The sequence below is a fragment of the Oncorhynchus nerka genome, linkage group LG19 (assembly GCF_034236695.1).
Source record: "Oncorhynchus nerka isolate Pitt River linkage group LG19, Oner_Uvic_2.0, whole genome shotgun sequence".
NCBI classification, from domain to species: domain Eukaryota; kingdom Metazoa; phylum Chordata; class Actinopteri; order Salmoniformes; family Salmonidae; genus Oncorhynchus; species Oncorhynchus nerka.
Window position 1 is genome coordinate 11,847,969 of NC_088414.1, and position 144,179 is coordinate 11,992,147.

The following is a 144,179-nucleotide window of genomic DNA, read 5'->3' on the forward strand; positions in this document are numbered from 1 at the left end:
AAACTACAGGCCGTAAGTACCCTAATACACACTCCCACTGTATATCAGTCAAACTACAGGCCGTAAGTACCCTAATACACACTCCCACTGTATATCAGTCAAACTACAGGCCGTAAGTACCCTAATACACACTCCCACTGTATATCAGTCAAACTACAGGCCGTAAGTACCCTAATACACACTCCCACTGTATATCAGTCAAACTACAGGCCGTAAGTACCCTAATACACACTCCCACTGTATATCAGTCAAACTACAGGCCGTAAGTACCCTAATACACACTCCCACTGTATATCAGTCAAACTACAGGCCGTAAGTACCCTAATACACACTCCCACTGTATATCAGTCAAACTACAGACCGTAAGTAACCTAATACACACTCCCACTGTAAATCAGTCAAACTACCGGCCGGCCGTAAGTACCCTAGCCGTAAGTACCCTAATACACACTCCCACTGTATATCAGTCAAACTGGAGGCCGTAAGTACCCTAGTATACACTCCCACTGTATATCAGTCAAACTACAGGCCGTAAGTACCCTAATATACACTCCCACTGTATATCAGTCAAACTACAGACCGTAAGTCAAACTACAGGCCTTAAGTACTATAACACTGTAAAACACACACATACAAAATCCCACACTTCTACTCTGTCTATCTGAGGATGTTTTTCTCCACCTCTCTCCTTCCCCCTCCATCCAGGATGCTCTGTTGAATCTGATTGGCCGAGCCAGGCCAGTGTTCATGCAGTGTGTGTTTGCTAAGACAGATAGCGGTAGCGGATGTTTTGACGTCCCTGCTCTCAGGGTCCAGCTGCACTCTGCACACATCCTCCCCACCCTGCAGCTCTACCACACAGGTTAGTGTTGGCCTAGAATTAGCCCCTGTGCACAGGTTAGTGTTAGCCTAGAATTAGCCCCTGTGCACATCTTAGTGTTAGCCTAGAATTAGCCCCTGTGCACCGGTTAGTGTTGGCCTAGAATTAGCCCCTGTGCACAGGTTATTGTTGGCCTAGAATTAGCCCCTGTACACAGATTAGTGTTAGCCTAGAATTAGCCCCTGTGCACCGGTTAGTGTTGGCCTAGAATTAGCCCCTGTGCACCGGTTAGTGTTGGCCTAGAATTAGCCCCTGTGCACAGATTATTGTTAGCCTAGAATTAGCCCCTGTGCACAGGTTAGTGTTAGCCTAGAATTAGCCCCTGTGCACAGGTTAGTGTTAGCCTAGAATTAGCCCCTGCGCACAGGTTAGTGTTAGCCTAGAATTAGCCCCTGTGCACAGGTTAGTAGTGTTGGCCATTCTGCATAGGTTATCAAGTTGATAAAGGGAATTTTGGCTCTGAAGGCTCTCTATTTCTCTCCCTCTCTCTTTTATCTCCCAGGTTATTCGGAACATGTGACTCTGAGTGACTTCAGGTGTCGTTTCCAGGCTCTGTCTCCTCTGGTCATGAAACGGTATGGTTCAGTCTTCATCACCCCGGATGAGAGGAAGGAAAGTGGAGGAGCTGCTGGTAGATCTGGATCTGGACAGGAAGAGTATCAGGGAGGGAGGGACAGAGGGAGGGAGCTTCTGTTCTGATAGTACTGAGCTCCTTAGAGTCAGTCTCTGACACAGTGTTTCTGAAGATTAGCTAGTTACACTACATTTTTCCACTCTCTCTGTCTTTCACTTCCTCCCTCTCTGTCTCTCCCTCCCTTTCTTTGTCTCCCTCCTTCTCTTTGTCTCTCCCTCCCTCTCTTTGCCTCCCTCCCTGTCTCCCTCCCTCTCTTTGTCTCTTCCCTCCCTCTCACTTCCCCCCTCTCGCTACCTACTCTCCTTGTCTTTCCCCATTCTTTCTCTCTCTCTCTCCCTCCCCAGGTGTTCATGAAACGAGGTGTGTTAAAGTACTTGGGAGCAGCAGAGAGACAAGCTGGTCAGTGATTGGCTGGTTCAGCTACATGCTGCCTGTATGGGACACCTGGCTAGACAACAATGCCGTCTGACCTATGACCTCTAACCCCTGACTGCTAACCCAGGTGAAACATGTTGTAATGTGTTAGGTTAGGTAGGCGCTGGTGTAACACACACACATTCAGTGACTCTGGCATGACGGTATCACCCGATAATGTGTCTTCCTATAGTTGTGGTTAGGTACAGTAGGTAGGATGCCGGTGTCTCTGTCTGTCCCCATACAGGTGCAGCAGATGGCTGTGAGGTGTTTCCAGAGTAACATCCGTACTCTGAGATGTGTGGATCTGGTGGAAACTGCTGTGTAGAGTACGCCCCCTACTGGATGTTAACATGGACGATCAGAGACTCAGAGCCAAGGAGGTAGGAATCGATTCACAGACTACTCAGTGATTCAGAGCTAAAGAGGTATTAGTTAATTCAGAGACTACTCAGTGATTCGGGGGCTAAATAGGTATTAATTGATTCATGACTTAGAACCAAGGGAACTACTTGATCCAGAGTCCAAAGCCTTTTGAATCGACCCAAAGACAGAGTTACAAGAGCTTTGCTTTAACATTGCAGATTTGGCGATAGGAGATGTGGTAAAATACTTTGATTCCCCAGGATGAGATCATGGCTCTGAGACGACGTCTGAGAGGGAGAGGAACGAGCTGAGACAGACCACTGACATCCCGGAGACCAAGGTGGGAAAGTGTAAAGTTATAGGGGTGGTGTAAAGTTAGAGGGGTGGTGTAAAGTTAGAGGGGTGGTGTAAAGTTAGAGGGATGGTGTAAAGTTAGAGGGGTGGTGTAAAGTTAGAGGGGTGGTGTAAAGTTAGAGGGATGGTGTAAAGTTAGAGGGATGGTGTAAAGTTAGAGGGATGGTGTAAAGTTAGAGGGGTGGTGTAAAGTTAGAGGGATGGTGTAAAGTTAGAGGGATGGTGTAAAGTTAGAGGGGTGGTGTAAAGTTAGAGGGGTGGTGTAAAGTTAGAGGGGTGGTGTAAAGTTAGAGGGATGGTGTAAAGTTAGAGGGATAGTGTAAAGTTAGAGGGATAGTGCATTGTGTAAAGTTTAGGGGAGAGTGCATTGTGTAAAGTTAGAGGGATAGCGCATTGTGTAAAGTTAGAGGGATAGCGCATTGTGTAAAGTTAGAGGGACAGCACATTGTGTAAAGTTAGAGGGACAGCACATTGTGTAAAGTTAGAGGCACAGTACATTGTGTCAATTTTAGGGGGACAGTACATTGTGTAAAGTTAGAGGGACAGTACATTGTGTAAAGTTAGAGGGACAGTACATTGTGTAAAGTTAGAGGGACAGTACATTGTGTAAAGTTAGAGGGACAGTACATTGTGTCAAGTTAGAGGGACAGTACATTGTGTCAAGTTAGAGGGACAGTACATTGTGTCAAGTTAGAGGGACAGTACATTGTGTCAAGTTTAGGGGGACAGTACATTGTGTAAAGTTAGGGGGACAGTACATTGTGTAAAGTTAGAGGGACAGTACATTGTGTAAAGTTTAGGGGGACAGTACATTGTGTAAAGTTAGAGGGACAGTACATTGTGTCAAGTTTAGGGGGACAGTACATTGTGTAAAGTTAGAGGGACAGTACATTGTGTCAAGTTTAGGGGGACAGTACATTGTGTAAAGTTAGAGGGACAGTACATTGTGTAAAGTTAGAGGGACAGTACATTGTGTAAAGTTTAGGGGGACAGTACATTGTGTAAAGTTAGAGGGACAGTACATTGTGTAAAGTTTAGGGGGACAGTACATTGTGTCAAGTTTAGGGGGACAGTACATTGTGTTAAGTTTAGGGGGACCGTAACGTGTCAAGTTTGAGGACGGTGGGTAAAGTTCTGGTTGCAAGTAGACGCGAGTGTGCGTCCCGTAGGTGACGGCGGTGTCGTCGGAACTAAGTGGCGAGCGTTTCAGCGGTGACGCTGTCAGTCAGGCGATGGACACGGAGAGAGGAGAGAGACTACGACTCAGCAGGGAGAACAAGGAAATGCAGCTAGGATTACAACACATGTATCTATCTCTGTATAACTCAAAACGGCCACAGCACAATTACAATTGTGTCACATAATGCAGTATGTAACCTCGGGTTAACCCAGAAGTAAAATCTCACGTCATTTCCACGACAGATTATACACTGTGAGGTTATCTCACTCCCTCTCAGGCTCATCTGGACCAGTGTAAGGTCACCAGGGGGGCGCTGGAGAAACAGATGGAGGAGGAGAAACAGAGAGTTCAGAGCAGAGAGTTCCGGACGGGGACAAGCTGGGTTAACTACTATAGGTTAACTGCCTTTCATTCTCATTGAACAATAGGTCCAACTCGCACACACCGAACGGAAGATTTGACTGCACTGGATGTTAGCTGCTGATCTGGGTTATACTTCATGATGCATCGGTGAGTGTGCAGAATAAATGCCAGAATGCGAGTTTTGACACAGAAAAGGCAACGCAAGGTTATTATAGTTATGTGATTTTATATTTGTTTTCATTTGAAATTCAGTTTTGTTTCAGATTTGATTTCAAATCAAATTTTGTTAGTCACATGCGCCGAATACAACAGGTGTAGTAGACCTTACAGTGAAATGCTGAATACAACAGGTGTAGTAGACCTTACAGTGAAATGCTGAATACAACAGGTGTAGTAGACCTTACAGTGAAATGCTGAATACAACAGGTGTAGTAGACCTTACAGTGAAATGCTGACTTACGAGCCACTAACCAACAATGCAGTTTAAAAAAAATATGGATAAGAATAAGAGATAAAAGCTAATTAAAGAGCAGCAGTAAAATAACACTAGCGAGACTATATACAGGGGGTCACTGACACAGAATCAATCTGCGGGGGCACCGGTTATTTGAGGTTGTGTGTAGAGAGTTATTAAAGTGACTATGCATTGATGACAACAGAGAGTAGCAGTGGTGTAAAGAGGGGGAGGGGGGTGGGGTGGCAATGTAAATAGTCTGGGTAGCCATTTGACTAGATGTTCAGGAGTCTTATGGCTTGGGGGTAGAAGCTGTTTAGAAGCCTCTTGGACCTAGACTTGGTGCTCCGGTACTGCTTTCTGTGTGGTAGCGGAGAGAACAGTCTAGGACTGATACACACTCCCACTGTATATCAGTCAAACTACAGGCCGTAAGTACCCTAATACACACTCCCACTGTATATCAGTCAAACTACAGGCCGTAAGTACCCTAATACACACTCCCACTGTATATCAGTCAAACTACAGGCCGTAAGTACCCTAATACACACTCCCACTGTATATCAGTCAAACTACAGGCCGTAAGTACCCTAATACACACTCCCACTGTATATCAGTCAAACTACAGGCCGTAAGTACCCTAATACACACTCCCACTGTATATCAGTCAAACTACAGGCCGTAAGTACCCTAATACACACTCCCACTGTATATCAGTCAAACTACAGGCCGTAAGTACCCTAATACACACTCCCACTGTATATCAGTCAAACTACAGGCCGTAAGTACCCTAATACACACTCCCACTGTATATCAGTCAAACTACAGGCCGTAAGTACCCTAATACACACTCCCACTGTATATCAGTCAAACTACAGGCCGTAAGTACCCTAATACACACTCCCACTGTATATCAGTCAAACTACAGGCCGTAAGTACCCTAATACACACTCCCACTGTAAATCAGTCAAACTACAGGCCGTAAGTACCCTAATACACACTCCCACTGTATATCAGTCAAACTACAGGCCGTAAGTACCCTAATACACACTCCCACTGTATATCAGTCAAACTACAGGCCGTAAGTACCCTAATACACACTCCCACTGTATATCAGTCAAACTACAGGCCGTAAGTACCCTAATACACACTCCCACTGTATATCAGTCAAACTACAGGCCGTAAGTACCCTAATACACACTCCCACTGTATATCAGTCAAACTACAGGCCGTAAGTACCCTAATACACACTCCCACTGTATATCAGTCAAACTACAGGCCGTAAGTACCCTAATACACACTCCCACTGTATATCAGTCAAACTACAGGCCGTAAGTACCCTAATACACACTCCCACTGTATATCAGTCAAACTACAGGCCGTAAGTACCCTAATACACACTCCCACTGTATATCAGTCAAACTACAGGCCGTAAGTACCTAATACACACTCCCACTGTATATCAGTCAAACTACAGGCCGTAAGTACCCTAATACACACTCCCACTGTATATCAGTCAAACTACAGGCCGTAAGTACCCTAATACACACTCCCACTGTATATCAGTCAAACTACAGACCGTAAGTACCCTAATACACACTCCCACTGTAAATCAGTCAAACTACAGGCCGTAAGTACCCTAATACACACTCCCACTGTATATCAGTCAAACTACAGGCCGTAAGTACCCTAATACACACTCCCACTGTATATCAGTCAAACTACAGGCCGTAAGTACCTAATACACACTCCCACTGTATATCAGTCAAACTACAGGCCGTAAGTACCCTAATACACACTCCCACTGTATATCAGTCAAACTACAGGCCGTAAGTACCCTAATACACACTCCCACTGTATATCAGTCAAACTACAGGCCGTAAGTACCCTAATACACACTCCCACTGTATATCAGTCAAACTACAGGCCGTAAGTACCCTAATACACACTCCCACTGTATATCAGTCAAACTACAGGCCGTAAGTACCCTAATACACACTCCCACTGTATATCAGTCAAACTACAGGCCGTAAGTACCCTAATACACACTCCCACTGTATATCAGTCAAACTACAGGCCGTAAGTACCCTAATACACACTCCCACTGTATATCAGTCAAACTACAGGCCGTAAGTACCCTAATACACACTCCCACTGTATATCAGTCAAACTACAGGCCGTAAGTACCCTAATACACACTCCCACTGTATATCAGTCAAACTACAGGCCGTAAGTACCCTAATACACACTCCCACTGTATATCAGTCAAACTACAGGCCGTAAGTACCTAATACACACTCCCACTGTATATCAGTCAAACTACAGGCCGTAAGTACCTAATACACACTCCCACTGTATATCAGTCAAACTACAGGCCGTAAGTACCTAATACACACTCCCACTGTATATCAGTCAAACTACAGACCGTAAGTAACCTAATACACACTCCCACTGTAAATCAGTCAAACTACCGGCCGGCCGTAAGTACCCTAGCCGTAAGTACCTAATACACACTCCCACTGTATATCAGTCAAACTGGAGGCCGTAAGTACCCTAGTATACACTCCCACTGTATATCAGTCAAACTACAGGCCGTAAGTACCCTAATATACACTCCCACTGTATATCAGTCAAACTACAGACCGTAAGTCAAACTACAGGCCTTAAGTACTATAACACTGTAAAACACACACATACAAAATCCCACACTTCTACTCTGTCTATCTGAGGATGTTTTTCTCCACCTCTCTCCTTCCCCCTCCATCCAGGATGCTCTGTTGAATCTGATTGGCCGAGCCAGGCCAGTGTTCATGCAGTGTGTGTTTGCTAAGACAGATAGCGGTAGCGGATGTTTTGACGTCCCTGCTCTCAGGGTCCAGCTGCACTCTGCACACATCCTCCCCACCCTGCAGCTCTACCACACAGGTTAGTGTTGGCCTAGAATTAGCCCCTGTGCACAGGTTAGTGTTAGCCTAGAATTAGCCCCTGTGCACATCTTAGTGTTAGCCTAGAATTAGCCCCTGTGCACCGGTTAGTGTTGGCCTAGAATTAGCCCCTGTGCACAGGTTATTGTTGGCCTAGAATTAGCCCCTGTACACAGATTAGTGTTAGCCTAGAATTAGCCCCTGTGCACCGGTTAGTGTTGGCCTAGAATTAGCCCCTGTGCACCGGTTAGTGTTGGCCTAGAATTAGCCCCTGTGCACAGATTATTGTTAGCCTAGAATTAGCCCCTGTGCACAGGTTAGTGTTAGCCTAGAATTAGCCCCTGTGCACAGGTTAGTGTTAGCCTAGAATTAGCCCCTGCGCACAGGTTAGTGTTAGCCTAGAATTAGCCCCTGTGCACAGGTTAGTAGTGTTGGCCATTCTGCATAGGTTATCAAGTTGATAAAGGGAATTTTGGCTCTGAAGGCTCTCTATTTCTCTCCCTCTCTCTCTTTATCTCCCAGGTTATTCGGAACATGTGACTCTGAGTGACTTCAGGTGTCGTTTCCAGGCTCTGTCTCCTCTGGTCATGAAACGGTATGGTTCAGTCTTCATCACCCCGGATGAGAGGAAGGAAAGTGGAGGAGCTGCTGGTAGATCTGGATCTGGACAGGAAGAGTATCAGGGAGGGAGGGACAGAGGGAGGGAGCTTCTGTTCTGATAGTACTGAGCTCCTTAGAGTCAGTCTCTGACACAGTGTTTCTGAAGATTAGCTAGTTACACTACATTTTTCCACTCTCTCTGTCTTTCACTTCCTCCCTCTCTGTCTCTCCCTCCCTTTCTTTGTCTCCCTCCTTCTCTTTGTCTCTCCCTCCCTCTCTTTGCCTCCCTCCCTGTCTCCCTCCCTCTCTTTGTCTCTTCCCTCCCTCTCACTTCCCCCCTCTCGCTACCTACTCTCCTTGTCTTTCCCCATTCTTTCTCTCTCTCCTCTCCCCTCCCCAGGTGTTCATGAAACGAGGTGTGTTAAAGTACTTGGGAGCAGCAGAGAGACAAGCTGGTCAGTGATTGGCTGGTTCAGCTACATGCTGCCTGTATGGGACACCTGGCTAGACAACAATGCCGTCTGACCTATGACCTCTAACCCCTGACTGCTAACCCAGGTGAAACATGTTGTAATGTGTTAGGTTAGGTAGGCGCTGGTGTAACACACACACATTCAGTGACTCTGGCATGACGGTATCACCCGATAATGTGTCTTCCTATAGTTGTGGTTAGGTACAGTAGGTAGGATGCCGGTGTCTCTGTCTGTCCCCATACAGGTGCAGCAGATGGCTGTGAGGTGTTTCCAGAGTAACATCCGTACTCTGAGATGTGTGGATCTGGTGGAAACTGCTGTGTAGAGTACGCCCCCTACTGGATGTTAACATGGACGATCAGAGACTCAGAGCCAAGGAGGTAGGAATCGATTCACAGACTACTCAGTGATTCAGAGCTAAAGAGGTATTAGTTAATTCAGAGACTACTCAGTGATTCGGGGGCTAAATAGGTATTAATTGATTCATGACTTAGAACCAAGGGAACTACTTGATCCAGAGTCCAAAGCCTTTTGAATCGACCCAAAGACAGAGTTACAAGAGCTTTGCTTTAACATTGCAGATTTGGCGATAGGAGATGTGGTAAAATACTTTGATTCCCCAGGATGAGATCATGGCTCTGAGACGACGTCTGAGAGGGAGAGGAACGAGCTGAGACAGACCACTGACATCCCGGAGACCAAGGTGGGAAAGTGTAAAGTTATAGGGGTGGTGTAAAGTTAGAGGGGTGGTGTAAAGTTAGAGGGGTGGTGTAAAGTTAGAGGGGTGGTGTAAAGTTAGAGGGATGGTGTAAAGTTAGAGGGGTGGTGTAAAGTTAGAGGGGTGGTGTAAAGTTAGAGGGATGGTGTAAAGTTAGAGGGATGGTGTAAAGTTAGAGGGGTGGTGTAAAGTTAGAGGGATGGTGTAAAGTTAGAGGGATGGTGTAAAGTTAGAGGGGTGGTGTAAAGTTAGAGGGGTGGTGTAAAGTTAGAGGGGTGGTGTAAAGTTAGAGGGGTGGTGTAAAGTTAGAGGGATGGTGTAAAGTTAGAGGGATAGTGTAAAGTTAGAGGGATAGTGCATTGTGTAAAGTTTAGGGGGAGAGTGCATTGTGTAAAGTTAGAGGGATAGCGCATTGTGTAAAGTTAGAGGGATAGCGCATTGTGTAAAGTTAGAGGGACAGCACATTGTGTAAAGTTAGAGGGACAGCACATTGTGTAAAGTTAGAGGGACAGTACATTGTGTAAAGTTAGAGGCACAGTACATTGTGTCAATTTTAGGGGGACAGTACATTGTGTAAAGTTAGAGGGACAGTACATTGTGTAAAGTTAGAGGGACAGTACATTGTGTAAAGTTAGAGGGACAGTACATTGTGTAAAGTTAGAGGGACAGTACATTGTGTCAAGTTAGAGGGACAGTACATTGTGTCAAGTTAGAGGGACAGTACATTGTGTCAAGTTAGAGGGACAGTACATTGTGTCAAGTTTAGGGGGACAGTACATTGTGTAAAGTTAGGGGGACAGTACATTGTGTAAAGTTAGAGGGACAGTACATTGTGTAAAGTTTAGGGGGACAGTACATTGTGTAAAGTTAGAGGGACAGTACATTGTGTCAAGTTTAGGGGACAGTACATTGTGTAAAGTTAGAGGGACAGTACATTGTGTCAAGTTTAGGGGACAGTACATTGTGTAAAGTTAGAGGGACAGTACATTGTGTAAAGTTAGAGGGACAGTACATTGTGTAAAGTTTAGGGGACAGTACATTGTGTAAAGTTAGAGGGACAGTACATTGTGTAAAGTTTAGGGGGACAGTACATTGTGTCAAGTTTAGGGGGACAGTACATTGTGTTAAGTTTAGGGGACCGTAACGTGTCAAGTTTGAGGACGGTGGGTAAAGTTCTGGTTGCAAGTAGACGCGAGTGTGCGTCCCGTAGGTGACGGCGGTGTCGTCGGAACTAAGTGGCGAGCGTTTCAGCGGTGACGCTGTCAGTCAGGCGATGGACACGGAGAGAGGAGAGAGACTACGACTCAGCAGGGAGAACAAGGAAATGCAGCTAGGATTACAACACATGTATCTATCTCTGTATAACTCAAAACGGCCACAGCACAATTACAATTGTGTCACATAATGCAGTATGTAACCTCGGGTTAACCCAGAAGTAAAATCTCACGTCATTTCCACGACAGATTATACACTGTGAGGTTATCTCACTCCCTCTCAGGCTCATCTGGACCAGTGTAAGGTCACCAGGGGGGCGCTGGAGAAACAGATGGAGGAGGAGAAACAGAGAGTTCAGAGCAGAGAGTTCCGGACGGGGACAAGCTGGGTTAACTACTATAGGTTAACTGCCTTTCATTCTCATTGAACAATAGGTCCAACTCGCACACACCGAACGGAAGATTTGACTGCACTGGATGTTAGCTGCTGATCTGGGTTATACTTCATGATGCATCGGTGAGTGTGCAGAATAAATGCCAGAATGCGAGTTTTGACACAGAAAAGGCAACGCAAGATTATTATAGTTATGTGATTTTATATTTGTTTTCATTTGAAATTCAGTTTTGTTTCAGATTTGATTTCAAATCAAATTTTGTTAGTCACATGCGCCGAATACAACAGGTGTAGTAGACCTTACAGTGAAATGCTGAATACAACAGGTGTAGTAGACCTTACAGTGAAATGCTGAATACAACAGGTGTAGTAGACCTTACAGTGAAATGCTGAATACAACAGGTGTAGTAGACCTTACAGTGAAATGCTGACTTACGAGCCACTAACCAACAATGCAGTTTAAAAAAAATATGGATAAGAATAAGAGATAAAAGCTAATTAAAGAGCAGCAGTAAAATAACACTAGCGAGACTATATACAGGGGGTCACTGACACAGAATCAATCTGCGGGGGCACCGGTTATTTGAGGTTGTGTGTAGAGAGTTATTAAAGTGACTATGCATAGATGACAACAGAGAGTAGCAGTGGTGTAAAGAGGGGGAGGGGGGTGGGGTGGCAATGTAAATAGTCTGGGTAGCCATTTGACTAGATGTTCAGGAGTCTTATGGCTTGGGGGTAGAAGCTGTTTAGAAGCCTCTTGGACCTAGACTTGGTGCTCCGGTACTGCTTTCTGTGTGGTAGCGGAGAGAACAGTCTAGGACTTGAGTGGTTGGAGTCCTTGGCAATTTTTAAGGCCTTCCTCTGACACCGCCTGGTATAGAGATCCTGGATGGCAGGAAGCTTGGCCCCAGTGACATAGTGGGCCGTACGCACTACCCTCTGTAGTGCCTTGCGGTCGGAGGCCGAGCAGTTGCCATACCAGGCAGTGATGCAACCAATCAGGATGCTCTCGAAGGTGCAGCTGTAGAAGGATCCATGCCAAATTGTTTCAGTCTCCTGAGGGGGAATAGGTTTTGTCGTGCCCTCTTCATGGACCGTGTTAGTTTGTTGGTGATGTTGACAACAAGGAACTTGAAGCTCACAACCTGCTTTACTACAGCCCCATCGATGAGAATGGGGGTGTGCTCAGTCCTCCTTTTCCTGTAGTCCACTATCAGGGAGGGAGAGGTTGTTGTCCTGGCCCCACATGACCAAGTCTCTGACCTCCTCACTATAGGCTGTCTCGTCATTGTCGGTGATCAGGCCTACCAATGTTGTGTTATCGGCAAACTTAATGATGGTGTTGGAGTCGTGCCTGGCCGTGCAGTCATGAGTGAACAGGGAGTACAGGAGGGGATTGAGCACGCACCCCTGACGGGCACCCGTGTTGAGGATCAGCATGGCGGATGTGTTGTTACCTACCCTTACCACCTGGGGGCGGCCCGTCAGGAAGTCCAGGATCCAGTTGCAGAGGGAGGTGTTTTGTCCCAGGATCCTTACCTTAGTGATGAGGTTTGAGGGGACTATGGTGCTGAACGCTGAGCTGTAGTCAATGAATAGCATTCTCACTTAGGTGTTCCTTTTGTCCAGGTGGGAAATGGCAGTGTGGAGTGCAATAGAGATTGCATCATCTGTGGATCTGTTGATGCGGTATGCAAATTGGAGTGGGTCTAGGGTTTCTGGGATGATGGTTTTGATGTGAGCTATGACCAGCCTTTCAAAGCACTTCATGGGTCGGTAGTCATTTAGGCAGGTTACCTTTGTGTTCTTAGTACTCATTTTTATTTAGTTTCAGTTTGATAAAAACATTTATATTTAGTTTTTATATTATTTAGTTCCAGTTTTAGTGTTAGGGATTAGAAAGAAGCCTATGCGTGGGAGGTTAGAAGCCATTTGTGTGTTGGCTTATAGTTTGTGTTTTCTTGTCACTTCATGCCACTGGGGGGCAGCAATAAGGTGATGGTCACAGGTTTGGTTATGTTTCAATTATAAATCAATCTTAGGCCGCATTCCAAAGTTTAGACGTTGCTGACGCCTGACAGGTATTTTAAATATCAGCTAACCACACATGTTATTGCAATCTGTCGGTCCATGATACTGTCGATGGCAAGCAACCATTGACTGATGCATGCAACGTCTGAGCAGGGGAACGCAACCGTTGTCAGATTATTGCCCCCACCCCAGAATAAAACATCTCACTAGCCAATTTTTCTGTTTGGGGCGGGGCCACTCTGGTCTGCTTATTGCCCCCTTCTTCCCTATTGTTAGCTAGTGATAGCAAATATGATCTATTATATTGACAAGATGTTCAATTAACCCCTCTAGCAATGAAATACATGTCCTCAAAGATGGAAGGCAGGCGGGAGGAGACAAGATCAGGTGGGACCATTCTAGCCAACTTATCGGGGTACATTTGTAACAACTTAAACATTACTCTGTTTGGTCAACTAAGCCTCACGTAATTTGACCCTTTCTCATAGACCTTCATGCAAAAAGGTCTGCTTATCTCGCGGGGACAGATTTTGGGCAGAGGTAATCCTCTTGCTCCGCCTTGTCCTCCTTGGTATTAGCTTGTAATAGTGATGCACATGCTAGGCATTTTTGAAACATTGCCATCTACTGGCAGTATTTACCTGCCAGAGTTAGAAGCTCGAAAACCCCATTGCAAAAAAAGTTTGAAAACACTAATAGATTTTTGCCCAAAGTATTCTTTATTTTATTTTATAAAACTTAACATAATTTATGATGGTTTTTATTTTATTTTATAAAACATAAATTATATTATGATGGTTTTTATTTTATAAAACTTAACATTAATTTATGATGGTTTTTATTTTATTTTATAAAACTTAACATTAATTTATGATGGTTTTTATTTTATTTGATAAAACTTCATTTATGATGGTTTTTATTTTATTTTGCAGACGAAGATACTAGTTTCAGTATAGTTTTAGTTTTTCGAAAGTTTTTCTTATTTTAATTTAATTTTTAGTTTAATATAACAACCTTGGTTTGTAGCAGAGTCACATGGGAGGAGGGTCTGTATGGAGGTAAAGTAGATTCAAGGTTTGCCGGTTAAGGGGATTGGATTGGCCTTTTAGGATGGTCGCGGGAACAGGTGTGGGGCATCTGGAGGGAGGGGTTGTGATTGGGATTCTTCAGGACTCTTCTCTACACACATCCCTTTAAGCCGAGGGTCTGGGTGTAAACACAAGGTTCAAGGTCTCAGGCAAGGTTACTAATCACATGGCGTGAAGTTGGGCCAAACCACCTCCACTTCTTTTGCCCTTTAGGCACAGCCTTATTAACTTCTGTATGTGTGTGTATTAGAGCCAGGCGGAGGTGGTACGTGTGCAACAGCAGAAGGAGAAGCTGTGTGACCAGATCCGTGACCTCAGCGTGCCCTTTCACCTGGCCTCTGATTCGCTGACGGACCTGAAGAAGCAGCTCCGCCTCCTGGAGACCCAGACCAATGAGAGAGGAGAGAAGCTCACCAAGCTCACTGCCAAGATACAACAACAGCTGCAGCAGGTATGCATGCGTGCGCACGCACACACACACACACTCACAAACATATAGCACACTCTCACCCAGACAAACTAATTTGCAAGATGTCTGACCTCAACTGTCTGCTCTCTCTCTCCCTCTTTCTCCACCTCTCCACCTCTAGGTGCACCTGCATTTTGAGATGGAGAGAAGGAAACAGATCCATCACAAAGAGCTGGAGGATGAAGAAGAGGAGTTAGAGGATGTACACAAGTCCTCTGAGAGACGGGTAGGTCACCGCTACTGACCACAGACTGGGACCACTGCGTAAGGTCAAAACAGTTACTGAGTGTCAGCTGCTTGAGAAGGTTTGAATCCTGAGCAACCTGCCTACACGTGGTTTGAATTACAATAGACCAACATAGCTGCTGTAGTAGGTCAAAGCCGTGTGCTGGAAAACCTTGGTAGAGCGAAGGAGGCTTGTACGGTTCCTTTCTTTTCCTGCTTCCGATCAATGCCCTACTCCTCCCTTAAAACGTTGTTTTTGTGTTTAATATATAAAGTGCACGGTTCCTTTTTGTTTGACTATTGAACATGGTTAGACTATGTCCTCTAAAACACCTGGTTCCTTTTTGTTTGACTCTTGAACATGGTTAGACTATGTCCTCTAAAACACCTGGTTCCTTTTTGTTTGACTCTTGAACATGGTGAGACTATGTCCTCTAAAACACCTGGTTCCTTTTTGTTTGACTCTTGAACATGGTGAGACTATGTCCTCTAAAACACCTGGTTCCTTTTTGTTTGACTCTTGAACATGGTTAGACTATGTCCTCTAAAACACCTGGTTCCTTTTTGTTTGACTCTTGAACATGGTTAGACTATGTCCTCTAAAACACCTGGTTCCTTTTTGTTTGACTCTTGAACATGGTTAGACTATGTCCTCTAAAACACCTGGTTCCTTTTTGTTTGACTCTTGAACATGGTTAGACTATGTCCTCTAAAACACCTGGTTCCTTTTTGTTTGACTCTTGAACATGGTTAGACTATGTCCTCTAAAACACCTGGTTCCTTTTTGTTTGACTCTTGAACATGGTTAGACTATGTCCTCTAAAACACCTGGTTCCTTTTTGTTTGACTCTTGAACATGGTTAGACTATGTCCTCTAAAACACCTGGTTCCTTTTTGTTTGACTCTTGAACATGGTTAGACTATGTCCTCTAAAACACCTGGTTCCTTTTTGTTTGACTCTTGAACATGGTTAGACTATGTCCTCTAAAACACCTGGTTCCTTTTTGTTTGACTCTTGAACATGGTGAGACTATGTCCTCTAAAACACCTGGTTCCTTTTTGTTTGACTCTTGAACATGGTGATACTATGTCCTCTAAAACACCTGGTTCCTTTTTGTTTGACTCTTGAACATGGTTAGACTATGTCCTCTAAAACACCTGGTTCATTTTTGTTTGACTCTTGAACATGGTTAAACTATGTCCTCTAAAACACCTGGTTCGTTTTTGTTTGACTCTTGAACATGGTTAGACTATGTCCTCTAAAACACCTGGTTCGTTTTTGTTTGACTCTTGAACATGGTGATACTATGTCCTCTAAAACACCTGGTTCATTTTTGTTTGACTCTTGAACATGGTGAGACTATGTCCTCTAAAACACCTGGTTCCTTTTTGTTTGACTCTTGAACATGGTTAGACTATGTCCTCTAAAACACCTGGTTCCTTTTTGTTTGACTCTTGAACATGGTGAGACTATGTCCTCTAAAACACCTGGTTCCTTTGCTCATTTGTGGTAGTTGTAATCTGGTTCTTTCCATTGCCTTGTAGCTGCGTCAGCTGGAGATGCAGTTGGAACAGGAGTCCACGAGAAACACGACCGGGAGGGACTGATATCTACACTCTGTGACCAGGTATACACACCATTTATATAGCTATGCAGGCACACACACACACAGTAATAGTTCTCAGTATAGACAGGGGCCTCATCAAACACCACGGGGTACACAGCACCGATTGCTGCGTTGACAGACCTGCTATCACTGATAAAGTAACTGCGCACTCCTGAATTTACATATTGATAGACTGTTGGTCAGACTGCTGATACACACACACACACATATACACCCTTATACGCAAACTCAATCTCATTGGCGCTGTTGAATCATGCTGGTCTTTCTATTAATGTGCCTCTGGGTCGCGTGTGTGTGTGTTAGCGCGCGTGTGTGTGTGTGTGTGTGTTAGCGTGTGTCTGTGTGCTTTCCAGTCCAGGCGTTGGGGAAGTATAGATTTTTCTAGTGTAACGCTCTCTAGGTGATGAATTCAGCATGTCACTTCTACCAACAGGCAATACAAAGACACCCAATATAGCAGGCAGCCCCGAGCCGCCTCACCTCACTCTGTCACTACAGGAAGATGTAGAGTCTGTTTATGCCTCCCCGTGTACAATGCATCAGCCCCGCTAACTCCCTCACAGCAACAAATTGAATTACAAACGTCACCAACCGACGTTAACTCATTGCCCCAGAGTTCCTCCACTCCTTGATATTGACGAGAGAGAGCGAGCGAGAGAGGGTGTGAGGGAGTATGAGAGAGGGGAGAATTAGAGGGAGCATACTTATGTTCACACAAGACAGGAGAATTTCACCAGATAGGAAAGACTGATCCTAGAACCCCAGCACATAGTCTATTGCAGCGAAGATACTGGAGGCTGAGACAGGGGATATAGTGGAAAAAAGCCTGGCACGACGTGACACACCCCTCCTAGGGACGACATGGGAGAGCACTAGTAAGCCAGTGACTCCCCATAACAGGGTCAGAGGCAGAGAATATCAGTGGAGAGAGGGGAGCCAGGCAGAGACAGCAAGGGCAGTTCGTCACTCCAGTGCCATGCCGTTAACCTTCGCAACCCTGGGCCAGATTACACTCAATCATAGGACCTACTGAAAGAGATGAGTCTTCAGGAGACTGAGTCTGCGTCTCTCACATGGATAGGTAGACCATTCCATAAAACGTTGCCATGCCGTTAACCTTCGCAACCCTGGGCCAGATTACACTCAATCATAGGACCTACTGAAAGAGATGAGTCTTCAGGAGACTGAGTCTGCGTCTCTCGCATGGGTAGGTAGACCATTCCATAAAAACGTTGCGCTATAGGAGAAAGCCCTGCCTCAAGCTGTTTGCTTAGAAATTCTCGGGATAATAAGGAAGCCTGTGTCTTGTGAGCGTATGTGTAGGTGTGTACGGCCGGCAGGACCAAATCAGAGATATGGGTAGGAGCAAGTCCATGTAATGCTTTATAGGTTAGCAGGAAAACCTTGAAAATCAGCCCTTGCCTTAACATTAAGCCTGTGTAGCAATGGAGTAATATGATTTTTTAAATTCTACCAGCCGTATTTGGCGATAACTGAAGTTTATTTAGTACTTTATCCGGGTAGCCGGAGAGTAGAGCACTGCAGTAGTGTAATCTAGAAGATAAAAAAGCATGGATTAGCTTTTCTGCGTCATTTTTGGACAAAAAGCTTCAGATTTTTTGCAATGCTACGAAGATGGAAAAAAGCTGCTGTTGAAATATTCTTGATACTGTATGTTCGTCAAAAGAGAGACCAGGGTCCAGAGTAACGCCGAGGTCCTTCCGTTTTATTTGAGACGACTGTACAACCACCAAGATGAATTGTCAGATCAAACAGCAGATCTCTTTGTTTCTTGGGACCTAGAACTAGCGTCTCTGTTTTGTCCGAGTTTAAAAGTAAAACATTTGCCGCCATCCACTTCCACATGTCTGAAACACAGGCTTCCAGTGTAGGCAATTGTGGAGCATCACCATGTTTCTTCAAAATGTACAGCTGTGTGTCGTCCGCATAGCAGTGAAAGTTGACATTGTGTTTCTGAATGACATCACCAAGAGGTAGAATATATGGTGAAATCAATAGTGGTTATTGAGGAACACCGAAACATACAATTGATTTCTCAGAGGACAAACCATCCACAGACACGAACAGATATCGTTCCTGAAAGATAAGATCTAAACCAGGCCAGAACTAGTCCGTGTTGACTAATTAGGGTTTCCAATCTCTCCAAAAGAATGTGGTGATCGATGGCGTCAAAAGTGGCGCTAAGGTCTAGGAGCACGAGGACAGATGCAGATGCTTGGTCTAATGCCATGTAAAGGTGGTAAATGACCTTTTTAGAGTGCGGTCTCGGTGCTATGATGGATCTAAAACCATATACATTATTTGTCTTCAGGAAGGCAGCTTTTTCAAAAAATGCTAAGAGGAATGGGAGAGACGATATAGGCCGATTAGTTGTAAAAATGTTCCAGGTCGAGGTTTGGCTTTTTCAGGAGAGGCTTTATTGCTGACACTTTTAGTGAGTTTGGTTCACATCCGGAGGATAGGAAGCCATTTATTATGTTCAACATAGGAGGGCCAAGCACAGGAAGTAGCGCTTTCAGTAGTTCAGTTGGAATAGGGTCCAGTAGACCGCTTGAAGGTTTAGAGGCTATCACTAATTTTGTGAATGTGTAAAGAGATACAGGATTTTTAAAACTTGAGTCTCCATTGATCCTAAGTCCTGGCAGTTCTGTGCAGACTCAGGACAACTGAATTATGGAGAAATACATAGATTCAAAAAGGAGTCTGTAATTTGCATTCTAATGATCATGATATTTTTGTTGAAGAAAGTTCACGAATTCATCACTGCTGAAGTGAAGGCAATCCTCTTTTGAGGAGTGTTGCTTTTCAGTTAGATTTGCGACAGTATCAAAAATACATGTTGGATTGTTTTTATTCTCAATTAGGATTGAAAAGTAGGCTGATCGAGCAGCAGTGAGCGCTCTTCGATACTGCACGGTACTGTCATTCCAAGCTAGTTGGAAAACTTCCAGTTTGGTGGAGCGCCATTTCCGTTCCAATTTTGTAGAAGCTTGCTTCAGGGCTCTGATATGTTCTGTTTACCATAGAGCTTTTTTTTGTTTTTAGAGGTGTGACTGCATCTAGGGTATTACGCAAGGTTACATTAGATCCTTGTTTAGGTGGTTAACTGATGTTTGTTCTCCGACATCCTTGGGTAGGTGGAGGGAGTCTGGAAGGGAATCTAGGAATCTTCGGGTTGTCCAATAATTTATAGCACGGCTTTTGACAATCCTTGGTTGCGTTCTGAGCAGATTATTTGCTAACGTAATAAGATGTTGGTCCGATAGTCCAGGATTATGAGGAAAAACATTGAGATCCACAATATTTATTCCACGGGACAAAACCAGATCCAGGGTATGACTGTGGCAATGCGTAGGTCCGAAGACATGTTGGACCAAACCCACTGAGTCGATGATGGCTCCGAACGCCTTTTGGAGTGGGTTTGTGGACCTTTCCTTGTGAATATTGAAGTCACCAAAAGTGTTAGCATTATCTGCCATCACTACAAGGTCAGATAGGGATTCAATGAGGAATGCTGTGTACGGCCCAGGAGGCCTGTAAACAGTAGCTATAAAAAGTGATTGAGCAGGCTGCATAGATTTCATGACTAGAAGCTCAAAAGATGAAAACTCAGTCATTTTTGTAATTTTTTATTTCATTTGCCTTTGTAAATGTTAGCAACACCTCCACATTTGCAGGATGTGTGGGGGATATGGTCACTAGTGTAACCAGGAGGAGAGGCCTCATTTAACACAGTAAATTCAACAGGCTTGAGCCATGTTTCAGTCAAGCCAATCACATCAAGGTTATGATCAGTGATTAGTTCATTGACTATGACTGCCATGGACGTGAGGGATCTAACATTAAGTAGCCCTTATTTTGAGATATCACAATCTCTTTTAATAATGGCAGGAATTAGAGGATGTCTTTATTCCAGTGAGATTGCTAAAGCGAACACCGCCAATGTTTAGTTTTGCCCGGACAAGATCGAGGAAACAGACACGGTCTTAATCGGGGCAGCTGAGCTGACTACACCGACTGTGCTAGTGGCAGACTCCACTAAGCTGGCAGGCTGACTAACAGCCTGCTGCCTTGCCTGCTCCCTGTCTCATCCTTCTGCCAGGTGGGCCACAGGGACTTTGACGTGGAGAGGAGACTGAGGAGAGATCTGAAGAGAACCCATGCTCTGCTGGTGGACGCTCAGCTACTACCGTCTACCATAGACAACCCTGGACACAACCAGGCCCCCGGCAGCAAGGAACACATAGAGCGCCTGCACTGCCAGGTACACACAGACACACTATGATGTTATGAAGGGGGATTCTAGGTGTGTTTAGATTCACAATAATAAAATATAGAGGCTTCCCGAGTGGAGTGGCACAGCGGTCTAAGGCACCGCAGTGCTTGAGGCCCGGGTTCGATCCCGGGCTGTGTCACAGCCGGCCGTGACCGTGGGACCCATGAGGCGACGCACAATTGGCCCAGCGTCGTCCGGGTTAGGGGAGGGTTTGGACGGCCGGGATGTCCTTTTCCCATCTCGCTCTAGCGACTCCTGTGGCAGGCATGTCCCATCGCGCTCTAGCGACTCCTGTGGCAGGCATGTCCCATCGCGCTCTAGCGACTCCTGTGGCAGGCATGTCCCATCGCGCTCTAGTGACTCCTGTGGCAGGCATGTCCCATCGCGCTCTAGCGACTCCTGTGGCAGGCATGTCCCATCGCGCTCTAGCGACTCCTGTGGCAGGCATGTCGCATCGCGCTCTGGCGACTCCTGTGGCAGGCATGTCCCATCGCGCTCTAGCGACTCCTGTGGCAGGCATGTCCCATCGCGCTCTAGCGACTCCTGTGGCAGGCATGTCCCATCGCGCTCTAGCGACTCCTGTGGCAGGCATGTCCCATCGCGCTCTAGCGACTCCTGTGGCAGGTATGTCTCCTCCGACATGTTTGTGTGGCTGGCTTCCGGGTTAAGCGAACAGTGTGGCTTGACAGGGTCGTGTTTGAGGACGCATGGCTCTCGACCCTTCGCCTCTCCCGAGTCCGTACGGGAGTTGCAGCGATGGGACAAGACTGTAACTACCAATTTGGATATCATGAAAAACGGGGAGAAAAAAGGGGGGTAAAATTTAAACATACCTTCCACTCCCTCTCTCTGTCAGTTGGGGAGAGCTGGAGTATTTTCAGAAGACTCTGTCCATGGAACTGGAGAATGCTCAGAACTAGAGAACATCTGCAAACACAAGCATCTGGTGAGAGATATAGAGGCCTTGTACTAGACTCTTACTACTACTGGTACTAGAACATTATAATTATCAGTCGTGTCCGGGAACTGTGAACATCAAAATGTTTGCAATCCTTCTGAAACCAACAGTAACAGGATCCTGTATATGTGTGAGGACAACAATCTTTTGGAGAGAGCAGTTTTAAAGTGTGTGTGTCTACGTGTAGGTGGATGAGCCGGTAGTCCAGCTCCAACATGAGAAGTCAGATCTGTTGAAGAGACTAGAGGAGAACCAGGAGGACCTTGATGAACTCCTGAAGAAACACAAAGCCCTCATCGCTCAGGTGGGTTCCCTCTCTGCCTCATAGTGGCTCAAAACCATGTATAAAGACTTCGACATGTACTAAAAATGAAAGATGACCAAAAACCTGATCTTTCTCTCTCTCAGTCCTCCGGTGGTATCTCTCAGGTCAGAGAGTTGCAGGCTGAACTGGAGGAGGTCAATAAACAGAGACACACAGTACAGGAAGAGGTAAGGACTGAGAGCTGAGTAATGTGGGGAGATGGTGACCTTCACATGCTGTTATTGTGGATAGGAGACTGGCTGAAAAACCCACTCTGCCATTCCTCTTGTCCTTCAGCCTCTCCTCTCCTCCTCCTCTCTGTTCCTCGCCTCCTCCTCAGCTTGCAACGAGTGTGGCCAGGGTGCAGCTCCTGGAGTCGTCCACCGTGGGCGTAGTGTCGTCAGTAAGCAGGAGGCCAAGGTGTGTGACCTGGAGAACAAGCTGAAGTTCCAGAGAGGACAGGTCAAGAGGTTTGAGGTGAGACGACGACACAAAATGGACAGTAAAACCCTAGATAGCATGTCTTTACTCACACACTTCTTCTTCCTCTGTCTCTCGCTCTCTGTCACTCTAATATCTCTCTCTTTCTCTCAATTCAATTTCATGGTGCAATATTGGCATGGTGTACATATTTCCAAAGCAGAAATTCTGGAAAGAATGAAAATAATAATCTCTCAGAAAAATCTCTCTGTAGGTGCTGCATCTGAGGGACAGTGTTGTGTGCCTTGGAGAGGAGCTGGAACAGAGTGCTGAGACGGGGGCCAGGGAGAGAGAGAACAGGCAACGCCTCCACGAAATGGAAGACCTGGCTCAGAGAGAACAGGACAGTAGCCGCAGACGCATAGAGCAGGTAAGACACACACACTATACACTGATTGTACAAAACATTAAGAACACCTTCCTAATATTGAGTTGCACCCCCGCCTTTTGCCCTCAGAACAGCCTCAATTAATCCGGGCATGGACTCTACAAGGTGTGGAAAGCGTTCCACAGGGATGCTAGCCCATGTTGACTCCAATGCTTCCCACAGTTGTGTCAAGTTGGCTGGATGTCCTTTGAGTGGTGGACCATTCTTGATATACACGGGAAACTGTTGAGCTTGAAAAACCCAGCAGCGTTGCAGTTCTTGACACAACCGGTGTGCCTGGCACCTACTACCATACCCCGTTCAAAGGCACTTAAATCTTTTGTCTTGCCCATTCATCCTTTGAATGGCACACATACACAATCCATGTCTCAAGGCTTAAAAAATCATTCTTCCAGAAAATGATGTCATGGATTTAGAAGCTTCTGATAGGCTAATAGACATCATTTTAGTCAATGGAGGTGTACCTGTGGATGTATTTCAAGGCCTACCTTCAAACTCAGTGCCTCTTTGCTTGACATCATGGGAAAATCCAAATAAATCATCCAAGACCTCAAAGACAATTGTAGACCTCCACAAGTCTGGTTCTTCCTTGGGAGCAATTTCCAAACATCTGAAGGTACCACGTTCATCTGTACAAACAATAGTACGCAAGTATAAACACCATGGGACCACGCAGCCGTCATACCACTCAGGAAGGCGACGCGTTCTGTCTCCTAGAGATGAACATACTTTGGTGCGAAAAGTGCAAATCAATACCAGAACAACCGCAAAGGACCTTGTGAAGATGCTGGAGGAAACAAGTACAAAAGTATCTATATCCACAGTAACACGAGTCCAATATCGACATGAAAGTCCGCTCAGCAAGGAAGAAGCCACTGCTCTGAAACTGCCATAAAAGCCAGACTACAGTTTGCAACTGCACATGGGGACAAAGATCGTACTTTTTGGAGAAATGTCCTCTGGTCTGATGGAACTGTTTGGCCTTAATGACCATCGTTATGTTTGGAGGAAAAGGCGGGAGGCTTGCAAGCCGAAGAACACCATCCCAACCGTGAAGCACAGGGGTGGCAGCATCATGTTGTGGAGGTGCTTCGCTGCAGGAGGGATTGGTGCACTTCACAAAATAGATGTCATCTTGAGGAAGGGAAATGATGTGAATATATTGAAGCAACATCTCAAGACATCAGTCAGAAAGTTAAAGCTTGTTCGCAAATGGGTCTTCCAAATGGACAATGACCCCAAGCGTACTTCCAAAGTTGTGGCAAAATGGCTTAAGGACAACAAAGTCAAGATATTGGAGTGGCCATCACAAAGCCCTGAGCTCAACCCTATAGAAAATTTGTGGGCAGAACTGAAAAAGCTTGTGCGAGCAAGGTGGCCTACAAACCTGACTCAGTTACACCAGCTCTATCAGGAGGAATGGGCCAAAATTCACCCAACTTATTGTGGGAAGCTTGTGGAAGGCTACCCGAAACGTTTGGCCCAAGTTAAACAATTTAAAGGCAATGCTACCAAATACTAATTGAGTGTATGTAAACCTCTGACCCACTGGGAATGTGAAAGAAATAAAAGCTGAAATCACTCTACTATTATTCTGACATTTCACATTCTTAAAATAAAGCGGTGATCCTAACTGACCTAAAGACAGGGAATTTTTACTAGGACTAAATGTCAGGAATTGTGAAAAACTGAGTTTAAATGGATTTGGCTAAGGTGTATGTAAACTTCCGACTTCACCTGTACATACTACACACACTTTACACACCACAAAGAGAGAACAGGATAGTAGCAGCAAACATATATGGCGCGCACAAGAGCAGGGTGTTAGTTGTAGTGATTGTGTCGTCTGTGTGTGTAGGCTGCATGTATGTGTGTGTGTATATGTGCCTGTTATGTATTCTGAGAGCGTCCGTAACACTGATGCCTTTTCACGACCTAATGACCAACCACACAGACACACAAAGCTCTCGGAGCGAGAGACAAACACACTCACACGTACTCTCTGGCTCCCCAGCGTTCTCTCTCTAGCTGTGCCACTGTCTGGCTGTGATTAATCCACTTTGCCTTCTCAAGGTTAAGGATACACACACACACCCCATCCCACTTCTCGTGTCTCTATGACAACCACTAAACCCCCACCCCGACACACACACACACAAAGGGTGTGTGTCACATGTGCGCTTCATGTCATGTGCGCTAGTGTGTGTCGTAAATTTGAGTGAATGAGCTAGTGTGTGTGAGGGAGAGCGAGATGACAGGATGAGAGCAGGGAAAGGGGAAGATGAATAAATAAATCACTCCTTTCTTTTTCCGTATAAATACGGAAGAATGCTCCTCGAGAACCCTGACCAACAGACACATACACACAACAGGAAAGCCCAGGACCCGCGGATGTGTGTGTGTGTGTACATCAGAGTATATGACTGATGATGCGATGATGACTGGGCATTGTTTTAAGACTCATCCATTCTGGCCTGTATTGAATAGCATGGATAAACTTACAGTTGGCCAGTGACACGGGCGCATTCACACACATCCTTAGCGTTCCTTGTGGGCGGTCTGTCACCTCACCAATGGACACATCTCTCTCTTTCTCTCTCTGTGTTCTCAGGAGATGCAAGTGACGGAGCTGAGTACAGTCCGACAGACATTACAAGCCGATCTGGAGACATCCATCCGCCGTATCGTTGATCCGCAGGCCTCCCTGGAGGAAGTGGAGTCTAGTGATGAGAGCGACTCGTATCTTGCTGTGTTGGGTGGTGTGAGAGCGGTATCGGGGGCAGGGTTAAAGCAATGGTGTGTGTGGGAAGAATGACTCTGTTAGGAGTCAAGGACGGGTACAGGTGTGTTCACAAGGAAGTGACGTTATCACTGATATTACCACTGACCTTTGACCCCTCTCCCCAAGTGTTGCGACGGCTGTGGAATCCTTGACCAGAAAGAGAGACCTGTAACAACCCTGGGTCCCTGTGTGTGTGTGTTTTTAGACCAGTCTGTTCTGACTTGATCCCAGGGCTGTTGATGATGTGGACAGACCGAGCATGTTGCAATGCTGGTTGTGAGCGGAATAGCCTTGTTGCGAGTGGCTAGATGTCTGAGCTGTAGTCTGACTGTTACTGTCTACGGCGGCACCTGGCACCATCTCCCTGTTGGTTTTGTCTTGTGGTCTGTGGGTGGACCGGTTCGAGGACCACAGGGCTGGAGCAAAGAGCGACGAGCACGAAACGTTTAAGAAGTTACAATGAGCTCGTCTCTGTTCTAAGGTGTGTGTATGAGAGTTCACCTGCTTTGATATTCTTGTCTTCCATGATGCATGGGAGTTACAATACAGAAGCCAGTTCTGCTCTCTCCCTCCTGTCCCTTTCTCTATCGTCATTTTACCGTTCCCCCTCTCAATCTTGCCGGCTCTGTCGCTTCTCTGTCCAACTTCTGTTCTTTGACCTAATTTTTATTTTAATTCTCGCTCCCACCTGTTCCTCTTCTTTCCTCTCTCTGGTGGCAGACAGGTGATGTACTGTATATTAACTGAGTGTGAATGTCTGCCACCTCTGGTCTCACAGCAGGAGAGAGAGGACACAGAGACAGGGACAGGAAATGTCCTGTGGCTGACCCGGACTTAGAAGTCTTGCATCACTGGCTGTGCAGTGTCGCGTGTCTTCTCTCTCTTGGTAGTGTGTGATCTCTGCCTGCCAGTAACACTGTGTGTGTGTGTGTGTTTCTCTCTTCCTCAGCATCAGTGCGTGTAGTGTTGGTTCTCAATATCTGGACATGGAGGATGCTGGCGAGGGTATCCGTTATTGGCTGGGCTCTCCCTGTGGCAGCAGTACAATCAGCAACCAGTCGGTCACAGACACCATGAGCACTTCCGGTGAGTTGTCAGTACAATTTGATTCAGCACAGTTCAACTTTAATAATGAAATTCAATAGCAACTGGATAGATACGAATCCTCTTTTATATGTTACATTTCTGATTATCCTCCCTCTCCCCCAGCTCCTGTGCGGACCCAGATGAGGGTTCAGAACCAGGGGGTGCGGTTGGTAATGGGGATAGTTCAGGTCTTGGTCGGGCCTCCTCCCTCTCCGAGCTGTTAGAGGGTCTTCGTAAGTGGCAGGGGAGGGCAGATGGCAGTACTACTTCTCTCCCAGACTACTGGGGCCTCAACCCTCTCCTTGGGCCCAGAGGACCTTCATCAGGAGCCTCACAGCATCCTCAAACCTCCTTCCCCACTGCTGCCCCGAGCCGCCAATCTAGGCAAAATAAGCGAACCCCAGGCTTCATCAGCAGCCTCCAGGGACTCGAGCCAAACTCGACAGCTCCTCCAACTCTTCCCCCCCCGAAGAACCAAACCAATGAGACGCAGGCTGCTGGATAGAGTTGTCAGCGAGGGCTATCTGGGGTCGGAACCCATGGTGTTCCAGAACCACCGTCTCCTAGGTGACAGTAACTGTGACAACGCAGCTTCTGACATTCTGCCGGTCATCTGACAGGCCCAGTCCACCAGCAGCCTGGCCAATTCAGTCGGAGGGCACTCAGTGTCCACCTTCGGGAGCTGCCCCCTCCACACACAGCAGGAAGGGCTCTGACTCCAGCTCTACCAGCTCAGGGTCTGGGAGAGACTAAGGTGTAGTAGCATGGGAACATACAAGATGGTCAATACAAGGTTTTATGTATTCCTCTCTCTCCACAGCCTGCATGTCTGTGTGTGAGGCAGGATAAACTGAAGCCATTCAGAGATCCCTATGCAAGTTGCAAGGAGTCACACTCAAGCCAAAGAAGATATACAGTGCATTTGGGACATATTCAGACATCTTGACTTGTTCCATATTTTGTTACGTTACAGCCTTATTCTGAAGTGGATTCAATTAATTGTTTTCCTCATCAATCGACACAATACCCCATAATGACAAAATGCAGAAAGGTTTTAACATTTGTTCAAATTTATAACAACTTTGCTATGAGACTTGAAATTGAGCTCAGGTGCATCATGGTTTCCATTCATCTTTGAGCCGTTTCTACAACTTGATTGGAATGCACACACCTGTCTTTATAAGGTCCCACAGTTGGCAGTGGATGTCAGAGCAAAAAAAACAAGCCATGAGGTCGAAGGATTTGTCCGTAGAGCTCCGAGACAGGATTGTGTCGAGGCACAGATCTGGGGAAGGGTACTTCATTTCTGCAGCTTTGGAGGTTCCCAAGACCAAAGTGGCCGCCGTCATTCTTAAAATGGAACAATATTGGAACCAACAAGACTCTTCCTAGAGCTGGCCGTCCAGCCAAACTGAGAAAATGGGGGAGAAGGGCCTTGGTCAGGGAGGTGACCAAGAACCCAATGGTCACTCTGACAAAGCTTCAGAGTTCATCTGTGGAGATGGGAGACCCATCCCTGCAGCACTCCACCAATCAGGCCTTTATGGAAGAGTGGCCAGACGGAAGCCATCCAGTTAAAGGCACGTGACAGCCCGCTTGGAGCTTGCCAAAAGGACTCTAACCATGAGAAACAAGATTCTCTCATCTGATGGAATTCTTTGACCGGAATACCAAGCATCACAACTGGAGGACACCTGTCACCATCCCTACAGTAAAGCATGGTGGCAGCATCATGCTGTGGATGTTTTTTAGCGGCGGGGACTGGGAAACTAGTCAGAATCGAGGGAAAGCTGAACGGAGCAAAGTACAGGGAGAGATCCTTGATGAAAAACTGCCCCAGCGCACTCAGGACCTCTGACTGGGGGTAAGGTTCACCTTCCAACAGTACTACAAACCTAAGCACACAGCCAAGACAGCTCCCCCAAAAAAAAAAAATCTCCATCCCTGAGGAAGACTGAAGAATCAAACCAATGAGACGCAGGCTCCTTGATTGGCTTCAATTCCGGGCCAATCTAATATCTCTGGAGAGACCTGTGCAGCGACACTCCCCAGCCATTCTGACAGAGCTTGAGGGTGTGCCTAGCTTGTAACGTCACACCCTAGAAGACTCAAGGCTGTAATCATTGCCAAAGTACTGAGTAAGCGGTTTGAATACTTAAATGATCAAAAACAGGTTTAGATTTTTTTGTGTCATTATGGGCTGTTGAGGTGAGAGGGGAAACAATTTAATCCATGTGGATAAAAGGGTCTGAATACACATTAAAGAGTTAAGCCAAAGATGGATTGTGGTAAATTGAAATGAGCCCACTGAATATAAAATTTAGAAGACATCAAAACTCATGGAATCATAAAGTAGCAACCCTTTGCATGCTTCAACAGTCTTGAAGGTGTTCCCACATATGCTGAGCACTCCACGGTCCAAACCATCTCAAAAATTGGGTTGCGGTCAACTGGTCACCCGACCTCAATCCAGAACATTAACACCTTTACATGAGACCGAAGGGGAGTAGACAAGTTAAAGGATTTAAGCTGTGCCATTGAGGGTCAACGGGAAAGACACGATTTAAGGGTATTTGAACAGGGTACGGTAGTAGTTGCCAGGCACACTGGTTTGTCAAGAACTGCAACACTGCTGGGTTTCACACTTGTATGAAGAATGGTCCAACATCCTTCTAGAACACTTAACACCTTGAGTCTGTGGGTAACGGGGGGGGCATATTAAGGCGTGAGCCAACGGAGGTGTAGACCCTAGAGGTAGAATCAAGTGTAGGGATTCATTTGGGGCAGGGTGTTCTGCCGCATTCAAAACTGAGCTCTCCAATTTCAAGATAAATCCCCCCGGTTAAGTCACTCAGAATTTAGTCTAGAACAAACTTTCCCACCTGAAGAGCAACATGGTTGGTAGATTACGGTGATAAACCAATTACATAGTGGTAGTAATCAACATGTACGAAACTATGACACGACCATTTCTTACAAACGATTTACTTACAAAGCACAGACAACAAGTACAGGACAAACAGACTTAGTTTAATACACGTACTGAACAGGTAGAGAGACACCTAAAAATGATTGACAGAACCTTTGACCAAACAGGACATTTAGATGAGCAGCAGCACCTGAAACAGACCAAAGGAATGGATTACAAAATTCCCATCATACAGTTGAGCTGCTCGAGAACACAGCCAGTGTCACTTGTCTTGTGGGGAGTGACATTTTGCTTCTTTAAAAGTCCAATCTTTAGTCCCAAAATGTTTGGGAGTTTAGTGGACTAATTAAAACAAATATGTACTGAACAAACAGTGAAATTGTTAATGAGTTACTTCATATAGGGAAATCAATTTAAATACATTAACCCTAATTTATGGATTTCACATGACTGGGTAGGGGGCGCAGCCATGGGTGGGTCTAAGGCATAGGCCCAGCCAATTAGTACATGTCCCCGAACAAAAAGGCCTTATTACAGACAGTTTCATCAGCTGTCTGGTCTCAGACAATCCTGCAGGTGAAGAAGCTGGATGTGGAGGTCCTAGGCTGGCGTGGTTAAACATGGTCTGCAGTAGAGGCCATTTTGGCATACTGGGATTAAGTGACTTCAGGTAGAGAAGTTAAATTCTGGCAACATCTCTGGTGACATTCTTGCAGTCAGCATACCAATTGCACATTCCCTTAACTTGAGGCATCTGTGGCATTGTGTTATGTGACAGAGCTACACATTTTAGTTACCTTGTCATTGTCCCCAACACAAGGTGCACCTGTGTAATGATCATGCTGTTCAATCAGCTTCTTGATGTACCACACCTGTCAGGTGGATGGATTATCTTGGCAAAGGATAAACGCTCACTAAAAGGGCCGTAAAAAGGGCAGCTTTGTACCTATGGAACATTTCTGGGATCTTTTATTTCCGCTCACAACCTGAGACAAACACTGTTGCGTTTATATTTTATAGATGCCATTTAGCAGACACTTGAGCCAAAGTGAGTCACGCGTGCAAACATTTGACATACGGGTGGTCCTAGGAATGGAATCCAGTCCATGGTACTTGCAACACCAGCTCTACAAACAGATAGAGGCCCACTCAGAGATTACCATTACACCCTGAGGCAGTCACCAGGTAGCCACTTACCTGGGATTACTTTCCCCTGCCTTTTCCTCTCCCCTTTCTCTGAAAAGCATAGGAACCACAATTTTATAACCAAGCCAGTTGTGATTCTAACAGGAAAGACTATGTGCACTATATAGGGAACAGGGTACCATTTGGGACAAAGCTGGAGTCTCAGATTGAACAGGAACGTAAATATTAAAAGGCAGAGTAAATATTAAAGTACCTTTTGGGGAGGGTTCTCGTCATCCGACACAGGTCTGGAAGGAGAGAGTATCAATTATGGCTTTGTCAACCAGATACAACAATTACATTTCTGCAAAGCACTTCCAGGAAATGATTTCATAAATGCGTCAGATAAGCATTGATTAACACGACTTACTCATCTGCCGCCTCTGGCTTCTTTTTCTGGAGACAGGGAAACAACATTAGTCTGATCCCAGATCAGTTTGTGCATACCATCTCGTTGTCAAGCCAAGTTTGAGTAAGAACACATGCTATAAGTATGTGTCTTGCCGTGCCAAGTGAAATGGTAACCTAATCATTACAAAAAATAAAAATAAAAAAAAGCTAGAATTTGATACCAAACAGATACCTTGCCTGCAGCATTTCCGCTCTTGGCTAGTGCTTTCTTCGGCTTCACAGGAGACTCCTCAATGTCTTCCTCCTCATCCTCCATCTCCTCATCACCACTCTCGATGCTTGAGAAGTCATCCTCCACTGGAAAGAAACAAGTTACACAGATGACAGCTGCCAGTCTGAAAGCCCTGTAGTTGATGGATGTCCAAGCCGCCTCTTAGAGTCACCCCCTTTGGCTAAACCATTTAGTCACCCGATTCCACAGTAATAAACAAGCTACTCCGCAAGACCTTGACAAGCAGAACCCCGAAGTCATTAAGCCCTTCATTTTCAAACCCATCATCTAGGGCATCCCTGGTCCCCCTACTCACGGGCAATGTGTTCCCCACAGATGTACACAGGGCCAGCGCCACTCTTCAGCCTGAAGGTGACAGGAGGGTGGAGTTCAAGCCCAGCGAGATTGACCTGGAGATATGAATACAGACGATAACAGTGTTCTCATTCGAATTCAGAGCCTAGCATCCCAGCTAGGATAGGCCTGTAACCCCTGGTGATTACTCCCATTATCAGATATTAGTTCACGTTGTAGTCTAGGTCATTAAGAAGTAGTTCAATGTCACAATAGATATCCAGGTTGATCAATTTAAAAAAATTATCTGCAATGCAATAGATTTAAGCCTACAAATTAAAAATGGGACTACGTCTTACCATGGGCATGCCGCTGGCATGCAGGGTCGCCACAGTTATACCTTTACCGTTATCCGGTTCTCCAGTAAGCAACTCCACAATGTTGAACTCTCCTTTGGCGCCTGCGCCCAGACACATCTGCCAGGGACAAGTCAGTCATTTGCAAATGTGCCACTGTATTGATTTTAAAGTGCGTTCCAGGTTGCATTGATCGCAGTCGTGCTGCCCGTAGTTACATAGCAAGTGCATTTCAGACATGCTCAGCTGGGCTGCTACACACGACCTGAAACCTAAAGTCGGTTCATGTGTTTGTACAGCACTTGGATTGTAAAATGTAATGCTCCAAGATGAGTAATGACTTACGGTTCTCAGGACGAGTTGATGTTGGAAGTTTGTGTCATCCGTTTTGAACGTTTCCTCCATCTTTGACTCACTGAGTTCACAACCTACAAAAACAGAATTTTAAAAAGCCTAACCGATTCCGTCCAACAGCTACATTTAATGGGCACACTAGGAACACAATTTCTAGCTAAATACCTACCCCATAACATCGACAGTGGTTTTTCCTGTTTGTGCATTTTTACAAACTTGGAAAACTTTACCTGGGAAAAACAAAACACTCGTGAGTCACGCACACGGAGACCGAACACATTAAATGTGCAGAAGTTTGTCAAAGCCTATATTTATTTAGCGGACCTAACGACGTCTCTGGTGGTTATCAGAAACGTCCTTCACCGTTGAGCGGAGTTCAGCCATCTAATAATTTCGCAATCAAAGCCTCAATCATAACGTCGCCTGAACATGCTTACCGAAGGCGCTGCACGTCAGACTGGTCCCTGGGACAGATAGAGAACGAGAGAAATGCATCTTCGGAAACGGTCGATTATAAAGATGACGAGAAGACAGGTGACGCTAATAAAGCATTACGCGCCAAAGCTAATTGGCCCGTTAACCGGGGCGACGCACCCTAGAACAGAGGCACTGTTCGAATCCCAATCCACCTGTCTAGCCTCTACCGTGACTTCCAGAGAGCACATAAACTAAGGAACACTCTTGCTTGAAGGCACCCTCTCCATTCTTTTGTGTGAAATTGCTCATCGGGTGCCCAGTGGAGCGGTCTCGAGCTAAGACTGCATGGAGTGGAGAGCACGCTCTCGAAAACGGTAATGGAAAGTTAAAAAACATATTTAAAAAACAAGGCATCCGAGTGATAGCGATGTGAAGTCTGAACGAGTATGATGAAGATGATGCCAGCAATGGAGGGAGGAAGAGTGAGGGGAGTACTGGATGGACTGCTGTTGATAAACTAGAGTTGAAGTTAGGAAGAAGACTTCTAGTGAGCCTGCTGCTCAGCGCGATCCTTCATCTCGTGGACCTGTAAATAGCTTGAGGATGATGATGAGGAGAGTAACCCCGCCGAAAAAAGAAGGGGATAAGGAGAGTGAAGAAAACGGATGATGAGTTTGAATCCGATGAAGCTAGCAACGGTGAGGGAGACCGGTAATGTCGATGAAGATCAGTGTCAAGTGCAAACAGAATGAGCTGTACTCCAGACCGAGTGCTGGAGGTGATATGGAAGACAATGACGATGAATTACCTGAGGTGGCAGGTGTGGTGTTGAGCTTGGAGCCCGAGCCTTGCACCAATGGTCATTCATCTGGTCCGGTAGGAGTGAGGTTTTTGGATAAAGTGGACCCTTCCTTTTGGCTGACCCATATCTGGTTTCAGGTTGAGGGGGAAAAAAGGGAGTTGGCTACTGTTGAATCTGCGAAGGTAACCCGAAGTGGATTTTTTTGTGTTTCTTCCATGGAGAGGGAGCGGCGCCCCGCGCCATGTGAATGGGGACAAGACCTGTTACTTTCTTTGCTCTCAAGAACAGGGTGCCATTGAAAGGAATGATTACTGGGGTAGCGGTAAGGGTGGAGGTGGATCAACTGAAGTTGAAGATTCCCAGTGTCTTTGACGGTCACCGTTTGGTGCGACACAGACCTGGTGGCGAAACATTAAAGTCACTGTCTGTCCTGTTGAGTTTTGATGTTAAGTCGTTGCCCAACAAAGTCATGTTAGGATATATCAGTTATCCCATCAGAGCTTGAGTGCCGAATCCACTACGGTGTTTCAGGTGCCAAGTTTATAGTCATGTTGCAGCAGTGTGTAGGAGGGAGAATCCAATATGTGAGAAGTGTGCAGGAGGGCATGGGACAAGGAAATGTTTAGTATCAGTGAAACAAGTGGTAGGTGTTAACTGTGGGGGGTGCCCGTGTTGCTGGGGATCAGAAGTGTCCGGTGCGAGAGAAGCAGGAGGAGGTTGCCAGGGGCAGAGTTGTACAGAAGGTGTAGCGTGCTGAGGCGGTGAAGCTGGTAGAGGAAATGGGTCACGGGTGAGGTTTGCCAGCACGCCGTCAATATTGGCTGATCCCTGGCCGTGACCCCACTCTCCGAGGGTGTCTCACACACTTGTACGTGTGAAACAGGACAAATATAAGCACCCGCTATTTGACCTCTGATTGGCCTACAAATGAAATGGGGGGGGGGGGGGGTTAATAAGTTAGTTGGCAGGGTCATTTTTTTTTTCTCTCTTTATCCATTTTTGTATCACAAAGCATAATCCAGTCCAGTTGATGACGGTAATGCAACGTTAATATTGGATGCCAACTGCCGTTAAACACAGCCGAGGAAGAAGAAGACCGTGCCTTATGGGATTCCACTTCGTTATGAAGCCAGCAGCGTTGCAGGCTCAGTTCAAGTGCCTACCGGAGGGGCTAACACCTTCGATCATTTTCACTCCCTCAGCTTTGAGACACTTGGCGGAGGCATGCGTGAACACGCAAATGGAGGGCCGAGGGACGATGATTTGGGGTTCAGACACATTTGTTGTTGGATTCATGCATAGAGGTAGATAGAGGACTCATCTTTGTGTCTGTTTCATTAAAGTGTCCGTGACAGCGTTGGAATCTCAATTTTGAAGAGGTACATTACTCCTTCACAATTGGTTGATCCTTCCTGATGACCTGGTTGGACATGTCTCCAACTGGGTCACCAGGATGGATCAGCCAATGAAGTTGGACGTCCCACCCAGTTGATTACATTACAGTGGTGGAAGCCCTCAGTGGCACTGCCCATGCTAATACAGCCTTTTGACCACTAGAGGCCTCTATCATTCTCTATGCCGCTTGTGTTCCAGTTTCTTTTTAGGGAAAATCTCGTTGGAAAATCCTATCCACTGTGTGGTGAGTTGGCTAGCACAGTAGCAGTCTCTCTAGTCGAGACAGACAGATTGCCTCCCACAATGCTCCAATGTAGTTGCTACCCTAGGTCTGGGATTTCCAAGACTAGTAACAGTAGTAGTGAGTGACTATGTTTAGCCTACTGTGTAAGCGTATACAGCGTTGTAGTGTGTGACTGTGTAACCTTAGTGTGTGTGGCGTAATGAGGGATGTCTTTTAACGGTGATGTTGCTGAAAACACATAAAGCAAGCGGTTTGTTGTTGTGTGAGAGCCTCAGTTCTTCAATTCTCATTCTCTACAGTATATGTGTGTGTGTTTGTGTTCTGCAGATAGCCATGGGATGTATATTTAATGCAACTCGGATCTCTGCAGTCAGTGGAGAACAGAGTGGAGAAAACATGAGCTGAGTGTGCGACCACCGCACCCCTAAGGGGAACCCACACAGACACACTAACACACACACACACACAAATTCTCATATAAGCAGACACACACACTTGCTCCTAGACAGGCCATCAAAGAGTACCGTTTTGGGAAGAGAGCAGAGAGAAAGATGAACGGATGAGAGAGAGAGAGAGAGATGCATCCATTTAATGAAAGAGAGAAAGAGCAGACCATTGAAAGTGTTGGCCATAAGTGTATTTGACACAAACTTCAACATTGTAACACAACACCCATTTCTCTTTAACTAAGCCTACTCAAAAGCCTGCATAACAGCTGCATATTCTCTATGCCAGACGAATAGAAGACCTCGTCCTCTGATTGCAATGCTGGCTCATATTTCTCCCATAACATTCAGACATAAATACAGGCCTTCAGTAATGAGCCATCCAGTCGGGTTTCATATGAAATATAAATAGCAGGATAATGTGGAATAATTCAGATGATTACGGAGCTGATTGCGTCCCTGATGGCTTCTAGCTTGACCGGTGGAATTGACCACTTTAACGACAGCGACATATCGACTGAATACTAATGAAACTGACGAGAGAGTGTGGGTGTTTGTGAGAAAGAGAGTGGTTTGAGGGATCGACTGGATGAGGAAATCAAAACTATCTGAGGACGAAATCCCTAATCCCTTATAGCTACTGTTTACAGGCCTCCTGGGCCATATACAGCGTTCCTCACTGAGTTCCCTGAATTCCTATCGGACCTTGTAGTCATAGCAGATAATATTCTAATTTTTGGTGATTTTAATATTCACAAGGAAAAGTCCACAGACCCACTCCAAAAGACTTTCGGAGCCATCATCGACTCAGTGGGTTTTGTCCAACATGTCTCTGGACCTACTCACTGTCACAGTCATACTCTGGACCTAGTTTTGTCCCATGGAATAAATGTTGTGGATCTTAATGTTTTTCCTCATAATCCTGGACTATCGGACCACCATTTTATTACGTTTGCAATCGCAACAAATAATCTGCTCAGACCCAACCAAGGAGCATCAAAAGTCGTGCTATAAATTCTCAGACAACACAAAGATTCCTTGATGCCCTTCCAGACTCCCTCTGCCTACCCAAGGACGTCTGAGGACAAAAATCAGTTAACCACCTAACTGAGGAACTCAATTTAACCTAGTGCAATACCCTAGATGCATTTGCACCCCTAAAAACTAAAAACATTTGTCATAAGAAACTAGCTCCCTGGTATACAGAAAATACCCGAGCTCTGAAGCAAGCTTCCAGAAAATTGGAACGGAAATGGCGCCACACCAAACAGGAAGTCTTGCGACTAGCTTGGAAAGACAGTACCGTGCAGTATCGAAGAGCCCTCACTGCTGCTCGATCATCCTATTTTTCCAACTTAATTGAGGAAAATAAGAACAATCCAAACTCTGCCAGGACCTAGGATCAAGAGAGACACTCAAGAGTTTTAGTACTACATCTCTTGATACAATGATGAAAATAATCATGGCCTCTAAACCTTCAAGCTGCATACTGGACCCTATTCCAAATAAACCACTGAAAGAGCTGCTTCCTGTGCTTGGCCCTCCTATGTTGAACATAATAAACGTCTCTCTATCCACAGGATGTGTACCAAACTCACTAAAAGTGGCAGTAATAAAGCCTCTCTTGAAAAAGCCAAACCTTGACCCAGAAAATATAAAAACCTATCAGCCTATATCGAATCTTCCATTCCTTTCAAAATGTTTAGAAAAGGCTGTTGCGCAGCAACTCACTGCCTTCCTGAAGACAAACAATGTATACGAAATGCTTCAGTCTGGTTTTAGACCCCATCATAGCACTGAGACTTCACTTGTCAAGGTGGTAAATTACCTTTTATTGGCGTCAGACCGAGGCTCTGCATCTGTCCTCGTGCTCCTAGACCTTAGTGCTGCTTTTGATACCATCGATCACCACATTCTTTTGGAGATATTGGAAACCCAAATTGGTCTACACAGACAAGTTCTGGCCTGGTTTAGATCTTATCTGTCGAAAAGATATCAGTTTGTCTCTGTGAATGGTTTGTCCTCTGACAAATCAACTGTAAATTTCGGTGTTCCTCAAGGTTCCGTTTTAGGAACACTATTGTTTTCACTATATATTTTACCTCTTGGGGATGTCATTCGAAAACATAATCTTAACTTTCACTGCTATGCGGATGACACAAAGCTGTACATTTCAATGAAATGAAATTGCCAAAATTGCCCTCGTTAGAAGCCTGTGTTTCAGACATAAGGAAGTGGATGGCTGCAAACGTTCTACTTTTAAACTCGGACAAAACAGAGATGCTTGTTTTAGGCCCCAAGAAACAAAGAGATCTTCTGATGAATCTGACAATTAATCTTAATGGTTGTACAGTCGTCTCAAATAAAACTGTGAAGGACCTCAGCGTTACTCTGGACCCTAATCTCTCTTTTGACAAACATATCAAGACTGTTTCAAGGACAGCTTTTTTCCCATCTACGTAACATTGCAAAAATCAGTAACTTTCTGTCCAAAAAGGATGCAGAAAAATGTATCCATGCTTTTGTTAGTTCCAGGTTAAACTACTGCAATGCTTTACTTTCCGGCTACCCGGATAAAGCACTAAATAAACTTCAGTTAGTGCTAAATATGGCTGCTAGAATCCTGACTAGAACCCCAAAAAATTGATCATATTACTCCAGTGCTTGCCTCCCAACACTTGAGCACTTTGAGATATCAGCTGATGTAAGAAAATCAAATCAAATGTATTTATATAGCCCTTCGTACATCAGCTGATATCTCAAAGTGCTGTACAGAAACCCAGCCTAAAACCCCAAACAGCAAGCAATGCAGGTGTAGAAGCACGGTGGCTAGGAAAAACTCCCTAGAAAGGCCAAAACCTAGGAAGAAACCTAGAGAGGAACCAGGCTATGTGGGGTGGCCAGTCCTCTTCTTGCTGTGCCGGGTGGAGATTATAACAGAACATGGCCAAGATGTTCAAATGTTCATAAATGACCAGCATGGTCGTATAATAATAAGGCAGAACAGTTGAAACTGGAGCAGCAGCACGGTCAGGTGGACTGGGGACAGCAAGGAGTCATCATGTCAGGTAGTCCTAGGGCTCAGGTCCTCCAAGAGAGAGAAAGAAAGAGAATTAGAGAGAGCATATGTGGGGTGGCCAGTCCTCTTCTGGCTGTGCTGGGTGGAGATTATAACAGAACATGGCCAAGATGTTCAAATGTTCATAAATGACCAGCATGGTCGAATAATAATAAGGCAGAACAGTTGAAACTGGAGCAGCAGCACGGCCAGGTGGACTGGGGACAGCAAGGAGTCATCATGTCAGGTAGTCCTGGGGCATGGTCCTAGGGCTCAGGTCAGTTGAAACTGGAGCAGCAGCACGGCCAGGTGGACTGGGGACAGCAAGGAGTCATCATGTCAGGTAGTCCTGGGGCATGGTCCTCCGAGAGAGAGAAAGAAAGAGAGAATTAGAGAACGCACACTTAGATTCACACAGGACACCGAATAGGACAGGAGAAGTACTCCAGATATAACAAAATGACCCTAGCCCCCCGACACATAAACTACTGCAGCATAAATACTGGAGGCTGAGACAGGAGGGGTCAGGAGACACTGTGGCCCCATCCGAGGACACCCCCGGACAGGGCCAAACAGGAAGGATATAACCCCACCCACTTTGCCAAAGCACAGCCCCCACACCACTAGAGGGATATCTTCAACCACCAACTTACCATCCTGAGACAAGGCTGAGTATAGCCCACAAAGATCTCCGCCATGGCACAACCCAAGGGGGGGCGCCAACCCAGACAGGATGACCACATCAGTGAATCAACCCACTCAGGTGACGCACCCCTTCCAGGGACGGCATGAGAGAGCCCCAGTAAGCCAGTGACTCAGCCCCTGTAATAGGGTTAGAGGCAGAGAATCCCAGTGGAAAGAGGGGAACCGGCCAGGCAGAGACAGCAAGGGCGGTTCGTTGCTCCAGAGCCTTTCCGTTCACCTTCCCACTCCTGGGCCAGACTACACTCAATCATATGACCCACTGAAGAGATGAGTCTTCAGTAAAGACTTAAAGGTTGAGACCGAGTTTGCGTCTCTGACATGGGTAGGCAGACCGTTCCATAAAAATGGAGCTCTATAGGAGGATGCCCTGCCTCCAGCTGTTTGCTTAGAAATTCTAGGGACAATTAGGAGGCCTGCGTCTTGTGACCGTAGCGTACGTGTAGGTATGTACGGCAGGACCAAATCAGAGAGATAGGTAGGAGCAAGCCCATGTAATGCTTTGTAGGTTAGCAGTAAAACCTTGAAATCAGCCCTTGCTTTGACAGGAAGCCAGTGTAGAGAGGCTAGCACTGGAGTAATATGATCACATTTTTTGGTTCTAGTCAGGATTCTAGCAGCCGTATTTAGCACCAACTGAAGTTTATTTAGTGCTTTATCCGGGTAGCCGGAAAGTAGAGCATTGCAGTAGTCTAACCTAGAAGTGACAAAAGCATGGATTAATTTTTCTGCATAATTTTTGGACAGAAAGTTTCTGATTTTTGCAATGTTACGTAGATGGAAAAAAGCTGTCCTTGAAATGGTCTTGATATGTTCTTCAAAAGAGAGATAAGGGTCCAGAGTAACGCCGAGGTCCTTCACAGTTTTATTTGAGACGACTGTACAACCATTAAGATTAAGAAGGGCTATATACATACATTTGATTTGATTTGATTTAATGTTGATCTGAGATACGTAATAACAGAAGCACAAGTCCCCCATCCACAGATTTGTGTGCATTAGAATGAGTCTTCTACACAGTCAATCAAGCCTTTGGAGAAAAAGTGGGAGACAGGTAGGTCCACATGCACGTAGTGAGTCCCAGCGCTAGTTCCTGTTGATGGTGTTGTAACACATGAAAACTAAACATGGTCTCCGTAGCGATAGAAACCTTCTGAGAGGAGTTGAAGAGATCTACAGCAAGCTGCCATGGCCACAGGGCTACTCCATATGCACGGCACACACACACACACAGTGCCACACATATTGCACACACACACACTTAGCCCCCTCATTCGACAGTGCACGGCTGAGTGTGTGTGGGATGGAAAGGAGATTCCTTACTGGTTTCAGGGACCATGACAATGAGAGAGAGGCAGAGAGGAAGGAAACGGAGAAGGAGAGATGCATATTGATCTTGTGCTGTTCAATGGCTAACACTGTTTTCCATGTTGTGTGTGTCTCAGTGTTCAGAGGACAAGGAGCCAGGAGTTCAATGAATCAATACAACTACTAGTGCATGACCTACAGTATCACCCACTGCATATTTGTGTGTGTGGTGTGAGTTAGCTTATGCGAGCTTAACTGTTGACAGTGACCTTTCTGACACACACACACCACATAAATGCTAGAATACTACAGTGTGAGTGTGAGATGGTAAGACTGCGGGTCTGTGATAATCATTGAGCTCGTCTCACTGCAGAGGCTTATCCCCCCTCTCTTCTGCGTACACACACACGCACGTGCCGCATAAGCACATCTCTCCCCTCTGATGCCTTCCCCCTCACTATCCGAGGAGAGAGAGAGAGAGAAAGGGAGGCAGGGAGGGATAGGGAAAGTGGAGAGAGCGAGGGTGTGGTGGTGGGGGAAAGCCAGGAGGCGAGTACTGAGAGATCTCCCAGTAATACTTCTCTCCATACCTCGATGTGTTGTCTCTTCCTTTGTTATCGGGGATGGGGAGAACATTGTGATATTGCTTAGCATCTTAGATGTTTTACCATTAGAGAACGAACAGAGGCACGGAAGCTTTACTGTGTTTCTATCGTGCACATCTCTGGGATCTGAACACCGCTGGTTCCTGTGGCCTGATAGTGTTGAGGGTTTCAGCACCATGGACAGCAGCCTATATGATGTTTGACTCTCTCACTTCGTTTTGATCCATCTGTACGGCAAAACGGGATCCATTTCTGGCACGCACGTCTCTCCCTGAAGTGTTGCACTCGTACACTCCCCCCCCCCAAGGATTGATAAGCATTGTGTTTGTGTCGACAGAGGGACTATCATGCGTTTTACACGCCAATCCTATGCTTTTAACTCCCTGAGAAGGTGACAACGGGTGTACACTTCAAGGAGAAGGAAGAGAATGTTAATTGGTTCTGGGTAAAAGGTGGAGAGGTGGATGTCTTAGTGCTGCTGCTGTGGTGATTAGTATGTAAATCCTACCAGCCCTGTTACTGTGTAGGACATGACAGGCTCAATGCTGGGTCTCTGTGGTCTGTGTGTGTGTGAGTACGAGAGTGAGAGAGAGATTGGTGGGGGGAGGGGAGGGGAGGGGACAATAATGTAGTCAAGTCACTAAACCTCCAGTCCGAATCGAGTGCCAAGTCCCTAAGCATTCAAGTCCGAGTCCTTTGTGCTCGAGTCACGAGTCCCTTGTTAGTGCTCAAAGCTACATTTTGCAACGTAGAAAGCTGAATAACTTAGTGTCTTGCACATTGGTAAGGCCAGCCGCTATCTGACATCTGCTTTTATATATATATCATGTTGAATAATAACAAGGGAGAGAGACTTTCTGACAACAAAGTCACGACTGGTCGAGTCCGAGTCCTGGACTTGTGTATTACGTAACACTCACCGTCCCACTCTGTTGCGTCTTTAGTGTGTGTGTGTGTGTACTACAGAGCACAATACTCTCAAGCCTAGACAGCTCCTCAGACCACCACAGACTCTCTCTCTGTCACACACACACACACAAGCACTGCATGTGATAGTTGAGGAGATTGGGGACTATGAAAGGGACAGATGGAGAGGGCCAGCTGCTGTGGTCCTTAATGAGGCATCTAGTTGCATAACTCAATCCTAAAACCCCAACACTTTCTATTTACACGACATGACCAAAAGTATGTGGACAACTGCTCGTCAGACATCTCATTCCAAAATCATGGGTATTGATATGGAGTTGTTCCCCCTTTGCTGATATAACAGCCTCCACTCTTCTGGGAAGACTTTCCACTAGATGTTGGAGCATTGCTGCAGGGACTTGCTTCCATTCAGCCACAAGAGCATTAGTGAGGTCGGGCACTGATGTTGGGCGGTTAGGCCTGGCTCGCAGTCAGCGTTCCAATTCATCCCGAAAGGTTAATGGTTTGAATCCCAGAATCGACTAGATGACAGATCTGTCCATGTGCCTTTAAGCAAGGCACTTAACCCTAATTGCTCCTGTAAGTTGCTCTGATAAGAGTGTCTGCTAAATGACTAAAATGTAAAAATCTCTTGCTCTAAACCCTGAAAATATCTATCTCTCTATCTAAACCCAATACATTCAATCTATCTCTCTAAACCCAATACTTTCTGTCTATCTCTCTCTAAACCCAATACTTTCTGTCTATCTTATCCCTGACACTTTCTATCTCTCTCTAAACCCAAAACTTTCTGTCTATCTTATCCCCAATACTTTCTATCTATCTTATCCCCAATACTTTCTATCTCTCTCTAAAACCAACACTTTCTATCTCTCTCTAAACCCAATACTTTCTGTCTATCTCTCTCTAAACCCAATACTTTCTGTCTATCTCTCTCTAAACCCAATACTTTCTGTCTATCTCTCTAAACCCAAAACGTTCTGTCTCTCTCTAAACCCAATGCTTTCTGTCTATCTCTCTCTAAACCCAAAACGTTCTGTCTCTCTCTAAACCCAACACTTTCTATCTCTCTCTAAACCCAATACTTTCTATCTATCTATCTTATCCTTAATAGTTTCTATCTCTCTCTAAACCCAATACTTTCTGTCTATCTTATCCCTAAAACTTTCTATCTCTCTCTAAACCCTGACCCTTCTATCTATCTATCTAGTCATGCTCTCTATTAATTCTCTCTCTCTATTCATTCTCTATCCATTTTAAGTGTAACACAGTGAGACTTTCTTTCTGCACTCTCTTTTCTGTGTTTCTCTGCTCCCCTTTTGCCCTCTGTCCTTTCAGATGTACAACAGGGCATCGCCATGGATACTGGCATTTGCTAGGTGAATACCAAGGGGTAGAGCTCTGTTGGTACACACACACACAATGTCTAACGACAATCAGCAGTTTTAATTCCTAATTATTGACAAAGGCAGGTACATTGTCTGTGGTAGACTAAATCCCTTTCAAGTATGAAAAGACAGTAAATGAACATTTAGGCTAAATATTTTAAGCTTTCTTTTTAATTTTAGAGCAGCTTCAGTACGACTTCTGTTTGGTATTTGGAGCCAGGACATACTGTATATTTTAATGTATTGATCTGTCCTTACAGGCTCTGTTTGTGTGTGTGTGTGTGTGTAAAACGTATGTGCACGTGTGTGTGTGTGTAAAACGTATGTGCACGTGTGTGTGCGCGCAGTGTTAGAGATCGAGAGGCATGCAGTTTGGCACAGCATAGCGGGAGAAGAGAGAGAGAGAGAGAGAGAGAGAGAGATCAGGACAGAAAGAGCAGAAGAGGCAGAAGAGACGTGGCACATTGCGAGGTTCAGGCGAAGGGAGGCAGGACATGCGGACGGCAGAGAAATCACCACCACCACACTGTGTGCTGACAGAGGTGTAGAAAAACAAGCGGCACGTCACATCAAGAAGATCGCTGTGCAGACCGGCTGTCGAACAGCAACCTATTCTCTGCGTGCATTCCGTTAGCAGGTCTATCTGGACAGAACGGCTCTGTCTGGTTGTGTGAAGCCATGCCACCGGGCCATTACCGAATCGGTGCCCTATCAGCGCTACTCTGTGTCTGTGTGGTTTGGACCGGGTTAGCAGCAGAAACACAAGGTAATGATGCTGGGTTTAACTTTCTGGCCGGTGTGTGTGTGTGTTGTTATCTCTGTGCTAACCCATTTGATGGATTTGTTTGAGGTTCCCCTTGGCTCCTATCCAGCACAAATGACTATCACAACTTTGCTTTGTCTGTGTTGCTAAATAGCGTAGGCTACTAGAATTCTAGCCTATTACAGTTAGAATCATGATACAAATCTTAATTTTAATCCTAATAGGCTATTCTAATTGATTTATTTGAGCACTTTCAATTACGTTAGATACAGTGGAGGCTCCTCAGAGAAAGAAGGAGAGGAATATTCTACTCAGTGAATTTCATTTTAAAAAATTATAAAACATGATAAACTGTATGCTTTTTAGACAAAACATGTCACCAAATATCTGATTAAAACACACTGTTTTGCAATGAAGGTCTACAGTAGCCTCAACAGCACTCTCTGCAGTAGCACCATGGTGTAGCCGGAGGACAGCATTTTCCGTCCTCCTCTGGGTACATTGACTTCAATACAAAACCTAGGAGGCTCATGGTTCTCACCCCCTTCCATAGACTTACACAGATTTATAGAGAAGAAAACCTTGTCAGCGGTGCCGCTTACTGACAACAGCCGAGACAAACAACTTAACACCTTTTTTGATAGATTTGAAACAGCGGGCAGGCCTCCTGTAAATGACTTACCCCTCCCAAATGACAGTCCCATAATTATCTCTGAAAAGGATGTCCTTCGGGTCTTCTTTAAACTCTATCCTTGGAACCAACAAGCTGTGGTGATCTAAACTGGCAGATTTTCAGGGCGTGTAAATGGCAACTGTGTGACATATACAGAATACTTTTTCAAGTGTTACTGGACAGCTGCAGAATCCCCGAAATCTATTGGGCCCCTTCCCAAAATGAATAATCCCAAATCCCTGAATGACTATCGTCCCATCTCCTTGACCTCGGTGATAATCAAATATTTGGATTGTGTTGTCCTGGGACGGAGAGCCTACTGGACCGTTCCAGTTTGCATATAAACCAGGCCACGGGGAGCGCGTTTGACAAAGAAAATGCCAAGCGTCACATCTGCCTGTAGCCCGGCAAGTGCGGGGAGCTGGAACAGGCCGCACTGGGTGCTGGCGAACTGGGGATACCGTGCGTAGAGCTGGCGCAGGATATCCTGGGCCGAAGAGACGCACCAGAGACCAGGAGCGCTGATCCGGCACAATCCGTCCTGACTGAATGCCCACTCTAGCACGGAAACTGCGGTGAGCTGGAACAGAGCGCACCGGGCTGTCAATGCGCACTGGAGACACCGTGCGCATCACCGCATAACACGGTGCCTGACTGGTCACACGCTCCCCACGGTAAGCACGGGGAGTTGGCTCAGGTCTAAACCCTGACTCCGCCAATCTCCCCATGTGCCCCCCCAAAAATGTGCTCCCTCTCGTGCTTGCTTCGAGGTCGCAAACCCCGGTGTCGACGTTGTTCCTCCCTCGCTGCCTCCGTCTGCTCCCATGGAAAGATATCCAATCCGGCCTGGATCTCCTCCCACGTCCAGGATCCTTTACCCTCTAAGATGTCCTCCCATGTCCAGGATCCTTTACCCTCTAAGATCTCCTCCCACGTCCAGGATCCTTTACCCTCTAAGATCTCCTCCCACGTCTAGGATCCTTTACCCTCTAAGATGTCCTCCCATGTCCAGGATCCCTTACCGTCCAGGATCTCCTCCCATGTCCAGGATCCTTTACCCTCTAAGATGTCCTCCCATGTCCAGGATCCTTTACCCTCTAAGATCTCCTCCCATGTCCAGGATCCTTTACCCTCTAAGATCTCCTCCCACGTCCAGGATCCTTTACCCTCTAAGATGTCCTCCTGGCCACGCTGCTTGGTCCGTTTTTGGTGGGATCTTCTGTTACGGCTATCGTTAGTACAATGAAGAGTGGACCAAGGTGAAGTGTGGTAGGCGTACATCGTCTTTTTATTGATGACACCAAAACAAAATAACAAAGACAAAAACAAAAAAAACGCTCAGTTCTGTAAGGCTAAGAAACTAAACAGAAAACAAGATCCCACAAAACCCAAACGGAAAATGACAACTTATATATGATCCCCAATCAGAGACACCGATAGACAGCTGCCTCTGATTGGGAACCACACTCGGCCAAAACAAAGAAATAGAAAACAGACTTTCCCACCCGAGTCACACCCTGACCTCACCAAACATAGAGAATAATAAGGATCTCTAAGGTCAGGGCGTGACACTATAATTGACTCAATACTCTCCTGGACTGCAAATACAATACAGATATACAAAAAGGGACAACAAAGACTGTATTTCCTGAGGAGATTAAATATATATCAGGTCAATAAAAGAATAACAACTAAATTCTATAAATCCTTTGTTCAGAGTGTTCTCACTTTCTGTTTCCAAGCCTGGTACAATCCGCTATCCATCGCAAATGAAAACCAGCTGCACAAAATAGCAAAGCTGTGAAGCAAAATCAGTGGAGTTAATGTCAAGAACATGGAAGCGCTGACCAGACACACCCACTCAACCAGGAGTACCAGCTCCTACCATCATGCCGCAGACACAGTCCAAATCAAATCAAATGTCATTGGTCACATACAAACGGGTTAGCAGATGTTAATGCGAGTGTAGCGAAATGCTTGTGCTTCTAGTTCCGACCGTGCAGTAATATCTAACAAGTAATCGAACAATTGAACAACAACTACCTTATACACACACGTGTAAAGGAATGATTAAGAATATGTACATATGAATATATGGATGAGCGATGGCCGAACGGCATAGGCAAGATGCAGTAGATGGTATAGTCCATCTTTACAAAACTGCCAGAGCCCAGAAATCATTTATTCCCACCAGTGTAAATCAATTGAATAAAGAACTGCTCAGCTCCTCTCGCTTCCCAGAATTGTATGAACTGAATTATAAACTTTATCCACATGTTGTCTGCTGTATTTATTGCCTGTGATTTATGTATTTATGCATCTATTGTTGTTGTTGTTTGTTGAGAGGCATGACACATTTCCCAAAAGGGACACACAATAAAGAAGTATTGTTGTTATATTTAACTAGGCAAGCCAGTTAAGAACAAATTCTTATTTACAATGACAGCCTAGGAACAGTGGGTTAACCGCCCTGTTCAGGACAAAATATTTTTACCTCGTCAACTTGGGGATTTGATCTCGCAACCTTTCGGTTGCTGGCACCAACACTCTAACCACTAGGCTACCTGCCGCCCCATTATTAAACAGTCCTTATGGCGACTTCCGAAGGACGTCCTCCAATATATCAGCGCTCTTGCAGTATGAACTGACATGTCTATCCAATCAAAGGATCAGAGAATGAATCTAGTGCTGAAAGCATAAGCTACAGCTAGCTAGCGCTGCAGTGCATAAAATGTGGTGAATAGTTGACTCAAGGAGAGAGAAAGATTTTAGTTTGTAACAGTTTTGAACAACAAAAAAAATGAAGACGCAGCTGACAGAGAGAGCGCTAGCTATATTCCGTGTGTGTATTTGTTTGTTGTTGAGTTGGCTAATTTAGCCTACTCAAACAACCAGACTCAAACAGAGAGGAATACTATTTATGTTAGCTCGCTGGCTAAGGATATCCTACACTTCAACTTCTTCAAGACAGGGTAAGCTTTCGTTTGATTAATTTATTGCCACTAATGTATTAGTTCTAGTTTGTTGACCGTAACATTATTTTGGTGGCATCGATGTAGGCTGTATTGCGGTTAGCGGTTATGGTATGAAGATTTAGCTTGTGTAGATTTTTTCCGCCTGGTGTTGTGTTTTGCACTCTTGTCCAAAAGCGAAGCAAAAATGTGAGAGAATTATACAACGAGCAAAGTGATGATGCTGTATGTGGCTGCTATGAAAGTGAACCTATGTGTGCAGGTGATCAGGGGGCGAATTTATTCCACCAATTCTGTCGCAAAACGTTTCTTAAATGGAAGCGAATGGAACAAAATGGGCTTACCTGAATTTGTCAAATGGAAACTCTCGGTTCAGTTCTGTTTTACAACTGTTTGGACTAATTTCACCCCAGATCAGCTAGATGCAGGGAAGAGTGTGCAAGGCGGTCTGTCTGCCACCTTGATTATTCAAATTATTCAAATTTGTCTCTCGACCTGTGCACCTACGTTATAAACTTTCATTTGTAGGCTAGGTTGTAGCAACCTCAGAATGGATATAGGCCAAATATATAATGCAGTAGCCTAAACCTAGCGATGTAACATTGAGCTAGCTGGGTGAATGGAATATGAATGACAGTCATGCAAAATACTGTAATAGAAACAAGGCCATGCCCCCCCCAAAAAAAAAAATCCTCCCTAATCTTAAACGGCCCAACCACCACTGGTTGGACATCTCTGAAGGTGCTTAGGCCATTTGGCTAAAGCTACATTCGACCTAATATTTTCTGGCCTTGATGAGAGAGCTTGTTAAACAGGCACTGGCATAGCCTACAGCATGACGCGTGGGAGTCAAACAAAGAAATAACACAAAACACACAGCAATTAGCATAGCCAATCGTTGTTCAGGGATTCTGCCAGCGAATTTATGAATATCTCTGGTTGTCGGCAAAAAAAATACGTGTGTGCACGCGCGCGCGCGTGTGTGGTGTGTGCAGAGTTTAGAACACGTGGGGGTTTGTCTGGTTGCTGCAGCATGATCTGGAGCCGCGCTCGACAAAGGTGATGAAGACTATGCAGGGTCCCCCCTCTAGTGTGTGTGCGTGCGTGCGTGCGCGTGTCAGACAGGCTACCTATTAACCTCCACTATCCCCTCGGCTGAATGTCAGTCAGCACCGTTTCTCTGTTGTTGAGGTTCTCTATTTAATCAACATGGTCTCTGTCTCTCTCGCTCCTCTACCCAGTTCATGGGCTGTACAATAACAAATGATTGTGTGTTTAGCCTTCCGGAGAGGCTGTTAGTTATTCCTCCTCGTCACGTGTTGATAAAAACGGCGATATAATATTATCCTATTAGAACTCGGTAGCCATATAGCCGATCTGTTTTCTAGTCATATCACAGACAGTGGGCTGCCATGCAACTGTCTCTAATACATTCATTGTATCAGCTTCTGCTGTGCGTTTGTGTGTGTGTGCGTGCGTGTGACGCGTCTGAGAAATTTGCTGCTATGCACAGATATTTCATCGGGAGGAGAATGTGTGTTGTTATTAGATTGACCTCATTTCAACATGCGAGAGGTTATGACAATTGTATCATCGCGGTCTCCCACCCCGACGCCAGTTGATGGTGACTGTATCGGCTAGGGCACAGAGGTCTGGGCTCTCCATGAACGCAGGGCTCTAACTGGTCTAAAGCAGGGGTCTCCAACAGGTCGATCGCGAGCTCTCAGTAGCTAGCAGCCCACATATGAGTAACTCGCCAAACAATTCTGAAAGTAGGCCTACATGACATGTTTCGTGTTTTTCACCGCAAACTGTCATAAACAAATCTCACATGTATCAGACACCGAAATCTCCCGGCTACTATCTAATCAACGTAACATTGACATTATCCCACCGCTGGTTAGGTTCTAAACATAACACAATATCTGCCATTTAATTAACAACAATATTGCCCCTGTCTGTCTGTGTGGTGCGCGCTGTTTGTCTATCACTCCATGTGTAGTAAGTTGATGTGATGACCATCTTGTGTGTTGTGGGTTGACAGAAATACTTTCCCCAAAACCTTCTCAATTAAATGTTAACTGGCCTTACTTGTCAGAAGTATATCATGAGTAAATATATCATTTGTATCTATTATTTGTTATTTGCAAACTTTGCAATGAAATGCGCAACAGCAGTACAGAACCATTGCTAGACTGACACATTACTCACTGCGCAATTAAAGGGCCAGATGCGCAATTAAAGGGGAATTACACTCAAAAATCTAAATTGGTTAGTTTTCTTCCAGATCTAAATAACAAGATCTTCTGATGTGAATTAAGCATTGACATGGACCCAGAACATTCTATTTCGTTTTTTTTCTATGAACAATTGAAATTTTGAGAGTGGAAACCAGCAAAAATATAAACTCAGGAAAAATAAAACTGACAAAACATAAATAGGGGGAAAAAATCCCTGATTTTATAGGGCCCCCCTTAGAGTTGTTTATTAATCATTATTTTACCAGGTATATTGACAGAAAACATAATGCACTACTTTCTCTTGAACACCAAGGACCCGGGGAAGAGAAGAATGTGCCTATTTGAAAGCTAGAAAAAAATGAGTAGCCTGAGACATGTTTCATATTTTTTAAGTAGCACTCATGCCAGAAAAGGCTGAAGACCCCTGCTCTGGAGTCTAGCTAGTCTCTTCTCTCTTCTTATCTCGACTTCTCTCCTCTCTTCTCCTCCCCCCTTCACCTCCCCCCTTTTCTCGCCTCCTCCTCTTCCCTACCCTTCCCCTGGTGTTACATTCACTTCCACTGTTTCTGTCCTCCTTCCCCTTTCCTGTCATCCTTTTCCCTTCTATTCTCTCTCGCTCTTTCTCTCCTCTTCCCCCTTTCCTTTCTTCTCTCTTCATAATCTCCTCTCCCTTCCTTTCCAATATCTTTCTCCCCCTCCTCTCTCTCCTCGCCGTGGCAGGTTGTCTGTTCTCTCCTCTGTAAAACTCACTCAGCCGTAATTTGTCTTTCTCCTCTCATCACATCACCTCGCATTATTTCCTCACCATCCATCGTGTTCTCTCGTTAGGCAGAGGCCCACCCTGGCTTCTTCTTGTTTTTCTAAAGGCTGCGTAGAGGGAAGCTGTAACTGTGAACAACACAGGGAAATATGTCCTTCAGCGCAATCAGCCCAGTCTTCTTATTGGAAAACCAACTAAGGTCTAAGAATCCTATAACACATTTTTTGCCATATGTATGGACAGACTATCTATTTCCATTTAACATCAAAACGGTGTGTGTGTGTGTGTGTGTCCAGGATTATCAGTTCTGGCTGACTGTGGGGTTATATGGATGCTGCTGACACTATTCCACAATAAAAGCAATTAACTGCAGCTTTACTGTGTGGCTAAGCTGCTCTGAACCCATCCGCAGTGTGTGTGTGCATGCGTGTGTGTGCGTGTGTGATTGAACTGTCAGGGCTTTTGTGTTGGGCTGTCTCTTCCTCTGCTCTTTTCCTGTTGCTGCTGTTGTTGGCCTGACTAGGTGTTTGTGCTTTGACGTTTCCGTGGCTTTAGCCCAGCCTCTACTAGGGGTGGGATGAGAACAGAACAGAAGTTTGTATCAGGATAATAACCCAGTGAGAGTACTAGGCCGGGATTCAGCTATGCACATTTTTAAAGCCAGTGTTTCCGCTCTCGGGGAGAGACCGCATTCACAGCAAATGCAGATTGTGTCGGCTCATTCCAAAATTACCTTTAAATGTCAAGCACGCTTTAAGGCGGCTCTACCACTGATCAGATAGAATCCCGGCCCTAGTCCCACTCCTCTATACCCGCCTGATTGGATTCTAGGGAGTTTTTCCTAGCCACCATGCTTCTACACCTGCATTGCTTGCTGTTTGGGGTTTTAGGCTGGGTTTCTGTACAGCACTTTAAGATATCAGCTGATGTAGAAGGGCTTTATAAATACATTTGATTTGATTTTGATTTGATTACACCTCATATGTTTCACACGCACAACCACACTCTCCTCTCCATAGCATGGCTTTGAAACCACTAATCCCAGGATGACGCTATGGCACGTCTAGATGTTGAAAAGGATGACAATGTTCTGAGCTATTTCAGAGTTAAAGGTTGAGGGTCATTGGTTAGCATCACATTTGTGCAGAGTCTAAAGTGTGGTAAGCCATTCTGTCTGGGCCCTGTTCAATACTAACTGTCATTATAAGGCTGATGGTTGTGAGCTGAGTTTGTGGCATCAGTTGATTGGCACGATCAGGAGCGTTTCCAGCCGAGCGTTTTATACTGTTCATTTAGTTCATGTTCCATCTTCCCTTTGCTTCAAAGCCTCATCCCTCATAGCCATCATCTGAATGGCCTACTCTTCCATCTCCCTTCATTACAGAGTCCCATTGAAGAGCCTGTCTGGTCCTGTTCCCGAAACTCTGTGCGCGTGCGCAACGTGCGTGTGTCTGTGTGATAAAGGAAGGCGCTACTCAGATCGACACCGATAGCTACGGCTGTCTGGCGTGATGTTAAATAAACATATTTGTCTTGTTCACTTCTCAGTTGCTTCTCTTCTCTGATCTACTACGGAAGAGGAGGGGGGGGGGTAGCTTGCAGAGTTTGAATGTAGCAGTGTTACGCAACTCCAACGTGGCAGCTACACTAACTCTCTGTAAGCTTCTAAACTAAAAACGTTTCTATCGAATTCAGATTTCATCCTAACTCTGTGTGGATATGACTGTTATTGAGAGCTTTCTACTTCTCTCCCTCCATCGACTCACCTGCTGACCAGACCGCACACGTGCGTGCATCAGTGTGCGTGGATTTTGTCCACCCACACCAGACGCGATCAGGACGCGCTGGTTGAAATATCAGTACGAACTCTGAACCAACTATATTCATTTGGGGAACGGTCGAAAAGCATTAAACATTTAAGGCAATATATCTAGCTAGCTTGCTGTTGCTAAATCATTTGTCCTGGGATATAAACATTGGGTTGTTATTTTACCTGAAATGCACAAGGACCTCTACTCTGACAATTCATCCACAGATAAAAGAGTAAACAGTTTGTTTCTAGCAATCTCTTCTCCTTCTGACTTCTTGTTTGGACTTTATATGGCGGTTGGCAACCAACTTTAAGGTGCATTACCACCACCAACTGGACTGGAGTGTGGACCTCAGTTCATCTTTCAATCACCCAGGTGGGTATATGCTCCTAAAAACCAATGAGGAGATGGGAGAGGCAGGACTTATTGCACGTCACGCGTCACAAATAGAACCAAGTTCTATTTTAGAGCCTGGCTACGCAGATGTTCGTTGACACGCGCAAACAGCGTGGGTTCCAATGATTGACTAACATGTTTGTGTAAATTAATTTTGCAACGCTCCCTCACTTGCAGTGTGGTCAGCATGTCAGAGATAGTTTTGGTGGGAAAAGCCTATCAAAGCTGTAAGACAGTAAAAACAACCCATCCCCCTGGAACTATCCCTCTGGCTCTTTGTTGTCGCGCTCCACTTTTCAGCTAATCTATGATCGTTAACAACAAAATCTAAATCACAGTGCAGTTATCACAATACTACCACTAACAGGTCCTGATCGTCATCATAAAGGGAACATGTTTAATTCAACAAATACCTAACGCTACAATGCTGTAATGTGAGTAGGAGGAGACATGCATCTTTCAAACGATTTGCCACAGATATAAAGCGCTCCGCACATCATTGGCTGAGAGTGAGACAGGGAAGCGACAGTCCTGTATGGCAATTCAACTAAATGAGAAGGTGGCGAAATGCAAACTTTGCGAGGTGGAATTGAGCTACAGTGGCAGTACAAGTGCAGCGCTTAACCATCTGAAAGGGAGGCACCGTGAGACCCAAACTGTTGCTGGCAGCGGCGCAGGCCCCCAAAAAACAGACATTGGACAGGCTCTTCACACAGACGGAAGTGCGATGAGTGGCAGAGTGAGAAAATCACAGCTGCTAATTCCAGAAATGAGTGCAGTTGACATGCAGCCATTGTCAGTGGTACACTCTTAGAAAAAAAGGTTCCAAAAGGGTTCTTTGACTGTCCCCATAGGAGAACCCTTTTTGGTTCCATGTCGAACCCTCTGTGGAAAGGGGACAGCCGAAGAAACCCTTTTAGATTCTGGATGGCACCTTTTTTTCAAGGAGAATTTCGTCTTCAGTCCCCCATGATGGCATATCTAGGAACCAGACTACAAGATTCCATGTTGAAAAACTGTGTCGGCTAGGATGGAGTAATTGTACAGTGATTGCGCTGCAGGTACAAACGCAAGCTCTCAAACACCCCATATGTGGCGTTAACAACAGATTGTTGGACATTTATGAACACACTGTAGTTCATCACTGCAGCGAGCCATCACGTTGATGAGAAGTAAGATGTGAAGTCCCATGTATTGAACACTGAGAACATAGAGGAGAGGCACACAGCAGAGAACCTAAGAATGGCATTAACTACCATCGTTGCTGAGTGGGCGTGGGGGACAGCAGTCAGCTGAGCGCAGTCCGAGAGGGGAAATGTCTATGTGAGAATAGAGACAGCGTTGCTTCTTCAAACAAAAAACATCATACCTCCAAAACCGGCAGCTTGTTGACAAAACGGGCTCCAGAAACAAACTATTACAATACTTTGCTTACAGGGCAGATGATGAGGGCCAGCCCACTGAAACATCTAAAGGTGTTAGGGCCAGCCCACTGAAACAACTAAAGGTGTTAGGGCCAGCCCACTGAAACAACTAAAGGTGTTAGGGCCAGCCCACTGAAACATCTAAAGGTGTTAGGGCCAGCCCACTGAAACAACTAAAGGTGTTAGGGCCAGCCCACTGAAACATCTAAAGGTGTTAGGGCCAGCCCACTGAAACATCTAAAGGTGTTAGGGCCAGCCCACTGAAACAACTAAAGGTGTTAGGGCCAGCCCACTGAAACATCTAAAGGTGTTAGGGCCAGCCCACTGAAACAACTAAAGGTGTTAGGGCCAGCCCACTGAAACAACTAAAGGTGTTAGGGCCAGCCCACTGAAACAACTAAAGGTGTTAGGGCCAGCCCACTGAAACAACTAAAGGTGTTAGGAAGCAGTGCAGTTCAAGGGAGGTTTAGTTTCAAAATTACATTAGAATTATATTACACATTACATTTGCATTGTAACGTCATTCTGCTAGCTACTAAATTTGAATTCTTTTCGAGTGTCAATGATATGAACATACATTCAGCATGACATTCATGTGAGCATTATGACATGATTACAAACCAAAAGTTCCGTGAAATTCACTCATATATTTAGACTATTTCACATTTGTCTGCAGCTAGCCAGTAGCCCTGAGCGGAGCATTACACCCTGGGGGTTGAAATGCACTCTGGGAATAGTAGTATGCTGTAAAAATCTATGGTGTGTACTAGAGACTATTGCAAAATAGAAGCTTCAGAAATTTCAATACAAAACCTAGGAGGCTTGTGGTTCTCACCCCATTCCATAGACATACACAGCAATTATGACAACTTACGGAGGACATCCTACAACCTATCAGAGCTCTTGCAGCATGAACTGACATGTTGTCCACCCAATCAAAGGATCAGAGAATGTATCTAGTACTAAAAGCATAAGCTACAGCTAGCTTTTTTATTTTTATTTCACCTTTATTTAACCAGGTAGGCTAGTTGAGAACAAGTTCTCATTTGCAACTGCGACCTGGCCAAGATAAAGCATAGCAGTGTGAACAGACAACACAGAGTTACACATGGAGTAAACAATTAACAAGTCAATAACACAGTAGGAAGAAAAAAGGGGAGTCTATATACATTTTGTGCAAAAGGCATGAGGAGGTAGGCGAATAATTACAATTTTGCAGATTAACACTGGAGTGATAAATGATCAGATGGTCATGTACAGGTAGAGATATTGGTGTGCAAAAGAGCAGAAAAGTAAATAAATAAAAACAGTATGGGGATGAGGTAGGTAAAAATGGGTGGGCTATTTACCGATAGACTATGTACAGCTGCAGCGATCGGTTAGCTGCTCAGATAGCAGATGTTTGAAGTTGGTGATGGAGATAAAAGTCTCAGCGATTTTTGCAATTCGTTCCAGTCACAGGCAGCAGAGAACTGGAACGAAAGGCGGCCAAATGAGGTGTTGGCTTTAGGGATGATCAGTGAGATACACCTGCTGGAGCGCGTGCTACGGATGGGTGTTGCCATCGTGACCAGTGAACTGAGATAAGGCGGAGCTTTACCTAGCATGGACTTGTAGATGACCTGGAGCCAGTGGGTCTGGCGACGAATATGTAGCGAGGGCCAGCCGATTAGATCATACAAGTCGCAGTGGTGGGTGGTATAAGGTGCTTTAGTGACAAAACGGATGGCACTGTGATAAACTGCATCCAGTTTTCTGAGTAGAGTGTTGGAAGCAATTTTGTAGATGACATCGCCGAAGTCGAGGATCGGTAGGATAGTCAGTTTTACTAGGGTAAGTTTGGCGGCGTGAGTGAAGGAGGCTTTGTTGCGGAATAGAAAGCCAACTCTTGATTTGATTTTCGATTGGGGATGTTTGATATGAGTCTGGAAGGAGAGTTTACAGTCTAGCCAGACACCTAGGTACTTATAGATGTCCACATATTCAAGGTTGGAACCATCCAGGGTGGTGATGCTGGTCAGGCGTGCGGGTGCAGGCAGCGAACGGTTGAAAAGCATGCATTTGGTTTTACTAGCGTTTAAGAGCAGTTGGAGGCCACGGAAGGAGTGTTGTATGGCATTGAAGCTCGTTTGGAGGTTAGATAGCACAGTGTCCAAGGACGGGCCGGAAGTATATAGAATGGTGTCGTCTGCGTAGAGGTGGATCAGGGAATCGCCCGCAGCAAGAGCAACATCATTGATATATACAGAAAAAAGAGTCGGCCCGAGAATTGAACCCTGTGGCACCCCCATAGAGACTGCCAGAGGACCGGACAGCATGCCCTCCGATTTGACACACTGAACTCTGTCTGCAAAGTAATTGGTGAACCAGGCAAGGCAGTCATCCGAAAAACCGAGGCTACTGAGTCTGCCGATAAGAATATGGTGATTGACCGAGTCGAAAGCCTTGGCAAGGTCGATGAAGACGGCTGCACAGTACTGTCTTTTATCGATGGCGGTTATGATATCGTTTAGTACCTTGAGCGTGGCTGAGGTGCACCCGTGACCGGCTCGGAAACCAGATTGCACAGCGGAGAAGGTGGATTCGAGATGGTCAGTGACCTGTTTGTTGACTTGGCTTTCGAAGACCTTAGATAGGCAGGGCAAGATGGATATAGGTCTGTAACAGTTTGGGTCCAGGGTGTCTCCCCTTTTGAAGAGGGGGATGACTGCGGCAGCTTTCCAATCCTTGGGGATCTCAGACGATATGAAAGAGAGGTTGAACAGGCTGGTAATAGGGGTTGCGACAATGGCGGCGGATAGTTTCAGAAATAGAGGGTCCAGATTGTCAAGACCAGCTGATTTGTACGGGTCCAGGTTTTGCAGCTCTTTCAGAACATCTGCTATCTGGATTTGGGTAAAGGAGAACCTGGAGAGGCTTGGGCGAGTAGCTGCGGGGGGGGGGCGGAGCTGTTGGCCACGGTTGGAGTAGCCAGGCGGAAGGCATGGCCAGCCGTTGAGAAATGCTTGTTGAAGTTTTCGATAATCATGGATTTATCGGTGGTGACCGTGTTACCTAGCCTCAGTGCAGTGGGCAGCTGGGAGGAGGTGCTCTTGTTCTCCATGGACTTCACAGTGTCCCAGAACTTTTTGGAGTTGGAGCTACAGGATGCAAACTTCTGCCTGAAGAAGCTGGCCTTAGCTTTCCTGACTGACTGCGTGTATTGGTTCCTGACTTCCCTGAACAGTTGCATATCGCGGGGACTATTCGATGCTATTGCAGTCCGCCACAGGATGTTTTTGTGCTGGTCGAGGGCAGTCAGGTCTGGAGTGAACCAAGGGCTATATCTGTTCTTAGTTCTGCATTTTTTGAATGGAGCATGCTTATCTAAAATGGTGAGGAAGTTACTTTTAAAGAATGACCAGGCATCCTCTACTGACGGGATGAGGTCAATGTCCTTCCAGGATACCCGGGCCAGGTCGATTAGAAAGGCCTGCTCACAGAAGTGTTTTAGGGAGCGTTTGACAGTGATGAGGGGTGGTCGTTTGACTGCGGCTCCGTAGCGGATACAGGCAATGAGGCAGTGATCGCTGAGATCCTGGTTGAAGACAGCGGAGGTGTATTTGGAGGGCCAGTTGGTCAGGATGACGTCTATGAGGGTGCCCTTGTTTACAGATTTAGGGTTGTACCTGGTGGGTTCCTTGATGATTTGTGTGAGATTGAGGGCATCTAGCTTAGATTGTAGGACTGCCGGGGTGTTAAGCATATCCCAGTTTAGGTCACCTAACAGAACAAACTCTGAAGCTAGATGGGGGGCGATCAATTCACAAATGGTGTCCAGGGCACAGCTGGGTGCTGAGGGGGGTCGGTAGCAGGCGGCAACAGTGAGAGACTTATTTCTGGAGAGAGTAATTTTCTAAATTAGTAGTTCGAACTGTTTGGGTATGGACCTGGAAAGTATGACATTACTTTGCAGGCTATCTCAGCAGTAGACTGCAACTCCTCCCCCTTTGGCAGTTCTATCTTGACGGAAGATGTTATAGTTGGGTATGGAAATCTCAGAATTTTTGGTGGCCTTCCTGAGCCAGGATTCAGACACGGCAAGGACATCAGGGTTAGCAGAGTGTGCTAAAGCAGTGAGTAAAACAAACTTAGGGAGGAGGCTTCTGATGTTGACATGCATGAAACCAAGGCTTTTTCGATCACAGAAGTCAACAAATGAGGGTGCCATGGGACATGCAGGGCCTCGGTTTACCTCCACATCACCCGCGGAACAGAGGAGGAGTAGTATGAGGGTGCGGCTAAAGGCTATCAAAACTGGTCGCCTAGAGCGTTGGGGACAGAGAATAAAAGGAGCAGATTTCTGGGCATGGTAGAATATATTCAGGGCATAATGCGCAGACAGGGGTATGGTGGGGTGTGGGTACAGCGGAGGTAAGCCCAGGCACTGGGTGATGATGAGAGAGGTTGTATCTCTGGACATGCTGGTTGTAATGGGTGAGGTCACCACATGTGTGGGAGGTGGGACAAAGGAGGTATCAGGGGTATGAAGAGTGGAACAAGGGGCTCCATTGTAAACTAAAACAATGATAACTAACCTGAACAACAGTATACAAGGCATATTGACATTTGAGAGAGACATACAGCGAGGCATACAGTAATCACAGGTGTTGAATTGGGAGAGCTAGCTAAAACAGTAGCTAAAACAGTAGGTGAGACAACAACAGCTAATCAGCTAGCACAACAACAGCAGGTAAAATGGCGTTGACTAGGCAGGGAGGGTCGGATTAACTACACACAGAGCCTGAGTGTAGCTGGGGCCGACAGATAAAACATAAACAAGCAGAATGGAGTACTGTGATTAATGGACAGTCCAGCATGCATTCCAATCTCCTTTGCATTAGCGTAGCCTCTTCTGTAGCCTGTCAACTATGTGTCTGTCTATCCCTGTTCTCTCCTCTCTGCACAGACCATACAAACGCTCCACACCGCGTGGCGGCGGCCACCCTAATCTGGTGGTCCCAGCGCGCACGACCCACGTGGAGTTCCAGGTCTCCGGTAGCCTCTGGAACTGCCGATCTGCGGCCAACAAGGCAGAGTTCATCTCAGCCTATGCCTCCCTCCAGTCCCTCGACTTCTTGGCACTGACGGAAACATGGATCACCACAGATAACACTGCTACTCCTACTGCTCTCTCTTCGTCCGCCCACGTGTTCTCGCACACCCCGAGAGCTTCTGGTCAGCGGGGTGGTGGCACCGGGATCCTCATCTCTCCCAAGTGGTCATTCTCTTTTCTCCCTTACCCATCTGTCTATCGCCTCCTTTGAATTCCATGCTGTCACAGTTACCAGCCCTTTCAAGCTTAACATCCTTATCATTTATCGCCCTCCAGGTTCCCTCGGAGAGTTCATCAATGAGCTTGATGCCTTGATAAGCTCCTTTCCTGAGGACGGCTCACCTCTCACAGTTCTGGGCGACTTTAACTTCCCCACGCTACCTTTGACTCATTCCTCTCTGCCTCCTTCTTTCCACTCCTCTCCTCTTTTGACCTCTCCCTCTCACCTTCCCCCTACTCACAAGGCAGGCAATACGCTCGACCTCATCTTTACTAGATGCTGTTCTTCCACTAACCTCATTGCAACTCCCCTCCAAGTCTCCGACCACTACCTTGTATCCTTTTCCCTCTCGCTCTCATCCAACACTTCCCACACTGCCCCTACTCGGATGGTATCGCGCCGTCCCAACCTTCGCTCTCTCTCCCCCGCTACTCTCTCCTCTTCCATCCTATCATCTCTTCCCTCTGCTCAAACCTTCTCCAACCTATCTCCTGATTCTGCCTCCTCAACCCTCCTCTCCTCCCTTTCTGCATCCTTTGACTCTCTATGTCCCCTATCCTCCAGGCCGGCTCGGTCCTCCCCTCCCGCTCCGTGGCTCGACGACTCATTGCGAGCTCACAGAACAGGGCTCCGGGCAGCCGAGCGGAAATGGAGGAAAACTCGCCTCCCTGCGGACCTGGCATCCTTTCACTCCCTCCTCTCTACATTTTCCTCTTCTGTCGCTGCTGCTAAAGCCACTTTCTACCACTCTAAATTCCAAGCATCTGCCTCTAACCCTAGGAAGCTCTTTGCCACCTTCTCCTCCCTCCTGAATCCCCCTCCCCCCCTCCCCCCTCTCTGCAGATGACTTCGTCAACCATTTTGAAAAGAAGGTCGACGACATCCGATCCTCGTTTGCTAAGTCAAACGACACCGCTGGTTCTGCTCACACTGCCCTACCCTGTGCTCTGACCTCTTTCTCCCCTCTCTCCAGATGAAATCTCGCGTCTTGTGACGGCCGGCCGCCCAACAACCTGCCCGCTTGACCCTATCCCCTCCTCTCTTCTCCAGACCATTTCCGGAGACCTTCTCCCTTACCTCACCTCGCTCATCAACTCATCCCTGACCGCTGGCTACGTCCCTTCCGTCTTCAAGAGAGCGAGAGTTGCACCCCTTCTGAAAAAACCTACACTCGATCCCTCCGATGTCAACAACTACAGACCAGTATCCCTTCTTTCTTTTCTCTCCAAAACTCTTGAACGTGCCGTCCTTGGCCAGCTCTCCCGCTATCTCTCTCAGAATGACCTTCTTGATCCAAATCAGTCAGGTTTCAAGACTAGTCATTCAACTGAGACTGCTCTTCTCTGTATCACGGAGGCGCTCCGCACTGCTAAAGCTAACTCTCTCTCCTCTGCTCTCATCCTTCTAGACCTATCGGCTGCCTTCGATACTGTGAACCATCAGATCCTCCTCTCCACCCTCTCCGAGTTGGGCATCTCCGGCGCGGCCCACGCTTGGATTGCGTCCTACCTTACAGGTCGCTCCTACCAGGTGGCGTGGCGAGAATCCGTCTCCTCACCACGTGCTCTCACCACTGGTGTCCCCAGGGCTCTGTTCTAGGCCCTCTCCTATTCTCGCTATACACCAAGTCACTTGGCTCTGTCATAACCTCACATGGTCTCTCCTATCATTGCTATGCAGACGACACACAATTAATCTTCTCCTTTCCCCCTTCTGATGACCAGGTGGCGAATCGCATCTCTGCATGTCTGGCAGACATATCAGTGTGGATGACGGATCACCACCTCAAGCTGAACCTCGGCAAGACGGAGCTGCTCTTCCTCCCCGGGGAAGGACTGCCCGTTCCATGATCTCGCCATCACGGTTGACAACTCCACTGTGTCCTCCTCCCAGAGCGCTAAGAACCTTGGCGTGATCCTGGACAACACCCTGTCGTTCTCAACTAACATCAAGGCGGTGGCCCGTTCCTGTAGGTTCATGCTCTACAACATCCGCAGAGTACGACCCTGCCTCACACAGGAAGCGGCGCAGGTCCTAATCCAGGCACTTGTCATCTCCCGTCTGGATTACTGCAACTCGCTGTTGGCTGGGCTCCCTGCCTGTGCCATTAAACCCTACAACTCATCCAGAACGCCGCAGCCCGTCTGGTGTTCAACCTTCCCAAGTTCTCTCACGTCACCCCGCTCCTCCGCTCTCTCCACTGGCTTCCAGTTGAAGCTCGCATCCGCTACAAGACCATGGTGCTTGCCTACGGAGCTGTGAGGGGAACGGCACCTCAGTACCTCCAGGCTCTGATCAGGCCCTACACCCAAACAAGGGCACTGCGTTCATCCACCTCTGGCCTGCTCGCCTCCCTACCACTGAGGAAGTACAGTTCCCGCTCAGCCCAGTCAAAACTGTTCGCTGCTCTGGCCCCCCAATGGTGGAACAAACTCCCTCACGACGCCAGGACAGCGGAGTCAATCACCACCTTCCGGAGACACCTGAAACCCCACCTCTTTAAGGAATACCTAGGATAGGATAAAGTAATCCTTCTCACCCCCCCCCCTTAAAAGATTTAGATGCACTATTGTAAAGTGGCTGCTCCACTGGATGTCATAAGGTGAATGCACCAATTTGTAAGTCGCTCTGGATAAGAGCGTCTGCTAAATGACTTAAATGTAAATGTAAATGTAATGCATCAGCTATGTAGCCAAGTGATCAGTGTCCAGGGGGGCAGCGGTGGATGGGGCAGGGAAGCTGGACTGGCGAGTGTTATCCAGGTAAAAAAAAAAAAAAAAAAATTTAACTGTCTGGCTGTGCAAAAGGTAAAAGCCGCTAGCAGTGGCTAACAATTTTATTTATTTTTATTTATTTTTTTTTTTTATTTAAAAAAATATATTTTTATTTCACCTTTATTTAACCAGGTAGGCTAGCAGTGGCTAACAATGACTAAATAGCTTGTAGCTAGTTAGCTGGTTAGCTTCTGGAGGTTCTTGAGTGTGTTTTAAAAAATTTAAAATAATAGCGATTCCGTATCACATTGGGTGAGGCAGGTTACCGGAAGGTATAAACAAATTAAAAATCGAAAAGAGATAGAAAGTAAATATGGGTCCATTGAGTGTTTGGGACGCGGCGATTCAGACGGTTAGCAGGCCTGTGCTAACAAGCTAACAGTTAGTAGGCCAGGGCTAAACAAGGTAGCAGTTAGCGGAACGGGGCTAAACAAGGTAGTAGTTAGCGGACCGGGGCTAAACAAGCTAGCAGTTAGCAGGCCGAATTAGCAAGCAAGGAGATAGCAAGGGCTAGAAAGTTAGCCTTTGGGGGACGTCGCGATGGGGTGAGTCAGTTTATTCCTCTTCATGCGGTGACATCGATAGACCGGTCGTGGGTCCGAATATTGTAGCCCAGGAGTATGCTTCGGTGGTAGCACAGGAGCTCTGCCCAGGCTAGCTTCAAGCTAAGTGGGTGGAAACGCCATCCAGGAGTAATCATCCGGGGTTGCGGTTAGCTAGATAGCTAGTTGTGAAGAATCCAGCTGAAAATGTTCCGTTTGCGGTGGGAATCCGGTGGGAATCCGGGGATAAAAAATAATAGGTCCGTTATGCTCTGGTTAGAGTCGCGTTGTTCGAACTGGCGAGAGCTTTCCGAGCTAAAGGTTAGCTGATGACCGGTTAGCTGAAGACCGCTAGCAATGATTTGCTGACTGATAGCTGGTAGCTAGCTGGCTAGCTTCAGTTGAGGGGTTCCGGATCCAAAGCAGATATAAATACTTTAGAAAAAAATAGCTACATTGGGTGAGGCGGGTTGCAGGAGAATATTTAGAAGTTGAGGTTTAGCAAAATGTTTTAAAAGATATGTGAAGAAAAATATGTTTAAAAAATAAGAAAAACGATATATACAAGGGACACGACACGACAAGACGTCCGACTGCTACGCCATCTTGGATCACTGCTACGCCATCTTGGATCATAGCTAACACTGCAGTGCATAACATATGTTGAGTAGTTGACTCAAAGAGAGAGAAACACAATAATTTAACACTTTTGAACAAATGTATTTATTTAAAAATGAAGGATCAGCAAAAGAGAGAGAGAGATAGTGAAGGCAGCTAGCTAGTTTAGCCTACTCAAACACCTGGCTCAAACAGAGAGGGATGCTATGTTAGCTTGCTGGCTATGGCTATCCAACAGAGAGGGATGCTATGTTAGCTAACTGGCTATGGCTATCCAACAGAGAGGGATGCTATGTTAGCTAACTGCCTATGGCTATCCAACAGAGAGGAATGCTATGTTAGCTAGCTGGCTATGGCTATCCAACACTGGAACTCTTCCAAGTCAAGGTACGTTTTTGGTTTGATTAACTGCTTGCTGATGTACATTGTATGGCAAGATTGTAGCAGGTTTACAAATACATTAGTACAAGTAGCTATGTTGACTAGCTATGACATTAGCTAATATGGTGACATTAACGATGTAGGTATAGCGGTTAAGGTTATGATATGAAGGTTTGACTTGGAAAGGATTTTTCACCTAGTCACAGAGAGCTGATGTGTTGTGCTCTGAAGTCCACAAGCGAAGGAAAAAGGTGAGAGGAGGAGAGTGTGTAGATGTGGGAAGGAATTTTACAACAAGCAAAATGATCATGCTGTTTGTATTTGGCTGCTATGAAAGTGAACTGTGTTTGCATGTGATCATGGGGTGTATTCATTCTGTTGAAAAAAAAAACTTAAACGGAAGCAAACGGAATTAAGCTTTTTAAACATACCTGAATTTGTCCAATAGAAACTGTCATTTGCAACTGTTGGACAAATGATTACACCCTAGATCAGCAAGATCAGGCAAGTCTGCCTGTCATCTTGATTACTCTTAATTTTTCTCTTGACCTGTGCACCTACGTTGTAAAGTTGTAGCAACCTCATGATAGGTACAAGGAAAAGTTGAGTATCATGTAGTAGCCTAAAACTATCGATTGTACATTAAACTGGGTGAATGGAATATGAATGACAGTCATCCAATATGCTGTAATAGAGACAAGGCCATGCTCATAAAAAATAAAGAATTGTCCTCCCTCATCTTAAACGGCACCGACCACCACTGGACTATACACTACATACACCCTCACTTGCATACACTACACTGACACTCTCACACAACCCACACACATTCACATACACTACATACACACTCACTTGCACACACTACACTGACACTCTCACACAACCCACACACATTCACATACACTACATACACACACACATACCGCCACAACACAAACACACATATACACACACATTCACATACACTACATACACACACACATACCGGCACAACACAAACACACATATACACACACATTCACATACACTACATACACACACACATACCGCCACAACACAAACACACATATACACACACATTCACATACACTACATACACACACACATACCGGCACAACACAAACACACATATACACACACATTCACATACACTACATACACACACACATACCGGCACAACACAAACACACATATACACACACAGACACTTAAACACTGATCATATGCTGCTGCTACTCTGTTTTTTATTTTACTCTTATTATTATCTATCCTGATGTCTAGTCACTTTACCCTGCCTTCATGTACATATCTATGTCAAATACCTTATTATTATCTATCCTGATGCCTAGTCACTTTACCTTCATGTACATATCTACCTCAAATACCTTATTATTATCTATCCTGATGCCTAATCACTTTACCCTGCCTTCATGTACATATCTATGTCAAATACCTTATTATTATCTATCCTGATGCCTAATCACTTTACCCTGCCTTCATGTACATATCTATGTCAAATACCTTATTATTATCTATCCTGATGCCTAATCACTTTACCCTGCCTTCATGTACATATCTATGTCAAATACCTTATTATTATCTATCCGGATGCCTAATCACTTTACCCTGCCTTCATGTACATATCTATGTCAAATACCTTATTATTATCTATCCTGATGCCTAATCACTTTACCCTGCCTTCATGTACATATCTATGTCAAATACCTTATTATTATCTATCCGGATGCCTAGTCACTTTACCCTGCCTTCATGTACATATCTATGTCAAATACCTTATTATTATCTATCCTGATGCCTAATCACTTTACCCTGCCTTCATGTACATATCTATGTCAAATACCTTATTATTATCTATCCGGATGCCTAATCACTTTACCCTGCCTTCATGTACATATCTATGTCAAATACCTTATTATTATCATCCTGATGCCTAATCACTTTACCCTGCCTTCATGTACATATCTATGTCAAATACCTTATTTTATCTATCCTGATGCCTAGTCACTTTACCCTGCCTTCATGTACATATCTATGTCAAATACCTTATTATTATCTATCCTGATGCCTAATCACTTTACCCTGCCTTCATGTACATATCTATGTCAAATACCTTATTATTATCTATCCTGATGCCTAATCACTTTACCCTGCCTTCATGTACATATCTATGTCAAATACCTCGTGCCCCTGCACTTTGATCTGGTACTGGTACTCCCTGATGTAGCTCCGTTGTTGTGTATTTTATTCCCCTCTTGTGTCACTATTTTCCTTTGTATTATTTTCCTGCATCATTGGGAAGGGCTCTTAAGCAAACATTTCACAGGAAAGTCTACATCCGTTGTATTTGGCGCATGTGACAAATAAGGTTTGAATCATTCTACACCATCGTACTACACCGACTCTGGCGCTCGTCGGATGTGGCAGGGCTTGCAAACTATTACAGACTACAAAGGGAAGCACAGCCGAGAGCTACCCAGTGCCTCGAGCCTACCAGACGAGCTAAACTACTTCTATGCTCGCTTCGAGGCAAATAACACTGAAACATGCATGAGAGCAACCAGCTGTTCCGTAAGACTGTGATCACGCTCTCCGCAGCCGATGTGAGTAAGACCAATCAACAGGTCAACATTCACAAGGCCGCAGGGCCAGACGGATTACCAGGTCGTGTACTGTGAGCATATGCTGACCAACTGGCATGTGTCTTCACTGACATTTTCAACCTCTCCCTGGCAGAGTCTGTAATACCAACATGTTTTAAGCAGACCACCATAGTCCCTGTGCCCAAGAACACTAAGATAACTTGCCTAAATGACTACCGACCCGTAGCACTCACATCGGTAGCCATGAAGTGCATTGAGGGCTCACATAAGCACCATTATCCCAGAATCCCTAGACCTACTCCAATTTGCATACCGCCCCAACAGATCCACAGATGATGCAGTCTCTATTGCACTCCACACTACCCTTTTTCACCTGGACAAAAGGAACACATATGTGAGAATGATATTCATTGACTATGGCTCAGCGTTCAACACCATAGTACCCTCAAAGCTCATCAATAAGCTGAGGACTCTGGGACTAAACACCTCCCTCTGCAACTGGATCCTGGACTTCCAGACGGGCTGCCCCCCGGGTGTTAACGGGGCCCCTCAGGGGTGCGTGCTCAGTCCCCTCCTGTACTCCCTGTTCACGCATGACTGCATGGCCAGGCATGACTCCAACACCATCATTAAGTTTGCCGATGACACAACAGTCTGATAGCCTGATCACCGACAACAACGAGACAGCCTATAGGGAGGAGGTCAGAGACCTGGTCGTGTGGTGACAGGACAACAACCTCTCCCTCAACTTGATTAAGACAAAGGAGATGATTGTGGACTACAGAAAAAGGAGGACTGAGCATGCCCCCATTCTCATCGACGGGGCTGCAATAGAGCAAGTTGAGAGCTTCAAGTTCCTGGTGTCCACATCACCAACAAACTAACATGGTCCAAGCACACCAAGACAAGAAGGCATGACAAAAACCTATTCCCTCTCAGGAAACTGACATATTACCTCAACTAACCAGTGGACCTGCACATTGACTCTGTACCGGTGACCCCCTGTATATAGTGTCTCTATTGTTATTTTACTGCTGCGCTTTAATTACTTGTTACTTTTATTTCTTATTCTTATTTTTTACAACTGCATTGTTGGTTAGGGGCTCGTAAGTCAGCATGTCATGGTAAGGTCTACCTACAACTGTTGTATTCGGCGCATGTGACTAATACAATTTGATTTGATTTTGATTGATTTGATTTTGTCGGGCACCCATAGCTATCATATGCAGTACCATTTCTGCCTTGTGAATTCACATATAATCGTATGCTTTTTTTCTTAAACCATGTACACAAGGCCAAAATGATCGTGCTTATGACAGCTAGGGGGCAATGCAGTTCCATCTACCGCAGTCATGGCTACCAACGGCAGTTTAAACGTTACCGTTTTTGAAAACATTTTAAACATTGACCTAGTTGGGACTTTTAGAAATTAGAACACGGGATTGATCTGTGCCTGTGGAGAGTAGGGGAGAGTGGATAGCAGGGGAGAGTGGATAGCAGGGGGGAGTGGAGAGTAGGGGGGAGTGGAGAGTAAGGGGACTGGAGAGAAGGAAGCGAGAGAGAGAGAGAGAGAGGGATATCATATAATACCATTGACATTAAAACCAGTAGATAGAGATAGCAGTGACATATTCCTATGGAAAACTCCCTATGGCGCATGAAGCTGGAAATATTTGCATTTGAAGCGAGCTATATATCTCAATGGGGCTGAATGCCACCAAAAAAAAACCGCTAACAATCATGGTTAATGTGGCCATAACTAGCAAAGGATCATGGTCCATGTAGTTGTTTTCATCCTGCCTGAGCGAGTCAACCTGGTTTAATGTCTCTGAACCTATTGCTAGCCTACTGTTAAACCTTTACAGCAGAAGGTTCATTTGGAAGCTTCGCGTTTCCTAGAACCTAGCCTAGCTCGACATTGGAAAGCAAAACGAACTGCAAATATTAACTATGGTAATCAGAATTACGACTCATTTAAGATTAGACTCTTTCGAGTGGCGATTAGTACAGTTAAATACAGAACATTCTGGCATGGTGACTCTCTTAGTAAAATCAAACTTGTGGGGGGGGCATGGACTAGACAAAGTGTCGAAAAAGCGTTCCACAGGGATGCTGGCCCATGTTGACTCCAGTGTTTCTGACAGTTGTGTCAGGTTGGCTGGACCATTCTTGATACACATGGGAATCTGTTGAGCGTGGAACAACCCAACAGCGTTGCAGTTGTTGACACACTCAAACCAGTGCTACTGTCGTACCCCGTTCCAAGGCACTTAAGCCTTTTTGGTCTTGCCCGTTCGCCCTCTGAATGGCACACAGACACAATCTATGTCTCAAATTTCCCCGTAACAATTCTGCTTTAGCGCTTCTCCTCCCCGTCATCGACACTGATTGAAGTGGATTTAACCCTTGTGTAGTTTTAACCGTCTGTATACTCCCTTTGTCCTAAGGGATGAAACAAAATGACCCGCCTTCACTAAACCCCGAAAAATAAAGCAGCTTTGTGAATATCTGTGTTTTCCCTCTTTACAATGCAGAGAGACTGCATTTAATCAGTGGACACCACTCATTTTATTACATCACACCTGGCATCATTGTTTTCTTTACTAAAGTAGAGGTTTATAATTATTATTATTATTATTGCTAAAGGTACTGCATAAGTGTAAACATGATTTTTTTAAAGCAAGAGATAGCACTTGTATAACCTAAGAAAGTAGAAGAAATGTGCAGAAAGTAGTTTTGAAGGCATTTTATTGAAAGGAAACAATAAGGGTCTTGAACTTTTTTGGCAACATAGTGATACATTCTTATATACTGTACAATGAGGAATTTAACTACAAAATACTGGTCTTCTCCCATTTCTTTAACCATTGCCCCCACCCACAATGTGTATAAACAACAACAATAAATAAGAATAAAATAAGATAATAGATACAAAACAAAAACGTGAAGAACATAAATCAATCAACTCTAATTAGCACATGTAGGACAGCATGCACGTGTGTGTGCATACTATTTGTTTCATAGTCCTTTGGGGGAGCAGAATTGGCTTCTCTCCACAGGAGGACCACATTCTTGTTCGTCTTTGGGAGGTAAAGAAACTAGAGTAGTGGTGGGGGTGAATGCAAACTTTGATAAGAAGGCCACTCTCCCCATTGTTGCGAGGAGTGCAGGGGGGAGCTCAGGCTTGTTCCTTCTAACTGTGCCTACCATGGTGATCTTCTTCAGGAGCTGCTGGCTGAGCTCATAAGAGGTGAAGAAATTGTCACACGTGACATTGTGCCCCCTCAGTCCATCTGTCACATCAAGCACAACCCGCACCCCCTGGTTCTTCTCCAGGCCTCCACTGGTCGGCTTCCCTGTGTAGACTTGCATCTTCCAAGCGTAGCTGGATTGTGCGTCACAGGCCACTCATATCTGGATGCCATACGTTGCTGGACATATACTGCCGGAAAGAACAGCGACCTTTTAACAAAAGAGATTACTATCAGTAATTAGTATCAGTGTCACAGAAAACAATCACATAAATCAAGGATATTACAGCAAACATAATAAAATGAACAGTGAAAATCACTTGCATTACAGATATGAAAATAAAAATGTACCTCTGAATGGAACCAGTTTCTTATCCACTGTTACTGCAGGCCCAGGGTTGTAGAGGATTGGCAGACGCTCAATCCACTTCTCCCAGACATCTCTTATGGTCGTTCGTTTGTCTCTCACACGTCTTGCAGGTCTTGACTCATGGCTATCAAACCGTAGCATTCTTGAGAACGTGTGAAAGACTTGCAGTGGCATCGTGGCACTGAAAATCGCCCTTCCACTCTCAGCATCCCAGAGACCACATGTAGCCTCGCCTCGGGACCTATACACACCCGCTGAGATTAGCAGCCCTATGTAGGCACGCAGGTCAATCTCATCCATCTTTTTCCAGTTGTCTCCATATTTACAGAAACCCTCTAAATTTAATGGCTGGTGTGATGACATGTAGAATGTTGAGGCACTGTCCTGGACAACTGCATGTCTTGTGGGCCCTGGGGTCATCCTTATGACATGTAGAATGTTGAGGCACTGTCCTGGACATGGGCAACTGCATGTCTTGTGGGCCCTGGGGTCATCCTTATGACATGTAGAATGTTGAGGCACTGTCCTGGACATGGGCAACTGCATGTCGTGTGGGCTCTGGGGTCATCCTTATGACATGTAGAATGTTGAGGCACTGTCCTGGGCATGGGCAACTGCATGTCTTGTGGGCTCTGGGGTCATCCTTATGACATGTAGAATGTTGAGGCACTGTCCTGGACATGGGCAACTGCATGTCTTGTGGGCTCTGGGGTCATCCTTATGACATGTAGAATGTTGAGGCACTGTCCTGGACATGGGCAACTGCATGTCTTGTGGGCTCTGGGGTCATCCTTATGACATGTAGAATGTTGAGGCACTGTCCTGGACATGGGCAACTGCATGTCTTGTGGGCTCTGGGGTCATCCTTATGACATGTAGAATGTTGAGGCACTGTCCTGGACATGGGCAACTGCATGTCTTGTGGGCTCTGGGGTCATCCTTATGACATGTAGAATGTTGAGGCACTGTCCTGGACATGGGCAACTGCATGTCTTGTGGGCCCTGGGGTCATCCTTATGACATTTTGTGCTGCCATCCTGCCCTGGTTGTCATATGGCGACAAGGACCATGTTATTTTGCTGTTCTTTGACAGAAATGTCTCTCTTTCAGCTTGGGGGATTTCTTCATCTGAAGATGATGCATTGTGCTCTGGGTTGTATTCTTCCCCATCTTCTTCAGATACTTCCTCCTCTTCTAAATCATTGTTCTCTTATTCCTCCTGGACATCTTAATAAATCAGGTCTACGACCTGTTGGGCACTGAAACGTGCACTCATGGCTTCAGCAAAGAGAGAACTGGGGGACTGTCATCTGCAGCACCTTTATAGAGGGGGGGACTGTCATCTGCAGCACCTTTATAGAGGGGGGGGACTGTCATCTGCAGCACCTTTATAGAGGGGGGGACTGTCATCTGCAGCACCTTTATAGAGGGGGGGACTGTCATCTGCAGCACCTTTATAGAGGGGGGACTGTCATCTGCAGCACCTTTATAGAGGGGGGGGGACTGTCATCTGCAGCACCTTTATAGAGGGGGGGGGACTGTCATCTGCAGCATCTTTATAGCCCCTGACTGCATTCCCCATTAGTAAATAACGCTTTCAAGACATGTTTATTTTGTCTGAAATCTTGTTTATTTTGTCTGAAATTGTTTTGATTTTGTCTGTGAACTTGAGTCATGTGTGGGGTCGTGGAGGGGAGATGCTGCACATGCCCAATAAGGTTTTAGTTTTGTCTGAGTTTAATCAGTAGCACACATAATCTCAATTTCTCTGTGTGTGTGTGTGTGCGTGTGTGTGTGTGTGTGTGTGTGTGTGTGTGTGTGTGTGTGTGTGTGTGTCCTTGTGGTGTTTCTAGCTTGTAAATTATTTTATAACTGCCAGGTCAGAAATGACCCTAAGACAATCTTTGTACCCTGGTGGTGTACAGATTTGATGGAAATATGAACAAAGGCGATGTTTCACTTTTTCTAATGTCGGGGGTCACTCTAGGAAAAGTCATCGAATTTCAAGTTGAAAAAATATATCATTTAGGGTGTTTTCTCCACTGTTAAACATAGGGGTCATTTTTGACCCTTAAAACAACACAAGGGCCGGTGACATAATAAGGTATCATAGGTTTCACCTGGATTTGGCTGGTCTACGTCATGGAACGAGCAGGTGTTGCTATTGTTTTGTACACTCAGTCTAGGTCCAATATCTTCTCTACATCATTTACATCTGGTTTTAGTCTTTTAACGTGACACTGAAAGCATTTTTACATCCCGAAAATGTATGTGACAAAATAAAGAAATAAAATGCTTAGGCGGTCCGCAGGAGCATTTTAATGGAAGAAAAATCTCTGGTACAGTCCTGCTGGAGGATTCATCACACACACACACGCACACAAACACACAAAGACTCTTCTCTGCAACCTGAGCTCCCCGATGGATAGAACTGATGGGACGATGACTGACATCACCCATTAGGTTGGCCCAGACCCCATACTGACGACATAACCCAGGAGGATAACTGAGATGTCTGTGATACCACCAGAGATGATTTGGATGGTGTCATCGTTCTTGGTAACAGAATGAGATATGGCTAGGTAGTTGGAACGTGGGAGAAGAGGAGTGGGAGAGTGGAGGAGAAAACGATGAACTGGTGAGGTGTGTATGGCTGCGGTGGGATAGTAGGATAGAAAGAAGAGGAGGAGGGAAGCAGAGAAGTGGAGGAGGCGGTCATCACGAAACCTACAGTACAACCGTAGATAGAGAGAAGATAACAAGTGAGAAGTTAGGATTCCCCCGAAGCTCTTTGGCTCCACTATAGCCTAGTTAGGGTCCTATATGCGTGTGTTTAAATGTGCGTGAGCGAGAGATGTTCAGAGGTCATTGAAACTCTACTCGCACACCTGTCTCCCTCCAGTTACCAGTAACATCAAGGAATGAGATTGAGGGAGAGAGAATAAAGGGAAGGAGGATATTGAGAGATGAATGGTGGGAGAAGGAGGGCGCGAGGGAGATGGGGGAAGTGTGGGGGGACGAGACGATAGAGGGGGATGGGGGACAGTAGCAAAGGGGCATTGGCAGAAGTAACAGACAGCTTCTCTCTAGGGACAGAAAGCCCTGTTCTGTTTTCACTGCTCTTAACGCACACACATCTGCACAGTGAGCAAACAAAACATACGCGTGCACGCGATAGAACATGTAGCACAGGTACATGGACTTCTTCCAGCCTGGGGGGTTTCCATGGGGATTGGACGTCGACATGGAGAATGTTCAAGAGCCTTGCCATCAGCTTGGGAGCTAACACAAGTCTTCAGGTCTCGGGCAAGGTGACTCGTCTTGTGAGCGCGCTTTACCGAATCGTCTTTGTTAGACATGATTGAGTTGGGAGGCCGTTTGAAACAGTAGGCCGACACACATTATGTTGAAAGGGCTTATTAATCATTGCTAATAGTGATTATTAATAACTTATGTGTTGCCCTTGAGATACATAGTTACACAACATTCTCTGTATAAAGAATATCTGGGGGCAGAGGGAGAGGGAGGATGGGATGAAAGGAGAGGAGAGGTATGGACAGAGTACAGAGGAGGTATATAAATAGAGTGATAGAGGAGGGTGTGTGTGAGAGAGAGAGAGAGCCCACAGATGATGCCATCTGTTCATAAGAGTTGGTCATGCCTGGGTGGAATAGCACCTGCTTCTGACACCACATACGACCCAGATGGGACTCTGTGCCTGGAACCCTGAACAATGGCATGAGGACGGTGTGAGTCAAGAACCAAAGGCTTTAGAACCGAAAGCTTTAGAACCCAAGGCTTTCGAACTTAGTGTGCGTTTGTTTAGTAGTTGAGTGCAATGTTCCCTCTAAGCTGCAACTCCTCGGGACTGCTTCACAGGAGAAATATCAGCCGGCGCAGAGACGCATGAGGTTGAACTTCCCTGAACTTTCTAGAGTTTTCCCTGTTAATTAACACTATCAATGTTTCCCTTTACTGTGGGAATTGTTATCGGATCAATGCAATATTAGCCACTTTCAATGCAACATACCAAAACAAAACGAACTATGCAAGACTTAGTATGCAAACTATGCAAGACTTTTGGGCTCCCGAGTGGCGCACCAGTCTAAGTCACTGCATCTCATTGCGTCTTCCGTGTATGGATGGGGTAGGCCGTCATTGTAAATAAGAATTTGTTCTTCACTGACTTGCCTAGTTAAATAAACAATTTAAATAAATAAAATGCTAAACTAACTATGCAAGAGATTTTCTTGTGGGCAGAGCGCATCGTAGTAGGATTCTATTGCATTGGCAGGAACGACAAAGACCAGTGCGCCATATCCAATCAGAGCCTATATGCAAATAGACCATTGCCATATATGGATTTGTGCCGTTCTCTTTGAACTGGACCGTTTTACAACATGAGCGGTCATGATTATTATGTGCTTGTTTTGAGATCAAAGTGAGACCTGTAGCCACATTTGTTTACATTCTTTGCTAGTTAATGAGTTATTATCCCAGTTATAGATCATTTGTAGTCAGCAATGTGGGAGGGATTGCTTACAAGATCACCAAATGTGTATATTTCTAGCCAGTAGTGGAAAAAGTACCCAATAGACATACTTGAGTAAAAGTAAAGATACCTTCATAGAAAATGACTCGAGTAAAAGTAAGTCACCCAGCAAAAAGTATTTGGTTTTAAATATACTTAAGTATAAAAAGTACATGTAATTGCTAAAATATACTTAAGTATCAAAAGTAAAAGTATAAATCATTTCATATTTCTTATATTAAGCAAATCAGATGGCACAATTTTCATGTTCTTTAAATTTACAGATAGCCAGGGGCACACTCGAAAACTCAGTCATGCTTTACGGATGAAACATTTGTGTTTTGTAGGGATGACCAGGGATATTCTCTTGATAAGTGTGTGAATTAGACCATTTTCCTGTCCTGTATTCAAAATGTAACTAGTACTTTTGGGTGTCAGGGAAAATGTATGGAGTAAAAGTTATCCAAAATATAAATAGTAAAATAAAGTACAGATACCCCCAAAAATGACTTAAGTAGTACTTTCAACTATTTTTACTTGAGTACTTTACCCCACTGTTTCTAGACATCTTTGAAAAGCAAGTCAGGTCAGGAGCTTTTTTTATGTCTTAAAGGGGAAGTGTTGTATTTTGAGACAGGCTTGAATAAGCTAAGTAGCCAATTGGCAGAGGGTAGCATCATTTGCCTGATTCTCTGTAATAATGGTATGGGAGTAATAATAAATTGTATTTTGGAAAGTGGTCTCTTGCATATAGACAGCTCTCTCCCTCTTTCTCTCTCTCTCTCTCTCTCTCTCTCTCTCTCTCACACACACACACACAATTGTCCTTCCTCACTTCGTCTCTTCTTCATTGAGATGTTTGGCACCGTTAATGTTTCGTCACAAACACACACACACACAGCGATGTGTTGAACATTGTGTCAGGAACATGATAATGTGTTACTCAGCTCCACAAGGGTGTGAACCTGATATCTTGTGAGTGTGCGTAGGTGGGTGTATGTATGTGTGTGTGTGTGTGCGTGTGAGAGAGAGAGAGTTAGTGAATGAGTGCTAGTGAGTCTGTGTGTTTCTAGGTTGTGTTTTTTTAAAGCGTTTTAAAGGCATACTGCTAGAAGGTTTCAGGATAGGCCAACAGCATTAGATGTTGTTGTATTTAATTCTCTACAAACCAAATCTCTGAGGCACCGAATACTGACATCAGGATGTAAGAGAGTGAGGTGTTTTCATTCATCTCTGATCAGAACATCCATTGTTGTGTTTTTTTCGGGGGCTTTTCAGAGCATGCAGAATATAACGCCTTGGTAATACCAAAACATCCCTACTGTGAGGGAGTGAGTCATCACCATCACAAAGACATTGGTTTAATGGTGTTTGTACAGCATTTTTATCATTCTTTTGTTGTTGGGTCTGTAAAATCCTCCTTATTGTCCCTGGTCAGTCTATGAATACAGCACTACTTTTTCGACAGAAACCACCGTGTTCCTGTGAGGAGGGTCGGCAGGGTAGCCTAGTGGTTAGAGCGTTGGACTAGTAACCGAAAGTTTGCCAGTTCGAATCACAAGGTACAAATCTGTGGTTCTGCCCCTGAACAGGCAGTTAACCCACTGTCATTGAAAGGCTGTCATTGAAAATAAGAATTTGTTCTTAACTGACTTGCCTAATTAAATAAGGGTTTGGAGTGAGATGGTAGTAGTTTGGTCTGATCCACTTCTAGTCATAAATACATGGGGCACTTGTGTTGGGTTGAGAGACACAGTCAATGTGCACTGTAGTCACACATTTACAATATAGGTCTTTGAATGGATTTGCTCCTATACAATATAAAGAGCTCAGCTGAGAAAATGTACTGCAGAGATTGTCAACTCCACCCATCGAACCTTCATCAGCCACCAGCTAGCATCCTACTCACGAGGAGATGATACACGACAACAGGTGTGCCTGATCTGATACAAATACACTTTTTTCTTCCTCATTAAAAGGGTTGAGGGAAAAAAAAGAGGAAGAAGGAAGGAAAAAGTGTATTTGTATCAGATCAGGCACACCTGTTGTCGTGTATCATCTCCTCGTGAGTAGGATGCTAGCTGGCTGCAGACACAGCCGACACCATAAAAGTCCAACGCTGTTTTCCTTATGTCACTGTGAGGATATGGGATTATAGAAAGCAGCCTGTTCTGAGAGCAGGTGGTAAGTGGTCCAGTGTGGAGGGGTTGCTGCTGTTTAGGCAGCAACGCAAGTGATACACTGGCCATGAAGGGCCTGGCTGTGTGTGTGTGTGTGCGAGTGTATGCGTTGGTGTGCGTGTGTGCCTGCGGGCTTGTGTCCACTGTTCTGTTCTTTTTTAGTGCTGGGCACTTGGAGATGTTATTTTAGCATGCGTGGGAGCAGTGTGCCTGTCTCTGCTTTTTTAAAATGTTCTTCTCACTCTCCCTTTTTCATTCTCCCCCTTCTCTCTCTCTCTCTCTCTCTCTCCCTCTACCGCTTTCTCTCTTTCTCTCCCTCTCCCTTCTCTTTCTCTCTCTCTCTCCCTTCTCCATCTCCCTTCTCTCTCTCTCTCTTCCTCCCCTCCCCTTCTCTCTCTCTATCTCCCCTTTCTCTCTCTCTCTCTCCCTCTCCCTTCTCTTTCTCTCTCTCTCTCCCTTCTCCATCTCCCTTCTCTCTCTCTCTCTTCCTCCCCTCCCCTTCTCTCTCTCTCTCTCCCTCTCTCTCCCTCTCTCCCTCTGTCTCTCCCTCTCCATTCTCTCTCTCTCTCCATTCTCTCTCTCTCCCTCCCCCTTCTCTCTCTCCCCCCTCTCTATCTCTCTCTCTCTCTCTCTCCGCCATGCCTGACTGCCTACCCTGTCTCTACCTCGCCCAAAGAGTCTGTGGTCTGCCTGTGTGAGTGTGTGTGCATGTGGGTGCATGCAGGTGGTGTGTATGCATGTGGTGTGTGCTTGTGTGTGCGTGTGTGCATTCTACCTGTTTGTGTGTGCAATAAAGAGCAGGCTATTGGGCTGGGCTGCTCGTCCTGATGCCAGATCGCCCCAGTAGTCCTGATAACAGTGGAACAGGCAATATAACAGAGAGTAGAACAAACAGTAGAACATACAGCAGAACAGACAGTGGAACAGACAGTAGAACAGACAGTAGAACAGAGAGTGGAACAGAGAGTGGAACAAACAGTGGAACAGACAGTAGAACAGAGAGTGGAACAGAGAGTGGAACAAACAGTGGAACAGACAGTAGAACAGAGAGTGGAACAGAGAGTGGAACAGACAGTGGAACAGACAGTAGAACAGACAGTAGAACAGAGAGTGGAACAGAGAGTGGAACAGACAGTAGAACAGAGAGTGGAACAGACAGTAGAACAGAGAGTGGAACAGACAGTGGAACAGAGAGTGGAACAGAGAGTGGAACAGAGAGTGGAACAGACAGTGGAACAGAGAGTGGAACAGAGAGTGGAACAGACAGTGGAACAGAGAGTGGAACAGAGAGTGGAACAGACAGTGGAACAGAGAGTGGAACAGACAGTGGAACAGACAGTGGAACAGACAGTGGAACAGACAGCGGAACAGATAGTGGAACAGACAGTGGAACAGACAGTGGAACAGACAGCGGAACAGACAGCGGAACAGACAGCGGAGCAGACAGCGGAACAGAGAGTGGAACAGAGAGTGGAACAGACAGTGGAACAGAGAGTAGAACAGACAGTGGAACAGACAGCGGAACAGATAGCAGAACAGACAGTAGAACAGACAGTGGAACAGACAGTGGAACAGACAGTGGAACAGACAGTGGAACAGACAGCGGAACAGAAAGCGGAACAGACAGCGGAGCAGACAGCGGAACAGACAGCGGAACAGACAGCGGAACAGAAAGCGGAACAGACAGCGGAACAGACAGCGGAACAGAGAGCGGAACAGAGAGCGGAACAGAGAGTGGAACAGACAGTGGAACAGACAGCGGAACAGAGAGTAGAACAGACAGTGGAACAGAAAGCGGAACAGACAGTGGAACAGACAGTAGAACAGAAAGCAGAACACGGTGAAACTGGATAGTTTCCTGCTCCACAGAGGCCCTAACACAGTCACACTCTCCAGACATAGTCACTAGACACACAGGGAAGAAAGGTTTTCAGGAGCTTCCCTTTGAGTTCCTCAGTCCTGCAGGTTTTTGCTTATCCGTGTAATGTTATACCAGGCTAAAACAGGTCCTAACACAGCCACACCACATTCACTAGACACACAGAGAAGAAAGGCTACCTGGGAGCTTGGAGCTGTCTCTCTCTTTGCTCCAGCTTAAGCGTGCACAGCAGGCCCTCCAGTTCCTCAGTCCCACTGGTTTGCATTTCTCCCCGGACAGCGGACCGGCTGCAGGAGAGCCCTAACATAGAATGAGTAAAAAAAAATACAATTATTCTCAGTGCTAAAAGCAGCACTAGTGTAAAGACTACATATCACCTGTAGTCTCACTCTCTTTTACACTTTCTTTTTCTCTCTCTGTTTCTCTAGGTGAAGTTGACTCCACACAACCCTCCCCCTCTCAAGCCGTAGGGGACACAGACATAGACTCAACCCGAGGGAGAAGTTCCGTGGTTGGGTTAGTGCCCGGGGCGGGGATGGGTGCCACTGGTGATCTGCTCGAGTCATTCCTGGCCCAGAAGGATCGTCTCCTCTACCAGACAAGGGGGGTGGTCCTGCCCTCTGCTCAGCCCCAGGATCTACTGCCTCTCCCGGGCAGAGGACTGAGCGTGAGGGGCCTGTCTGGTGGTCTCTCTATGGATCAGCAGGGTCTGTTGAAGAGGATAGGATCCCTAGTCTCACAGCCCCATGACAGTGGACCCCTCCTCCCGTCACAGCCTTCCCAATCCGACAACAACCCCATCCCCTCCTCCTCCCAGCCCGGGACACACACATCCACATCCACACGGCTGGGACAGCGAGATGAGGTCACCGCTATCGTCATGGCGACCATGGCTGCAGACACACCTTCACCAGGTATATGTTAGAGAATGTTCTCAATGTTAGAGAACGCCTTGTCCTTTTTGCAGAAAGCAGTTGTTTACCTTTCTCTGACTGAAGACATAGATGTGCTTATCTCACCAGCATCCTGGATTACGCTGTGAAAATAAATTGCTTTTCCAATATTTTTCCAGTATTGTTTGTCATCTCCGCTCCTCACCTCCTCTTCTGTCCCCCTCCTCTCCTCCCCTCCCCTCTCATTCCCTCCCCTCTCATTCCCTCCTCCTCTCCTCCCCCTCTCCTAAACTATCTCTCCAGCTGTGTCCGGCTGTATGGTGAATTTCTCCGACCCAGAGGGATACATAGACTCTTCTGACGACCCCCCTCTACCAGATGGAACATTCCTACACTGTACATACACCGTCACTGTGTACACAGGCTATGGAGTCGAGCTACAGGTAAACAAACACCCCACATTGACACACACAGGGTTCGTATAATCATGAAGAAAAAAAACTGGTCCAGGTGTGGAAAAGTCATGGAAATTAATTTCATAATATCATTTATTTAGGCACAGTTTTTAAATATTTTATCAATCAAATTAAAAATCAACATGTCAGGCAGGATCGGAATGAGACGAGCGCATTCTATGTTTGCGCGCATCACCAGCATGTGTACGAGACGAGTGGGCCGCTGCTCAAGGAGAGATGAGATAGTTGTGACATTGTAGCAGCAGGTAAGCCTATAAAATATGATAGAGAACAGACAATTCAAAACTTACACTGTATATTGTATCCTCGAATTAACTGTTCAGCTATAATTAGCATGTATTTAAAAAAACAACGTTCTACCGACGCTCGCGAACAAAGTTGATTTGCTTTTTGGAATGATTCATATGATTCATTTATATGATTATTTTTGACGAAATGAACGATTCACCTCTCCGTTGTATTAGTTGGGATTCGGTTATATCGTGGTGAATCGAACCATAAGAATAATTTGTGAATCAGTCAGTTAAGAACAAATTCTTATTTTCAATGACGGCCTAGGAACAGTGGGTTAACTGCCTTGCTCAGGGGCAGAACGACAGTTTTGTACCTTGTCAGCTCGGGGAGTTGAACTTGCAACCTTTCGGTTCCTAGTCCAACGCTCTAACCACTAGGCCGCCCCATAAAATGTTAGATGTAGCCTTTTGGATTCTGTGCCTTCAAAACTCGTTTTGTGCATACTTCCAGTTGATTTTTAAAATCTATTGTATGGGGACATTGCATCTCAATAGCCTGCAATGTAAACACTTCTAAGGTAGCTAAGATAAACACATTTTGACTAAACTAGAAAAGGTACATTCCCAGAAGAACATTTGTGGGCTTGCATCAGCTGAATACCAATATTTGTAGCCTACCATAGCCGTTTGCTCTTTGATATAATGAATGAGAGGATTTTTCAAAAGGCATACAAATGAATTGGTTGTATTGTTGCAATGTAATACATCAAGGGTGGCCAGCCATCATCCAGGAGTGCTAATGGGTGTGTAGGCTTTTATTCCAGTCTCCCTCTTAACAAACCACCCTTTTTTTTAAATTAAATTAGCTGCTCAACCAGACGTTTGATAAACTGGCTCTGGTGTGTTTTAGCAGGGCTTGATCAAAAGCCTTTACACACTCTTCAGACTGAGCGTTGACCACACATGTGTTTTATACATGTATTCTACTTTGTGTGTGTGTGTGTGGGGGGGTGCAGGATCATTTTGTTTAGCCTGATTTAGATAGGCTATGTTTCTGCACATCATTTACCCAATTTAATTTTTTAGGCTATTTGTTCGTCAACTTGTCTAGAATTAGATACATTAAACTTCTCTGCTGTCATTGTATGTTGCCCTAAAAGACTAAATAAATACTTACCAGAATAATGTCATAAATCGATAGAATTGAATGCTTCAATATAGTTGACATGGGTACATTTTCTCTGTCATCTCTACTTTTTTTTCGAGGAGGAAATACGTTTAGGGACCGGGGATAAAATACAATAACAAAAAAAGACGGAAAAGATTTTCTGTGCAAAATTTCCAAATGATATCAGTTTGACCGGTTGTACGGAAATAGAAAGTTGTCAACGACCCAACATGTTTCTGATAAGATTTCAGTTGGGCTTGGATCCATATTTGATGTGTTTGAAATGCTATCAGATTTTTATGACGCTGATAAAAACAGCACTTCTACAGACGATCTCTAACTGCACATTCACATTCTCTCAAGATGATGAAAGAAATCCTATTTCTCCGCTCCTGTTCCTGAGTAAAAATGTTGCCTACATTTGGAGTATAATTTCACTGCAAGAAATGTATAATTCTGCTGGAATTTATAGTAATACCTCAATCAGACCGACAGCGTATTTGCAAAAATGCAAAATATACTGTCGGTCTGATCGATGCGTGAGGTTACAGACCTACTTTCAGTGTTCAGATTTCAGTCTCCATTTAACAAATCCTAACAGTATGCTACAGTTCCCTTGACGTGCCATTTGCCTAGTTGAAGTCCCTGTCTTGTGACTGTTGAATTTGTAAAGTGCCTCACAATCGTCACACACAACACAGCGGCACCGCTATCATCCTCTTTCACCAATTCTTTCCTAAACATGAATTTTCAATTTGATCTTTATTTTCAACTCTCCGCAACTCACACACACACACACACACACACACACACACACACACACACACCAGTGGAGGCTGCTGAGGGGAGGGCGGCTCATAATAATGGCCGGAACGGAGTAAGTGGAATGGCATCAAACACATAGAAACCATGTGTTTGATGTACACTGCTCAAAAAAATAAAGGGAACACTTAAACAACACAATGTAACTCCAAGTCAATCACACTTCTGTGAAATCAAACTGTCCACTTAGGAAGCAACACTGATTGACAATAATTTTCACATGCTGTTGTGCAAATGGAATAGACAACAGGTGGAAATTATAGGCATTTAGCAAGACACCCCCAATAAAGGAGTGGTTCTGCAGGTGGTGACCACAGACCACTTCTCAGTTCCTATGCTTCCTGGCTGATGTTTTGGTCACTTTTGAATGCTGGCTGTGCTTTCACTCTAGTGGTAGCATGAGACGGAGTCTACAACCCACACAAGTGGCTCAGGTAGTGCAGCTCATCCAGGATGGCACATCAATGCGAGATGTGGCAAGAAGGTTTGCTGTGTCTGTCAGTGTAGTATCCAGAGCATGGAGGCTCTACCAGGAGACAGGCCAGTACATCAGGAGACGTGGAGGAGGCCGTAGGAGGGCAACAACCCAGCAGCAGGACCACTACCTCCGCCTTTGTGCAAGGAGGAGCAGGAGGAGCACTGCCAGAGCCCTGCAAAATGAACTCCAGCAGGCCACAAATATGCATGTGTCTGCTCAAACGGTCAGAAACAGACTCCATGAGGGTGGTATGAGGGCCCGACATCCACAGGGGGGGGGGTTGTGCTTACAGCCCAACACCGTGCAGGACGTTTGGCATTTGCCAGAGAACACCAAGATTGGCAAATTCGCCACTGGCGCCCTGTGCTCTTCACAGATGAAAGCAGGTTCACACTGAGCACATGTGACAGACGTGACAGAGTCTGGAGACGCCGTGGAGAACGTTCTGCTGCCTGTAACATCCTCCAGCATGACCGGTTTGACGGTGGGTCAGTCATGGTGTGGGGTGGCACTCCATGTGCTCGCCAGAGGTAGCCTGACTGCCATTAGGTACCGAGATGAGATCCTCAGACCCCTTGTGAGACCATATGCTGGTGTGGTTGGCCCTGGGTTCCTCTTAATGCAAGACAATGCTAGACCTCATGTGGCTGGAGTGTGTCAGCAGTTCCTGCAAGAGGAAGACATTGATGCTATGGACTGGCTCGCCCGTTCCCCAGACCTGAATCCAATTGAGCACATCTGGGACATCATGTCTCGCTCCAACCACCAACATCTGGGTGGAGTTGGCGGATGCTTTAGTCCAGGTCTGGGAGGAGATCCGCCACCTCATCGGGAGCATGCCCAGGCGTTGTAGGGAGGTCATACAGGCACGTGGAGGCCACACACACTACTGAGCCTCATTTTGACTTGTTTTAAGGACATTACATCAAAGTTGGATCAGCCTGTAGTGTGGTTTTCCACTTTAATTTTGAGTGTGACTCCAAATCCAGACCTCCATGGGTTGATAAATTTGATTTCCATTTATTTATTTTTGTGTGATTCTGTTGTCAGCACATTCAACTATGTAAAATATTTCATTCATTCAGATCTAGGATGTGTTATTTTAAGTGTTCCCTTTATTTTTTTGAGTAATGTATTTGATACCATTCCACCTATTCCACTCCAGCCTTTACCACGAGCAAGTCCTCCCCAATTAAAGTACCACCAACCTCCTGTGGCACACACACCGATCTGTGTTGCAATAGTTGACTCTGTGGTGATCTCACTCTGACCCCTAGTGGTGTCTGCTGGAACTGCACCCTGTCCTCCACACAACACTGGGGCTGTTCCAGGTCCTCTTTTTTGCAGTCATGCTGCACATAGTAGAATATTTCTGTGTCGTAGCAATCTTGGTTCATGAGATGTTAAACTCTCTCACACAGTCTTTCTCTACCCCCCCCCTCTCTCTTTCACTTTCTCTCCCTCTCTCCTTCTCTCCCTGCCTCTCTCCCTCTGTCTCTCTCTATCTCTCAGGTGAAGAGTGTGAATCTGTCAGAGGGAGAGCAGCTGTCAATCAGAGGGGTGGATGAGGGTGGGGCCTTGCTAGTTCTGGCCAATCACACGCTTCTGGTGGAGGGTCAGGTGATCCGCAGTCTGACCAATACCATCTCAGTATACTACCGCTCCTTGCCTGAGGGGGGCATGGGCATGTTCCAGCTGCACTACCAGAGTGAGTACATGCATGCACACACACACACACACACACACACACACACACACACACTCTTTCATGTTTTGATATCAAAGCCTCATTAAATCCTCAGGTGCTGTTGATTCTCTGTCTACCTGATCTGTTAATTGCCTCCCCACTTAATCTTGTTTTGTAATCAATTAGCGCTGTGACTGGATGTGTCATATCAATTAGCTGATTGGAACTCTGATTCATTGGTTCATCTCATCTCAGCCCTTTCATGTGTGTGCACATGATTGTGTGGTTGTTTGTGTTTGTATGTGTCACCTGTAATGTCTCCCTTTCTCATCTCACCCCTGTGAACTCTCCGGCTGCAGTCAGAGAGAACACTTAAAAGACACACCCTATCCCCTCAGCCCTCAAATTAAGTGGACACATCTGATGACATATCATGACGTCTGACGAGTATGTACTTGCAGAGCGAGGGAGGAAGGAATTCATTTTAAATGGACCACCCTTGGCTGGAAATTCATCACTCCTTCATCCCGCAATGATTGTGTTTTCAGACACCAGTAGCTTGTGGGTGCTTTATATGCGCTACAGTCAATTATGAGTGCATGTCTACTTACATTAAATATATCATTATTCATTTACGACTACTGTATGATCGCTAGCAAATTAATTTGCTAACTAGCGTTAGCCTGCCTAGCTGGAAGATGTTTCAATTCTACAATTTCCAAAATAACCAAACAACACACATTTACATTTTATGAGACGTGTTGGTGCCGTCATGTGCATTAGTAGCACACTTTCTACATCCGACGTGAACATTATTGTTCACTCGCCAACTCGACTAACAACGAGGGCTGAGGATCTTGCGTTGCAAACTTCCCTTGCATGGCTAATCATCTGGACCTTCCTCCAGGATTCCCCCCCAGGGGCATAAGGCGAGGAGGGTAAGTGGACGAGGGGTGTGTCTTTTATGAGTATGAACCGCAACCTCTGTGTCAGTTCAGATGTGACAGGGCTGGACAAAGATGGTGGATAAATTAAGATAATTCACTCGTTTACCATTGAAAAAGAAATGGTCAGTTCCGGTCTGCGTAGCTGGGTAGTTCTCCCATAGATGCCAATGCAATAGCTTAGTTCGTTGACTGTAATGTAACCAGAAGAAATTAGGGAGTGAGGTGCCTCGCTTCCTCCTGCGTCTCTGCATAGATGAAGTCAGCGTGGCATGAAAACCATATCTATTATCCTGTCCTGTCCTCTATCTATTATTCTGCCTTGTCCTCTCCTTTATCTTTATTCTGGCCTGTCCAGTCATCTCAGATCAAATTAGAACAGGAAGCCAACTGTGGAACAGAATAGCATAACATATGATGGGAGAGAATGACAGAATGGAAATCTCTGTCTCTCCCTCTCTCATTCTCCCCCCCTCCCTGCCCCTCTCCCCCTGACAGTATTCCGTCTGAGCTGTGCCCTGCCGAGGAGGCCTCATTTTGGGGAGGTGTCAGTGCTGGACCTGCTGCCAGGGGGCACTGCCCGCTTCCACTGCCATATGGGATACCACCTGCAGGGGGCAGTGGCGCTCACCTGCCTCAATGCATCTCTGCCTGTCTGGAGCAGCAAGGAGCCCAGCTGTAGAGGTAGGGAGGAGAGGGAGAGACACATGCAGATGCAGGGACACACACATACATATTCATACACACACATCTCAATGCCATGCCGCTGTCTGGAGCAACAACATGCCCAGCTGCAGAGCTGGGGAGACACAAACACACACACACACACACATAAAATCATCACCTCTCTCCCTCCATAGCACTATGTGGGGGCTCAGTGAAGAACGCTACAGTAGGGAGGGTCCTGTCTCCCTCTCCCCGCCTGGGGCCCGATGCCACCCAGGACCGTTCCTGCTCCTGGTCCATGGAGGCCCCCACAGCACAGAGACTACACCTGCACCTGGAGAGACTGGCCCTTGGACCCACCGAAAGGTCAGAGAGAGAGGGAATGTGTTTGAGCTTTGAATGTGTAAACTATAATTGTGCTGTAATCAACTTTGGAAATGGATCAAATCTTCAAGTTGTTTATAGGTCTGCATATCCCAACAATCTGGGACCCATAAAGTGTTCCAATGAAATTTATCCCCCCAGACTTGTGTTATGGAGCGGTCTGGACGCTGGGTCTGTGGTGCTGTTTGACTCGGGGCGGGGTGGTCCAATACCGTTTGAAGGGGTGATCAGTGAGGGTCCAGCAGTCAGGGTACAGTTCATCACTGACCAACCTAACCATAATACAGGCTTCAACATCCGCTATGAGGGTAAGAGCACTCAAACCAGATGAAACATTTAATCATATTCTCCAACCTTTCTGTCTAACCTCCTCTCTGCTCTCTCGTTTCCCTCACCCGTCTCTCTCTCTCTCTCTCTCTCTCTCTCTCTCTCTCTCTGTGTCTCTCTCTCTGTGTCTCTCTCTCTCTCTCTCTGTGTCTCTCTGTGTGTCTCTCTCTCCCTCTGTCTCTCTCTGTCTCTGTGTGTGTCTCTCTCTCTCTCTGTGTCTCTCTCTGTGTGTGTCTCTCTCTCTCTCTCTCTCTCTCTCTCTCTGCAGCGTTTAAGCGTGGCCATTGTTATGAGCCCTACCTGCAGAATGGTAACTTCAGCACCACTGACCAGGCCTACGGTGTTGGCGCTGTGGTGCAGTTCAGCTGTGATACTGGTCACTCTCTGGAGCAGGGGCCGCCAGTCATAGAGTGTATCAATGCCAGAGACCCCTACTGGAACGACACGGAACCACTCTGCAAAGGTGTGTGTGTGTGTGTGTGTGTGTGTTGTATATTTGTGTGTGTGTGTCTATGTAGACTTCTGAAAATCCTATGGTGCTATTTTCTTTCACATTGAGAGAGTTCTGATATCAAGCTGTGAGGCGTTTATCTTTAATGATACAATTTGACAACAGAGTTTAATGTGAAAATGTACAGTTCCTTTTTTATTTTGTATTTTTAAATTGGGATATCTCACTCTCTCCTCTCCCTCCGTCTCCAGCCCTGTGTGGGGGAGACCTAGCAGGTCCTGGGGGTGTGATCCTGTCTCCCAACTGGCCAGAGTGGTACGGAGAGGGAGAGGACTGCAGCTGGAGGATACATGTAGGGGAGGACAAATGCGTGCTGCTCGACGTACAGCTGTGAGATATATACACACACACACACATTAAGATTAGTTCCAACCAAAATGTGACTTTTAACCCCTCCAAAAGACATACACACTAGAGGTCTTCACGGATCCAGCTGTATCCGAATACCGAGACCCAGAATTCTAAGTAATGTCACGGGTCTGGGTTGGATCTGATATGATCGCCACGGGTATCGGGGAAGGCCTATGTGTCATTTTAAATGACTCGTCCGGAAGGATCCATACAGATCCGAACGCGACTGCTGCAGAAGAGAGATGAATTGGATAATTTTATACTGCTGCTCTTGCTTTTCGTGAGAGTGGCGCATGATAGCTTGTTGTTGTTGTCAGCCAATCAGAAGTCATCAAAGCGGCAATGGGCTACAGTGATAGAGCCTCCGGGTTGGGCAAAAGTGAGGAAATATCTAATCAATGGGAGGATGGAATTAAAATGATGGTATGAAAAGTTAAAGGAGCCAAAAGGTAGGCTGCTACTTCATATTCTGAGTTGTTGTTTGTAGGCTAACTGTCATCTCTTCCCCCCTCCTCCCTGTTCCCGTGTCACTCGCTCACACTCACAGTAGCCTAAACACACAGCACGTCCCCTGCTAGAGCGTCCGTCACTTCTCTCCCTCACACTCACAGTAGCCTAAACACACAGCACGTCCCCTGCTAGAGCGTCCGTCACTTCTCTCTCCCTCACACTCACAGTAGCCTAAACACATAGCACGTCCCCTGCTAGAGCATCCGTCACTTCTCTCTACCTCACACTCACAGTAGCCTAAACACATAGCACGTCCCCTGCTAGAGCGTCCGTCATTTCTCTCTACCTCACACTCACAGTAGCCTAAACACACAGCACGTCCCCTGCTAGAGCATCCGTCACTTCTCTCTACCTCACACTCACAGTAGCCTAAACACACAGCACGTCCCCTGCTAGAGCGTCCGTCACTTCTCTCTACCTCACACTCACAGTAGCCTAAACACATAGCACGTCCCCTGCTAGAGCATCCGTCACTTCTCTCTACCTCACACTCACAGTAGCCTAAACACACAGCACGTCCCCTGCTAGAGCGTCCGTCACTTCTCTCTACCTCACACTCACAGTAGCCTAAACACAAAGCACGTCCCCTGCTAGAGCGTCCGTCACTTCTCTCTACCTCACACTTTATCTGCTCTGGTTAATAAAGTCTCTTCAAAATGGACTTTTCTGCTGCTTCCCTCACTCGGACCGGGTCCGGATCCATCCAGGTCTATGCGGAATGGGTCTTGTTGTCCTCGGATCCATTCAGAACGGGTCTCTCTCTCTCTCTCTCTAAATATATATTTTTGCATATCGGGTCGGATGGGAAATCTCTATGTCCAAACGACCTCTAATAAACACACGTTTTGGCGAGGTTTAGGGGGCTGCCACACTGGGCGCTGTTGTTGTGGGGGGGGGGGGGGGTAGCATTGCCTAAAATTATTAATACGATACTAATGAGAGAAACCTATATACTGTAAGCAATATAACAATTGAGATGTACAAACTATGGCATCAGGGAGAGATGAGTGGATAAGAGGCAAGCCGCAATTTCGTCATGAGCGGGCTGAGATGGACGTAGCCTATATGCCTATTCGTTTAGCCACCCAATTTCATGCAAGTGCTATAATTCGGGCACGTACCTGTTCTCTTCCGTTTGTCGGTTGTGAAGGTCATGTCCTATATGCTTTGTCTGAGTCACAACGTTTGATTTCCCCAGTACTCTACGTTTAACAGCGTTGGTCTACATGTGATGCACAATTCTCGTGTTTTGAGACCCTTTCAGGCGGATGTTTTAAATCTGCAGTCAAATGACCCGGTGACCTCATGGATGGACTGTTGTAAATGCATCTTATATTTGATTTATGTTTAGTACCAGTCAAAGGTTTGGACACACCTACTCATTCCAGGGATTTTCTTTCTTTCCCTACAGTGTAGAATAATAGTGAAGACATCAAAACTATGAAATAACACATATGGAATCATGTAGTAACCAAAAAAGTGTTAAACAAATCAAAGTATATTTTATATGAGATTCTTCAAAGTAGCCACCCTTTGCCTTGATGACAGCTTTGCACCGGTACTAACTGGTACTGTATATAAACTCAACATCTTTTTTGAAGCCCAAAACCATTTGTGTGAGGTGTATACTTTTGTTTCAAAGTAGATTTGTTTAAGACTACCAAGAAACACTGATTTGGTGCACTGCAGTAAAAAGTTAAACCCAGACTTGGACCACACACCCACTCCACCGAATAGCAGGCAGGGGAAGCAAAATAGTGATTGCTTTGTGTAACGGATGTGAAACGGCTAGCTTAGTTAGCGGTTCGCGCTAAATAGCGTTTCAATCGGTGACGTCACTTGCTCTGAGACCTTGAAGTAGTAGTTCCCCTTGCTCTGCAAGGGCCGCGGCTTTTGTGGAGCGATGGGTAACGATGCTTCGTGGGTGTCAGTTGTTGATGTGTGCAGAGGGTCCCTGGTTCGCGCCCGGGTATGGGCGAGGGGACGGTCTAAAGTTATACTGTTACACTTGCGACGCTCAAACCACTCATTGTGTCACACCCCGATCTGTTTCACCTGTCTTTGTGATTGTCTCCACCCCCCTCCAGGTGTCGCCAATCTTCCCCATTATCCCCAGTGTATTTATACCTGTGTTTTCTGTCTGTCTGTTGACAGTTTGTCTTGTTTGTTCAAGCCAACCAGCGTTTTGTGTCTCAGCGCCTGCTTTTTCCAGTTTCTCCTTTCTCGCCCTCCTGGTTTTGACCATTGCCTGTCCTGACTCCGAGCCCACCTGCCTGCCCCTGAGCCTGCCTGTCGACCTGTACCTTTGCCCCACCTCTGGTTTACTGACCCCTGACCTGCCTTGACCTGTCTATCGCCTGCCCCTGTTGGAACATTAAACTATTGTTTACTCGACGTGGTCTGCATCCGGGTCTTACCTTCATACCTGATACATTGTTGAATTTATGATTTCCGACTTGATTTGTATTAAATGCTTATGTCCAATGGCCGATGAGCCATCTTCATATGACAAGGCCTGAAAAGCATTGCCAGTAGATTGTCGATGTGATTCATGATGACTGCTTATCTTGCAAGCCAGCCAAGATTTTGAAAGTATGATGTCCAATCAAAGCTACGAGAGAGAAACTCTGCAAAAAAAAAGAAACGTCCCTTGTTCAGGACCCTGTCTTTCAAAGATAATTCGTACAAATCGAAATGACTTCACAGATCTTCGTTGTAAAGGGTTTAAACACTGTTTCCTATGCTTGTTCAATGAACCATAAACAATTAATGAACATGCACCTGTGGAACGGTCGTTAAGACACTAACAGCTTACAGATTTTAGGGGATTAAGGTCACAGTCATGAAAATGTAGGACACTAAAGAGACCTTTCTACTGACTCTGACAAACACCAAAAGAAAGATGCCCAGGGAGGAGGCATGAGGACTGCAGATGTGGCCAGGGCAATAAATTGCAATGTCCGAACTGTGAGACGCCTGAGACAGCACTACAGGGAGACAGGACAGACAGCTGATCGTCCTTGCTGTGGCAGACCACATGTAACAACACCTGCACAGGATCAGTACATCCGAACATCACACCTGCGGGACAGGTACAGGATGGCAACAACAACTGCCCGAGTTACACCAGGAATGCACAATCCCTCCATCAGTGCTCAGACTGTCCGCAATAGGCTGAGAGAGGCTGGACTGAGCTTGTAGGCCTTTGTAAGGCAGGTCCTCACCAGACATCACTGGCAACAACGTCAACCATGGGCACAAATCCACCGTCGCTGGACCAGACAGGACTGGAAAAAAGTGCTCTTCTTTGACAAGTCGCGGTTTTGTCTCACCAGGGGTGATGGTCGGATTCGTGTTTATCGGCGAAGGAATGAGGATTACACCGAGGCCTGTACTCTGGAGCGGGATTGATTTGGAGGTGGAGGGTCCATCATGGTCTGGGGCGGTGTGTCACAGCATCATCAGACTGAGCTTGTTGTCATTGCAGGCAATCTCAACGCTGTGCATTACAGGGAAGACATCCTCCTCCCTCATGTGTTGCCCTTCCTGCAGGCTCATCCTGACATGACCCTCCAGCATGACAATGCCACCAGCCATACTGCTCGTTCTGTGCGTGATTTCCTGCAAGACAGGAATGTCAGTGTTCTGCCATGGCCAGTGAATAGCCCGGATCTCAATCCCATTGAGCATGTCTGGGACTTGTTGGATCAAAGGGTGAGGGCTAGGGCCATTCCCCCCATAAATGTCCGGGAACTTACAGGTGCCTTGGTGGAAGAGTGAGGTAACATCTCACAGCAAGAACTGGCAAATCTGGTGCAGTCCATGAGGAGGAGATGCACTGCAGTACTTAATGCAGCTGGTGGCCACACCAGATACTGACTGCTACTTTTGATTTTGACACCCCCCTCCCTTTGTTCAGGGACACATTATTCTATTTCTGTTAGTCCCACTGTGGAACTTATGTCTCTGTTGTTGAATCTTGTCATGTTCATACAAATATTTACACGTTAAGTTTGCTGCAAATAAACGCAGTTGACAGTGAGAGGCCGTTTCTTTTTTTGCTGAGTTTATAGCGTGATTTGACGTCGTTTTTGTCTGTGGCCAATGACCTTGAGCCTTCTTGGACAGGCACTTCTACTGTAAATCTATGGTAGGGCTGCAGGGGGGCTTGATCGTCCTAGCTCCCCCGCAGATTCTGCGGTGATGTGGTGTCCCCGTGAGTGACAGAACTGATGGGGTCATGATAGGGGCTGCACCAAATGTTTGATGTATTATAATAATTGATTATAATAGGTTGTATTAATAGAAGGGGAGGGACTGTGGGACTCCTCCTCTACATTTATAGGGTCCTAGACTACAGATGTATTATAATAATTGATTATAATAGGTTGTATTAATAGAAGGGGAGGGACTGTGGCACCCCTCCTCCTCTACATTTATAGGGTCCTAGACTACAGATGAACAATATACGGGTATATATTCATTGTGAGGTTTTAGAATTGTTCCACAGTTTTTTCTAAGTCTCTGCCTCTTATAAAGAAATGGGGGTCTGTGAGAAAGCATTTCAAAGATAAACAAAGAGCCCTGCAGGGGAGTAGAAGAGATAAGAGGATAGTCAGACATACCTCTATAAATCAACTTGGGGGAGTGGACATTTCCTGCCGAGGCCTTAGAAAACACTGGAACTAATTGTATCTCTTGCATGTTTGTATAGCTGTGTATGCATGGGCTTGGTCTGAGGAGTAGCAGGTGACGACGTATGCAGTGACATCACAGGGGGTTGACTACGAGCAGGATAAAAGCAACTTGGACTTTTCCTACGGGGCGGAACTGTGACGTTTGATCTTCTGTCTACGGCTGTGTTTTGATGAAAATGGTTGTGGTTTATACGGGCACCTTTTGAGTGTTCATTATTTGTTCATTTTTTTAAAAACGGAGCACAGAAAAACGGAACCAACAGAACCCTGAGCCAATCATGGCTCAACTAGAGATAGACCATGCCTATGCTCTGTGATCTCGCTGGCTGCCCCTCCACTACAGACGGCACTGAGCTAGGCTGAAACTGCTGCATCTTGGCACTGCCTTACTCAAAGAAAGAGGCCAAGTTTGTATGCTGCTTTTGATTAACTCAAGGTTGTTGTTTTTGACGTTGTTTGCTGAAATGACATGTGACACGAATGAATGCCAGAATGACATGCAAAACGGGGCAACTCTTTTGTTGTTGTTTAAACAGGTAGGATTAAAAACATGAATGACGGGTCGCCATTGCACAGAGTTTGCCCTATGGTGCTGATACCATATACACTCATATCATGTGATTTGTGACGTGTTGGATGAGTCCAATTTAAATTCACAATGTTTATGGGCATGACAAAAGTAGGCTACTTATTGCCAAAGCAACGGGCAATTCCACAGGGCAAAATGACCATTAGAAAAATGTGTGATTCAACAACTAGAGATTGAATCAACTATGCACTCTCTCCCTTTCTCTCTCTCTCTCTCTCTCTCCCCCCCACTTCAGTCTGAACCTGAGTGACAGTGACATGTTGACCATCCTGGACGGTGATGAAGTCACCACCCATATCCTGGGCCAGTACGTGGGCGGAGCCGGGCCCTTCAAGATACAGTCCACGACCCCTGACCTCACCGTGACCTTCCACTCCGACCCTGCCGGCCTCGTCTTCGGCAAGGGAGAGGGCTTCATCATCAACTACATGGGTAAGAGGGGGGGTGGAGAAGAGAAGCGAAGCAGAGAGGGAGGGATTGGAGGAATAGACGACTCGGATATATGCCTAGTCGGCAGCCGAGTTGAAACGGAGAGTCAGTGAAAGAGAGACAGAGCTAGAGAGATAAAGAGGAGGCTGAGGAAATGAGAGAGACAGTGTAATGTCCCAGACTCCGTCTTTCTGTCTCCTCTCCCTTTTCTCTTCCTCCGCTTTACCCTCCTCTCTCTCTCTCTCTTTCGCCCTCTCTCTCTCTGCCCTTATTCAATCACATCCTATTTGTCTCACCGTCCCACTTGGCCTGTGTGCGTGCGGATAAACACACACATACACAAACACACACACACACACGCAATTATTTGGAATGCTCTCCACGTTCACACGAGGAAACACAAACATGCAATCGCATTAGAATATGCACACTCGATCATTCTATATGTACACTGTACACACCTGCACTTGTATACACTTCTTCCACCAGAAATGTAGAACGACATGCCTGCAGAAATACATCTGCAACCCTTCTCCTTTGTTATTTTGTGTGAGAATTCATTGATGTAAATCACAATAAGCATCTCTAAATGTTTGTTTGTGTGTCTCCACAGAGGTCTCCCGTAACGACTCGTGTCCGGACCTGCCGGAGATCCAGAATGGCTGGAAGACCACGTCCCATACTGCCCTGGTGCGGGGCGCTCGCATTACCTACCAGTGTGACCCAGGCTACGACCTGGTTGGACGAGAGACTCTTACCTGTCAGCTAGACCTCACCTGGAGCACACAGCCCCCCTTCTGCGAGAAGAGTGAGTTAGCTAGGGTGGTTGGGGGAGGGAGGGTGTGTGTGTGTGTGTGTGTGTGTGTGTGTGTGTGTGTGTGTGTGTGTGTGTGTGTGTGTGTGATTGAGAGTTCTTGCCTAGTGCAAACCCCACTCTGACACCCATTCTCTTCTCTCTCTCTCTCTCCCTCCCCCCTCCCCTCTCTTCAGTAATGTATTGTTCAGATCCGGGTCACGTGGAACACTCTACCAGGTCACTGTCCGACCCGAAACTCCTGGTGGGGACCACCATCCAGTACAGCTGCTACCCCGGCTTCATCCTGCAGGGCGGTGCCACACTCACCTGCTACGGACGAGAGCCTGGCACCCCTGTCTGGACGTCCAAACTACCCCACTGTGTCTGTGAGTAGCTGTGCGTATGCATGCGTGCGTGAGTGAATGGATGAGTTTGTGCTACTGTTGGAGTGGGGTAAGTTGAGCCACCTTAGATTCTAGGAAACCCTACACAAAATGTATCATTTGACCAAAGGAAGTGAAGGAAGGAACCACATGGACAAAGTGGAAAGTAAGTTTGGTCCAAAAAAATGATTTATTGTGTAAGAGGTTTAATGATGGTTGTATCTAAACCAAAGTAGATCATTGTAAGATTGTTTTATACATCAGTTGGGGTCTCTGTAAGCTTCAACATGAGGTCCTAAACCTAGCGTGAAAGTGGATCCTTGTAGCAGTGTAGGCTAATATAGTTGAAATGTTTGCCTCGGGCAAAGTTGAGCCAACGGCCATGAGGTAAGGCATTATGGCAAGGCATTATCGCTGGGATATGAGGTAACAACAGGGCCTGGCTTATGTTAAGTGTGTTAAAAGACGATTACAATTCAAAAAAGCGATTGCTATTTGTGCTAAATCCCCTTTTTGAGAAACAAGGATCGAGGTAGTATTTCATTCAGGACAGAAACTTCTGGGTGGCTCAACTTACCCCATACCCAGGGTAGGTTGTGCCAAGAGACCACTTTATTTCTGGACAAGCTGTCTTCAAAACTGTCATGTTTATATGAATTCCAGGAATATACAACATCCTGAAATATAAGTAGATATCTTTGTTAGACAGAATACTATATTTCCCTTCTCGCTCTCTCTCTCTCTCTCTCTCTCTCTCTCTCTCTCTCTCTCTCTCTCTCTCTCTCTCTCTCTCTCTCTCTCTCTATGTCTCTCTCTGTCTCTCTCTCTCTCTCTGTCTCTCTCTCTCTCTCTCTCTCTCTCTCTCTCTATGTCTCTCTCTGTCTCTCTCTCTCTCTCTCTCTCTCTCTCTCTCTCTCTCTCTCTCTCTCTGTCTCTATCTCTCTCTGTCTCTCTCTCTGTCTCTCTCTCTCTCTCTCTGTCTCTCTCTCTCTCTCTCTCTCTCTCTCTCTCTGTCTCTCTCTCTTTCTCTCTCTCTCTCTCTCTCTCTCTCGGTAGACCAGAGGCTTATTTTAATAGCGTTTGATGTTGCAGAGGTAATCTGGGATGAACACTTGATCTCTGGCGGAGACGACTCGACGGGGGCTGTCTCTCTCTTTGTCCTGCTGACACCGCTCCCAGCGTGTATGTTCATGGTTATTAAAGTGTGTATGAGTATGAGTGTGTGTGTGTGTGTATGACAACTTCCTCCTCCTCTCTGCGTTCTCATGGTTGTTAATGTGTGTCTATGTGCGTGGGGGTGCGCAGCTGCACGCGTGTATGTTCATGGTTATTAAAGTGTGTATGAGTGTGTGTGTGTGTGTGTGTGTGTGTATGTGCGTGGGGGTGCGCAGCTGCACGCGTGCGTGTGTGTGAGCCGTTTAATATGCTAATGCGGTATGCAGATCAGGCCCTTGCCACCTGGAAGAGGGGCGGAGGTTACCCATTAGTCATAGCAGCTCGGCTTGAGGCTGTCAGACCAGGAGGAGAAGCTGTCAATCAAACACCCTACCCTCCTTATCTGTCGGACTGTGTGACTCACACCTCCTTAGAACCAGTTCTCCAGCCCTCTACCTCCAGCACCCCATGCTGTTCCACGTAATTGAGCTATTTCACTTCTAGCATTGATTCAACTGGTCAAGGGCTCGATAAATGTTGAGCAGGTTATTGTTGACCCCTTTCTCTCTCGGGCGCGCACGTGCACACTTTCTATCTCTTTCTCCGTCCCTCGCTCCAGCGGAGGAATCTGTTTCCTGTGAGAACCCTGGTCTCCCTGACAACGGATACCAGATCCTGTCCAAGCGCCTCTACCTGCCCAGCGAGTCGCTCACCTTCATCTGTTACCAAGGCTTCGAGCTCATCGGCGAGGTCGCCATTAAGTGTATCCTGGGGAACCCGTCGTCTTGGAGCGGACCACTGCCACTGTGCAGGGGTGAGGCCCAGCCGCCAAGCACCCACACGCCACCCCCGCAGACCTGCATGGAATGGAACATTCCTCACCATGACTTTCCACATAGACATGCTACATGTGAATGGTGCTTGTTTAAGTAATGATAATGTCCCTGTGCATGATACAGCTCTCGGCAGCCATATTTGTAGTTCCTCCACTCTCTGTAGTTGTTTAAGACTGCTGGGCTGTGGTCAGAAGTAGTGCAACTATATAAAAAGATGTATGGTCTCTAGACAGCCCTAGAAATACTGTACCTGCCACCAGTATGATATACTTTATCTACCCTGTCAATGTCTGAGAGAATGTCCGATGTCTTGCAGCCAACCATGACTGCTTTGGCAACCATGCTTTGGAAGGTGAGTCTGTCTGTCTCTGTTTATGTCTGTCTCTCTCTCTCTGTCTGTGAGCCTGCCTGTCTGTCTCTGTTCTTGTCTGTCTCTCTCTCTCTCTGTCTGTGAGCCTGCCTGTCTGTCTCTGTTCTTGTCTGTCTCTCTCTCTCTCTGTCTGTGAGCCTGCCTGTCTGTCTCTGTTCTTGTCTGTCTGTCTCTCTCTCTGTCTGTGAGCCTGCCTGTCTGTCTCTGTTCTTGTCTGTCTCTCTCTCTCTCTGTCTGTGAGCCTGCCTGTCTGTCTCTGTTCTTGTCTGTCTCTCTCTCTCTCTCTGTCTGTGAGCCTGCCTGTCTCTCTGTTCTTGTCTGTCTCTCTCTCTCTCTGTCTGTGAGCCTGCCTGTCTGTCTCTGTTCTTGTCTGTCTCTCTCTCTATCTGTCTGTGAGCCTGCCTGTCTGTCTCTGTTCTTGTCTGTCTCTCTCTCTCTGTCTGTGAGCCTGCCTGTCTGTCTCTGTTCTTGTCTGTCTCTCTCTCTCTCTGTCTGTGAGCCTGCCTGTCTCTCTGTTCTTGTCTGTCTCTCTCTCTCTCTGTCTGTGAGCCTGCCTGTCTGTCTCTGTTCTTGTCTGTCTCTCTCTCTCTCTGTCTGTGAGCCTGCCTGTCTGTCTCTGTTCTTGTCTGTCTCTCTCTCTGTCCGTGAGCCTGCCTGTCTGTCTCTGTTTTTGTCTGTCTCTCTCTCTCTCTGTCCGTGAGCCTGCCTGTCTGTCTCTGTTTTTGTCTGTCTCTCTCTCTCTCTGTCTGTGAGCCTGCCTGTCTGTCTCTGTTCTTGTCTGTCTCTCTCTCTGTCCGTGAGCCTGCCTGTCTGTCTCTGTTTTTGTCTGTCTCTCTCTCTCTCTGACCGTGAGCCTGCCTGTCTGTCTCTGTTTTTGTCTGTCTCTCTCTCTCTGTCCGTGAGCCTGCCTGTCTGTCTCTGTTTTTGTCTGTCTCTCTCTCTCTCTGTCTGTGAGCCTGCCTGTCTGTCTCTGTTCTTGTCTGTCTCTCTCTCTCTCTGTCCGTGAGCCTGCCTGTCTGTCTCTGTTTTTGTCTGTCTCTCTCTCTCTGTCCGTGAGCCTGCCTGTCTGTCTCTGTTTTTGTCTGTCTCTCTCTCTCTGTCCGTGAGCCTGCCTGTCTGTCTCTGTTCTTGTCTGTCTCTCTCTCTCTCTGTCCGTGAGCCTGCCTGTCTGTCTCTGTTCTTGTCTGTCTCTCTCTCTCTCTGTCCGTGAGCCTGCCTGTCTGTCTCTGTTCTTGTCTGTCTCTCTCTCTCTCTGTCCGTGAGCCTGCCTGTCTGTCTCTGTTCTTGTCTGTCTCTCTCTCTCTCTGTCCGTGAGCCTGCCTGTCTGTCTCTGTTCTTGTCTGTCTCTCTCTCTCTCTGTCCGTGAGCCTGCCTGTCTGTCTCTGTTTTTGTCTGTCTCTCTCTCTCTGTCCGTGAGCCTGCCTGTCTGTCTCTGTTCTTGTCTGTCTCTCTCTCTCTCTGTCCGTGAGCCTGCCTGTCTGTCTCTGTTCTTGTCTGTCTCTCTCTCTCTCTGTCCGTGAGCCTGCCTGTCTGTCTCTGTTCTTGTCTGTCTCTCTCTCTCTGTGAGCCTGCCTGTCTGTTCTTGTCTGCCTCTCTCTCTGTCTGTGAGCCTGCCTGTCTGTCTCTGTTCTTGTCTGTCTCTCTCTCTCTCTGTCTGTGAGCCTGCCTGTCTGTCTCTGTTCTTGTCTGTCTCTCTCTCTCTGTCTGTGAGCCTGCCTGTCTGTCTCTGTTCTTGTCTGTCTCTCTCTCTCTGTCTGTGAGCCTGCCTGTCTGTCTCTGTTCTTGTCTGTCTCTCTCTCTCTCTGTCCGTGAGCCTGCCTGTCTGTCTCTGTTTTTGTCTGTCTCTCTCTCTCTCTGTCCGTGAGCCTGCCTGTCTGTCTCTGTTTTTGTCTGTCTCTCTCTCTCTGTCCGTGAGCCTGCCTGTCTGTCTCTGTTCTTGTCTGTCTCTCTCTCTGTCCGTGAGCCTGCCTGTCTGTCTCTGTTCTTGTCTGTCTCTCTCTCTCTGTCTGTGAGCCTGCCTGTCTGTCTCTGTTCTTGTCTGTCTCTCTCTCTCTCTCTCTCTCTCTCTCTCTCTGTCCGTGAGCCTGCCTGTCTGTCTCTGTTCTTGTCTGTCTCTCTCTCTCTCTCTCTCTCTCTCTCTCTCTCTCTCTGTCCGTGAGCCTGCCTGTCTGTCTCTGTTCTTGTCTGTCTCTCTCTCTCTCTGTCTGTGAGCCTGCCTGTCTCTCTGTTCTTGTCTGTCTCTCTCTCTCTCTGTCTGTGAGCCTGCCTGTCTGTCTCTGTTCTTGTCTGTCTCTCTCTCTCTCTGTCTGTGAGCCTGCCTGTCTGTCTCTGTTCTTGTCTGTCTCTCTCTCTCTGTCTGTGAGCCTGCCTGTCTGTCTCTGTTCTTGTCTGTCTCTCTCTCTCTGTCTGTGAGCCTGCCTGTCTGTCTCTGTTCTTGTCTGTCTCTCTCTCTCTGTCTGTGAGCCTGCCTGTCTCTCTGTTCTTGTCTGTCTCTCTCTCTCTCTGTCTGTGAGCCTGCCTGTCTGTCTCTGTTCTTGTCTGTCTCTCTCTCTCTCTGTCTGTGAGCCTGCCTGTCTGTCTCTGTTCTTGTCTGTCTCTCTCTCTCTGTCTGTGAGCCTGCCTGTCTGTCTCTGTTCTTGTCTCTCTCTCTCTCTCTGTCTGTGAGCCTGCCTGTCTGTCTCTGTTCTTGTCTGTCTCTCTCTCTGTCCGTGAGCCTGCCTGTCTGTCTCTGTTTTTGTCTGTCTCTCTCTCTCTCTGTCCGTGAGCCTGCCTGTCTGTCTCTGTTTTTGTCTGTCTCTCTCTCTCTCTGTCTGTGAGCCTGCCTGTCTGTCTCTGTTCTTGTCTGTCTCTCTCTCTGTCCGTGAGCCTGCCTGTCTGTCTCTGTTTTTGTCTGTCTCTCTCTCTCTCTGTCCGTGAGCCTGCCTGTCTGTCTCTGTTTTTGTCTGTCTCTCTCTCTCTCTGTCTGTGAGCCTGCCTGTCTGTCTCTGTTTTTGTCTGTCTCTCTCTCTCTGTCCGTGAGCCTGCCTGTCTGTCTCTGTTTTTGTCTGTCTCTCTCTCTCTGTCCGTGAGCCTGCCTGTCTGTCTCTGTTTTTGTCTGTCTCTCTCTCTCTTTGTCTGTGAGCCTGCCTGTCTGTCTCTGTTCTTGTCTGTCTCTCTCTCTCTCTGTCCGTGAGCCTGCCTGTCTGTCTCTGTTTTTGTCTGTCTCTCTCTCTCTCTGTCCGTGAGCCTGCCTGTCTGTCTCTGTTTTTGTCTGTCTCTCTCTCTCTGTCCGTGAGCCTGCCTGTCTGTCTCTGTTCTTGTCTGTCTCTCTCTCTCTCTGTCCGTGAGCCTGCCTGTCTGTCTCTGTTCTTGTCTGTCTCTCTCTCTGTCCGTGAGCCTGCCTGTCTGTCTCTGTTTTTGTCTGTCTCTCTCTCTCTCTGTCCGTGAGCCTGCCTGTCTGTCTCTGTTTTTGTCTGTCTCTCTCTCTCTCTGTCTGTGAGCCTGCCTGTCTGTCTCTGTTCTTGTCTGTCTCTCTCTCTGTCCGTGAGCCTGCCTGTCTGTCTCTGTTTTTGTCTGTCTCTCTCTCTCTCTGTCTGTGAGCCTGCCTGTCTGTCTCTGTTCTTGTCTGTCTCTCTCTCTGTCCGTGAGCCTGCCTGTCTGTCTCTGTTTTTGTCTGTCTCTCTCTCTCTGTCCGTGAGCCTGCCTGTCTGTCTCTGTTTTTGTCTGTCTCTCTCTCTCTCTGTCTGTGAGCCTGCCTGTCTGTCTCTGTTCTTGTCTGTCTCTCTCTCTGTCCGTGAGCCTGCCTGTCTGTCTCTGTTTTTGTCTGTCTCTCTCTCTGTCCGTGAGCCTGCCTGTCTGTCTCTGTTTTTGTCTGTCTCTCTCTCTCTTTGTCTGTGAGCCTGCCTGTCTGTCTCTGTTCTTGTCTGTCTCTCTCTCTCTCTGTCCGTGAGCCTGCCTGTCTGTCTCTGTTTTTGTCTGTCTCTCTCTCTCTCTGTCCGTGAGCCTGCCTGTCTGTCTCTGTTTTTGTCTGTCTCTCTCTCTCTGTCCGTGAGCCTGCCTGTCTGTCTCTGTTCTTGTCTGTCTCTCTCTCTCTCTGTCCGTGAGCCTGCCTGTCTGTCTCTGTTCTTGTCTGTCTCTCTCTCTCTCTCTCTCTCTCTGTCCGTGAGCCTGCCTGTCTGTCTCTGTTTTTGTCTGTCCGTGTTCTTGTCTGCATGTCTCCCACTGGGCACACACTGGTTGAATCAACGTTGTTTCCACGTCATTTCAATGAAATGATGTTGAACCGACGTGGAACAGACGTTGAATATTACATCTGTGCCCAGTGGGCTGTCAATCAAATGTTTTTTAGCAGATCTTTGTATGTCTCTTAATTATCTGGGATACAGAAAAATATATATTTAAAGAACCAACAGAAAAATATATATTTAAAGAACCAACAGAAAAATATATATTTAAAGAACCAACAGAAAAATATATATTTAAAGAACCAACAGAAAAATATATATTTAAAGAACCAACAGAAAAATATATATTTAAAGAACCAACAGAAAAATATATATTTAAAGAACCAACAGAAAAATATATATTTAAAGAACCAACAGAAAAATATATATTTAAAGAACCAACAGAAAAATATATATTTAAAGAACCAACAGAAAAATATATATTTAAAGAACCAACAGAAAAATATATATTTAAAGAACCAACAGAAAAATATATATTTAAAGAACCAACAGAAAAATATATATTTAAAGAACCAACAGAAAAATATATATTTAAAGAACCAACAGAAAAATATATATTTAAAGAACCAACAGAAAAATATATATTTAAAGAACCAACAGAAAATTATATATTTAAAGAACCAACAGAAAAATATATATTTAAAGAACCAACAGAAAAATATATATTTAAAGAACCAACCAACAGAAAAATATATATTTAAAGAACCAACAGAAAAATATATATTTAAAGAACCAACAGAAAAATATATATTTAAAGAACCAACAGAAAAATATATATTTAAAGAACCAATAGAAAAATATATATTTAAAGAACCAACAGAAAAATATATATTTAAAGAACCAACAGAAAAATATATATTTAAAGAACCAACAGAAAAATATATATTTAAAGAACCAACAGAAAAATATATATTTAAAGAACCAACAGAAAAATATATATTTAAAGAACCAACAGAAAAATATATATTTAAAGAACCAACAGAAAAATATATATTTAAAGAACCAACAGAAAAATATATATTTAAAGAACCAACCAACAGAAAAATATATATTTAAAGAACCAACAGAAAAATATATATTTAAAGAACCAACAGAAAAATATATATTTAAAGAACCAACAGAAAAATATATATTTAAAGAACCAACAGAAAAATATATATTTAAAGAACCAACAGAAAAATATATATTTAAAGAACCAACAGAAAAATATATATTTAAAGAACCAACAGAAAAATATATATTTAAAGAACCAACACTTGCACTCGACCCCCCCCTCCCCTTTTTTTTTCTAGTTCTGACTTCGCCGATAACTATTTTATTGAGGAAAAGTGTACTTACTATGCCTGTGATATTGTGGTTGTCCCACCTAGCTACAGTATCGTAAGATGAATGCACGAACTGTAAGTCGCTGTAGATGAGAGCATCTGCTAAATGACTCAGATGTCAATGATGGCGATCCACTCTTTTCCCTAACTACCTGTATGCTGTATTAATTGCCGATGCGTGTTGGACTCCTTTTGTGATGCTTATCTGTTGTTTTGACCTTTTCATTGAAGACACCATGTCTATTTCTCATTTATTTGAGTATTTTTTCATCCCCCCTGCTCTCCTCTTCCCTCTCCTTTCCTCTATCCGTCCATCTCCTCCAGTTGTTGAGGCAGCAGCCGGGTCAGGTCTGGACGGTGGCAACATGGCATTGGCCATCTTCATCCTTGTACTTCTGCTCTCCGTGCTGCTGGGAGGAGCCTACGTCTACATCACACGGTTAGACCACACGCCCTCTCACCTCAACATTGCACATTTGAATATAGCGGAATATTCTTTATTCAACTCGGTTTAAAAGCTATATTGTCCACGGTCATATGGAAACTCTATGACGATTGAATAAACACAAACTGCCCTGGCTACCTTCCTATTAGACATGGTTGAATAACAGGAGGCTGCAACGTTACAGAACATTCAGATAGGAATGTATTGTGTAGAACAGATATTATTCTCTGTCATATGATATTATCACGTCAGCTGCTCTACATGCCACAATTCTATCTGCCACGTGCTGAACGTTTCACCTCAATGTATAGACTCAAATGAATGAGATGTGATGTCATACTCTCTCTCTCTCTCTGCTCATGGAAACAGTGGTGGTGTCCTGAAGGTTCTGGGTGTTTTTAGATTCCTGACACCATGCTGTTCCTCTCTTGGCCACCAGGTGTCGCTACCACTCCAACCTGCGGCTGCCGCTCATCTACCCACACCCTTACAGTCAGATCACCGTGGAGAGCGAGTTTGACAACCCACTCTACGAGACAGGAGGGGTGAGGAAGAACACGCACAAACACACACACGTGCTGAAAACACACACACGAACATAGTCATTGTATGAGACAGGAGGGTCCTTACTACTGGTCTTTAACATTTCTCTCTCTTTCTTCCCTCTCTCTCAGGACAACCGTGAATATGAGGTATCAATATGAGGACCATCTCCACTGTTGGAATCCCAAAATGAAGCATCCACCCCACCAACCCATCCCCCTACCCTTCCTCCTCTTCCTTAGACCGGCCCAGGTGGAAGTTATGTAAATACAGACTGACTACAGTCTTCCCCCATGATCCCATGACCCCCGTGACCCTGTCCTCCAATCACAGAGAGAGGAATGAGAGAGAGGGAAGATGAGTCGGAGAGGCAATGGGGGAGAAGAGAAAGGGGAGGACAGGAGATACTGTGAAAGGGGGCTGCAGGATTTTGGGGGGATTAAGAGACTGAAGCACTTGTGACAAGTTGTCCATTTACTCATGTGTCTACCATTAGAGAACAAATACAGAGACAGGGAGGGAATATGTGAAGGAGAGAGAGGGGGAGAGAGGTGAGGGAGAGAAGGGGAGTGAGAAAGAGGAGTGAAAGATAGAAGTGACCTCACAGGACGTGAGGTCATGATCTCTTCCTGGTTGTGCCCCATCTTCCTGCCTGCAGTCATTTATAAGGCCTGGTTTTAGACCCGTTTATAGTACTGGTTTTACCGTAGTAACTGACCTGTACAATCTCAACCAACCCATAACAACACCAGAAGAGGCCACCATCAGATGTATTTATTTTGATGTATATGTGACGTTTTATGCGGATTAATGAATGTACATTTTCATTTTGAGAATACAAAAAGAAAAGACGTACCATGCTACTGACTTCCCTAAATAAATGGTCAAAAAAAAAAAAAGTATGAAAGAATCTTTCTATCAAAATAAAACACGCGCACTTGTCTTTGTTGTCAGTTATTTGAGTGTCCCTCCCTTTGTCACAGGGCAGAACAGGGAATATGAAGAAGTTAACATTCTCTCCTCTGACACTGTGCAGTGTTGTCCTGCTAATGTAACAGTATATCCACGCACACACACGTCTCAATACTCCTTCACAGCTCCTAGTCTCCTTTCCTTCAAGGACACAGTCTGGTAGGTAAAAGAAATGGATCCATTCCACACTCTGGACTTTTTTGGTGTGCACTTCCAGTCACTTCATGGCACAGGAAGGAGACTAGGAGCTGTGTTCTGTCACGTTCTGGTGTGGAGATCCTATACCACAATCTCTCACACACCAGAGGTGACAGCTGTTGGAACTGGTTTACTTTCATTCTGACCCATCAGCTTTGCTCCCCCTCAGTACACAACAGCCTCAAGAACAACGTTGCTTTCTGTTTCAATTAATATTGCTGCTATTTACTTTTGCGAAAGCAGGTACTAAACACTTAACAGTTGTGAAAACAACTGTGTGTGTGTGTGTGTGTATTTGTCTGTCTGTGAGGGCATATGTGTAATTACCCAACAAAACAGCTGAATAGAGAGGGTGTCAGAGACATACAAAGCCCTCGGGATGTAAAGGCAGGCTTGACCGAGTCGTGCAACAGAATGTCTACAAGATGGTCGAGCGTCAACAATAAAAAAACATGCCCTCAGCCTCAGAACAGTGGAGCAAGTATATGAGATACTGTATGTGTTTTTAATGTTGGGTCAGGGGAGATTTTCTTTCAAATACATTTAAATCAATATGGAAGTTGCCACAGTTACTTCTGTCCTATAGTGCACATATAAAACAGGATAAGGCCAAGTGGGTCAGAGAAATCAAGCCTGAAAAAGGCTTCAACCGCTCCTCTCTAACCACTCTTCATTCTTACTGTCCTTTAAGTCTCTCTGTTCCCCGCCTAGTCTTCACCGTCAAAGTAGTTCAAACACAGCTCAACTTCCTCTTTGCGTCCGTTAAGGCGGGGCAAACATGTCTCTCATGTCAATGTTTTATAGCATGTTGTCAACTTTCTTTTCCTCCATGACCTTTTTCTTGCTCGTTGGTATCACTCAGTTGGTTTGTCGAGCTGCATATCAGTTCTGATTCTGACCTTTTTTTATTTAACCAGGCAAGTCAGTTAAGAACAAATTCTTATTTTCAATGACGGCCTAGGAACAGTGGGTTAACTGCCTGTTCAGGGGCAGAACGACAGATTTGTACCTTGTCAGCTCGGGGGTTTGACCTTGCAACCTTCCGGTTACTAGTCCAACACTCTAACCACTAGGCTACCCTACCTTGATCACTGGAGTAACAGCGAAGGTTCTAGAATGCCTGATAAGACCGTGTGAAGTTTGCGTTTCATATAATAATACTATAGGATCAACTCTAATGCAACACAGAGTCAGGACAAGAGGCTTGTTTGAATTTGCTGCATTACCATTGTCTTTTATATTTGTAACGATCTTCGTCTTCATCGGATGAGGAGTAGGAAGGATCGGACCAAAACGCAGCGTGGTAAGTGTCCATGATTATTTATTATCACAGAACATGAAAATAACAAAGTGACTGTAAGAACTGAACCTCAAACCAGTCCTGAAAGGTCAAAACAGGAAACAACTACCCACAAACACCAGGTGGGAAAAGGCTACCTAAGTATGGTTCTCAATCAGAGACAATGATAGACAGCTGCCTCTGATTGGGAACCATACCAGTCCAAACGCATAGAAAAGAAAACATAGAAAAACAACATAGAATGCCCATCCCAACTCACGCCCCGACCAAACCAAAATAGAGACATAAAAAAGGAACTAAGTTCAGGGCGTGACAATATTTGCAGACATTTAAACAAAACTTTTCCATCTATGCCATGAAAAGATTCTCCCCTCTGCAGGAATAGGTCTAGGTGTGTTGTGACATTTATGTTGTGAAACAAAAAAACATTTCCAGGCTTCTTTTTTTTTTTGCGGAGCTACGAGGAGAGGGAAGTGGACACTCGGAGGGACCTGCCATAATAGTTTCATCGCAGAAAACACTTGTGTTCTGCAGTGTTGACAGAAGAGAGACAGTTTGTTTCTGTATGAGACGTAAAATCTCCCTCGGTCTTGTTTCCCTCACTCTATTCCAGAAAGTACCTCTCTCTGTACACTTCACCAAGGTTAGTCTCACTGAAACTAAAACATCTCTTTTACAAGAAAGACCTCGTTAAACAAAAAGCAGCGCACACACAGGCGGCCTACTACTTGTGACCAAGAGACCATGACCAAGCACCACCATCTCCATCAGTGATGCGTGTGTCAGCACGGATGGGATTAACAGGGGTCCTGATACCCTCTATACCCTGACCCAGTTCCGGCGTTTTCTGTGGTGGAGGGTCAGTGCTGATGCTCTTCTGGTGTTTGTAGGAGGGGTGCCTCACACCAGGAAGCCACCGTGATGAGGTACATCAAGAGAGAGGAGGGGGAGAGTATTTATTTACTTGTACTTACCCACGTACTTGTATTATTATAACCCCCTATATGTTTATTTACCTCTGTACCCTGTCATTTTGATCTATGGCTTATTTCCCACCGTGTGTAGAGCCGTGCTGGGTGCCCACCCTGCTGTGTGGTGTGGAGAGGAGACAAGGGTAGTGGCCAGACTGCTGCGTCTGAGGTTGGGCTAATGAGGAGGAGGGGGACAGCACCAAGGTCCTGGACCGAGTGGTCACTGCCTTCCTTCTTGATATCATAGTTTGACACAGGGGGCCAGCTCCTGTACTCTGCAATAAAGACCCTTTCACTCTGAAGAACGCTCAGTATCTCGCTTAGCTCTTCCCCAAGTAGGCCTGATGTACTTTGCTACACAGATACACATACCTCCGTCCAGAAGACACATATATACGCTGACCTTACTGAACCAAAAAGCTTCTGTCACTACAAACACTGCTGTGATCCCATGCTGACCCATATCAGCCATACAGACAACCACAAAACACCACAAGAGTAACAGACACCACAAGAGCGACAGACACCACAAGACTGACAGACACCACAAGACACCGGTGGATTTGACCTCTCTAGCTACAAGGACTACCTGGCCAAGTGGAGCCCAGCCACACAGGCCATGTGGCACAATGCACTAAGGTGTGTGTGTGGGGGCGGTCCTTTAATCCTTGTGTGGACCTAAAATCCCCCAAATTCATCACAAGGATAGTAGAACAAGGAAAATTCTCCAAAGGCTATTTTAAGCTTAGGGGTTAGGTTTAGGGTTACAATTAGGGTTAGTATGCATGTAAACTGCATGATGTGTGTGTGTGTGTGTGTGTGTGTGTGTGTGTGTGTGTGTGTGTGTGTGTGTGTGTGTGTGTGTGTGTGTGTGCGCGTGCGTGCGTGCGTGTGTGCGTGTCAGCACGGAGTGGTCCACAGACCAGGTGATGAGGCCAGTGAACGTGAAGGCTATGACTCGGTGGGCAGGTCACAACCCCCCAGACTTAGAGGCAGACATGGATGCCATTGACACAAGGCTGCCACCCCAGAGCCATTGACACAAGGCTGCCACCCCAGAGCCAAGCCACCTAGCTATGGACAGCCTGACCCACAGGTCCTCAACAACACACAGGCGGTCACACACACACACACATGGTTTTGCTGATGTAAATCTCATGTCCTCTCTCTGATGAGTTTCGATCAAGGGGGAGACTTTAAAACTCCTGTAACAGGCCTACATACGAAAGGACGGCCCTGGTTAGTCTAGCAGAAGAGCCACCAATCCTCAATGTCTAGATTACTGTTGATTGACTGTTTCTACTACAGAACGAATCAACGTTGGTTCTGTCCACTTCCTTATTTAGACGTCCATGAATAGAAAGACAGATAGAAAGTGTCAGCGCCCGGAACAATGGTCAGTATGACCTCTCTCAGGAAAGACAACAACATCAACCAAAAGTCTGCTGACTCAGCGCAGTCAGGCTGAAGTCAAAAGGGAGGCCCGTGTTTGTTCTCTAGACCTCATAGATATGAATAAGTGCCAGATCTGCTGGTAGAGCTTAGGAAGGAGTCTGCCTTGGAGGGAAAAGGGCTTTCCTGTTTGTGTAGAATGAAAATGTTGTGACATGCTGTTAATGCAATTTCTATAAAATCACTTCGATGCCCTGAAATAAACAGTCCACATCTGTGTTGCATGAAATTGAGCAATACAGTATTCTATGCACCAAAAAACTGTTCTCTGGGAGAGCTCCTAATATGTTGATGCTTGTAAATGTATCAAAACTATATGCTTACTCAAAATTGTAAAGTTTGAGACTTTACTGACATAGCCAACGCATATACCGATTTGACTAGTTAGCTGGCAAGGTTGATACTGTCCGAGGCCGACTAGTTTCGTGTTGACTGAGCAGCTTGTTGCTAGAGAACGACGAATCACTATTTTTGCTAATTTCTATCTCCGCCAACGATCGACTTCTTTTATCCGACCGTCCATTCTTACACAGATACTTCGAGTTAAAAAAAATAACTTTGATATAAAACGTGTTTACTGTGGTATGTCGTAGATTTTGTCCCTTTATCCAAAATAATCCATATGATAACGGATATTTATCGAATCCGCAGTTTATAGTTCGATATGGGTGTAACGGCGGAAGGATACGTGACTGAAAGGTATAAATACCACAGCCCTTTGTTTGTGAGAACATTGTCGTTTCCTGAAGGCAGAGACAGAAACTAGAATATTCAAGAACACCGGTGGCTCATTTTCTTCCTGTAAGTAGAGTATTATCCAAAATAAGCACGAATGACTAAACATTTCTCAGACATTTAATTCAGCTTGATGTATATTTCGAACTTAGTGCTTTTCCATTCGTATTGTGTTTGTACAAGCATACGTCGACGTTAGCCAGTCATACCAGCTAATTTTCTAGTTTACGTTAGCTATTGCAACTAGCTTGTTTAAGTAGAAATATAGCTGACTGTATGGTGTTAACTTGACTAGCTAAAAAAAGGTGTGTAACAGTATGATTATTTACTACTGATAGCCTTCACCTTTATTCGACTTAGCTAAATAGCTAACGTTTACTTGAGCCGCCATTCAAATAGTGACTAATTTAATGTGAAACACAGCTCGTGAACTAAACCCAACTTGCTAAGATCTCTTATTTGGCTGAACGGGCATTAAATGATTAACTTAATTTTCAGCTAGGCCTAATGTTAGGATTATGAGAACTTAATTTGTTATTAACAGAACGTTAAATGCGTGTCGACGAAAAAATGAAATGGCTGCTCCATAGAATTTCCAAATGTTCAACCAGGTTGTCCGTACTTGAGGACTATCAGATTATAAAATCCATTTTAGAAATAGGCGGGGTTTAGGGCTATGTGGCGTGTTAACAAGTGACGAACCAAGATGGTTCTAAAATGGTGGCACCTGGAGCCTGCTGATGTAAACGTCAGCCGAGTACTGCCCCCAATGGGAGGCTCTGCGTTGCCCTATTTAGAAATTCGCCCACGAAATTGATATGAACACTAGACACCTACAGTTTGAATCATGTATAGCCTGTTTCATTTTAATCCGAAATTGCTTTTAGTCTTGGTAGCAGTTTATTCAAATTTATTTTTTTATCTTCCTTAGTGTCAAGATGCAGATCTTCGTGAAGACACTTACCGGCAAGACCATCACCCTAGAGGTCGAGCCCAGTGACACCATCGAGAACGTCAAGGCCAAGATCCAGGACAAGGAGGGCATCCCCCCTGACCAGCAGCGCTTGATCTTCGCTGGTAAGCAGCTGGAAGATGGTCGCACACTCTCCGACTACAACATCCAGAAGGAGTCTACCCTCCATCTTGTGCTCCGTCTGAGGGGAGGTATGCAGATCTTCGTGAAGACCCTTACCGGCAAGACCATCACCCTGGAGGTTGAGCCCAGTGACACCATCGAGAACGTCAAGGCCAAGATCCAGGACAAGGAGGGAATCCCCCCAGACCAGCAGCGATTGATCTTCGCTGGCAAGCAGCTGGAAGATGGTCGCACTCTCTCCGACTACAACATCCAGAAGGAGTCCACCCTCCATCTTGTGCTCCGTCTGAGGGGAGGTATGCAGATCTTTGTGAAGACCCTTACCGGCAAGACCATCACCCTGGAGGTCGAGCCCAGTGACACCATCGAGAACGTCAAGGCCAAGATCCAGGACAAGGAGGGAATCCCCCCAGACCAGCAGCGCTTGATCTTCGCTGGTAAGCAGCTGGAAGATGGTCGCACACTCTCCGACTACAACATCCAGAAGGAGTCCACCCTCCATCTTGTGCTCCGTCTGAGGGGAGGTATGCAGATCTTTGTGAAGACCCTTACCGGCAAGACCATCACCCTGGAGGTCGAGCCCAGTGACACCATCGAGAACGTCAAGGCCAAGATCCAGGACAAGGAGGGAATCCCCCCAGACCAGCAGCGATTGATCTTCGCTGGCAAGCAGCTGGAAGATGGTCGCACTCTCTCCGACTACAACATCCAGAAGGAGTCCACTCTTCACCTGGTCCTGCGTCTCCGTGGTGGCAACTAAGCAGCTTCTCCTCTGCTCTTAACGATGTCTCATCTTAACCCCCATCTTAATCTCCAATCCCACCCATTGACCGCTTCTTCCCTCTATCCCCACCCTCTGACTTTCCCCTCTCCCCTAACCTCTCATCCCAGCTCTTCATTCCTTTAAATTTCAATAAAGTTCAAGCATTCCTGATATCATTGTCTTTGAAGTGAAATATTTCCCTCGTGCTTTTAGAGGTGTGAGTTCAGTACTTAAATGTAAATGTACTATTCAATAACTCATTTCAACTTCTGAAGTTCTGTGGCAAAGTTGGAGGTAGTAATTCATTGTAAATAGATGGGCTGGTCACAGTGTAATGGATGTACATAAGACATTGCAGTCAAGGGATGTCTGTAAATACCTATGGAGGTAATTGACACCTTAGAACTACCACTTGTACTTGTACTGTCATTCAAAAATTAAAGATTAGTTTACATTAAACCTGGAAAGATGTTTTCACAGTACTAGAATAGCTATTCAGTGCCTACAGTCATGTCATTCATACTAGAAGATGCCCCTGTAGACCAAGCTGAAACTCACTGCATATTGCATCTCCCATTAAGGTATATTGTCAATAGCTTAAGTCATTCTTAATGCTTATATGCAGCTCTAGGAAAATTAAGAGCCCACTGCAAAAATAATTATTTGGTTAAACAGAACATTTTTGTTTAAACTACTGACAATTCACAGTGAAATTGTGGAGGATCGGTGATGGTCTGGGAGTGCTTCAGCCAGGCTGGAATCAGGATTTGTTTTTGTGAAGAATGCATGAATCAAGCCAGGTACGCAGTTATCCTGGAAGAACTTGCTTCCTTCTGCTCTGACGATGTACCCCAACAAACCCTGGCTGCTTGAATTTTTGTGCCCAGGAGTTACCTAGTCACCCAACATTGCGAGAGACTGGTGGAGAACATGCCAAGACACATGAAGCTGTGATTGAAAATCAGGGTTACACCACAATCTTAATTTCTGAACTCTTCCTAAATTAAACCATTGTTTAAAAATTGAGCTTATTTTGCATTTAAGGTCTGACAACGTTATCTTTTGTTTTGACCAGTTATCATTTTCTGCAAATAAATGCTCTAAATCACGTTTTTATTTGGGAGAAATGTCAGTTGATAGAACAAAACATTTTTCATTTTACCCAAACATACCTATAAAATAATCAGAGAACTGATCATTTTGAGGTGGGCTCTTAATTTTTTCCAGAGCTGTAGATGTTCATTAAGTCCAGTAGACATGAGGGCTTTAACCCCAGAAATGCTCACCTCAGAAAGCCCCTTGCATTAGGAAGAGCAGGATGCCACTGGACTGAGGGGAGATGCATGTAGACCATGTCACCTTCCTCCAGCCATAGAGACAATGCATTAGTTATATATCACTTTCACTACCATTGTTTTGTTCCCTATTCCACGTAAAATGGTCATTGTGGTATAGGTAAACACCCATCCATTATGGAGATCTGTAATCCCTGGCAGTGAACCTGAAGTAGTAGACTTACTCGTGCTGTGAAGATTACCGGGCATCTGAAGAGAAGCAAGGAGAAGTGAGCACAGTCCATCTCATAGACACTGACTAATGTTAACTAGCTAGATTCAGTATGTAGATTAATTTGGTCACTGGTCAGCTTATTCATTATTATTATTTTTTTTAAATTTCACCTTTATTTAACCAGGTAGGCTAGTTGAGAACAAGTTCTCATTTGCAACTGCGACCTGGCCAAGATAAAGCATAGCAGTGTGAACAGACAACACAGAGTTACACATGGAGTAAACAATTACCAAGTCAATAACACAGTAGAAAAAAAGGGGAGTCTATATACATTGTGTGCAAAAGGCATGAGGAGGTAGGCGAATAATTACAATTTTGCAGATTAACACCGGAGTGATAAATGATCAGATGGTCATGTACAGGTAGAGATATTGGTGTGCAAAAGAGCAGAAAAGTAAATAAATAAAAACAGTATGGGGATGAGGTAGGTAAAAATGGGTGGGCTATTTACCGATAGACTATGTACAGCTGCAGCGATCGGTTAGCTGCTCAGATAGCAGATGTTTGAAGTTGGTGAGGGAGATAAAAGTCTCCAACTTCAGCAATTTTTGCAATTCGTCCCAGTCACAGGCAGCAGAGAACTGGAACGAAAGGCGGCCAAATGAGGTGTTGGCTTTAGGGATGATCAGTGAGATACACCTGCTGGAGCTCGTGCTACGGATGGGTGTTGCCATCGTGACCAGTGAACTGAGATAAGGCGGAGCTTTACCTAGCATGGACTTGTAGATGACCTGGAGCCAGTGGGCCTGGCGACGAATATGTAGCGAGGGCCAGCCGACTAGAGCATACAAGTCGCAGTGGTGGGTGGTATAAGGCGCTTTAGTGACAAAACGGATGGCACTGTGATAAACTGCATCCAGTTTGCTGAGTAGAGTGTTGGAAGCAATTTTGTAGATGACATCGCCAAAGTCGAGGATCGGTAGGATAGTCAGTTTTACTAGGGTAAGTTTGGCGGCGTGAGTGAAGGAGGCTTTGTTGCGGAATAGAAAGCCGACTCTTGATTTGATTTTCGATTGGAGATGTTTGATATGAGTCTGGAAGGGGAGTTTACAGTCTAGCCAGACACCTAAGTACTTATAGATGTCCACATATTCAAGGTCGGAACCATCCAGGGTGGTGATGCTGGTCAGGCGTGCGGGTGCAGGCAGCGAACGGTTGAAAAGCATGCATTTGGTTTTACTAGCGTTTAAGAGCAGTTGGAGGCCACGGAAGGAGTGTTGTATGGCATTGAAGCTCGTTTGGAGGTTAGATAGCACAGTGTCCAAGGACGGGCCGGAAGTATATAGAATGGTGTCGTCTGCGTAGAGGTGGATCAGGGAATCGCCCGCAGCAAGAGCAACATCATTGATACATACAGAGAAAAGAGTCGGCCCGAGAATTGAACCCTGTGGCACCCCCATAGAGACTGCCAGAGGACCGGACAGCATATGCCCTCCGATTTGACACACTGAACTCTGTCTGCAAAGTAATTGGTAAACCAGGCAAGGCAGTCATCCGAAAAACCGAGGCTACTGAGTCTGCCGATAAGAATATGGTGATTGACAGAGTCGAAAGCCTTGGCAAGGTCGATGAAGACGGCTGCACAGTACTGTCTTTTATCGATGGCGGTTATGATATCGTTTAGTACCTTGAGTGTGGCTGAGGTGCACCCGTGACCGGCTCGGAAACCAGATTGCACAGTGGAGAAGGTACGGTGGGATTCGAGATGGTCAGTGACCTGTTTGTTGACTTGGCTTTCGAAGACCTTAGATAGGCAGGGCAGGATGGATATAGGTCTGTAACAGTTTGGGTCCAGGGTGTCTCCCCCTTTGAAGAGGGGGATGACTGTGGCAGCTTTCCAATCCTTGGGGATCTCAGACGATATGAAAGAGAGGTTGAACAGGCTGGTAATAGGGGTTGCGACAATGGCGGCGGATAGTTTCAGAAATAGAGGGTCCAGATTGTCAAGCCCAGCTGAATTGTACGGGTCCAGGTTTTGCAGCTCTTTCAGAAGATCTGCTATCTGGATTTGGGTAAAGGAGAACCTGGAGAGGCTTGGGCGAGTAGCTGCGGGGGGGGCGGAGCTGTTGGCCGAGGTTGGAGTAGCCAGGCGGAAGGCATGGCCAGCCGTTGAGAAATGCTTGTTGAAGTTTTCGATAATCATGGGTTTATCGGTGGTGACCATGTTACCTAGCCTCAGTGCAGTGGGCAGCTGGTAGGAGGTGCTCTTAGTATGTAGGCCGTGCAAATGTTGGTGGTGACTTTTGTTGTAGACCAGGGAGGTTTTGGTATTGAGGGGTCCTACGACTCCATCAGTCAAAACAGCGGAGAAGGGCGCATTTGGTCTGTTAGTGAATTCAAAGATTCACTAACAGCACACCACTACCTTCACCACGCTATATTTTGAAGCCCAACCAAAGGAAAGTCCATATCTTGACAGACCTCGTGCCACATTATGCCATACTACAAATGTTGAAACATGGAGTGTTTCTGTGAATTAGAAGGTCATATCTAAGGTATTTTAACTGCATTCTCTCTCTTCAGCTCCTTCACCTTCCTGTCACTGGCACTCAGTCTGTCCTCAAAGGCTGTTTCCAGAAAATGGTCAATTAGGGTATCAATGTCCTCTTAGACAACGCGTGTTCCCACTGTCAATGTCTGTCATTGGCCTTCAGGGTTAAATTGAACAGAAAGGAAATGAGTCTTTGAATAGGCTAAGTGGCCACTGAATCGATAAGTAACACTTTCATAACAAGCTTTATTCTTCTATCTTGATCAAGTTACAAATGTGAAGTATTCCATTCCTAAATACAGTTACTTGTATTCTCTTTCTCCAGCTAGTCCACCTTTTTCTTCTGGGGCTGCAATTGTCTTAGTGGCGCTCAGTACCTCTCTGAGAGCCGTCACCTCCTTTTTCTGCTCCTCCACCTCCCTCACTGGCTGTCATTCTGGCACCCATGGCAGTCATTACATAAGAGAGGAACGTGAGTTAATTTGTCTCATAAACTTCATTTAACTCAAATATATATTTGCTCTTATCATTATCTGCATTCTCTGTGTCCAGCTTGCCAACTTAGTTTTTTAGGAACTGCACTTCATTCTTGGTGATTCCCAGATCTGTTGTTAGTACCATCGCCATGTTTGTCTGCTCTTCCACCTCCCCCTCACTGTCCCCCAGTCAGGTCTCACATGTTCCTCAACTCCACTCTCTGCACCACCAACATGTCTCTCAGCTCAGCCCAAATGTCAGGTGGTGGTGGTGGTTTGGCTGTTCATTTGTTTCCGGGACATCTCTGCAGCTTCAGTCTTTCGGCTATCAAGTCCTCTCGTTCTGCTCTCTCCCTCAGTCTTGTCAGTCTCTCTGACCCCATGTCCCAGACAGGCAAAACAGCAGCAGAAATGACACTATAAAGAAATGTACACGTCTTTACACAACGTGATAGAAAATGTGAAACAGTGTCAAGGACTCTGATAAAGAAACACTGGGTGAGCTGACCTCATAGCAGGTCCTTAAACTAAAGGCTGTGGGAGAAGGTCTCTTCGACACCATAAAGTTAGTAGATCAAGTGCTAAGAGCAGTTAATTATTCATTTATAATGATTCATCAATATGGCCAATATGAGTTTTGATTTAGTACATTAGTTTAAAGTGGACGGGAAAAGTACACAATTGTCATACTTGAGTAAAAGTAAAGATACTGTAAGGGTTTTCTGGTGAAAGAGAGGCGGACCAAAATGCAGCATGGTGGTTATTCATGTTCTTTAATTTATAAAGAAACTACACATGAGATAACTAACAAAAACAACAAACGTGAGAAAACCTAAAACAGTCCCATCTGGTGCAAACACAAAGACAGGAACAATCACCCACAACCACACAGTGACACACAGGCTACCTAAGTATGATTCTCAATCAGAGACAACTAATGACACCTGCCTCTGATTGAGAACCATACTAGGCCGAAACATAGAAATACCCAAAATCTAGAAAAACAAACATAGACTGCCCACCCAACTCACACCCTGACCATACTAAATAAATACAAAAGAAAGGAAATAAAGGTCAGAACGTGACAGATACATTAATAAAAAATGACTAGAGTAAAAGTCACCCAGTGAAATACTACTTGAGTAAAAGACTAAAAGAATTTGGGTTTTAATTAAATGTACTTAAGTATCAAAAGTAAATGTAATTTAAGTAAAGTAAATATAAATAGTAAAGTACAGATACCCCAAAAAACAACTGACGTAATACTTTAAGTATTTTTACTTAATTATTTTCTAGTTTATGGCTTTAATGATGTCCCATGTTTGACTGCTTTTAGTGTCTTAAAACTATTTAATTTGAGTGGTCTACAATGTAATTTTTTGTATCTGTATTTTATATTGTCAACTATTGTATCATTTGTGGAGTGAAACTTTGTTTATCTAACTCTTTTTCAAATGTTTTTTAATAGAATACCTGTTCTACAAACCAGATTGAACCCTATTGAATGGTAATCCCCAACACATTTGAGCTATGTTCTCTCCTCCCCTCACTCACTTCTCCCCTTCTCTCCTCCTCTGCTTTCAAATGATGCTGGAAAATATGTTGTCTTTTCATTTTTATACAGATGAGTAGAAGAACAATGACAAGAACAACACACACATCAGAAAGATTATTTCATTTGAGCACTTTGTCCAGCATCATTATTGGTAACCCTGGACAAGTGCTATAGAGCAGTTTACTTTGGGCTAGAAGATAAAGCATGCTGCTGGACTAAAATAAGAGCTAGCCTTGACCTAGTAGGCTACTGCTGTTTCCAGTTCTTGGCCAGTTACAAGTTTACCTGTACGTTTTTGTCATAAATAAGAGTTTGCGTTTTTTCTTTGAGCTGAATCAAAAATAATCATCAATTCCAATATTGGCAGCTGCACAAGTAGTGAATTCACCTCACTGACTTGGGTAAAATTGATTTTTTTGCATTTGACCTAAAAAGCCCGCGCTGTCGTTTGAAAATGCAGGATTGGTCCAACCAAACATCCAAACTAGCCAATATAACAGCCGTAAATCAAGTTGATTTTTGAAAATTATATAATGGTCCAATTGCAAAAGAGAAAAGATTGATTGACACATAATCTGTTTGAAATACACCCAATTGGGTTTAAAGGCAGGCGGGCTCATTCAGGGGCCTATATTATCGTGAATCAGCGATGTTTTTCAATTTTTTTGTCAGTTAACCGTTAGAAGTTGTAGAGCCAAGGTAGCCTAGCTAGCCAACTGTCGAACGCATTTTTGTTAAACATTAATTAGCTACAGGTCTTACTTATAATCAACATGGTAAGTTTTCTGTCAGGAAGATGAGTGACAAACAAAACAATTTTGATCAAATGATCTAATGGTAGCTAACTTAGCTAACATTGGCTATTTTTTTTTACATTGGCTACCTAGCTCGCTAACTTAATATTAGCTACCTCGTAACTAACAATTCAACAATGATGTAATAGCTAGCTAAGTAACAAACATACATATGCCAGCTTTTACACATTTGTCTGAAGAGCTAGTAAATTGTGTCAAATGTTATTTCTCCACAGCGTGAGTGCATCTCTATCCACGTTGGTCAGGCCGGTGTTCAGATCGGGAATGCCTGCTGGGAACTGTACTGCTTGGAACATGGGATCCAGCCCGATGGGCAGATGCCCAGTGACAAAACCATTGGCGGAGGGGATGACTCCTTCAACACTTTCTTCAGCGAGACCGGAGCGGGAAAACATGTCCCCCGTGCTGTGTTTGTGGACCTCGAACCAACTGTTGTTGGTAATGATGACCATTTGCTAAAATATTGACATGACTAAGATTTTTTACATTTATTTTTCAAAATCCCCACTGAACTGAGTTCTGATTTTTTTCATAGATGAGGTTCGCACCGGGACATACCGTCAGTTGTTCCACCCGGAGCAACTCATCACTGGTAAAGAGGATGCCGCCAACAACTATGCTCGTGGCCACTACACCATTGGCAAGGAGATCGTCGACCTGGTGCTGGACCGAGTTCGCAAACTGGTTAGTAACAGCTTGCGAACTCATAGCGATGTTTTTCCAACTGCTAGTTATGTAACTTTTAATTGCAAGCTACTTGAACAGGGTTGTACACCAGTGAGGCCAGTCAGTCCCTAATCTAGTGTCTTGCCCAGGTCAGTTTTTTGGGATCTGCACCCCCGCGCCGGTCACATCAATGCCAAGCCTAAATATTCAACATCAGAGACTGTAATTGTTGGACTTAAAAAGACTGTTAAAACACCACCAAATCATCTTCAAGTTAAAAAACAAAACAATTGGTATAATAGAAAGATATGTGATTGTAAGCAAGGTTTGACATGAGTATGTCTTAGCCAAATATTATCTGTTTGGGCTTGCAGTCTACAAATGGTTTGCAATTACGTTCTGGCCCGCTGACCAGATCAAGAAAAAAATGGCCTGAGGTGGAATCTAGTTGATGATCATTGGGTTATAGGGTGCAAAAGGTGCCTACATTTATTTAGTAGGCTATTAGCTGCTAGCATTAGTATTTACCAGCCGCACAGGTTTAAGATTTAAGAAATTAAATTAATTTAAGGAATTAATGTAATAATTATTAGATATTTAACTAGATTGTTGTGAACAAATACCTGCTTGCATTTTTGCAGGCTGTGTATCCATCTCCCGGGTTGTCCTCAATGACTCCAAAATCCTTCCAAACTGGGGAATTTCACTATCATAACCTTTCTTTTCATTTCTCCTGTTACATTAGCCAATTTTGCGTGATCTAGAATTCAGGGAAAATAAACTTAGCAATGTATTGTCGAGTGGCAGAAGGGAACATAAGCTCTGGCTTGGACAAATTAGGAATGTTTCAGCACTACACAAATAGGCCTACGAATGGACAGTTCCCTGCGCCACTCACTGCGTGGCTTGTATTCTAGGCCTGGCTATGTCAGCCTCACTGCTCAAGTAGCCTAATGGAATTTGCACCACAATTAAAACTTAAGCTCCTGTGGTTGTAAACGAAAAAGTATTATCTCGACTTAAAAAGTTTCTAGCCCGCAATATAATTGTTCTGAACCGTGGGCTGAAAGAATGTTTTATTTCCCACCAGCTGATTTTTTTTGCGGGTCAACCGCAGCGAACCGTAAGTATCCAACACGATGCAGGGCTCTACCCTTACCCCTTGTAATCTCCCCCTCCAGTCGGACCAGTGCACTGGGCTTCAGGGCTTCCTGATCTTCCACAGCTTTGGTGGTGGAACCGGCTCAGGTTTTGCCTCTCTGCTCATGGAGAGACTGTCTGTGGACTATGGCAAGAAGTCCAAACTGGAGTTTGCCATATACCCCGCCCCTCAGGTATTTCTAAGGTTTAGTTGCTCACATTAATATTTGGAAGATTTCCACGTCAGCAAAACTGGTACTGTACTTGGTCCTTGTACTCAATACTTGTGTTTGTTTGCTATGTACATTTTCATTATGTGTAACCTAAAGATGACTGTTCTACCTCTTGTGTGTGTGTTCAGGTGTCCACAGCAGTGGTGGAGCCCTACAACTCTATCCTGACCACCCACACCACCCTGGAACACTCAGACTGTGCCTTCATGGTCGACAACGAGGCCATCTATGACATCTGCCGTCGTAACCTGGACATTGAGCGCCCCACTTATACTAACCTCAACAGGCTCATTGGCCAGATCGTCTCCTCCATCACAGCCTCGCTGCGTTTCGATGGAGCTCTCAATGTGGACCTGACTGAGTTCCAGACCAACCTGGTGCCATACCCCCGTATCCACTTCCCCCTGGTCACCTACGCACCTGTCATCTCTGCTGAGAAGGCCTACCACGAGATGCTTTCTGTGGCAGAGATCACCAACGCTTGCTTCGAGCCAGCCAACCAGATGGTGAAGTGTGACCCTCGCCATGGCAAGTACATGGCCTGCTGCATGCTGTATCGTGGGGATGTGGTGCCTAAGGATGTCAATGCTGCCATCGCCACCATCAAGACCAAACGCACTATCCAGTTTGTTGACTGGTGCCCCACCGGCTTCAAGGTAAACATATAATGGGTTTATTCATTCAGTGATCTATCTTCCTAAACCTTTTCAAGTACAATTGGTTAGTCAGATTATTATACTTGTTTTGTTCTTGTGCCCTGTAGGTAGGCATCAACTACCAGCCACCCACAGTGGTGCCAGGTGGCGATCTTGCCAAGGTCCAGAGAGCCGTTTGCATGTTGAGCAACACCACAGCCATCGCTGAGGCCTGGGCTCGGCTTGACCACAAGTTTGATCTGATGTACGCCAAGCGTGCCTTTGTACACTGGTATGTGGGGGAGGGTATGGAGGAGGGGGAGTTCTCTGAGGCCAGAGAAGATCTGGCTGCCCTGGAGAAGGACTACGAGGAAGTGGGAGTGGATTCGGTGGAGGGAGAGGCTGAGGAAGGAGAGGAGTACTGAATCCTGACCTGATTGAAAAATGTTTTACTGTTGATTGGTAATTTTAATAAAAGTTCTGTTTTCAGTCCATTCTCCTGTGGATTTTTCCCTACATGATTTGCGTGTAAGCAGGAAAATATACCTTATTTTTTCACAAAGTTATTAAATTAACAATTTCTGCACAGAATATATAACTCACTATGTCCAATTGATAGAACAAATGGAGCTTACTGGGACATTTGGCAGAGCACACAAGTATCAGTTAAAAATATATATTGATTAAAAGGAAAATGGGTAAATCAACCAGTCTGCTCGTCTTGTTTCAAGATCATTGTAAATTCCTATTGAGTATAAAACGTGTACAGTACCAGAGGGGGCTTTTGAAAAGGCCTTGTTTGAAGATTTGTAGATCATGTTTAATATGAATAACCAGAGTCTAAGTTTAACAGGCTTAGGAGATCTTGTGTTTTGTTCAATGAGATAATAGCAGTCATTGAACATTACCTTTATGAGTTATGAAGCCTGTAGGTACTTTTTTTTATAACAAATTCTTCAACATTCACACAGTGACATTAGCTGATGCAGATTATCTCAGGGGGGAAAAATGAGATCTAAGTCTGTTTAACAAAGACCTTATTTTTGGTATTTATCTAAAAACGACATTTGTTTTCTTAAAAGGCTTTGTCCAACAAACCATGGTGGAGTTGGTGCCTACAAAAAACCGCCATTACTATTTCTCACAATTGAAAATGTATTTATTTTTTTACCTTTATTTAACTAGGCAAGGCAGTTAAAAACAAATTCTTATTTTCAATGACGGCCTAGGAGCAGTGGGTTAACTGCCTGTTCAGGGGCAGAACAACAGACTCGGGAGTTTTGAACTTGCGACCTTCCGCTTGCTAGTCCAACACTAACCACTCTAGGCTACCCTGCCGCCCCGATGTACCCATAGGAGCAAAGCAGTAAGTGTTCCATCAGTCTGCTGTGATTTGTTGAACCAATGCAACTAGCATTACAAATACATTCCATTGCACGAGCCACATAAATTGTCATAATTTAAAGGGGAATGGAAACACTATGATTTAGAACATCAGCTAACTAAATCGTCATATTGGCATTGTTGCATCACTGGCAGGAGAGAACATTTTGGAACTCCCCAAAAATGGTTGAATTTCCCAAGTAGCTCCGAGTCTGAGAATGAGTTTATTACAGAGAATTAAATAATATTAGGGAGCTAATAAACCTACTGAAACCCTTCATGTTTGAGCCACTCGTTGCCCCTGATCAAAGAGTTTGTTCTCGTAGCAGTAACAACACAGATATGCCGCTTGAAACACTTCAGCTAGGAGGTCGGCATAGGCAAACAAACTGGTGTGAGGGGATTCTGCCAGATAATGGCTTGGGTATGAGTGTGTTTTTTAAGTTTTCTTTATTTCACCTTTATTTAACCAGGCAGGCAAGTCGAGAACAAGTTCTCATTTACAACTGCAACCTGGCCAAGATAAAGCAAAGCAGTGCAACAAAAACATCAACACAGTTACACATACAAACGTACAGTCAATAACACAATAGAAAAATCTATGTACAGTGTGTGCAAATGTAGAAGATTAGGGAGGTAAGGCAATAAATAGGCGATAGAGATGAAAATAAATACAATTTAGCATTAACACTGGAGTGATAGATGTGCAGATGATGATGTGCAAGTAGAGATACTGGGGTGCAAAAGAGCAAAAAGATAAATAACAATATGGGGATGAGGTAGTTGGGTGGGCTATTTACAGATTGGCTGTGTAAAGGTACAGTGATCGGTAAACTGCTCTGATAGCTGATGCTCAAAGTTAAAGGAGATATAAGTCTCCAGCTTTAGTGGTTGTTGCAATTTGTTTAAGTCATTGGCAGCAGAGAACTGTAAGGATTGGCGGCCAAAGGAGGTGTTGACTTACAGTGCCTTGCGAAAGTATTCGGCCCCCTTGAACTTTGCGACCTTTTGCCACATTTCAGGCTTCAAACATAAAGATATAAAACTGTATTTTTTTGTGAAGAATCAACAACAAGTGGGACACAATCATGAAGTGGAACGACATTTATTGGATATTTCAAACTTTATTAACAAATCAAAAACTGAAAAATTGGGCGTGCAAAATTATTCAGCCCCTTTACTTTCAGTGCAGCAAACTCTCTCCAGAAGTTCAGTGAGGATCTCTGAATGATCCAATGTTGACCTAAATGACTAATGATGATAAATACAATCCACCTGTGTGTAATCAAGTCTCCGTATAAATGCACCTGCACTGTGATAGTCTCAGAGGTCCGTTAAAAGCGCAGAGAGCATCATGAAGAACAAGGAACACAGGCAGGTCCGAGATACTGTTGTGAAGAAGTTTAAAGCCGGATTTGGATACAAAAAGATTTCCCAAGCTTTAAACATCCCAAGGAGCACTGTGCAAGCGATAATATTGAAATGGAAGGAGTATCAGACCACTGCGAATCTACCAAGACCTGGCCGTCCCTCTAAACTTTCAGCTCATACAAGGAGAAGACTGATCAGAGATGCAGCCAAGAGGCCCATGATCACTCTGGGTGAACTGCAGAGATCTACAGCTGAGGTGGGAGACTCTGTTCATAGGGCAACAATCAGTCGTATATTGCACAAATCTGGCCTTTATGGAAGAGTGGCAAGAAGAAAGCCATTTCTTAAAGATATCCATAAAAAGTGTTGTTTAAAGTTTGCCACAAGCCACCTGGGAGACACACCAAACATGTGGAAGAAGGTGCTCTGGTCAGATGAAACCAAAATTGAACTTTTTGGCAACAATGCAAAACGTTATGTTTGGCGTAAAAGCAACACAGCTCATCACCCTGAACACACCATCCCCACCGTCAAACATGGTGGTGGCAGCATCATGGTTTGGGCCTGCTTTTCTTCAGCAGGGACAGGGAAGATGGTTAAAATTGATGGGAAGATTTAAAAAAAAAAAAAAAATATTTCACCTTTATTTAACCAGGTAGGCTAGTTGAGAACAAGTTCTCATTTGCAACTGCGACCTGGCCAAGATAAAGCATAGCAGTGTGAACAGACAACACAGAGTTACACATGGAATAAACAATTAACAAGTCAATAATACAGTAGAAAAAAAATGGGCAGTCTATATACAATGTGTGCAAAAGGCATGAGGAGGTAGGCGAATAATACAATTTTGCAGATTAACACTGGGGTGATAAATGATCAGATGGTCATGTACAGGTAGAGATATTGGTGTGCAAAAGAGCAGAAAAGTAAATAATTTTTTTTTAAAAACAGTATAAAAACAGTATGGGAATGAGGTAGGTGAAAATGGGTGGGCTATTTACCAATAGACTATGTACAGCTGCAGTGATCGGTTAGCTGCTCGGATAGCTGATGTTTGAAGTTGGTGAGGGAGATAAAAGTCTCCAACTTCAGCGATTTTTGCAGTTCGTTCCAGTCACAGGCAGCAGAGTACTGGAACGAAAGGCGGCCAAATGAGGTGTTGGCTTTAGGGATGATCAGTGAGATACACCTGCTGGAGCGTGTGCTACGGATGGGTGTTGCCATCGTGACCAGTGAACTGAGATAAGGCGGAGCTTTACCTAGCATGGACTTGTAGATGACCTGAGCCAGTGGGTCTGGCGACGAATATGTAGCGAGGGCCAGCCGACTAGAGCATACAAGTCGCAGTGGTGGGTGGTATAAGGTGCTTTGGTGACAAAACGGATGGCACTATGATAGACTGCATCCAGTTTGCTGAGTAGAGTGTTGGAAGCCATTTTGTAGATGACATCGCCGAAATCGAGGATCGGTAGGATAGTCAGTTTTACTAGGGTAAGCTTGGCGGCGTGAGTGAAGGAGGCTTTGTTGCGAATAGAAAGCCGACTCTTGATTTGATTTTCGATTGAGATGTTTGATGTGAGTCTGGAAGGAGAGTTTGCAGTCTAGCCAGACACCTAGGTACTTATAGATGTCCACATATTCAAGGTCGGAACCATCCAGGGTGGTGATGCTAGTCGGGCATGCGGGTGCAGGCAGCGATCGGTTGAAAAGCATGCATTTGGTTTTACTCGCGTTTAAGAGCAGTTGGAGGCCACGGAAGGAGTGCTGTATGGCATTGAAGCTCGTTTGGAGGTTAGATAGCACAGTGTCCAATGACGGGCCGAAAGTATATAGAATGGTGTCGTCTGCGAGAGGTGGATCAGGGAATCGCCCGCAGCAAGAGCAACATCATTGATATATACAGAGAAAAGAGTCGGCCCGAGAATTGAACCCTGTGGCACCCCATAGAGACTGCCAGAGGACCGGACAGCATGCCCTCCGATTTGACACACTGAACTCTGTCTGCAAAGTAATTGGTGAACCAGGCAAGGCAGTCATCCGAGAAACCGAGGCTATTGAGTCTGCCGATAAGAATATGGTGATTGACAGAGTCGAAAGCCTTGGCGAGGTCGATGAAGACGGCTGCACAGTACTGTCTTTTATCGATGGCGGTAATGATATCGTTTAGTACCTTGAGCGTGGCTGAGGTGCACCCGTGACCGGCTTGGAAACCAGATTGCACAGCGGAGAAGGTACGGTGGGATTCGAGATGGTCAGTGACCTGTTTGTTGACTTGGCTTTCGAAGACCTTAGATAGGCAGGGCAGGATGGATATAGGTCTATAGCAGTTTGGGTCCAGGGTGTCTCCCTTTGAAGAGGGGGATGACTGCGGCAGCTTTCCAATCCTTGGGGATCTCAGACGATATGAAAGAGAGGTTGAACAGGCTGGTAATAGGGGTTGCGACAATGGCGGCAGATAGTTTCAGAAATAGAGGGTCCAGATTGTCAAGCCCAGCTGATTTGTACGGGTCTAGGTTTTGCAGCTCTTTCAGAACATCTGCTATCTGGATTTGGGTAAAGGAGAACCTGGAGAGGCTTGGGCGAGGAGCTGCGGGGGGCGGAGCTGTTGGCCGAGGTTGGAGTAGCCAGGCGGAAGGCATGGCCAGCCGTTGAGAAGTGCTTATTGAAGCTTTCGATAATCGTGGATTTATCGGTGGAGACCGTGTTACCTAGCCTCAGTGCAGTGGGCAGCTGGGAGGAGGTGCTCTTGTTCTCCATGGACTTCACAGTGTCCCAGAACTTTTTGGAGTTGGAGCTACAGGATGCAAACTTCTGCCTGAAGAAGCTGGCCTTAGCTTTCCTGACTGACTCGTGTATTGGTTCCTGACTTCCTGAACAGTTGCATATCACGGGGCTATTCGATGCTATTGCAGTCCGCCACAGGATGTTTTTGTGCTGGTCGAGGGCAGTCAGGTCTGGAGGAACCAAGGGCTGTATCTGTTCTTGGTTCTGCATTTTTTGAACGGAGCATGCTTATCTAAAATGGTGAGGAAGTTACTTTTAAAGAATGACCAGGCATCCTCAACTGACGGGATGAGGTCAATGTCCTTCCAGGATACCCGGGCCAGGTCGATTAGAAAGGCCTGCTCACAGAAGTGTTTTAGGGAGCGTTTGACAGTGATGAGGGGTGGTTGTTTGACTGCGGCTCCGTGGCGGATACAGGCAATGAGGCAGTGATCGCTGAGATCCTGGTTGAAGACAGCGGAGGTGTATTTGGAGGGCCAGTTGGTCAGGATGACGTCTATGAGGGTGCCCTTGTTTACAGAGTTAGGGTTGTACCTGGTGGGTTCCTTGATGATTTGAGTGAGATTGAGGGCATCTAGCTTACATTGTAGGACTGCCGGGGTGTTAAGCATATCCCAGTTTAGGTCACCTAACAGAACAAACTCTGAAGCTAGATGGGGGGCGATCAATTCACAAATGGTGTCCAGGGCACAGCTGGGAGCTGAGGGTGGCCGAGGGTAATTTTCAAAATTAGTAGTTCGAACTGTTTGGGTATGGACCTGGAAAGTATGACATTACTTTGCAGGCTATCTCTGCAGTAGACTGCAACTCCGCCCCCTTTGGTAGTTCTATCTTGACGGAAGATGTTATAATTGGGTATGGAAATCTCTGAATTTTTGGTGGCCTTCCTGAGCCAGGATTCAGACACGGCAAGGACATCAGGGTTAGCAGAGTGTGCTAAAGCAGTGAGTAAAACAAACTTAGGGAGGAGGCTTCTGATGTTGACATGCATAAAACCAAGGCTTTTTCGATCACAGAAGTCAACAAATGAGGGTACCTGGGGACATGCAGGGCCTGGGTTTACCTCCACATCACCCGCGGAACAGAGAAGGAGTAGTATGAGGGTGCGGCTAAAGGCTATCAAAACTGGTCGCCTAGAGCGTTGGGGGCAGAGGATAAGAGGAGCAGGTTTCTGGGCATGGTAGAATATATTCAGGGCATAATGCGCAGACAGGGGTATGGTGGGGTGCGGGTACAGCGGAGGTAAGCCCAGGCACTGGGTGATGATGAGACAGGTTGTATCTCTGGACATGCTGGTTGTAATGGGTGAGGTCACCGCATGTGTGGGAGGTGGGACAAAGGAGGTAACAGGGGTATGCAGAGTGGGTCTAGGGGCTCCATTGTGAACTAAAACAATTATAACTAACCTGAACAACAGTATACAAGGCATATTGACATCTGAGAGAGACATACAGCGAGGCATACAGTAATCACAGGTGTTGAATTTGGAAAGCTAGCTAAAAACAGTAGGCGAGGCTAATCCGCTAGCACAACAAACAGCAGGTAAAATGGCGTTGACTAGGCAACGGGGCCGACAGGTAAGACAAACAAGCAGAAAGGAGTACCGTGATTAATGGACAGTCCAGCGTGCGTCAGCTATGTAGCCAAGAGATCAGTGTCCAGGGGGCAGCGGTGGATGGGCAGGGGGGCTGGGCTGGCGAGTGTTATCCAGGTTTTTAAAAAAACTAACAATGACTAACTAGCTTGTAGCTAGTTAGCTGGTTAGCGTCTGGAGGTTCTTGAGTGTGTCATAAAAATAAAAATAAGAGTAAAAGTAATAGCGATTCCGTATCACATTGGGTGAGGCAGGTTTCCGGAGTATAAACAAATTAAAAATCAAAAAGAGATAGAAAGTAAATGGGGTCAGAGAGTGATTGGGACGCGGTGGTTCAGACGGTTAGCAGGCCTGTGCTAACAAGCTAACAGTTCGTAGGCCCGAGCTAGACAAGGTAGCAGTTAGCGGACCGGAGCTTGACAAGCTAGCCGTTAGCAGGCCGAATTAGCAAGCAGGGAGATAGCGAGGGCTAGAGAGTTAACCTTTGGGGGACGTCGCGATGGGGTGAGTCTGTTTATTCCTCTTCATGCGGTGAGCTGGAGATACAGCGATTCAGAAAGCTCATGGGCCTTGGCCAGCAGATGGATCTTTGGCGATGTCGCAGCGGAAAAGCCTGTTGAAACCCCTCGGACGATTATGTCGGCGGACCAGTCGTGATGGATCGGCGGGGCTCCGTGTCGGCAGTAGAGGGTCAGTAGAGGGTCCAGGCCAATTGGCAAATTAGGTATTTTTGGACCTCTTCGGCTAGTCGGGAGATGGGCTTAGCTCGAGGCTAGCTCCAGGCTAACTGGTGCTTGCTCTGGGACAGAGACGTTAGCCAGGAGTAGCCACTCGGATTGCAGCTAGCTATTTACGATGATCCGGTATAAAGGTTCAGAGCTTGCGGTAGGAATCCGGAGATGTGGTAGAGAAAAAGCAGTCTGGTATGCTTTGGGTAGATGTCGCGCTGGTGTCCTAGTTAGCGTTGAAGACCGCTAGCAGTGGCTAGCTAGTAGCTAGTTAGCGGCTAGCTTCTGATGAGGGTTCCGATTCTAAAGTATAGAAAAAGCAGATCCGTACCACATTGGGTGATGCGGGTTGCAGGAGAGTATATTCAGCCTGTAGTTGGAAAGTGAGATTAAAATATGTGCGAAATATATACAGAAAAAAAACGAGGAAAAACTCTATTTACACTATACAGGACGGGACAAGACCATTCAAGACCATTCTGGAAGAAAACCTGATGGAGTCTGCAAAAGACCTGAGACTGGGACGGAGATTTGTCTTCCAACAAGACAATGATCCAAAACATAAAGCAAAATCTACAATGGAATGGTTCAAAAATAAACATATCCAGGTGTTATAGAATGGCCAAGTCAAAGTCCAGACCTGAATCCAATCGAGAATCTGTGGAAAGAACTGAAAACTGCTGTTCACAAATGCTCTCCATCCAACCTCACTGAGCTCGAGCTGTTTTGCAAGGAGGAATGGGAAAAAAATTCAGTCTCTCGATGTGCAAAACTGATAGAGACATACCCCAAGCGAATTAAAGCTGTAATCGCTGCAAAAGGTGGCGCTACAAAGTATTAACTTAAAGGGGCTGAATAATTTTGCACGGCCAATTTTTCAGTTTTTGATTTGTTAAAAAAGTTTGAAATATCCAATAAATGTCGTTCCACTTCATGATTGTGTCCCACTTGTTGTTGATTATTCACAAAAAAATACAGTTTTATATCTTTATGTTTGAAGCCTGAAATGTGGCAAAAGGTCGCAAAGTTCAAGGGGGCCGAATACTTTCGCAAGGCACTGTAGGGGATGACCAGTGAAATATACCTGCTGGAGCGCTTGCTATGGGTGGGTGTTGCTAAGGTGACCAGTGAGCTGAGATTAGGCAGGGCTTTACCGAGCAAAGACTTATCGATGACCTGGAGCCAGTGGGTTTGGCGACGAATATGTAGCGAGGGCCAGCCAATGAGAGCAAACAGGTCGCAGTGGTGGGTAGTATATGGGGCTTTGGTGACAAAACGGATGGCACTGTGATAGACGACAGAGTATGAGTGTGTGTGTGTGTTGTAGAGAGATGGCAGCGATACAGCAGAAAATCCCAGCGGATGGTGGCTGTATTACATCCAGTCAGAGGTTCAAATCAAATGTTATTGGTCACATACACATGGTTAGCAGATGTTAATGCGAGTGTTGCGACACGCTTGTGCTTCTAGTTCCGACAGTGCAGTAATATCTAACAATTTATCTAACAAATTCACAACGACTACCTTATACACCCAAATGTAAAGGGATGAATAAGAATATATACATATAAATATATGGATGAGCGATGGCCATGCGGTATAAGCAAGATGCAGTAGATGGTATAGAATACAGTATATACATATGAGATGATAATGTAGGATATGTAGACATGATTAAAGTGGTGTTATTTTAAAGTGACTAGTGATACCTTTATTAAATGTATTATAGTAGCAAGAGATTTGAGTCTGTATGTTAGCAGCAGCCACTCTATGTTAGTGATGGCTGTTTAACAGTCTGATGGCCTTGAGATAGAAGCTGTTTTTCAGTCTCTCGGTCCCAGCTTTGATGCACCTGTACTGACCTCGCCTACTGGATGATAGTGGGGTGAACAGGCAGTGGCTCGGGTGGTTGTTGTCCTTGATTATATTTTTGGCCTTCCTGTGACATTGGGTGCTGTAGGTGTCCTGGAGGGCAGGTAGTGTGCCCTCGATGATGTGTTGTGCAGACCACACTACCCTCTGTGTGGGTGGACCATTTCAGTTTGTCCATGATGTGTTCCCGAGGAACTTAAAATTTTCCACCTTCTCCACTACTGTCCCGTCGATGTGGATAGGGGGGCGCTCCGCTCCCTCTGCTGTTTCCTGCAGTCCACGAACATCTCCTTTGTTTTGTTGATGTTGAGTGAAAGGTTATTTTCCTGACACCACACTCTCGTCGTTGTTGTTGGTAATCAAGCCTACCACTGTAGTGTCGTCTGCAATCTTGATGATTGAGTTGGAGGCGTGCATGGCCACGCAGTCATGGGTGAACAGGGAGTACAGGAGAGGGCTGAGAACGCACCCTTGTGGGGCCCCGAGCTTAATGACAGTTTGGAGCGTACTATGATGTTAAATGCTGAGCTGTAGTCAATGAACAGCCTTCTTACATAGGTATTCCTCTTGTCCAGTTGGGATAGGCTCCTGTCAGTCTGTCTGGATGGCAATGTATTTATTGGACTTGCCACTAATTCTTATGAAGGACTTCCTTGCAGAATATGTATTTTTTATATATAAAAAACAACATTTAAAATATATATATATATATATTATATTTTGAACATAACAAATACAAAATAATAGGTTACTCGACCAGTCAGCAGCCGAGATACCAGTTAAATAATTTGTCAAATTTAGCTTGATTATAAATTGTTTAAGGTTTAATATCAGTAGTGGGTAGGTGTTTATCATCAGCGCTGTTTGGCGCGTTAGTAACACATTTAACGTTTGATTAAATGACCGGAGTCCGAATCGCAGACAGTATCATATGATTCATGAAATCTCATTCTAACCAATAATGGGGCGTGCTCATTATAAATACATTGTGATTTCGTTTCGGTGTCAGGCGAACTTTTCTCATGCTTTTGGTTGCAGAGCGTACATGCTGGCAGTTTATCGCCAGTTCACCCTATGGGTACAAGAGAGGACGAGGTGTACGGTTGTTTCTTCCATAAGGCGCGCATATCCAGAAGCAAAGCCATTGAATAAACGTTTGAATAAAACCAGTTAATTTAGTAAATCTAGCCTAAAGACATAGGCCTAATGCCTGCACCTTATGTAAAAATAGTATTTGTTAGCTTGTCCACTATAACAGGTTCAAGCGTAACCAGATAAACTTGCTTTGAAGATAAAACTACTTTCAGTGCGCACTAATCCCGTGTCCCTGATGCTAGAATAGCGACTTCAACTAGATTTGGCTGCCATCTATTTGGAAAGGAATGTTAACTACACTGGGCAGCTAGTTGGCTGAGTCAAAGTAGACTTTAATAATATATGCCATTTAGCAGACGCCTTTATCCAAAGCGAACTGGGTAGATGTAGTGGAAACAGATCATAGAAACAGGATTACAATTTTGATATCATGGATGGTCAGTCCTTGCATCTATAGCTCTGTCTATGAATTTGAGAGTGGTTACATTTCTCCAGCCCCATCCCTCAGCTTTTTACCGAAAGAGGAGCAGGGAGGCACTTTGTTATTGTTTCTACTGCGGATTGCCACTTTATGAAGTTAATATGCAGATTAAAATACACAACAAAATAAATTACAGATACTATTAAAATGTCCCAGCACTCAGACAGTTAGTGAATACACAGCATCAAGCACAGCAGACAATCAATCAAATGTTTTTTTATTTTATTTTATTTTTTACAATAGTGGCGTATAGGGGTTGTATACTGATGGTCGTCAGTGTAATCTATCTGGGCCCCGAGCTCTTTAGTGATGGTCCCAGTGGACCAGTTCTCCACCCGCAGCACAGGAACACTCAGGCACCCACGTGTCAGTTTGGCTGTTCTAACTGTTCTTTCCTGTTAGTAGAACACAATTGAGACATCTATTAGGCTATAGTTATAATCAAGAATCACTGCAGATACTGGAAATAAACAATAGCCTTGGAAATAACATGGATTTGCATGTACATCCTCTGCCTCCTACACAGGCTCCTCCAGGATGAAAACCATTTCAGGGATGAAGATGGCATCCTGAAAACAAACAAACGTTTTGTTAAGACAACTGAACCCAAATATATTAGTTGGCATTAACAAGCTACCTGTCTTGTATGCTTTGTCAACACGCACGCACTCACGCGCACGCACGCACGCACGCACGCACGCACGCACGCACACACGCACACACACACACACACACACACACACACACACACACACACACACACACACACACACACACACACACACACACACACACACACACACACACACCTTCCTATAATTGTGAGGACCTTGACACAGGACCTTCATATGAGGACCCTCATTTCTGATAAAATTGGGAACAAACAGACACCTCATTCTAGCCCAAAGTGGTCCCATAAACCCAGATAGCAATTCAAAACCTGAAAAACTGGTTAAAGAGGTTAAAGTTCAGCTTCTATCCCAGTTCTATCTGCCTGTTAAATCATTCTTTAAAACATAATTTAACCTTTTATTTTATTTTATAATCTTTCCACTGCATTTTATATTGACGTTCTTATGATATATTTGACTGTTTATGTGTATGTACCACAGGAGGTTGGTGGGACCTTACAGTTTTTTTGGATTGATTACACACTAAAATTAAAAGTAGTACACTATTAGCAAAACCTTACACTCAAGAAGCAAAACATCAGCCCATATTTGCACAACTATAAGCACATTGTCAACCTCACACTTGTTGCAAAATTCTACACACAGTGATTTGCAAAACATTAAACACACTTAGCATACATTACACACAAAATGTATCATGAAGTCACATCCTTGCAATACCAAAGCACTGACTGTCAGATTACCACACCCTCCAACCAATTGGTTCAACACAGTCATCAGGTGTGCAAACACTCATTTGCTTAATTGTAGACACACCAATCAGGTGTATTAGCACTATAAAAAGCAGCAGGTGAGTTCATCGGCCTTCAAGCACAATGGAAAGAGTCAGAGAAAGAGGAGGAGGAGGAGGAGGACGAGGAGAACGAGGAGAACGAGGAGGAGGAAGAGGAAGACAAGAAGGTGCTCAAAGAGGACCGAATCTGACAAATGAGATCCGCGCAACACTGGTTGACCACGTTGTCAACCACGGCCTGACGCTGAGGGAGGCTGGACTGCGAGTACAGCCAAATCTAAGCCGATATACAGTGGCAAGTGTGATGAGAACATTTAGACTGGAAAATAGGTATTGTAAAAATATCATCATATCAAAAACGCACGGTTTCAGTAACTGCTTACAGTACTGTATTCTATGCACTATCAGCACTTCTGTTACCTTTTCCTGTGAAATTACTGTACTATTTTATACTGTTTTTTTTCTACATAGGATTGAGGGTCAGGGACGACAAGGGGGAAGGCCTCCTATGTTCACAGAACAACAAGAGAGGGAGATAGTAAACATGGTTTTGGCCAACAATGCTATAACACTCAAGCAGCTCCAAGCTAACATTGTCAATAACACGCCATTTTCAACGACATTCATCAGGTCTCAACATCAACACTGGCACGCATCCTAAAAAAAAAACATTCAAATGAAGCAAATTTATCGAGTTCCTTTCGAGCGCAATTCTGAAAGGGTGAAACGACTGCGGCATGATTATGCAGAGGTATGTATTCACTTTAGCAGTGTGATCTTGCATACTGTCTCATAATATTTTACTGTACTGTAATGTGTATACTAGATCTACACTGAACTACACAATTTTGCCTGACACTTTTTCAGAGTTTTACGAATGGATGGAGAGGATATCCAGCATGAGTTCATTTACGTAGATGAGGCTGGGTTCAACCTGACGAGAACACGAAGGAGGGGAAGAAACATCATTGGCCACAGGGCTATAGTCAATGTCCCAGGGAAACGTGGGGGTAATATAACACTCTGTGCAGCCATTACACAGAATGGGGTCCTCCACCGCCATGCCCATATGGGCCCTTACAACAGAGCACTCATACTTACATTCTTGGACCAATTGCACAACATAACAGCAGCAAATCAAATTGATCATATGCAATACATTGTTGTCTGGGACAATGTGTCTTTCCACCGCTCTGGTCTGGTTCAGAACTGGTTCAGCAACATCCACATTTCACTGTCCTATATCTTCCACCATACTCTCCATTCCTCAACCCTATTGAAGAGTTTTTCTCGGCATGGCGGTGGAAGGTATATGATCTCCGTCTCCAGGCTGAGGTACCCCTCATCCAAGCCATGGAGGAGGCCTGTGACCAGATGGAGGTAGCAGCAATGCAAGGATGGTTTCTTTCCAAGGTGTCTTGCTAATGACAACATTGCCTGCGATGTTGATGAAATTCTCTGGCCAGATCCAGCTAGGCGAAGAGACAATGTCTAGTTATTTGTTATTTTATGTTTTTGATCTTACAATACGTAAAGTGACGTTTGGTTCCAGTATTATGAATCTCCATGTCAACATTTGGGCGTGTTGAGAAATAAATGAGTTTCTTCAGTCTGCAACATTGTTCTTGTGTAGTGTTTGGTGAATTTACATTATATTTGTACTTTGTTGATAGTAGCCTACTCTAATCATATGGAAGTAGAAGTGCTAAAAGTGTTTTAGGTTTATCACAGCAGAGTGTAACTCGTGCAAACAGAGTATAGTAATGTGAAACGTGTGTGTTTCATATGGGAACAAAGTGTGGTTTTTAAAAAGAAGTGTATAGTTTTTACAAGAGTGTTTAATTTTGCAAAGGATCTGTAGTGTTTTGCTAATTGGGTGTGTGGTTGTGCTAATTGTGTGTAGTGTTTTGAAAACACAGGCCCTGTTTTGAAAATCGTGCTGAAATGAACGGAACGGTATCAAATACCTCAAACACATGGTTTCCATGGTTTCCAGATGTTTGATGCCGTTCCATTCTCTCCGCTCCAGGCATTATTATGAGCCGTCCTCCCCTCAGCTGCCTCCACTGGTATGCACTTTCCTATATGTGAGAGAGCTCCTACAAGGAATTCCAATGCATGTATTACTTTTAATACCTGCAAATGGAAAATAAACTACTTGAACTCCTTACGAGTGTCTGCAGACGACTAGGCCGTTGCCATCTGACAAAAGGTGAAAGCATCACAGGAATATTCTGCAAATGTTGATGAAGACGTAACTCAGTACACCCGAAACATGCCAGTCTTTCCAAAAGACTCCCATGAAGTTATAGTGTGACGTTAAAGTGACATCCTCAGAATCTACTGCACTTTGCTGTACTGTTTTTGATTTTTACTCTGTTTAAACATTTCAACTCTTACAATAACACTGTTGAAATACTAATGGTCTTTTTGTTTTGTTTTAATGTCTTTCAGGGTGAAAAACGAATTGTACATGAATATATTGTAGTTTTCATAAAAAACATACTTGAAACAAGAAAAACGCATGTTAATTGTCAAAACAATTTTGTTATCGATTTTACATTGCCTCTCCCAGTCACAGGTTGACATTTGTCATGAATCTTGCCCTGGAGGCAGAACTGCGCGATTACTTCTAAATATGCCGGCTGCAAAGTCGATATTGGCTATATTGTAAACATTTACGGAAAATCATTTTGTTTTATGGTCTTAATTTAAATTAAGGATTAGCAGTGTGATTAAGGTTAGGTTTAAAATCAGATTTTATTACTTCATGCCTGTGCCAGCTAGTGACCACTTTGAAGAACTGCCTCTAGGGCAAGATTCATGACAATAAATGCCAACCTGCCTCCCAGTCATCCTCTCCTTATCTTTACAAGGCTGCAGAACATGCAAGCTAGTGATGCCGGGGTTGTCTCATAACCCACAGTTCCCAGACGGGTGGGTGGCATGCAGGTTGAATAAAGAGAAAACAATACACTGTGTACAAAACATTAAGGACACCTGCTCTTTCCATGACAGACTGGCCAGGTTAATCCAGGTGAAAGCTATGATCCCTTATTGATGTCACTTGTAGATCAAGGGGACAGGACAAGTTAAAGATGGATTTGTAAGCCTGGAGACAATTGAGACATGAATTGTGTGTGTGCGCAATTCAGAGGGTGAATGGGCAAGACAAAATCTTTAAGTGCCTTTGAACAGGGTATGCTAGTAGATTATTGCCAGTTTATATTCATAAATAAAACTTCACCAAACACATTGAAATTAATAAAAAATCAAATAAAACAATTTTCCCATCTCAAGAGGTTCAATAAAATAAATACTATAATAAGTGCCAAATAAAGTAACGGTTGCCCCTAACAGGGTTTTATATTAAATCATGCATACATTCCTTGTGACAGGGGGAATGGAAGCGTGTTGCGTGCAACAGGAAGTGGCAATTGAATGCAAGCTTAACCCACAAAATGAAATTGCAATTGTCTACGGGTAACAGGGTTGACGTGTTATGCTCGACACACGGTATAGTTGAAGTGTACCTATGATGAAAATTACAGGCCTCTCTCATCTTTTTAAGTGAGAGAACTTGCACAATTGGTGGCTGACTAAATACTTTTTTGCCCCACTGTAGTAGGTAGGGACAGTGGGAATCTCGTTCATCCATTCATGCGCGTCATTAATTAGATGATGAAGCATTTGGCTACCTCAAGATACTTATGTCCCGCCGTTTACCCCCATCTTCATGGAATTTCCTCACGTTGACATGGGGGGGTCACAGCCACCCCGAGGTGGTTTGAGTGCGACCGCGATGGGTAGCATGCTACAGTCAGATATCATCAAATTGACATCCATTTGAGTCACGCCCGGTGTTATCATCAGAGGCTTTTCTGTCTTACAAACTGGACATCAGTTTCCGCTACTAACCTTCTGCAGACGTTAACTGGGTTTTTACACCCAATCGACATCAAGTTCCAGCGCAATACTTATAGGCTTGAGAACCAAATACCAATCGACAGGTGGGTACACTCCTTTCAATTTCATCAAGTTGACATTCAGTGATCCGTGCCCAGTGGGAACCCAGGCTTCTTCCGTTCGTTTTATGGTTCCGCAGCAAATCCATGGGAGTGGATGGTACTACCCACATCAGATGTAGGCCTCCCACCCCAGACAAGCTGGAGATACCTCTCCCCACTTCGTAGGGCATGAGCCAGATCCATGCAATGCCCTGTCACTGCGGGGCCAATGGGTTTTAGTCTCCGCCTCAAGTCTAGTGAGCGTAGAGGAGACCTCCCCCCTAAAATGTGCTGGGCACATCCGCGAGAAGGGCCCGGCGCATCTCCAGAGTTGCCGCCGCCAACCGCAGGACCCAACCCCCCACCGGTCCGCCTTTGGCCCGCCAGCGGACACCACCCCGACCAACCCCCGCACGCAGCCCCTTGTGAGAACACAGACGAGAGACAGCAAGATGGGCTGCACAACAAATTTCCAATGGTGGCAAGAGGAGGGCGATGGAGCGACTGTTCCCCCAGCTGCAGATCAAGTCCAGCCCCACTTCGCACCCGAGCCCGACCCAGCCCTTAGATCCAATCCTTATCCCGAAGTTACGGATCATTTTTGCCAACTTCCCTTACCTACATTGTTATAACATGCCAGAGGCTGTTCACCTTGGAGACCTGCTGTGGATATCGGTACAGCCCGGTGTGAGATTTACACCTACTCCCCCGGATTTTCAAGGGCCAGTGAGAGATCACCGGACGACGCCAAAACCGCAATGTTTTCAAGGGCTTGGGCCTTACTCTCGGGGGTGAACCCATTCCAGGCCACCCTGCCCTTCACAAAGAAAAGAGAACTCTCCCCGGGGCTCCCGCCAACTTCTCTGGGATTGGTCGCGTTACCGCACTGGATGCCTCGCGGCGCCCGTCTCAGCCAGTCCGTGTACATTCGGAACCTTGTTTGAAGTCAGTAGGTCACATGACCTAGGAGCTATTGACATTTTGAAATATTAATGTAAAAACGTGTGAGATGAAAATGGACAAACTAAAGGGTGTGCAATGTGTAGGCCCACTGAGTGTACATTCTGAACCTTGTTTGAAGTCAGTAGGGCACATGACCAAAGAGCTATTGAAATTTGAAAATGTAAATAAATAATTTTAAAAGGGCGAGATGTAAATCGACACAAAAAAAGTGTGTGCAATGTGTGTCTATGCCATCGGGTTAGCTAGAACCAGTTTTGAAAGTTGTAGGAGTAATGGTTAAAGAGCTATTGAAATGAGAAAACTTTGATTTGTCACTATGTTGACGGTCCCTAACTGCTGTTGGTGGACGTAAGGAAAACTACAGGCGAATATCCTTGAATATCCAACCTGAATCTGTCTTTACCTCGGTGATTCGGGATGGAGATGCAGGTAGGATACCGGTGCAGTGTTTACTTCATGCTATTATCTTGGCTGAGCTACTATGTAATGCACCGGGAAACAGACTCCAACATCTCAGAAGAGATAAGGTAAGGTCTTGTCTTTTAGTTTAGCAAGTTGCTTGTAATTAGCTGGATGGCTATAGAGTGGTGCAGTGCAGAACAATTTGTTGGATGCGTATGACAGCTCTTTGAATTGCAAGTATAGGACTGTGTTCTGAATGGAGAATTCAGCGCTTCAGGGGAGGGGAATGGGCAGGGTATATGCAAATGAAATACTTAGTGTTTTCTACAGTTATGGAAGTTGTTCAAATGTGCTCTTTGAGTATTTCTTCAGTAGTTTTCCTCAAGGAGAAACCCACCCCTCCTTCCCCCACTTCTATGTCAAAGATAATAAAATAAAAACACTTTGGTAAATACTACAGTATACTACAGTCAGCAAAAACACGATAGTAATTACTATAGTATATACTCGTCTTTTTTTGCTGCAGCATTTACTATATACTATAGTAAACTGTAAATACTGCAGTATACTACAGTAAAGTCAACAAAAACAATACAGCGAATACTATAGTATTCCTACCATAGTATACACTGTAATATTTTTTCAAATTCATTGAGTTACTGGAGACAAGCTGAAACACGTCTGTATCAAGAGGTGTGTGTAAATACTCTTAAACGAGCTAAGTGGAACAAAGATGACTTCATTCCCCTTACAGAAGATGAAAATAAACTGACAAGATGTATGTAAACAGTATTCTTTATACTGTGATAGACAGTTCCAACCCGTCTGTTGGCCTATCACAGTAGAGACTGGGCGTGGTTTAAACTTGCTCAGCCTATTGCAGGCGCTCAGGTGGGTCCCCGCCTCTTTGCTCTTCTGTTGATAGATGTAAGTGTTGCTGTGAAGAACATCCATGCGCTCATACCGTTATCTCGCACCTGGCTCCTGTTATCTAACAAAAGACCGCTTGTTCTCGCAACACCCCGCTCTGAATGTGCCCCCCTCCCAACTCATTGAACAGTTCCTGTCTTCATGAGAAAGGCCCATGGCCTTGAAACAATGTTTCAAGTCAGCTATGTTGCATAACACATACATACATCCACACAAGCCAACAGCAGATAATATTTAATGATATATATGGTAATGGCTATAGTGTAAAACAACAGAAACCTCATAAATACAAGGACGCTGGATTGGCGCACATTCAACCAATCTGATCTATCAATCGGATCACATTCTGGGACTGTTAAAATCCATAATGAAAATCCGATTTGGATATATTTGGATGGTTTCGTTGCATAACATTTGGAAGCTGTCCCTTTTCAGGTTAAGAAGTGTGACTGCGAAATGCTAACTGCCATTCGTATAAGCTGATAGCATAGCTAGCATATAGAAATCGGTGGTGGTAGTCAAAGTAGTTTTTAACTGTAATGCAGTTGATTCATGACGTCAACATGTATTGGGGTTGACATCCCAAGCTGGCTTCAGGAAAGCAAGATCAACCACCGATAACATTTTAAGACTGTCAGAGGACATTCAGGTGTCCCACAGGGGGCAGTTCTAATCCCGCTACTTTTTCTACTCTACATATCAGATATCTACTACCCTCCACCCACCGTAGGTCAAGTCTCACAGTTTGCCGATGACCTCTGCTACTGGTCCAGCTCCAAATGTCCTCAACTTGCTGCAAAAAAACTCCAGAAGTCTATTGAAATGATCGAGTCGTGGTCCAACATGTGGCGAGTAAAATTGAACCCACAAAAGACCCAATGTGTCCTCTTCACAAAAAGCACAGGGAAAAAAAACAGGAAACCCATAGATCTCAAACTCTATGGTGAAACAATAAAAGTAGAAAAAGAAGCAAAATTCCTTGGAGTCACCTTCCAGAAGAACATGCGCTGGACAACCCATATAGCGAACATAGAGAGAGAGGGACGAAAAAGACTAAACCACCTAAAAACGCTGTGAGGAAGAAAATATGGAGCCTTACCTCAGACAGTGCTGAAAGTCTACATCAGCTACATCCGACCCCTCTTTGAATACGCCCTGCCAGCCTGGATAACAGCTTCATCGCAGCAGATGAATCGGCTACAGATAGTCCAAATCATGGCAGCAAAAATGGCTTACAGACTACCAAGATACATCAGCAACCACTACGTTAACAGCATATCTGGACTGACATCAATCAACAAAAGACAGTCAGTCATTGGCCAGAAGTTCATAAACAGAGCCACTCACAACCCATCATTGAAGGAAGCCGTGGGACAGGCCAAATGGACCACAGATACACCTATGTCCATAATGCTAAAGCTGACCTAGAAGAGAGGAAGGAAAAAAGAAAAAAAATAGAAAAAAATACAAACAAAAAAAAACACACAAAAAAACAAGTGTGTATGAAAATGTGTAGATATTTGTGAAAATGTGTAGATATATGTGAATGCACTCCTTAGCACCCCGACCCCTCTCCCCATGCTCAGCTGTGAGCTACAATTTTAATGAAGTCCTTTTACCCCTCTTTTTTTTCCCTCTTATTTTTAAAACAAAACACCACGAACTCATGTCGGGAAAAGCAAAAAAGGCGAAACTAACCGTTCTGATAAAAACCTTAGGGCATTCAGCCTCGGGGGATGCCCTGCTGACCACACCCTTCTTCCTTGTTCCTGCCCTGCCTCTTCCACTAATCCAATTGTTTCCTATGGACAGAAAAGAGCAGAGGCTCTGAGCTGTCCGATCAGGTCCATTGTCTACTTGTATCTTGTCAGTTCTCTGTTTTGCCCTGCGAGGTGGGACAGAGAGCCCGTATATAAGAAAATTGCATTTACCACTTATTGCTTAGCTAATAAAAAATACATAGTATACAATCGGTGACTCATTGTCATATTTATCCTGATACCAGATTCGAATTGACGCAACTCTAACATATTCCATTGACCTCTTTACAGCATTTACCTCCCGGATCTCCAGTTAGTTCAACTCATTTTCGCGTCTTTGAAATCCCTACATGAGGTACCATAAATATGTTTTTTATTTGTGACATTGTTCTGAAAGCCTTGCTTTACAGTTCTCCCTGTTTGTTGTCAACCAATCATGTCAATGCAGTGCAAAAAAACAGAGCCCTCGCATTGTTATAAAATGCAAAATATGGGAGGAGCAAGGCGATTTGGCCTCTGCAATTGCATCACAACCTCTGTACTGAGCCACATTTCCAGATTAAGCATAAACTAGCGCAGCCCTAGCTTTACCTGCAATAAAGTTAAGAGAAACAAGTTGTGGAAAACGTAAAACTAAACCAAACATGTTTTAATATCACCTGAAGCAACATAATTATACTGACTCGAATAACAGGATCATATTTTGCAATAGCCCAGAATAAATGCGATCTCTGAAAAGAGACTCCATTTTGCGTTGAAATATATTTATGCCGCGTTCAAAACAACTGGGAATTCGGAAAAAAAGCAAGCTCCTACATGGGAAATCGATTTGAAGGGTCATCCAACTCGGAATTCCAACTATTTCCAACCTGAAGATCACTGACGTCGTATTTTTCCGAGTTCACAGTATTTTTCCGAGTTCACGCGGCACGAGTGTCAGAGTTGGAAGACCGTTCAAATCGATTTTTCCCAGTCGGAGCTCGTTTATTTCAGAGTTCCCAGTTGTTCTGAACGCGGAATATGTTTTGTCTGTTCATTCGCGGGGCTCGGTGAAGACGTTAGGCGTAACGAAATGCTTCGTACGTTGCATGATGTGAACGGAGCACGTCACACAGACAGAGAGACAGACGCAACCAATCGGGTTGAAACAAAGGCGGGGCTCATTCTGGGGTATATATATATCATTGTGAATCGACGTATATTTTCGAAACAATTGGGCAGTTGACCGTTTGAAATTATATAGTCAAGACCGACGTTTCTTAGCAAGCCGTAAAAACTGCAGGTCATACTTTATAGAATCGAAATGGTACGTTTCATGTCGAGAGTAACTTTAGTGGCGGTGGCTAGCTCAACGGACGAACTCATTTTGGTCTCGCTAACGTTAGCTGAATTACCTTGCTTTAGCTAACATTAATTAGCCAGTCAATATAATGATTTCATTTCTACCCACAGCGTGAGTGCATCTCTATCCACGTTGGTCAGGCCGGTGTGCAGATCGGGAATGCCTGCTGGGAACTGTACTGCTTGGAACATGGGATCCAGCCCGATGGGCAGATGCCTAGTAACAAAGCCATCGGCGGAGGGGATGACTCATGCAATACCTTCTTCAGCGAGACCGGAGCGGGAAAACATGTCCCCCGTGCTGTGTTTGTGGATCTCGAACCAACTGTTGTTGGTAAAGGACGAAAATAAAGTTGGTATTCAGATGTTAATATATGTGACGTTAGATAGCGAATGTAACTTGTATAAAAAAAGGCCCGTTTAAGAAATCGCGCCTGTTTTCGTAGATGAGGTTCGCACCGGGACATACCGCCAGTTGTTCCACCCGGAGCAGCT

The 144,179-nt window shown here is 45.3% G+C and overlaps 5 protein-coding genes and 1 pseudogene across 7 annotated transcripts in view; 5 read left to right on the forward strand and 1 right to left on the reverse strand.

Moving 5' to 3' along the window:
* Positions 1 to 30,004, forward strand: part of LOC115146894 (unconventional myosin-XVIIIb-like) — a 38,067-nt pseudogene extending 8,063 nt beyond the window's left edge.
* LOC115101053 (nucleoplasmin-like) lies at positions 29,714 to 32,952 on the reverse strand. Of its 3 annotated transcripts, none has more exons than XM_029620218.2 (10): positions 32,882 to 32,952; positions 32,614 to 32,674; positions 32,436 to 32,518; positions 32,094 to 32,210; positions 31,757 to 31,850; positions 31,402 to 31,526; positions 31,189 to 31,214; positions 31,033 to 31,066; positions 30,831 to 30,869; positions 29,714 to 29,823 (listed from the first exon to the last, which is right to left on the reverse strand). In XM_029620218.2, exons 2-9 carry the CDS (start codon positions 32,648 to 32,650, stop codon positions 30,837 to 30,839), a joined length of 549 nt encoding a protein of 182 aa, XP_029476078.1. In that variant the 5' UTR covers positions 32,651 to 32,674; positions 32,882 to 32,952; the 3' UTR covers positions 29,714 to 29,823; positions 30,831 to 30,836. The 3 variants fall into 3 exon arrangements, with proteins under 3 accessions (XP_029476078.1, XP_064860796.1, XP_029476079.1); XM_065004724.1 differs by lacking the exon at positions 32,882 to 32,952 and adding an exon at positions 32,769 to 32,792; XM_029620219.2 differs by lacking the exon at positions 29,714 to 29,823 and adding an exon at positions 30,731 to 30,760.
* Positions 32,953 to 44,109: 11,157 nt separating this feature from the next.
* LOC115101054 (seizure 6-like protein) lies at positions 44,110 to 105,423 on the forward strand. The gene is made up of 17 exons (XM_029620221.2): positions 44,110 to 44,502; positions 79,669 to 80,154; positions 80,437 to 80,576; positions 84,823 to 85,018; positions 86,440 to 86,625; positions 86,802 to 86,973; positions 87,133 to 87,299; positions 87,587 to 87,781; positions 88,021 to 88,159; positions 94,212 to 94,408; positions 95,019 to 95,213; positions 95,396 to 95,587; positions 97,359 to 97,553; positions 97,892 to 97,927; positions 103,818 to 103,932; positions 104,378 to 104,483; positions 104,613 to 105,423. Exons 1-17 carry the CDS (start codon positions 44,415 to 44,417, stop codon positions 104,640 to 104,642), a joined length of 2,835 nt encoding a protein of 944 aa, XP_029476081.1. The 5' UTR covers positions 44,110 to 44,414; the 3' UTR covers positions 104,643 to 105,423.
* A 4,643-nt stretch (positions 105,424 to 110,066) lies between these two features.
* Positions 110,067 to 112,139, forward strand: LOC115101058 (polyubiquitin-B). The gene is made up of 2 exons (XM_029620226.2): positions 110,067 to 110,175; positions 111,041 to 112,139. Exon 2 carries the CDS (start codon positions 111,048 to 111,050, stop codon positions 111,963 to 111,965), a length of 918 nt encoding a protein of 305 aa, XP_029476086.1. The 5' UTR covers positions 110,067 to 110,175; positions 111,041 to 111,047; the 3' UTR covers positions 111,966 to 112,139.
* A 6,587-nt stretch (positions 112,140 to 118,726) lies between these two features.
* Positions 118,727 to 122,037, forward strand: LOC115101056 (tubulin alpha chain, testis-specific). Its single transcript, XM_029620225.2, has 6 exons — positions 118,727 to 118,835; positions 119,090 to 119,312; positions 119,410 to 119,558; positions 120,722 to 120,874; positions 121,042 to 121,569; positions 121,677 to 122,037. The coding sequence occupies exons 1-6, from the start codon at positions 118,833 to 118,835 to the stop codon at positions 121,971 to 121,973; spliced, it is 1,353 nt and encodes a 450-aa protein (XP_029476085.1). The 5' UTR covers positions 118,727 to 118,832; the 3' UTR covers positions 121,974 to 122,037.
* Positions 122,038 to 143,538: 21,501 nt separating this feature from the next.
* Positions 143,539 to 144,179, forward strand: part of LOC115101055 (tubulin alpha chain, testis-specific-like) — a 2,804-nt gene continuing 2,163 nt past the window's right edge. The window contains exons 1-3 of the mRNA XM_029620222.2: positions 143,539 to 143,649; positions 143,796 to 144,018; positions 144,131 to 144,179. The exon at positions 144,131 to 144,179 is cut by the window's right edge and continues 100 nt beyond it. Coding sequence (XP_029476082.1) covers positions 143,647 to 143,649; positions 143,796 to 144,018; positions 144,131 to 144,179 — 275 coding nt within the window. The 5' untranslated portion in view covers positions 143,539 to 143,646. The remainder of the gene's footprint in view (positions 143,650 to 143,795; positions 144,019 to 144,130) is intronic.

Bases quoted from the DNA above. Each gene is read 5' to 3' on its own strand.
- LOC115101053 (XM_029620218.2), bottom strand. From the start codon at position 32,650: ATGCACAAACAGGAAAAACCACTGTCGATGTTATGGG. The intron at 32,211-32,435 runs GTAAGTCATTAC...TGTCCCTGGCAG, and splicing joins ATCAACTCGTCCTGAGAACC to ATGTGTCTGGGCGCAGGCGC. The intron at 31,527-31,756 runs GTGAGTAGGGGG...GTTTCTTTCCAG, and splicing joins CTGTGGGGAACACATTGCCC to TGGAGGATGACTTCTCAAGC.
- LOC115101054 (XM_029620221.2), top strand. From the start codon at position 44,415: ATGCCACCGGGCCATTACCGAATCGGTGCCCTATCAGCGCTACTCTGT. The intron at 87,782-88,020 runs GTGTGTGTGTGT...CTCCGTCTCCAG, and splicing joins CACGGAACCACTCTGCAAAG to CCCTGTGTGGGGGAGACCTA. The intron at 94,409-95,018 runs GTAAGAGGGGGG...GTGTCTCCACAG, and splicing joins CTTCATCATCAACTACATGG to AGGTCTCCCGTAACGACTCG.
- LOC115101058 (XM_029620226.2), top strand. From the start codon at position 111,048: ATGCAGATCTTCGTGAAGACACTTACCGGCAAGACCATCACCCTAGAG.
- LOC115101056 (XM_029620225.2), top strand. The intron at 119,559-120,721 runs GTTAGTAACAGC...CTCCCCCTCCAG, and splicing joins TGGACCGAGTTCGCAAACTG to TCGGACCAGTGCACTGGGCT. The intron at 121,570-121,676 runs GTAAACATATAA...TGTGCCCTGTAG, and splicing joins GGTGCCCCACCGGCTTCAAG to GTAGGCATCAACTACCAGCC.